This window comes from Nannobrachium achirus (genome assembly GCF_963921795.1).
Source record: "Nannobrachium achirus genome assembly, chromosome: 4".
NCBI classification, from domain to species: domain Eukaryota; kingdom Metazoa; phylum Chordata; class Actinopteri; order Myctophiformes; family Myctophidae; genus Nannobrachium; species Nannobrachium achirus.
The window spans coordinates 22639235-22762032 of record NC_137813.1 but is presented as its reverse complement, the minus strand read 5'-3'; the positions used below and the strand labels follow the sequence as shown (position 1 = coordinate 22762032).

At 42.5% G+C, this 122798-nt stretch overlaps 8 protein-coding genes across 9 annotated transcripts; 2 read left to right on the top strand and 6 right to left on the bottom strand.

Annotated features, from left to right (window-relative positions):
- Positions 1-10755: 10755 nt before the first annotated feature.
- LOC308283974 (GTPase IMAP family member 7) lies at positions 10756-14388 on the bottom strand. Its single transcript, XM_080724488.1, has 4 exons — positions 14282-14388; positions 13686-13849; positions 12613-12951; positions 10756-11359 (listed from the first exon to the last, which is right to left on the bottom strand). Exons 1-4 carry the CDS (start codon positions 14304-14306, stop codon positions 10823-10825), a joined length of 1065 nt encoding a protein of 354 aa, XP_080580614.1. The 5' UTR covers positions 14307-14388; the 3' UTR covers positions 10756-10822.
- A 2560-nt stretch (positions 14389-16948) lies between these two features.
- Positions 16949-28598, bottom strand: hmgxb4a (HMG box domain containing 4a). Its single transcript, XM_080724486.1, has 13 exons — positions 28549-28598; positions 27659-27757; positions 27322-27458; positions 26332-26410; positions 25625-26212; positions 24834-25037; positions 21350-21516; positions 20608-20737; positions 20333-20397; positions 20121-20217; positions 19863-20038; positions 19396-19518; positions 16949-17751 (listed from the first exon to the last, which is right to left on the bottom strand). Exons 2-13 carry the CDS (start codon positions 27699-27701, stop codon positions 17707-17709), a joined length of 1854 nt encoding a protein of 617 aa, XP_080580612.1. The 5' UTR covers positions 27702-27757; positions 28549-28598; the 3' UTR covers positions 16949-17706.
- A 36542-nt stretch (positions 28599-65140) lies between these two features.
- On the bottom strand, positions 65141-69467 carry ankrd54 (ankyrin repeat domain 54). Its single transcript, XM_080724489.1, has 8 exons — positions 68805-69467; positions 68239-68286; positions 68022-68120; positions 67034-67105; positions 66666-66713; positions 66311-66435; positions 66109-66216; positions 65141-65297 (listed from the first exon to the last, which is right to left on the bottom strand). The coding sequence occupies exons 1-8, from the start codon at positions 69193-69195 to the stop codon at positions 65223-65225; spliced, it is 966 nt and encodes a 321-aa protein (XP_080580615.1). The 5' UTR covers positions 69196-69467; the 3' UTR covers positions 65141-65222.
- A 393-nt stretch (positions 69468-69860) lies between these two features.
- Positions 69861-82063, bottom strand: foxred2 (FAD-dependent oxidoreductase domain containing 2). The gene is made up of 10 exons (XM_080724485.1): positions 81925-82063; positions 81123-81340; positions 78876-79181; positions 77994-78245; positions 76885-77223; positions 76483-76649; positions 76098-76263; positions 75750-75976; positions 71590-71760; positions 69861-70711 (listed from the first exon to the last, which is right to left on the bottom strand). The coding sequence occupies exons 2-10, from the start codon at positions 81335-81337 to the stop codon at positions 70476-70478; spliced, it is 2079 nt and encodes a 692-aa protein (XP_080580611.1). The 5' UTR covers positions 81338-81340; positions 81925-82063; the 3' UTR covers positions 69861-70475.
- An 893-nt stretch (positions 82064-82956) lies between these two features.
- hmox1a (heme oxygenase 1a) lies at positions 82957-86520 on the top strand. Its single transcript, XM_080724495.1, has 6 exons — positions 82957-83038; positions 83143-83194; positions 83312-83423; positions 83899-84114; positions 84609-84881; positions 86163-86520. Exons 2-6 carry the CDS (start codon positions 83154-83156, stop codon positions 86334-86336), a joined length of 816 nt encoding a protein of 271 aa, XP_080580621.1. The 5' UTR covers positions 82957-83038; positions 83143-83153; the 3' UTR covers positions 86337-86520.
- A 428-nt stretch (positions 86521-86948) lies between these two features.
- mcm5 (minichromosome maintenance complex component 5) lies at positions 86949-97201 on the bottom strand (the record flags this gene model as incomplete). The annotated part of the gene is made up of 16 exons (XM_080724484.1): positions 86949-87120; positions 87984-88111; positions 88862-89004; positions 89645-89773; positions 90378-90490; positions 90835-91011; positions 91557-91622; positions 91708-91851; positions 92243-92354; positions 92786-92957; positions 93247-93416; positions 93597-93752; positions 94088-94260; positions 95028-95156; positions 96059-96185; positions 97026-97201. 16 exons carry the CDS (start codon positions 97199-97201, stop codon positions 87019-87021), a joined length of 2217 nt encoding a protein of 738 aa, XP_080580610.1. The 3' UTR covers positions 86949-87018.
- A 1655-nt stretch (positions 97202-98856) lies between these two features.
- trir (telomerase RNA component interacting RNase) lies at positions 98857-101326 on the top strand. Its single transcript, XM_080724497.1, has 3 exons — positions 98857-99746; positions 100161-100232; positions 100340-101326. Exons 1-3 carry the CDS (start codon positions 99459-99461, stop codon positions 100445-100447), a joined length of 468 nt encoding a protein of 155 aa, XP_080580623.1. The 5' UTR covers positions 98857-99458; the 3' UTR covers positions 100448-101326.
- Positions 101327-102627: 1301 nt separating this feature from the next.
- LOC308283969 (ubinuclein-2-like) lies at positions 102628-116661 on the bottom strand. Of its 2 annotated transcripts, XM_080724482.1 has the most exons (17): positions 116025-116661; positions 115200-115334; positions 114474-114575; positions 113940-114071; positions 113190-113296; positions 110892-111414; positions 110686-110756; positions 110405-110534; positions 109837-109943; positions 108875-108985; positions 108613-108756; positions 107896-107946; positions 107254-107302; positions 105456-106655; positions 104966-105164; positions 103447-103515; positions 102628-103162 (listed from the first exon to the last, which is right to left on the bottom strand). In XM_080724482.1, exons 1-17 carry the CDS (start codon positions 116385-116387, stop codon positions 103116-103118), a joined length of 3540 nt encoding a protein of 1179 aa, XP_080580608.1. In that variant the 5' UTR covers positions 116388-116661; the 3' UTR covers positions 102628-103115. The 2 variants fall into 2 exon arrangements, with proteins under 2 accessions (XP_080580608.1, XP_080580609.1); XM_080724483.1 differs by lacking the exon at positions 103447-103515.
- Positions 116662-122798: the final 6137 nt, after the last annotated feature.

Below are 122798 nucleotides of genomic sequence, written 5' to 3'. Positions count from 1 at the left end.
GTGCTGGAAGTGAAGTAATCTTGGAATTTAGATTGAAAAAACATTGAACGTTGCTTGATGTGCCTCGTATCTGAGCTTGCAACTGAGACGGGATCTATTTGCGGGACTAAGCCATGAGTCTTAGCATTTGGCCCCTTTTAGGGCCTATTTTCCTAATACCGCTGTGTGCGCCATCGATAAAGCAAACCATGGAGACGCTGCTAAGTGATGGGCTGTCAGCGTCCGCACAAAGACGGGCCTTCGCCTAATACGCCGGGTACATAGAGCAGAGAATAGATAAATAGATGTGTGCAGAAAAGCCAAATTCCTCCAAAACAAAAACATGACCAGAGTTGAAAGACAAACGCTGAACCCAGACATATGGGGAGCATATTGGTGGCTGGGGTTCTGATCACACAAGTACTACTTTTCCTGTTCTTCTGAGGAGAAGAGAATACAACACGGATTCAGATGTGGTGGAGGCTGTTTTGTTTCCCTTTAAAGGCGTGTCGGCTGTCTGCCCCGCTCCGGGATATTTGGGAGGAAAAAGCTCTTTCTCTACTTCATCACTCCGAGTGATTGACACCTCGATAGTCTGCACATGAATGAGTGTGTGCAAGCCATTTTACAGTGTGACACACACAGACACGCACACTCGCACAGGCAGACCATGCACAAGCACACACGTACGTTGGCACACACACTAAAGGCTAATTTATTCTTCATTATGGACGGCGTCGCGCTCACCAAAAATAACAAAGATCCTACAAAACAGTATTGTTTTTAAGTGGAAAGACAGTGAGATTTCAGTTATTTTATAACTACGCCAAAAGTAACCTACAAAATAGGCTTAACACGCACACGCACTCGCACACACACACACACACACACACACACACACACACACACACACATAAGCACACACACACGCACACACACGCACACTCACACACGCACACACATGCACACCACCACACACTTGACAGGCCACACATAAGCACACACGAGAGACTTGCGCTCTATACTGTAGTGGTTTGCTGAGAAACATTTGTCCTGTGATACTAGCTTTTTTTCCACCTAGTATCTATTCTGAGCAACCATCACCAAGAGCACATCAAAGCCGCCACAATCTGTCTGTTTCTCTCACCATTTGTCTCTCACACTCTCCTTTCTCCCCCGCCAGCCCGCTCGTGTGCACTAACCATGCACAAACTGAAACACATTTGTTCGAGGATATGGTATGGTATAGGCATTCAGACATGCCCTTCATGAGCTGATGACCAGATCAGGCTGCCAAATACAAAAACCTAAATATTTTATATAATAATAATTTATTTAATTTTGTCATGTATGTTTGGTATAGGTTCGTATTTTTAAACGAGAGTATTAAGTCAACAAGCCGTTGTCATACTAATTATCTTTAGTAGTTGAGAGTTCAGTCATCCCTAACCCGTTGCACGTGAATCTAGAGGTTTCTGACACATCTTATCGTTTCCATATTGATTCCGCTGCCCTCTCAGGGCCGAAGCAAAGCCATCGCAGCTGCGCATCTTAATCTCATTTCTTCTGCATCCTGTCTGACATGTCCTCTTGATGTCTTTTCTCTCTCTGTCTCCCTCTCCCTCTCTCTATCTCCCTCTCTGTCCTGTCCTCTCTCTCTCTCTCTCTCTCTCTCTCCTACTTTCTCCCTCTCTCGCCTCTGCAGAGTGCATGCTTTCAAAGGGACCACAGAGCAAATCAGAGGCCCATCCCTGGGCACGATGGCCTGTCTCTCATTTCAGACTCCGATTGAAGGGCGTGTCTATCCCTGGGGCGTCAGTGAGGATCAGGGGCCTCAGTAGCACCCACCGCCCCGGGGGCCCCTGTATTTCCACTGCGTGGGAGCCGGACCGTGACACGCACCACCAAACGTCAAACCCCCCCCACCGAAAACCAGGGGTGTTGCACCAAATTCTGGGCCCTGGGTACAAGGATTCACTGTGGGCCCCCCATGAATGTACTTCATAGGGGGGGTTAACCCATTTAGACTGGGAACGTATTATTACGCGTTGAAAAATACTATTGAAAAATAGCAGGTGTACACTGAGTGCCGCGCTGCGAGCTTGTAGATCTGCTATTTTTGATAAATCGTGAACATTTGTGCAAGTCTTTGAATATTTTTGACCCGATTCTAAATATCCTTCTAAGGTTTTTTTTAAAAACCTGTTTCTATGTCAGACAGTGGTGCTCAAACGTTTTCATGTGAAGGACCCCCAAAATGATATGTATTTGGCCATGGAACCCCATCTCAAAATATTTAGTTCCCTTCCAGGGACCCCCCCAGAAGCAAGAATTGAGTTACAAATGTTCGCTTAAAAAATACATATTATTCAAAGATTTGCACACATTTTCACAACTTTTCAAATAGTAGATCTACAAGCTTGCAGCGCGGCACTCGGTCCCGCGTTGTGAGCTTGTAGATCTGCTATTTTTCAATAGCTAAAGTATAACATAATTAAGGCCCCTCCACCTTGGGCCCTAGTAACTCAGTCCCACTTTTCCCCCCTTGTGACGCCCCTGCCCCCCACCGCAAACTGCCTCGGCCCCTGCCATCCACCGTCTGTTGCACGCAGTCACTGGGAAAAGCCCCGAAAAACCTCGCCGACGTCCCTTGTTAGCTCAAGGCCGTGTGTGCTGGGTGTTTCGGGTCTTGGCATCTTTTGAAACGATATGACTAGATAGGACCATTGGGGCGGGAGAGATATATTATGTGTCAGGCTGAAAGCGATGGCGTGCTGTGCGTGTCCTACCATGGAAGCAGAATGCTTGCCAGTGTTGTTTTGAGATGCTTTCGGGCCTCTTAGTCATAGCATACAGTTAAGTGTCTCCTTAAAACGCCCCTATTTAGAGATGGCTTTGTGCGGCCGGGCTCTGAAGTGGCGTCGTGGGTCAGTTCCTCTGGTTTTATTTGGCAGGGAGATGTGTGGGATTGCGGATCTGTGAAAACAACAGGGCAACCATAGATCAACTCCAGGTTGGTGTGTATCTCTGTGTGCGTGTGTGTGACTGTGTATTTATCTGTGAGAGAGAGAGAGAAAGAGAGACATGGCTCCAATCTTCCTGCTTGTCTGTCTCCAGATCAGGGTCTCTCTAGGCCTCCATTAAGCCTCCCTCGGCTCTCACATGACACGGCGATACCCACTATAAGCATGCATGACAGCATATGGACCTGAGTGACATTTGACGTATGTGGCAGGAACGAGTGCAGCTCCTCTTTGTGTGTCCCATTCATGTGGTGAAGGCAGGATTATGACTTGATCCAATAGAGGAGAGCTGGGAGAACAACGCGCCGGGGTCAGATCTGCCTTGAATTAAGGCAGTGTTGCAGGAGGAATAATACAGTCACCTCCCCCAAAGCCCTGTAATGCAACTGGAGGATAAAGTGTGTTTGTGTGGGGTGTGCGTGTCTTTGCATCTTTGTGTCTGCGTGTGCAGTCACGTGCTTGTTGGTGTGTATGACAGTGAGTGAGCACACATGCAAGGCCATGCATACATCCGTGTCTGTATATTTGTGTTTCTGTGTGAGTGTGTTTTGTGTGTGTGTGTGCGCGTGTGTATATGTGCTTGTGCCGGCATGTATGCTGAGACGGCGATCAAACCACAGGTCGGTGTCCGTTACAGAGACAGGGGTCTCTGCCGACGGTTCAAACACGGCCCGCGGCCCCCTGCTTCAAAAGGCCCCCGCTCACCGCACCCACTTACAGCCAACGGCGCATGTCAGTTAATGTGGACCACACTATTCATCAATTATGGCGGAGCTGCGAGCCCATCCAACACCCACACCACACAGCTCCACATAGTAGTGAGTTGTCTTCTGTTCTGACTGAAGCCCCCCTAGAGTCCTCAAAGGCCGTCTGTTGGAGGAGGTGTGGTGAAAAACCGCTAACTCCTACGAACTGTCACACAAACAGAACTCAAGCTCTCGTAGTCCTTTAATGCCGTGCACTCAGACGTTCACCGCAACACAGATAACTTCAGGGGGGGATACAAAAAAAAGGAGAAAACTTCTCGTCTTCCCAAAGCCTGTCTGTGAGTTTGGGCCCCCGAGGTAATGTGACTTTTAGTTTTAAATACGGCTCAGTTTTGCCTCCCTGTGCTGATGTAATTGCCTCTTGTCCGTCCGCACCCCTCCTCCTCCTGCCTAGCCCGTACTGTAGTCCTGCTTTAAAACACAGGAAACATAATACCACAGTAGGCTCATATACACGCCTGTAAGACACACACCAGAGTACATGACCTTTCCCCTCCCACTCGCGCTGTTTATCTGTCCCTTGGCAAGTGAACAATTGTCGAGGCAGTCGCTGTTCGCACACGCGCGAGCACACACAAAACTTTCAAACTGGAACTCATTTTGTGACATATGACTCTGTGATGTTGCCATGGGGTATTAGTTATGGCCCAATGCGCTTTTCGTATTCAAGTGACAGAACTTGTGTAAGGTTGAGAATAAATTACACAAATGTGGTGACCATATTTAGAATTCACTTTTAAACCGGGCAGAAGTTGGCAGGGCGTTCAAAACCTGAAACAGACCACACACGACAACAACATTCGATATCGCTCTGCTCCCAACTAGCCTCTCACCCGTTTCTCTGTCGGTGCCTCGTTCACCTCCTCCAGCTTCCATCCCTTCCGAAAGAGCGCTTCTTCCCTCACATCTGGCGCAGGTCGGGGATAAAAGGTGACTTTCGTGCCGGTCGGCTCCAGGGGTGTCGCACCAAATTCTGGGCCCTGGGTACAAGGATTTACTGCGGGCCCCCCATGAATGTTCTTCATGGGGGAACTGGGAACGCATTATTACGCATCATTTTGTGCTTTAACTGTTGAAAAATAGCAGATATACAAGCTCACAGTGCTGCCGCGCTGCGAGCTTGTAAATCTGCTATTTTTGAAAAATCTTGAAAATTTGTGCAAGTCTTTGAATATTTTTGACCCGATTCTATAAATGTCTTCTAAAAGTTTTTTTTTTTTTTACGATGTTTCTATGTCAGTGGTGCTCAAACTTTTTCATGTGAAGGACCCCCAAAATTATGATTATGTATTTGGCCACGGATCCCCATCTCAAAATATTTAGTTCCAGGGACCTCCCCAGAAGCAAAGTTTGAGTTTAAAAAATACTTATATTCAAAGATGTGCACAAATGTTCACGAGTGCCGTGCTGTGAGCTTGTATATGTGCTATTTTTTAATAGCTGAAGTATAAAATAATTAAGGCCCCTCCACCTCAGGCCCTAGTAACTCAGTCCCACTCCCCCCCCCCCCTTGTGACGCCCCTGGTGTGGGGATGAAAGGTGACTTTCGTGCCGGCCGGCTCCACCAGTACGCTTCCCATTCAGTCGTGCCTCTCCCAGCGCCGAGCGCAGGCCAGCTGCTGGCACATGTGTGGCCCGGTCTTATGTGTGCGTATGCGTGTGTGTCCACCGGAACGTGCTGGAACCCCTAACCTCAGCAGCTGTGTGTGATTTTGTATTAATGTTGTCTGGGGGCTTCTTTCCTGTTGCTTCCTTTCTTCTGTCTGTTCAGACACCTTGTTTCGTGAGGGGGAGACACGTTTCGTTGTCATTAAGGCCGTGTGCTGCGTTATTTCAACCTCAGTGCTTCACCTCATTGACTTAACGGACCATACCAGGCTAATTCAGACTTCTCACCATCATCAGAGAGTGAACCTGTCATCAACGGATTTTGTATACATAAATGTATGCGGTGCATAATTTAGTAGATCTTGGCGTACATTTCTAAACATCATTCACTACCATTCGTGTTGAAATGGTGTGGAAAAACACTTTTAGAGACTTTAAAGTTGCTAAATTACTTACTACTCTAACTCAGACATTGAGACAAATTGTGATACATCTGGAAAACGTGTTCCGTACAAGTGTTGCATTTCAAACTTGAATTTGACCTTGAGCAGGGCTTTAAACGATACAGTGAGTTACAACTAGCTTTGACAAACATTTTTAGGTACATTCTGTAACTATGGACAAATGTAAAAAAAAAAGAAATATATATATAATAATAATTTGAGGGACAAAATGTTGAGGTTCAAGTAAACTATGTGGCCACTGGCCAGTTTTGACAGTGGACAAGGACACTGGTATTATCCTTTCATTCATATCAGACAAGATAATTATAAATCATGTATCCATATATAAACACACACACACACACACACACACACACACACACACACACACACACACACACTAGGGCATTAACGAAAATGTCGACAAGTCGACTTCATTACACAAGTCGACTCCCACCAGAGAAAGTCGAAAGTCGAAGTTAAAAAACGCGAGGCGTTGTGAGCATGTAGATCGGCTATTTTCACAATTTCTGCCTCTATATATTTGACAATTTGGTATGTTTAATTTGCCATTTTAGAGGTATTAAAAAGTCCTTAAATTGGCACTTTGGCACTAGAAATGTGAAGACACCCTCTATACACTTAAACTTTATGTTGGTTTGTTTACAGTTGAGTGAGAAAACAATGTTTCACATTAAGTTACCGTAATCATCTGGGGACCCCCCAAAATAATTGGGGGGGTCGTGTGTGATGTGATGATGTCATCAAACGATAAAGTCGACTTCAACTCAACTTTTTACTGAGTCGAGTCGACTTGCAAAAATCACAAGTCGTTAATGCCCTAACACACACACACACACACACACACACACACACACACACACACACACACACACACACACGTATAATCCATTCATCTAACATAATATGTTGTTATGAATAGGGATTGGTGAAGGTAAACAAAATATAAATCTGGTTGTCAAAGTCATGCTTTGCCTGTAAATTCTCCCCACATATCCCGAAAAGGACTAATTAGGTCCATGGTTGGCAACGACAATAGATGCTGACCGGTTTCTAAAGCAATAAACGACTTCATTTTGTGTTACCTCAGCATTGAAATTTCCTATTTGTTTTTTCTTACAACTTTGTTGATGTTCCAAACATTCAATGTGCCTTATTGTGTTTTCTATAACTATCTCCAACCCAGACATTCTTTCTTTCTTTCTCTCATTCACTCACTCTCTCACACACACACACACACACACACACACACACACACACACACACACACACACACACACACACACACACACACACACACACACACACACGAGGGATAGGGGAGAGCATTAGCTCCTCCGAGTGCTTCATAAACAATCGCAGCCACACACGCTCATGCTAGGGAGGAACATGAAAACAGCACTAATAGGAAAAAGATGAGAGGGCTCAGAGCTCGCACACCCAGAGAGCGAGGAGGAGACGGCGGCCACTGGACACCACTGTCTCAGGCCTCGCTCTCAGGGGCGTCACAAGGAGGGGGGAAAGTGGGACTGAGTTACTATAGGGCCCAAGGTGGAGGAGGACCCTTAGTTATTTTATACTTTAGCTACTGAAAGATAGCAGATCTACAAGCTCGCAGCGCGGCACTCGGTGCCGCGCTGTGAGCTTGTATATCTGCTATTTTTTAAAAGTTGTGAAAATGTGTGCAAATCTTTGAATATGTGTATTTTTTTAAGCGAACATTTGTTACTCAAATTTTGCTTCTGGGGAGGGGGGGGGGGGGGGGTCCCTGGAACTAAATATTTTGAGATGGGGGTCCGTGGCCAAATACATATCCTTTTAGGGGTCCTTCACATGAAGAGGTTTGAGAACCACTGACATAGAAACATAGGTTTTTCAAAAAACTTTAGAAGGATTTGAAATATTCAAGGACTTGCACAAATTTCCAAGATTTTTCAAAAATCTACACGCTTGCAGCATGTAGATCTTGTATATCTGCTATTTTCAATAGTTAAAGCAGTGAATCCTTGTACCCAGGGCCCAGAATTTGGTGCGACACCCCTGCTCACTCTGCTGGCAAACACCATCAGCCTGGACTCTGACAGGATGATTGCAGTATGATCTCTTTCTCCTTTGCACTTTGTTAAGAAGAACGCAACGTAAAAATGACCAAAATTGCTAGCTCGAAAATGGCTTTTATGACCTGTGAGTGTGTTGCATGTTTGTTTGTTGAAAATAAGTTAAAATAAAACCTATACAAAACCCCTAAAAACAACAACAAAAACAAATTCAATATAGCAGTGACTGAGGAAGACGCCGTCTCTAAATTACCAGAAGTATTTGTTTGAATTTCCTAAAACGTTCTTCCTGTCTGGAACTTTCATGTAGCGTTTTTTATTCTTTCAAGGCCAGATTTCAGTTTTTGTATATTCTTTATGACACATGGTGGTATATAGTTATTTCCTCTCTGAGTTCACCCGGGCTGCACTGTCTTTATAAACTCAATTTATCATGACCAGATTATTTTAGCTGACTTCAATTTAAATACATTATTTGAACAAGGCCTTTTTTACTTAAACATAAATACAATGTAAGGAATATCCCTTAAAAATAAACAATTAAAAACCATTGTGCACTAAATGCCCTATACTATACGCCCTTGCGCAAAACAATTTTGAGAACTTAATGAGAAAGTGCATTTTCGCGCAAGCCAACAAAAGAGAGAGAAGGCCCTGTGCGGTTGAGGAAAAAGTGTGTCATCTTGTTTATTTTCCTTTGGTTTGCTGTTTTTTCCAGCCCATAGGGCGCGATGATAACAAAAAATATTGCGGTGTCCACGTCTTGCAGTGGACGGCCCCCACTTCAATGGGGGACCGCAAGGCCCTTAGAACAACATTTTTGCTTCGAGGGAGAGGCCCCAGGAGTTACAGCCTGCGTGTTAATGATGGGTCACTTGTGATTCCCTGCGATGTTTGTTCAGATTGTGGCTGTGCTCATACACATGCAGGCACAAATCAAGTCTGCATCACTCTCTCTCTCCCTCTCTCCCTCTGTCCGAGGACTCATCTCCCTGCACTGCAGTGGGATGCTCACAAACGCAGTCGGCCTTGATTTGCAAGTTCTTTCGGGTGCCTTGATACTTTTGCGTCCCATAGTCTTGCCTTCCTGAAGAAATAAATTTCCCTCCCCCCCCAAATCCTCCCTCCCTAATCTTTCTCCATTGCACCGACTCTATCATTACACACTCTGTCTTCTGCCCGATGTGTATCCAGTAAGACGGAATAATATTTGGACAGGTGTTCTTTTTATATACACTATCTTCAAGGAGTGCAGTGCGTCATTTCATTGCAGTTTCATTGGGAGGAGAAAGGTGACATAGCCTGGCCGATGCACTCCAAGGCTGGTACAGTACACTGGACTCTATACTTCACTGTATATGTAATCCCTAACAATAAAAAACTGTTTAGCACCAATTTTCCTTTACTTTAAAAACTTTCTTTTTGCCCTGTTTCAGACAACTGTGGAGGCCACATCTGGAGGACAGATGTAGTCCCTAAGCATGGTCTTTGCCTTCGACTCTCTTTCCCTCTCCTCTCTCTCCTTCTCTCTTCACACACATCTCTTTCTCGCTCACTCTGCCCCCCCTCCTCTCTCTCGCTCTTTTCCTCTCTCTCTTTTAGGGAAACATGAGAGCTGGTCTAATTCTCTCTCTCCCTCCCACCTCGGGCGGACCACCCACATTCGGAAACGCCTAGCTGTTCCTGAGGCAGAGCCTCCGGCAGCTTAGAGTGAGCGAGCGCAACAGAGCAAGAGAGAGAGAGAGAGAGTGAGAAAGGGAGGGAGGGAGAGAAGAGAAAGATGTAAGGATGGGTTATGACTGATGGTTTTAGCAGAGTATCAATTACATCAATGTCAAAACCATAACCTGCCATTGTGTAAAGAGAAGAGAGACGGGGAGAGACAGTTCTCATTACTGGGACTCTGTGTGCAGTTTGACTCCAGTCTATACGGCTTACTTAAATGCAGAATTCTACAGCCTCTTTTTTCTTTGCATAGCCTACCACAGTTATGGGACTCCATGAATGGCGGATTGAATGGGGAGACTATAGTCGATCCCTAGCATTTGATATGTTTTATTGAAAAGTGGACAGAACTGCTGAATGTGTCTTTACAATTATAATGTTTTGCCTTCCAAGACTTGTAGCAAGTGATTAAGCAACTCTCTCACTTGTTAATAGTTAAATGTGTGAACGCCAAAATTCTTAACTGAGTGAATGGGAAATAAAAAAGAACGGAGAAATGTTTCTGTGCGGTTGAAAGAGCATTTGAAAAGCATTTATTTTCTTTGGTAAGCTTAAAATTAGTTGTCAAACCAGCCTTCTACAATACTAGGTCAATGTCGCCACCCAGTGGATAAAGCTTACAAGTACCCATAAGAAAAGTCCACACAAAATGCAATATTGCACATAGAAAACCTTGTGATAGGTACTAGCAGCGCTCAAAGATACATCATAAATACTGTGAGGGCACTTAGTGTGTAAATTATGAATAGCTCAATAACATGTTGACCTGCATTGAAATAAAGTTGAAATTTAAAGTGCTGTACATTTACATGGGATGCAGTCATGTGACATAGGGCTGGGCAATTTATTGATTTATGATATTAATAATTTATGGATAATTGTATTGTGGGATGTTTTTAATACTGTGACTCATGATGATTTATTCAAGAAATTACTTAGAAAGATTATTGAATTTGTTTTATAAATTATGAAAAGTTTAGCTTTTTTGGGAATGTTTTTTGAAAATGTTTTACAAAACTGTGCCCGTTACCCAGTGTTTGTGAAACAGTGAACTAGACAGTTTGACATGTGATATGCCACACAGATATTGAATTGATATCGGAAGAAGGCCTGCCTGGTTATCATGATAAACGTATACTATCTTGTTTTTCCACAATCGCCCAGCCCAATTACACAGTGAAACCATCTCCGCTTCCATCTCATTTGTTTTTCTGGGTGTTTCGTCTTCCCACCTCGGTAGCCACCGAGCCCACCGTGGCACCCAACATCCCGCCAAAAGGCCCACCCACAAACAGGCCAACCAGTGCTCCCAGTAGAGCCTCCCGTCTTACCATCTTGGGAAGCCTCTTGATCCAGCCCGTCAGCTTCTCCCACAGGCCCCAGAGGAACGAGGGAGGAGGGGAGGCAGCAGGGGTGAGGCTGGAAGAACTGAAAATAACATCTATGTCCACAGTCAAGTCCCCTACGCTCCTCTCTGCCTCCTCTCGTACTTGTTCCATCTCCTCTTCGTCAACGTCTTCCTCCTGGATTGACCCCGCCTGACCGCCAGCCTCCTCTCCTCCTCTCCTCTGTCTCACTAGAGCCACCTGCCTCTCTCTCACCCTGGCCTCCGCCTCCTCGTACAGCGCACAGCTGAGGTGCTCCACCGGTTGTTCCACCTTCTCCAGCAGCTCCTCCACTGATTTTCTCCTCTCCTCCTCATCCTCCTCTTCTTTTTCTTCTCTGCCAGCCCTTGCCTTATGGGCGAAATGGAAAAATACAATATCACAATATTTTTCCAAGCTGTATCACAATACACAATCTTATCACGATTCTTTTTCATGTTGGTTTTTATGTTTATTTTTCAAGTTAATTTAAGTCTAAAATGTACCCTTATGACTATGTAACTATGACAGTCTATGGGTCAATTTGGTTTCATTTGTACACTAGATAGATAGATAGATACCCCAAGGGGGAAATTCAGTTGTCCAGTTGTAGCATAGCAGTATACAGTTATTTACAAAGTTACAGAGAAGTAAGAAAAAAGATAGATAAGAGGAAAAAAAAACAAGAGCAGTACAGTACCAATAAAGAGAAGGTGCATCAATAGAGGGGGCGAATAATATATAAGTATATATACATAAAGTTTCTTACAAAAAGAGACCGTAACAGTCAATGCTAGTTGTGCAACAAGTATCTCACTGTCATTGTTAAACAAAGCAAAATACAGTATTTTCTGGACTATAAGGCGCACCTGACTATAAGGCGCACTGTCAATGAATGGTCTATTTTCAAACTGTTTTCATATATAAGGCGCACCTGACTATAAGGCGCACATAATGGACGCTACCATTGCGTTATGCATCAAACAGATGGAGCTGTGCTAAAGGGAATGTCAATGTCAATGAATGATCCATATATAAGGCGCACTGGACTATAAGGCGCACTGTAGTTTTTTGAGAAAATTAAAGGCTTTTAAGTGCGCCTTATAGTCCGGAAAATACGGTACTCAGAAACTACCAACACAACCTAATAGAGCAATGTCAAAAATCAGTGCGAAAAAACAAAAACAAAAAAACAGCTCAGAGAAGAAGAAACAAGGAAGCGTGTCGCCGCAAGATGCACATGAGCACTCTCCCTGGAAGGTCCTTAGGGGTCAAAGTCAATACAGCAATAGTTCTGTCAGTCTAAGTTAGGAAGGAAGTCCTTTTCAATCGTCCGTTATGTGTCTCGTTGTACAGCTTAAGGGCGGCCGGTACAAAAGATTTTCCTAGTCTCTCACACTGTCAGAGTTAAGGGGAGACCTTGACTTTTTTAAGTTTGAGAACTACGGATTTAGACCAAAAAGCATGTTTAAATTAATTCTGCAATGAATCTCTGTATTAACAATTCAACAGGATTTATTTATAAGGCTCGCCTCCCTCATTGTATCATGATATATACAATATCTCTGAGAAGGCGTATCGTGTATCGTCTCAACAATATTTATCACCATATTGCCCACCCCTACCTTCAGGACGTGGTAGCGGTCCCCGCATCTCTCCGCCAGCTCCACGAGGTCCGGACGCTGTGTGGAGAGATATTCCTCCAGTTGCTGGTCCCGGTCCAGCTGGTCTACGTGGGTGAAGAGCACCACGGTGAAGTCGCTGGTTGCCCAGGAGCCAAAGAGCCTTTCCAACGCATCCAGAGTCTTGGTCTCCTCGCCGTCGGTCGGACGGTTCACGGGAACGCACAACAGGAAGGCATGGGGTGCGGGGGTTGATAGGGCAATGAAGGAGGAGATGTGATGTTTGGCTTCTTCAAGAGAGCAGTTTGAGCTAAACAAGTCTGGTGTGTCAACAATTACTACCTGCACAGAGACAGAGAGAGAGAGAGAGAGAGAGAGAGAGAGAGAGAGAGAGACCTCTAGTAAGTAGACTGAAACGTAGACCTATACTGTCTGCACATACAGAGCTGCTACCTTCATAAGCATTTAAAATCTGACGATTTCTTGTATATGATTTTAATAGTTTTGAGGAAAAAATGCTGCTAATTGTCTCAAAGTGACTGCAAAAAGATTGCTATTTGTACCCTGTATATAAAACATAGGCTACTGTATATGTCACAATGTGAAACAGCTTTGTTTAACACAACGCTGTACCGCCTCTCAAACTGTATATTAATTGTCACTGTCAAGCAGAAACTAATACATCAGTGCTATTGAACATCCTTTAAGTATTGTGTGGGTTTTACAATATTAAACCACCTAACTCCAACTTTGGAGAAACTTTTTTCCATCATTGATTAAAATGACAAAGTCACACAGGAAAAAAGCTACCTCCACATTAATGGTCAAAAACCTAACTCCACTTGAGCTGTATTTGGGTAAAGTGATGAAGGACACATTCAAGTAGGCTATCTGACAATGTATATAAACTAAAGACGAGTCACCATAGCAACTTTGATGAGGCAGTTGTGTTTGGATTGGACATAGTTGGTTGCCTGACAGCAGAGATATGCTATACCTATATTTCCCCATGTTCTTAAACTGTTTATATTTTGACAATTGCTTTGAGTTAGCAATGGAAACTGCCCATAATGTACCGATCTTCCTGCAACCTCCCCTCTGTGGCGCTGGCACTCATTTGTAGCAGCAGCAGCATCATCGCTGCCGTCATGCTGGGGCTGAAACACTGGCAGGCCTAGTATGGTGTTCCCAGCTGAACTCTTTCCTGCTCCCGTCCGGCCGAGCAAAACCAACCTTAGCTCTGGTAACAATTAAGAAGTGGGAAGAGACGGCGTGAGTGTCCATAAACACGTTGGATATTATCTTTTATTACGTGTTTATTGATTTCTAACAGAGCCATAAACAAACAGCTGTTGGATAGCCTAGTAGTCGTTCTTTCAAACTGTGCGCACTTTCGTTTAGCTAGTTCGTAAGATACGTTGTCATTGACCATCATAACTCATCATCTCTCTCCATCAACGTCATATTCTGAAGCCTTGCAGCTGCTGACAAGCGGTTTAGCCGCTGCGTCTTGCTCCGACGCCTCATCTTACGAAAAAACGCATAGGGAGCGGCATCCATGGGAGTGATACATTTGTTTTAAACTGTTTTACTACTGGGCTATGATGTAGACTTCAAAGTGTGCAATACATAGGCCTACGCTATGTAATAAATGATAAGGTATAAAGCTTACCTTTTACTGGTTCATTCCGTGCCATTGCTTATTCGTGTTTTGCGTTTTTAGCCAGGAATGTAGAGACTAGAGTCACTAGACACTTCCTTGTTCACACTAGAGCCTGACCCACCCTTGTAAAAGTATTCAACACTGTCCGTAAGCACAGATAAGGCCCCGTATAGACAGTTAACTGTACTGCAGTGTACACTACCAGCCTCGGGCTCCATCTGCTGCTTGCATGCATGTGATTTATTCCGTTATATGAGGCATTCTATCGAATTGGTGCAAATTGCTGTCCCACTATGAAAAACACATTTTAAAAAACATTTAAGTATTTAGACTTTGCATGTGTACAAATATCATATTGTGATCTAATTAATCACAATATATTAATTGAGGTAATACATAATTAAATATATAAAAAATAAGCCATTATATGTCACTTACTATTGGAAGGTGGCTGTCCCCACCTCTAACCTGTTTGGTTAGAGGTGTTTTTATCTGTGTATGTTTTTATCTGTGTACACCTGTTCAGAACTGTGTTTGCTAGCCATTTTTAGCCTATCATTGTTGAGTTAAGCTAAAAAATAGATTAAATTGTATACCGAAACATGTTATTCGTTTCGGTAGTGACATTATGGTTTCGGTAGTGACAAAAAGGTATGTTCATTAGTTTAATACATATATATTATTGCTGTTGTCATTATTATTATTATTATTAATAATAATACAATTTTTTTCATGAGTTCTATTGTATTTGTGATTTTGCAGGGAGAAATAAAACACCAAAAATGCTAAAAAGTGGTGCAGCGAGACGCATGTAGACAGGATATGCATACTCCCGGGCCCTCTACAGCATCCCTGCAAGATTAAAGAGCTGGTCAGTTGTCCCACGACTTGGACAGAATCAGGACCAGGACAGGAGGGTGGTTCTGATGTCATTTGTTTAGGAGTTCCTCAAAGTTTTCCTTCGACCGCCCTACGACTTCCTCATTTAAAGTCAGCAGATTCCCTTCCTTGTTGTACACAGCTTGGATGGTTCCTCACTTTCCCCTCCTGAGATGTTGTATGGTCTTCCAGAACAACTTCACTTGGTTTCAAAGATAATTGCAAATTATTGTTTGTCATTCCAAATAAATGGATATGGAAAATGGAACCAGTTGTTGTCTTTTATAAAATTAATTACCATTATTCTATTGATCCTGTGTTTATAATATTTCCAACATAATGCATTTTGAGTTATAGCTAAAAGTGTTAAAAATATTGACTATACTGTATTGTTACGGTAGTGACCATATAGTATTAATTCAATGCTATGGTCACTACCGAAACAAAACAGTCACTACCGAAACAGTAGGGTCACTACCGAAACACCAGTTGTTTTATCAAAAATAAAAGATAATGAATTATCAATTAATATTTAATGATAATGATTGGTTAGGAGTATGTGTAATTTCAACTATCCTTGAAGGTGCCATCAAAATAATACATTTTACAAAGAATATAGAGTTTTGAATTCGATGAGTCCTAAAAATACAACATTACAAAATATGTTAAAATATTAATTTAAATGTAGTTAATTGTGGAAACCACCTACATTAATTTTTTAAAATAGCCTGTACATGGGGGAATAGAAAAGAATATGAATAGATTAATACCAGTAAGACTCCCTAATCGGGAGATAAGCGACCGTAGGTCACTTATCTCCACAAATAGGGCAAAAATGTGTTTTTCCAAAATCTTCCTGATCCATGTTGATGACATGAGTGTAGACATAGTGTGTAGTGAGTTTCGTGATTTTAGGGCAAAATCTGTAGGAGCAGTGTCCAAAAATGTGTTTTAAAAATCGGCCTGAAGGTGGCGCTAGAAGAGGGGCATGTGAGAAATGAGGGGTGGGGTCTCCGCGTTGCCTTGGCGGACGAATAGGTACCGGGCCCGGCTCTCCCGGACGCTCCTAGCCCGAGTTACGGCATTTTATGTGAGCTGCAGTGGAGGGGGTCTTCCACTGGGGGCGCCACCACTTTTGCATCCGTTCTGGAGCAGCAGGAGTGGGTGGTCCCCAGGAATTCCCCGTGAGCAGCCCCGTTGGGGTGGTCATTTTTGCACATGTGGTCATTTTTTACACCTGGGGTCCCTGGAGCTCCGGGGGTCCTTGGAGGTTGTAGTTTGGCAGGTAAGGAGTGTGTGTGCAAAATTTGGCATGGATGGGGGCAACGGTTGTGGAGATATGAGCAGGACAAAAGTGTGACGTGTGACGGACTGACTCACTCACGGACAGCCCGTGGAGGTTTTGGTAGTAAATGCGACCTACGGTCGCAATAATTATCTTAATTCTGAAGGTAAGTTCATGTTTCGGTAGTGACATATTTTGGGAGAGGAAATATATTCCAAAAATGTATGAAAATACAATATGAAGATTGACTGTGCTTTTACTAAATATGTGTTCCTTAGAACTGGTGCTACATAGATATGGTCAAAGTTTTTCCAAAATAGCTTACAAATTTCACACAATTTCCAACTCTGAATTTTAACCAATTCGGTAGAATGCCTCATATAGCCCATTTGGACTAGGATCTCATCTGGCTAAACTAATGGACAGCTGGCCTAACAGTACCTCGTTTAAGTAAAAAAGGCTGTGTCTGTTTGAAAATGCATCATTTTTATTGTCATTTCCAATTAAGGGGCAAGAATAGCCAGCAGGAAATGTATTTAAACTCTGACGTACAATATTGTGCTTTAAAAAAAAGCTCTTTGTTACCACAAAATTGCTCTTAAAAGTGGTTTCATTATATTGAAACTTGGAAAGTGAACTATTGACTAGTTTGCATGATCTGGAAAAGGATGTGGTTTCTATACATTGTCATCCATTGACATCCTGTATGCATGATAAAATAGCACAGGTATAAAACAAGAGGGTATTTAATTTGTTACATTGTAAAGGAAAAATAAGCAGTTGTCAAATATATTAGTCTTTTGTTGGTGATGGACAAAAAGAGACTTGGACCCTGACTATGTTTAGAAAAAAGTAGTCTCTATATCACTGCTTATGAATGTGTATGTACATGTCACACTTGCATACTTTTTCAGTCAAATGTGCTTGACAGCCAAACAAACAGAAACACATCCATACAAATACACATACGTTCCTACAAGAACATACAGTAACAGTAAAACCAAGACATGCCTATTTAAAGTGATCAATAAAATTGTTTTACAAAAAACAAAAAAAAAAAGAGACAATTAGAAAATAAAGACTTAAAATACACTTTAAAAACATGTCAGTACTAGAAACAATTTCCGGCGGCAAACAGCGGCTTAAATAAAACGTCCATTGTCCGAGTGCCACTTCTATAAATGGCATATCTGTCTGCTCGCATCGCTTCATTTGATGGCTAAAATGCACAAGGACTGGGAGAAAGAACGCTTGTGCTGTCCTCACTTGCTCAAAGTCCAGGCATGATGTAGGCAATGTTGTCCAATGTGTTAGACTGAAATTAAAAAGAGAAAAACATATTTAAAAATGTCAAAGCCACAACTGCCCTTTGGTGTATTTCTTGGGGCTACATACATATGATAAATTATATTTGCCTAAACTAATCAGCATTTTTCATTTAAGTTTTACATATAGAGAAACGAAGCCATGTCGTCATTTGTGCGTAATGACGCCCTCTAGGGGGTTCATGCTGGTATTGTTTTGTATTCAAATCGCCATTGGGAAATTTGCGATTGCCGCATATAAGGACTGTGTTAAAAAAATAAACACACCGTGTGCGCGTTTCTGTCAGCGGGGGGGTTCTGCATAGTTTATGATATTCATTCATATCTGATATAGCCTGTTGTCAGAGAAAATGTAATCAACGCTGTCCTAAATGTTGGAAACTACAGAGAGACACTCGTGTCTGGGACAGACTGTCGCTGAGAGCATGTCCGCGCACATGGTGTGTTTATATTTTTAACACAGTTCTTATATGCGGTGATCGCAAATTCCTCAATGGCGATTTGAATACAAAACAATACCAGCATGAACCCCGTAGAGGGCGACATTTCACGCCATTTCACGGAAGTGACATCACACTTCGCTGCTGAATAGACCAGGGGTCTTCAACAGGGGGTCCTCCAAATTGTTATGTGATAGAAACGTTTTTTCTCCTTTTTTGTATATGAACTGCTTGAACCCTAGTGTCCATATTTGATGAACTTAAGCCAAAAATAGCAGATCTACAAGCTCACAACGCCTCGCGTTTGTGGGGGTCCCTGCTTCATCTCTCTCAACTTAGGGGTCCTTGGCCTGAAAACGTTGAAGACCCCTGATATAGACTTATTATGAAATGTCCAGAAACAAGTGGACTGGCAGTCTTCTCGCTGCATCCCATTATGTATGTCCAAGTTCGATCTCATTTCTCTCACATACTTGAACTTAGGGGGTAGGATTCTGTATTCTGCTAACCACAAAGCAGCTCTAATTTTCCTCCAATCACTTTGTTTTGTTTCAGAGGACAGAATATGGTAAGCACATAATGTAGTTACACTGCTGTGCGAAATGAGAAGCAGGCAGCGCTGAAGACAGCAGAAAGACGGCATATACACCGCTAAAAACTGGAACACAAAATTGGTCTGTTTGACTTATTTATTCAAGTACAAGCAGACACGCAAACCTCTGAATTTCACTGAGGAGGGCCCTGTCAACTGTGGATTTGTTAGTGTGCTCCCTTAGACATGTGTTTCACATTGGATTTAGTACATGTTGACAGGGAGGGAGGTTGCATAAATTTGACAAGTTTCCTATTAGCATCTTCACTCTTGAATTTGTGGTGGTTTCAACAATGGCATCACGAATGAGTGCCAGTGTCTTAAGGGAATGGTTGTGACTTTTTCGCAGTGCGCCCGACCCATTCAAAACTGCCAAATCCCCTTTTCACATGTGTGCTTTTGCCTTGCTTCGTTCCGAAGAAATTTGGAAATTGGATACGGTTGGCACGGGATTTGGTTATAGGCTGAGACGTTAAGTTGTTTTGTTTGCATGGAAGGATTGGGCCCATGGGAAATGACAAGGTTGAATATAAACCAAAGTGGTTGTGGAGCTGAAACTACTAGATCGGCGTTCATGTTATATGAAGATACCAGTAACGTACCAGCACAGTGCGCGGACATCCGTTGAGCTGTGGAATCTGTGCTGTGAGACACGTCAACGGCCCCAAGGCGCACAAGATGGAGTCTAAGAGGACAGACAAACTTCCTGACACTGCAACCATCCCCTAAGAAAGGAAAGAAAAAGAAAATGGGTTTTGCTGCACAAATAATGAGATTTGGTATATAATGTGATTTGGTATTATATTAATGTCATGGGAAGTATGATCTTGACACGACAGAGATCCAGAAGCCCAAGGAAGACATCCTCACACAATTTAACCACACCGGGTTGTTGTCTAGAGTAGTAATGTCAACTCCATAAAACTTAAAAAGTACCAGATCCTGGCCTTGCCTCCAAAAATAAGATGCAAATTCCACCTTTAAAATGTGATACAATGTGTCCACTTCCCATAAGAGCTTGCCCTTGTGTGTACCCTTCTATTTGTGTATTGTCTGTCTTCATTCAAACCTCAGTTTCTTGTAGCCGATGGCCAATGAGAGACAGGGATTCTCCAAGTAGCTGCAGGTGAGCTGCTGCATCGATGGGATCAACATCAGGGACTCGCGCCGGTGACAGGGACACACCGGTGGACGCTCTCGAAGGGGACACCAGTCCTGTCGTGATTCCTACACCTTTTATTGAACCTGAGACACAACTCAATCAATCAATCTTTCTTAACACTTGGAAGTGAGTTTCTAGTAGAAATGAAGAGTTCAGGGATGATACCTTTGCTTTTTGCATCTGTGGAGGTCTTGCGTTTGACCGTGGTGGCCTCTGCTTTGTTCTGTTTGTGCTGCAGATACTGTGCTTTCTGCCTCCACACCTGAGCAGAGAGAACAGAAGGGGGCATTTTACATACCAACACCACAAACCCAAACAACATAACACTAAGGGCACTTCCAAAGATATTTCTGACTTAAAAGCATGAACTAACTCACCAGTTTATCTTTCTCAGGCATAGCTTTCCATACCTCTGCAAGCTTTTTACTGAGCTCTCCAAACACTGTAGATCAGAAATACAGACGGATTTAGTGCCAGTTCAATGGATTACAATTTATTACAGTTAAAGTTCCAGTCAGTCCTTCTTTAGTTAATTGTACATCTAACAAGTTGTCAGATATATTTAGATATTCTTACTACTACTTAATACTAGTTTTGTATGATTTTAAAAAAAAGATATACATTACATGTTAATAACAAATTCAATGTTTACTTTGTTTATTGGGCCCAGCCTTAAGTCCATGACCTCCAAGTCCTGGCTGCTCTGTGTTGATGTTGACACGGTACTCCTTACAGAACACCTGGTAAGCCGTCGTAGGTGCTGTTCGCTTAGGTTTCTTGGGCTGTTTGAATTAAGGCAGAGGAATATGAGATTAAAATATTTATTTGTCATATGAAGTGAAATGTTGGGTCAGGGTGTGACAGACTATGCCAGACTGTGCCAGCAACGATATGTGTCCATAGCAGATGATGCTGAAACACTACAGGCTCTGCTATTAAAACATGTAGAAAAAGAAAAATAGTTAACCCCTCTATTGACGGTACATAACAGAGGGCTTAAAAACCACTGACTAAGCACTTTAGCTCTCATGGCCTTCATCAGGTTAAAGCCTATAATAATGCATACTCTGTGGGATGACAATGCTCGATCTGGTCTTGATCACAAGCGACACTATCATGCAATGGAATATAAATAAAATCACAATCACACACACACACACACACACACACACACACACACGCACACGCACACATAGAGTAGATAAATAGTTTTGTTGTATGACTTGTTGTGAATTGTACATAGACCCCTTGGGGTGAGGTTGCACTATAAATAAAAAAGAAACTGAACTTAACTGAAACCGAATCGACAGAATAATCGCTAAGAAGATAATGGATAGTTGCAGCCATAGAACTGAGTCGACTATGAGTGGCTCCAAATGTGGCTTTAACGTTACCTTATCTTTGTCCTTCTCATGCTTCTCTTCCTTCTTTTTCTTCTTTTCCGTCACAGTGTCGTTACCTTGATGGTGGTGTGGCGGAGCAGGGGGGGCCATTGCATACATAGGACCCACATGACTGTGGGTGACCGTGGGATGGGAGTGACTGTGACCTCTGGAGGCATCTGGATGAGACCATGTACAGGAGAGATGTGAATTATAACGCTAAAGACACAAGTTTAAATACAGAATCTGATCTCACTTCACAGATACTGAACCAGTTACTACATTATGAGGATAATATACTGAAGCCAAAGGTTCTTTGCTTTTCTTGCACATGTGTAGTTTAAGCCCAGTGTTTTGTCCATCTGTTGTTAAATATTTGTTCAATTGTACTTTCATTTACCTGTATCTAAGTCTTAAGCTAGAGAAAGGACTACGTTTCTTCTAGAGGATAAATCAACATTTATCTTACATGGCTTTGTTGAACACTTATTTTGTCAAGTGGGAAGGGGGCTTTAGACAGATGCTAGGTTTTAGGTCTACCAGCTATGCTAGATACTTTATACCATTGCTCTAAATTGTTTTCACTCTATTTACTTGACCACCATGTTTAGGTTGACTAGAGTTCATGCTGTTCATACTGAACTTGCACTTAGTAAGTAGCTCTAGAATAGTGCTTGCTCATTACCTAAATAGTATTTATAAAATGTAATACTCCATTCTCATCAATGAAAGCATTCAGCTATGCTGTGTATTTCTGCCAATAAGGGAAAGGAGTTTACGTTGCTATGAAAGCTGTTAGTGTATAATAGTTGAAAGCACTAGTTTTTTCTGCATACAAGTTAATAATAATAATACATTTTGTAAAATCAATCTTGTGTCAAGGGTCCTGCTTCACCCTACTGGGGCTTATTCTGCAATAAGGTCACTGTACATAATCCTTGAAAGCAGGGCTCTTCAACGTTTTCAGGCCAAGGACCCCTTAGTTGAGAGAGAGATGAAGCAGGGACCTCCAAAATCTGTTTCATTGTTTGACAGCACGATCATCAGTGCATTTTGGATTCATGTTAATGTGTGTTTTCAGATATTTAACCACTTGAACTGTCAATAGTTAATAAATGTGACCTTTCACTCTGTTCTTAGTCTGCTCTTTTCCCCCTCTACACCAAAGCTCTTTGCCGAAAACAGCCAATCTACAAGCTCATAACGCCTAGCAGCACGAGGCGTTCTGAGCTTGTAGATCTGCTAAAGTTCTCAGAATATGGACACTAGGGTTCAAGTGGTTAACCTCTTTGTAGTCCGGGAGCCGTGGGGGTGAACGTGGATTCGCCTGTAAAAGTTTTTTTCTCAACTGATTCTTGTAGCTTGGGGTCACCTCTTAACACATCTACTGCCTCTTAATCTGAAGGTTGCTTGGTGCCTCGGCGCCACGTCGTTTCCTCCGTCGGCCGCCGCTATTATTTTGAAGGGCCGGAAGGGGGTTGTTTTTGTTTTTTTGGATTATCACTTGACGGCAACGATTACGTCATCTAGTCACATGACAGTGTGGGACAAGAAGAGGCAAGATGGCTGCGCCCTGCCTTGTGCCTTGTTTACATTTAGATCTGCTGCAAAATGTCTCAAAATGGCTATTTTGTTTAAATGAAGTTTCTTTATGGGCCTCTCCATTGACTTAACATTGAGGAGCTTCACTTCGCGTGCACGCCCAACGTGCGTTGTAAACAAATCGCCGACATTACCGATGCGAGCGGGACCGGAGCGACATTAAGTAATAATATCTTTACTGTATATACAGTAAGATTCACAGTCCTCACCGTCAACGGCGCCATGGTATTAACCCTTTCAATGACGGTGAGGACTGTCAACGGCGGCGAAAAAGTTAAGGATTCAAGATGATAACCAGTGATATCCATTGAGCATTTTTTATTATTAACCCCTTAATGCCTGAAATACAAGAAATCCACCCAGGAGGAAAATACCCAGAAAAAGTTTTTTTTTCTGGGTATTTAAGGAGGATCTGAGGGGTCTAACTAGGGGTTTGTCATGATGCTGAATCCATTGCAGGCATTTGTTTTGCACAAAAAACATTCTGTGGGCTAGAAATGGCCTCAGAAAACAATACACGTATGGGTGAGTATTCATGTTAGTCGAAGGCCTTAGGGTTTTTTTTCTCGTGCTAATCAGTCTAAAAGTGCAAAATTTTGCACAGATGTAGCTCAGGGCATGCTCTAATGATTTAGCTAGGGCGCCCGAGTCTGCGACATTCCGGGTCGCCACAGCGGCCAAATCAAGTTGGGCTCCCATCGACTTTAGTGATGAAAAGTGATGAGTCAGAGTTTTGTGGGTGCTGTGGTGACCCCGAAGGTCGCCGACTCGGGCGCCCTAGCTAAATCATTAGAGCATGCCCTGAGCTACATCTGTGCAAAACTTTGCACTTTTAGACTGATTAGCACGAGAAAAAAAAACCTAAGGCCTTCGACTAACATGAATACTCACCCATACGTGTATTGTTTTCTGAGGCCATTTCTAGCCCACAGAATGTTTTTTTGTGCAAAACAAATGCCTGCAATGGATTCAGCATCATGACAAACCCCTAGTTAGACCCCTCAGATCCTCCTTAAATACCCAGAAAAAAAATCTTTTTCTGGGTATTTTCCTCCTGGGTGGATTTCTTGTGTTTCAGGCATTAAGGGGTTAATAATAAAAAATGCTCAATGGATATCACTGGTCATCATCTTGAATCCTTAAGAGGTGACCCCAAGCTACAAGAATCAGTTGAGAAAAAAACTTTTACAGGCGAATCCACGTTCAGCCAAAAATCACCATTTGGCTCCCGGACTATTGGTGCCAATCCCGAGTTTGTATAGGTACCCTACCTGTGCCAACCCCGAGTTTCCCGAGTTTGGGCCGTTTTTGAAGAAAAATGTTTTTTGGACCTAAAAAAATGTATCAGGCATGATCGCGATATTGCATGTTTAACCCCATAACAAAACCCCATCTTTCAAACATGGCAGCCATGTTTGTTTACATAATGTAAAAACATAATGGCTGATATCTCATGAATGCCTGAACGGATTTCCAAGCAGATTTTTTTGTTTGAAAGCTGTGAACAGCGTGCACACACGTGGTGCATGATCTAGGCATGGAAGTGCATGATCCATGCACTATGAATTACATGACCGTTCACTCTGTACTTAGTCTGCTTGTTTCCCCCTCTACACCAAAGCTCTTTGCCGAAAACAGACAATAAACAAGCTCACAACGCCTCGCAACGCAAGGCGTTCTGAGCTGGTAGATCTGCTATTTTTAGCTAAAGTTCTCAGAATATGGACACTAGGGTTCAAGTGGTTAATATAAAAAAGGAGAAAAGAACATTCTATGACTCAAAAGATTTGGAGTAACCCTGTAGTAACTCTGAGGACCCCCTGTTGAAGACCCATGCTTTAAAGTCCTTGAATGAAGACGAGGTAATCTCTTCTACTGTATCATATTTACCCACCTCCAGATCCTTTACTGTGCTTCTTCTCTCTTCCACTCTTCTCCTTGTCTCTGTCCTTCTCCTTGTCCTTCTTCTTCTTACTCTTCTTGCTCTTCTTCTTCTTCTTGGACAGGTGTGTGTACGAGTCGTCTATCACCAGCTCTCCTGCCTCCAGCTCCCCTCCGGAGGAGGAGCTGTCATCTCCCATGCCACCTCCATAGTGACCTGATGAAGAGGACAGAATGAGCGCTGTATTGACTCAAATCTAGGAGCAACAAACCTTGGTGTTTTAAAGATTTGTTTTTTTGGGGGCTTTTATGCCTTTATTGATAGGACAGTAGACTGACCAACCAGGAGAGAGTACCCAATTATCATATACTGTATAAAGTGAGTGTTCCAGTTTTGTCTGCTCATTTCTTTGTGTCATCATTTCCAATTTCACTTTTTTAATCTGTATCATGACTGAGTTCTCTATCCCGATTGGATTTAAAAAAAAAATGTATTCCAATATAATGCATTTTCTGTTTAATAAGAGAGCTCAAACACTTTATAGCAATGAGTTGTACTACCTGTATAGAGCTATTTAACACTTGTTTTAACCCAAGAAAATCCCTTTTCATGTCATGATTGTAGTTTTAAGCTCCTCCTGAAATGGTATTTGGATGAAAATGACTTGCATATCTTTCTGGTTGCCATATTGTGCAATTTCCTACCAGGAGAAATGATGGATAAAACTGACTGACGGACAATCGAGAACACACACACACATGCAAACACACACACAAGATACATCCAAGTTAATGCCCTCTTACCTTCCACCTCCACTTCCTTCCCCACCACAGGCAGCGGATCTCGACTCTGCTGCACTTTCTTCTTTGGCGACTTGGCGGGTGGGGCGCCGCGCTCTCGATCCTTCTCCTTCCTTGCACCTCCTTTGGACGCGTGGGGTGCTGAGAACGGGGGGTAGCGGTCTGCCTCCTCTTTCTCCGGTGACATGATGAGCTTCATCTTCAGGCCATCTGCCTCGCGCAGCGTCAATGGCTCCTCCTTGGGGGCACCGCCGTGGAACAGGGACGATTTGGACGAGGAGTGCTTCTTGGAGGACGAAGATGAGGCAGGCACAGGGCGCGAGTGAGAGAGAGAGTGGCTCCCTTTGTTCCCGCTGCCCTCACGCTTGCGGTCCTTTGAGGAGTGAGAGGAGAAGGTAGGGTAGGAGGGCTTCTTGTGCAGGTGCGGGCTGGGTTCCGAGCCAGTGGCCATGGGCGAGGTGATGGCCTGCAAGAGGCCCATTGCTGTGTCTGTAGGGTGTGAGGAGCCGGCGGAAGGGGTGGAGAGTGGCGGGGAGCGATCAGCGGACTTGCGTTTCTTCTTATGGGGAGGTGGACCAGAGCCATCATGGTCTTACACAGTGGAAGGAACGAAGGAGAAAAAAGGAGGAGGAAAATACCACACAATCAGACAACTGATTCCATCAAAACAAAAACAAATTCAAGCGTCACAGTACGTTCCCTTCTCTCACCTCGGTAATAGTGGCCATCGCTGTGTTTTTTCTTCTTCTTGTGTGAATCGCCACCACCAAGAAGGAAAAGTTCTGAGTCCTGATTTAAAATAAGACAGTGTTATATTTAAAGGGATATTACACTTTCAAAAAAACTTTTAGGTCTAATCAGGCTTGTATGAACACCCTGAACAGTTTTTAATTTGCTTCATTCAGTATTTAGATATTTGATGTAAATGTTACCAGCTCCAACACGCCCAGGCCCTCTCCACATACACACCCATTGTAACTTCAAACTCCATTTTAACCATGATAGATTCATTAAAAACACACATTACTTTTTCTGGTGACTCATAATACCCTCCTAATACGTGAGCAGACTGTGTTTTTTCAATAACCTTTTTCTTTTATTTTTAATAATTCTTTGGGAAAATGGAAAACATTAAATACAATAATATTTTATTGAAAATAAATGAAAAAAGTTATTGAAAAAACACGGTCTGCTCACGTATTAGGAGGGTATTATGAGTCACCAGAAAAAATAATGTGTGTTTTTAATGAATCTATCATGGTTAAAATGGAGTTTGAAGTTACAATGGGTGTGTATGTGGAGAGGGCCTGGGCGTGTTGGAGCTGGTAACATTTACATCAAATATCTAAATACTGAATGAAGAAAATTAAAAACTGTTCAGGGTGTTCATACAAGCCTGATTAGACCATACAATGACCAAAAGTTTTTTGAAAGTGTAATATCCCTTTAATGGCTCACATCAGAAATCAGTGAGGTCTTTGAAAAATTGTGTGTAAAATCTAATCAAATCAAATCACGTTTATTTATATAGCACATTTAAAAACAACTTTCATTGTACCAAAGTGCTGTACAGACATTTCATCATCACAGCAATACAGCAACAGTAAAGGAAACATCTCTCAATGCATAAATCTCGATGCAAATGATTCGAGTTGATCACCTAGCCGTCTTTAAAGCTGCATAATGTAAATGAAAAGTACCTTGGGACGTTTCTTGGACGACTTGCGGACCTCAGCAGCAATCTCTTCTTCCTCTCTGAGCAGGTCCTTGTATGACCTCCGCTTCTCTCTCTGACTACGACCAGCCACAAGGCCCCTGTCTCCCTCCATACCCACGTCTGAAACAAGCAAACAATTGACCATAACAAAATGGTTAATTACACCCTATGCAGATTAGGCCCCAGTGATTAGCTACTAGTTCTTCTTTCTTAACTGGGGTACAGTTAGGAAAGCTTTGTCATTTTGTGGTGTTAACTGTATGGTGATATAATGATAAATTATTCAGAACAGCATATTAAATTACATTAGCAGTAATTACCCATCCCTCCGGCTCCTTTACCCTTGATCTCTTCAAAAGCCATATGACTTCCTCAACAGGATTTCTTGCTGCTGGACAACATGAAGACAGGGCAATGATCTGTTAACCAATTATATATGGTTATTTGGTTTAAAAACACACTGGTTTAAAACGCAGGTATGTAGGATGTGATTATGATATAATACAAGTTAAAGAAAATGACAATTGTGTCACTCAGTCAGACAACAACAACAACAGTCAGAAGAACACAGATTATTAAATCAAACAAGATGAAAACTTTGTAAATTGTGTCTTGAGCTCATAACCTACCATATCATACTCATCAGGACATATACTATTCCAAATAGTGATGAAGCCAAAAACATTTAGATTCCTACACAACTATAGAGTTCATTCCATCAGAAGTTGAGCTTAGCAGTGTGGAGAGCGACCACTTTGCAGGAGCATCTCTGTCTATCCAAGTCCAGAGAGACTGACGCTTAGTTTAACTGGCCAAAAAGACATAACCCCCAAAATGCGCTGCTTATTTCAGCAATGGTACCGGTTTATCGTTTACAAAACAGTACATAATTGATAGACACATTCCCGCCTCCTTTCGTACGGATACACAAACACACCCCCTTCCATTCACACTTTTGAGTTCTGAACTCCCAACATTTCCACGGCTCGCTCTGCCGCGGCTCAGTGCGCCCTGCTCCCCGGCCACGGCTGCAACCACAGCCCGTGGCTTTCAAACACCGACTAGGCCCGGTTCTTCAATAAGTGGACCAACACAGTGACTTTCATGCATTTTACTTCACAAAAGCCCACGTCCGCACCGGGGTAGCAGGGTATTTTTTTATAGAAACGCCAGGACATGTAAAATGCAGGAATTAATTAAATTGTACTACCTCTGTGGGTGCAACGTTTTACGCGGGTCCGGTCGCCATCTTTGATATTAGTGGGACAACAATGCGTGTAGACCTGGGGAGTGGCCTAACGAACGCAACCAATCAGCGTCATTCAGCATCAGAGATGAAGATAGAACAAGAACAGTGACTTTGAACAAGATGCTTAATAGTAACCCCATGTGACAGTACAGTATTTACATTTACATAGATTACAATGCATGGAAAACGTCAATGTAGAAATGTGTTCAAAACGTGGATAGACAAAGCAGACAGGACAAGTATTTCACAAATATATTTTAAGGTGGTTGATTTAACTCATTGATTTTAATCAGATCCATTTACAACAGTAAACATAATCATTACAGTCATTTACAGTCATTACAATCATTTACAGTACTGCTGTACACACACACACACACACACACACACACACACACACACACACACACACACACACACACACACACACACACACACACACACACACACACACACACACACACACACACACACACACACACACACACACACACACACACACACACACTACATATCCCCTACTAGATTCTGTTTCTGTAGACCACTGTTTCCCAAACAGTGTGTCGTTGCAGACCAATTGTTATGGGACACAAGTAACATACAGTAGCCCAAAAAAAAAGGGGGGGGAACAAAAATCTTAGATCTAGATTGAAAATCTTTAAAAAACAAACATCAATGTAAAACAATTCTTACATTTTCCAAAATGATTTCATAAATAAAATTGAAAAATCTAAAAATGTCCAATAATTAAGTAGCAGCTTTGCGTCCCTGTGTGAGCTTATAGATCTGCTATTTTCAATAGTTAGATTAGTAAATTCTCTTTTGGCTATTGAGCTAATACGTTTGGGAACCACTGCTTTAGACTGAGTGATGTGAAGCTGCAGTGCAAATAAGTCACCTCATGATCAGGGGTGAAGGTGACTTTAAGTTCTTGCCGGAACTACCAGAGATAAAAAATCAGGGACATCTCCTGGGCACACAGCAAAGCCCCACGGGCGCAGGCAAAGAATCTCTGCGGCTCAAACCCCACAAACGCCCAGAAATAAATAAAGAACTGCATTTTGGCACAGTTATACTGTACCTACCTATAACACACAATACAGGTCTTACACCTGCAAACAGACAGATATGGTAATGACATTACCATTACCTGTAGCAGCATTAACAAAGAAAGAAATACTGATTGCAACATTATGCAGTCATAGTCAAGTCACTATCATCTGTTGTCTTGTTCTCTTCTTTGAAATTAAATTAAATTTTATCAATGGTATAAATGTTGTTCAATATCAAGTGTGTGGTTTGGTTGAGGAGACAACAATTGATTGTTCAGGAATATTAAATCAAACCCACCCTTTCCAAGCATTTTTGCTGTAACCTCTATTCACTGCTCAGTGATCTGCTCTGGTGTAAAGTCCGCCTACTGCATCTGGTCATTTCCTCAAACACATAGGCATGCACAAAGGCAGTTTCCGTATCCGTCCTGAACCGGATCTACTAGTCTTGGAGGATATGCCTCGATACGTGGGCTTTTTGAGACACGGGTAACCTCTTCCATCTTTGCCTCTGGTTACCCATACTTGTGCAACTTCCTGCTATTCAGATTCTGAGCAGGGATGACTTCCGGCCCAGAGATATAATGGTTTCTGCCCAGAAGTTCTTCTCACCACTGAAAAGAACTTCTGGGAACTCAGATTATGGATCTACAACCTACAAAGCGTCCAATCAGATGTGCATTGTGCACGCATGCACACCAGAGACAGTGACATTGCAGCTCTTGACTGAAGAAAAAACTCTCCATGTGAGTAAAATAAACACAGTTAACATAACGGATTGTGTTGACACAAACACACTGGAGCGATTTAGAAGCAATTCCTAGGAAAACACTCATGTTGATTTAACATTAGTGCACGTGTTGCCACTGTTTTCTTGTTGGACATGCTTTCTTGCAGGTTATAACATGGGCTTTGGACAGTCCTCTCTTCATCCTCTTCTTACCGGAACAACGTTCCGGTGCAGAATCTTTTAGTGGAACACTGTGCCGGCCCACTTTCACTCCTGCATATGATCCACCTGAAAATGAAAAGCGACCTCGTGAAAAATACATATTTGGACTTTAGAATATCATCGCTGTCGGGCAGAATCCTTGCATCCCCAATTTCCCATATTTTATGTTTTTTTGTAAAAAAAAACTTTTTTGCTTCCATAAGAACACAGTTCAGAGAAAATGGCCTTCAAAGATGTGAGAATGTATTGGATTTGGCAGCGCGATGCGGCGGCGTTACCCTCTCGTGGGCCGGTGTAAACAGATCGCGGTCGGCGGCCTGGATGGAAATTTAGAGCGAGGCTTCAGTGAGGCCTCCGATTATTTAATTCATTTTATTAAAAAAGCCGATATTGTTCGGGATCGGCACCCCGGAATACGTCGCACCGCTGACAGCATAGATGGAGTAAAAATTGGGGGGCTCTAAACTTTGCATCTGGCCATTTTCAATGGAATAAATCGTCAGACCACGTAGAATGGCTCGTTGGAAAGCGTAGGACGAGCCAGGACCACCCACGTCTCTACAAGCAACTCAGGGTAAGTAAAATAGCAAAAAAAATATTGTATTGTATTGAAAAAAAGCTGAACTTGTTCGGGATCGGCACTAGAAGGGTTAACTAATCTCTCAAGAAAAGACTCAAGTCAGATTGGCTATTAGCTGACACCCAAAAATATAGCGAATGCAACCTTTCTCTTGCATCATTGTAATGTGTAAAATAGGACAGAAGGCCACCGTTAAACAATACGTCAGAGCAATAACTATCTCATTACCCGGTTATCAGCTTTTGTTTGTTTGTTCTATATTATAGCAGATGATGAATGTAATACAATGTGTCGACCTCCCACAAGAACATTTCCCCAGCCCTCGTGTGTACCCAGCATCCTGTATGTGTCTGTCTCCAAACAAACCTCAGCTTCTTGTAGACGATGGCCAATGAGAGAGAGGGATTCTTCAAGTAGCTGCAGGTGACAGGTGAGCTGCGGCATCGATGGGTGACAGAGACACATCGGTGGACACTATTGGAGGGGACACCAGCTCTGTCGTGATTCCTACATCTTCTATAGAACCTGAGACACAGAGAAAACGATAATGATTACACTACTTCAAACATAATGGTGCCATGAACGTTACTAGCCATTAATGGGGGCCATTGGCAAAGACAGGTTATCTTATGTAAAGTACCTGCATCGATGGGATCAACATCAGAGACTCGTGCCTGTGACAAAGACACACCAGTGGACACTATCGGAGGGGACACCAGCTCTGTCGTGTTTCCTACACATTCTATAGAACCTGAGGCACAGAGACAACCGATAATGATTACAGCTACTAAAACAACTAGACTGCACTCGGGCAAGGTGCCAAATTGCACCTTGTGGAATCAGACCAAAAGTGTCTTTGCAGCATTATCCATTTATTAGCCTCTAATCATCATCTATCTAATCAGTATCTTTTGCTTTGTATAGCCTACCTTTATATTCTTATCTGTTATCCTGACATTATGTAAGATAAAATAAGAGCTTTATTTATCCTACAAGGGAAATTCAGTCGCCAAGAACAATACAACAGTAAAATAGCATGATGGAAAGACATCAAACAAAACCTTTGGTAAGAGAAAATAAAAAAATACAAATATGACAGGTAATCTTATGTAAAGTACCTGTAGTATCAATGTGATCAGTATCAGGGTCTTGCACCGGTGACAGAGACACACCAGTGGACACTATCGGAGGGGACACCAGCTCTGTCGTGATTCCTACTCCTTCTATAGAACCTGAGACACAGAGACAACGATAATGACTACAGCTACTAAAACAATAATGGTGCCATAAACGTTACTGGCCATTCGATGTAGAGGCCATTGGCAATGAAAGGTAATCTAAAGCACCTGCATCGATGGGATCAGCATCAGGGACTCGCGCTGGTGACGGAGGCACATCGGTGGACACCAGCTTTGTTGTGATTCCTATGCCTTCTATAGAAACTGAGACACAAAGACAACCGATAATGATTACGGCCACAAAAAACTAGTCTGAACTCGGGCGAGGTGCCAACTTGCGCCTTGTGCAATCAGATCAAAAGCGTATTTGCAGCATTATACATTTATTACTTAGCCTCTAATCATCATCTATCAAATCATTTATCAGCCACTAAAACAATAACTGCGCCATAAACGTTAATGGCCATTAATGGGGGCCATTGGCAATGACAGGTGATCTTATGTAAAAAAGTACCTGCACAGATGGGATCAACATCAGGGTCTCGTGACGGTGACAGAGGCACATCGGTGGACACTATCGGAGGGGACACCAGCTCTGTCGTGATTCCTACATCTTCTATAGAACCTGAGACACAGAGACAACGATAATGATTCCGGATAGATAAAACAATAATGGTGCCATAAACGTTACTGGCCATTCGTTGTAGAGGCCATTGGCAATGAAAGGTAATCTAAAGTACCTGCATCGATGGGATCAGCATCAGGGACTCGCGCTGGTGACGGAGGCACATCGGTGGACACCAGCTTTGTTGTGATTCCTATGCCTTCTATAGAAACTGAGACACAAAGACAACCGATAATGATTACGGCCAATTAAAAAACTAGTCTGAACTTGGGCGAGGTGCCAACTTGCGCCTTGTGCAATCAGATCAAAAGCGTCTTTGCAGCATTATACATTTATTACTTAGCCTCTAATCATCTATCTAACCATTATCATTTTCTTTGTATAGCCTACCTTAACTTTCTTATCTGTTATTCTGACATATGTAAGATTAGAGATGTATTGATCCCACAAGGGAAACTCAGTCGCATAGGAGAGTACAGCAGTTAAAGAATACAGATTACAGGGCAAGAAAAGAAAGTGATGTAGTTATAGCATGATGGAAAGACATCAAATCAAAACCTTTGGAAATGTGGCAAGAGGAAAATAAATAAATACAAATATCACAGGTAATCTCATGCAATGTACCTGTATCGATGGGGTCAGTATCAGGGTCTTGCGCCGGTAACAGAGGCACATCGGTGGACACTATCGGAGGGGACACCAGCTCTGTCATGATTCCTACATCTTCTATAGAACCTGAGACACATGGACAACGATAATCTGATAAAACAATAATGGTGCCATTCTTTGATTCAATTTAAAATTGTACATAGGTTGCATTTCTCCCCAACTAAACTCAATAAGATATTTCCAAACTCTTCTCCTATGTGTACGAAATGCTCTATTGATCAAGGAACCCTAGCTCACCAATTCGTTCAGTGTCATAAACTGCAACAGTTCTGGGGCCAAATATTTGACTTCCTGGCAAAGGCTTATGAAAGAGACTTTCCCCCTGACCCTTTAACTGCACTGTTTGGTGTAGTGGCTCCAGGTTGGGCTCACAGCAAACATGAGGAGCAGGTCATTCAGCTTTCTACACTATTGGCCCGGAAATTAATCCTACAGGCATGGAAATCTGAAAGGTCCCCAACGATCAACATGTGGATAAAAGAGCTGGGAGGTGTGCTGCATTTAGAAAAAATAAGGTTTACTCTGTCGAACAAAGAAGATGTATTTCAAAAAACATGGTTACCCATTATAGCTATGCTAGAGAGGATGAAGTGATCAGACAGTACTGAGCTGCCCCCTGGGGACAGTTGCTGTGACTGCTCATACTTTATTACTAATTTGTAAGGAGACGGATTGTGACATCGTCCCTATGGTCCTGCTGCTGCTGCGTTTCGCCATCTGCTGTGTTTTTCTTTTTGTCTTGTTTATTTTGTTTTGTTATGTTTTGTGTTGTAATGTTTTGTCTTTTCTTGGGGTTGTTGTTGTTTACATCTGTACATTTTGTAATAATTGAAACTTTGACACTTTTGTACTTGTTGAAAAGAAAAAAAGGAAAATCTAATAAACAGATATAAAAAATAAATAAATAAATGAACAGCAAAAAAAATAAAAAAATAAAAAAATAAACGTTAATGGCCATTAGTGGGGGCCATTGGCAATGAAAGGTAATCTTATGTAAAGTACCGGAAAGGTAATCTTATGTAAAGTACCGGAAAGGTAATCTTATGTAAAGTACCGGAAAGGTAATCTTATGTAAAGTACCGGAAAGGTAATCTTATGTAAAGTACCGGTACCGATGGGATCAACATCAGGGTCTTGTGCCGGTGACAGAGGCACATCGGTGGACACTATTGGAGGGGACACCAGCTCTGTTGTGAATCCTACACCATCTATAGAACCTGAAACAAAGAAAACAACAATGATTACGGCTACTAAAACAACTAGACCGCACTCGGGCGAGGTGCCAAATTGTGACCTAAGCACTCAGACCAAAAGCGTCTTTGCAGCATTATACATTTATTAGCCTCTAATCATCATCTATCAAATCATTATCTTTTCTTTTGTACAGTATAGCCTACCTTTACATTCTTATCTGTTATCATGACATTATGTAATAAGAGCTTTATTGATCCTACAAGGGAAATTCAGCCGCCAGACAGTACAGCAGTTCAATAATACAGATTACAGCCTGGGCAAGAAAAGAAAGTTCTGTAGATATAGCATGATGGAAAGACATCAAAGCAAAACCTTTGGTGAGAGTGGCAACTTACGGCAAGAGTGAAATTTAATGTTATTTAATGTAATTAATACAAATATGACAGGCAATCTTATGTAAAGTACCTGAATCGATGGGATCAGTATTAGGGTCTTGTGCCGGTGACAGAGACACACCGGTGGACACTATCGGAGGGGACACCAGCTCTGTCGTGATTCCTACATCTTCTATAGAACCTGAGACACAGAGACAACGATAATGATTCCGGATGATAAAACAATAATGGTGTCATAAACGTTACAGGCCATTAGTAGAGGCCATTGGCAGAAAGGTAATCTTATGTAAAGTACCTGCAACTGCGACAACGAGATCAACATCAGCGACTCTCGCTGGTGACAGAGACACATCGGTGGACACTATCGGAGAGGACACCAGCTTTGTCGTGATTCCTACACCTTCTATAGAACCTGAGACACAGAGACAACCGATAATGATAACAGCAACTAAAACTGGATCAGAAATTCCGACTTTTAAGTGCCAGTTCAATAAAATTAATTATAGTTAAAGGTCCAGTCAGTCATTTTTTAGCAAATTGTACATCTAACAAGTTATTGGATATATTATTTAGATATACTTCTTATAGTTTTGTATTATAAACATTCAGAGAAAAAACAGTGCCATTATATGCCTAAAATATTTGTACAATTTTACTTTCTTATCAGTTATCCTGACATTATGCTTTATTGGTCCCACGAGGGAAATTCAGTCGCCAAGGACAGTACAGCACTTAAAGAATACAGATCACAGGGCAAGAAAAGAAAATGCTGTAGATATATCATGATGAAAGACATCAAAACAAAACCTTTGATAAGTTGGCAAGAGGAAAACAAAATATATATGACATGTAATCTTACGTAAAGTACCTGCATCAATGGGATCAACATCAAGGTCTCGGGCCGGTGACAGAGACACACCAGTTGACAGAGACACACTAGATGCCCATCCTATGGGATGGGCATCCAGCCACGTGATTCCTACACCTTTTATAGAACCTGAGAAACAGAGACAACCGATAATGATTACTGCTACTGAAACAATAATTGCACCATAAACGTTACTGGCCATTAGTGGGGGCCATTGGAAATGACAGGTAATCTTATGTAAAGTACCTGAATCGATGGGATCAACATCAGGGACTCGCGCCGGTGACAGAGACAAACCGGTGGACACTATCGGAGGGGACACCAGCTCTGTCGTGATTCCTACATCTTCTATAGAACCTGAGACACAGAGACAACGATAATGATTCCGGATGATAAAACACTAATGGTGTCATAAACGTTACTGGCCATTAGTAGAGGCCATTGGCAGAAAGGTAATCTTATGTAAAGTACCTCCAACTGCGACAACGAGATCAACATCAGCGACTCTCGCTGGTGACAGAGAAACATCGGTGGACACTATCGGAGAAGACACCAGCTTTGTTGTGATTCCTACACCTTCTATAGAACCTGAGACATAGAGACAACCGATAATGATAACAGCAACTAAAACTGGATCAGAAATTCCGACTTTTAAGTGCCAGTTCAATACAATTAATTATAGTTAAAGGTCCAGTCAGTCATTTTTTTGCAAATTGTACATCTAACAAGTTATTGGATATATTATTTAGATATACTTCTTATAGTTTTGTATTATAAACATTCAGAGAAAAAACAGTGCCATTATATGCCTAAAATATTTGTACAATTTTACTTTCTTATCAGTTATTCTGACATTATGCTTTATTGGTCCCACGAGGGATATTCAGTCACCAAGGACAGTACAGCACTTAAAGAATACAGATCACAGGGCAAGAAAAGAAAATGCTGTAGATATATTATGATGAAAGACATCAAAGCGGAAAACAAAATATATATGACATATAATCTTATGTAAAGTACCTGCATCAATGGGATCAACATCAAGGTCTCGGGCCGGTGACAGAGACACACCAGTTGACAGAGACACACTAGATGCCCATCCTATGGGATGGGCATCCAGCCACGTGATTCCTACACCTTTTATAGAACCTGAGAAACAGAGACAACCGATAATGATTACTGCTACTGAAACAATAATTGCACCATAAACGTTACTGGCCATTAGGGGCCATTGGAAATGACAGGTAATCTTATGTAAAGTACCTGAATCGATGGGATCAACATCAGGGACTCGCGCCGGTGACAGAGACACACCAGTGGACACTATCGGAGGGGACACCAGCTCTGTCGTGATTCCTACACTTTCTATAGAACCTGAAACACAGAGACAACGATTAATGATTAAAGGCCCTTTTCCACCGGCAGCGATAACGATGACGATAGCTATAAAATATCACAGCGATAATTATGCCTTCACATTGATGTCCGATAAAGTTATCGGACATCAATGTGAAGAGGCGCCAATTAACAGCCGCTCGCGCAGAGCGCACCTCGAGCTGTTTGTCAGAGACCCAGTTCCATATCACTGTGATCTTAACCACATCGTTGTTGATCCTAACGATGTAGTTGTCGCCTATCGTTGTCTGTATCGGTGTTGAGTGGATGCTGCCGATCAACTTCAATTGAAAACCCATTTTTTTTAAATCGTTATCGTCATTGTTATCGCTGCCAGTGGAAAAGGGCTGATAAAACAACTAGACTGCACTCGGGCGAGGTGCCAACTTACGCCTTGTGCACTCAGACCAATAGCGTCTTTGCAGCATTATACATTTATTTGAATGTAGGAGTCTCAGAATTCATGTTGGAGAACCCAGACGTATCTGTGATGTCAGTCATCTCTAAATTTGGGCATTGTTTCAGCCTACGGATGTTACCATGGTGGGGATGCATGCATAGTACAGGCGGCAGTATCAGTGATGTCAGAAATCTGCGCACTGTTTCACCCGTTTATACCCAAATACTGTATGGTGTTCCATGTCGTGATCAGGCCAGTATGTGGCATCAGTACTATGACATCAGAGTACTGTAGACAAACATTCTGTAAACTAATAGTTAGATATGACAGATAATGTTATGTAAAATACCTGCATCGATGGTATCAACATCAGAGACTCGCGCCGGTGACAGAGACACACTGGTGGACACTCTGGGATGGGCAACCAGCCACGTGTTTCCTACACCATTTATAGAACCTGAGAAACAGAGACAACCGATAATGATTACAGCTACTTAAACAATTTCCTGCTGTGTCACTAGTTCAACCTTCTCTTCCTCTTCGTCACACTCTCCATCCCCTCCCTCTCAGTCCTCTACTGGTAGTCTGGCCCTTATACCTCTCGTCTGTCTCCTTGAAGGCCCTGAGGGCTCTCTCGTGGTTGTTCTATTCATTCTTTCTGTATTTACTGTCGCTTTGTGTTGTAAGGGCAACATTAATGTTACACTAACAATCCCTCTACTGGTGACCATTATACCACATGATGCTGACCCAATGACCTTAATTCCCAATCTAGAAGTTTTACAAGTTTACAAGGTAAATTAAAATTAAGGACTTTGCTGTGCATGCATGTGTTGTCCGTTTCTGTGTATTGTTTTAATACACAGTAAAAGTCTCTTCAACCAGATACATTTAGTCTGGTACAATGGTAGATGATCATCTTTTTTTAACAATATATTTATTGAGTTTTATTTTTTATTTTACAGAGAACATCAAACATATTTTTGGTAGATGATCATTTATATTATACGGTAGTATCATTAGTCACGTTTGAATGGATCTGGAGTCTCCATTTCCTCTACTCCTCCCTCTGCTATCATAAGAAAAGAAAATAGTTATTATGTTTCGATATACACTGTATTGTGATGCATTGTAAGGGGTTCAAGATTATGGCCCAACTAGAAATTGTGATTATTATTATTATTAACTTTGATAATAATGTTTTGATATTTGATCACATTTTGCAGAATAATCTTGACATTTAACATTCTTGTGACAAGTAGTTAAAATGACTGCTGTGAAAAAGGTCTATTTCACTGATTCATAACTATTGTGAGAGCAATGTTAAACCTAACTTTACAGACCCAAGGAATTCAGTGTGTCAAGAGATCACTAAAACATTTAAGTTCATAGTAGGAACATAGCCGTTGAAAGTGAGCTATTGTATGTCAGATCTTCACATCCTCACAATAGGAATAGAATAAATAAAATGAACCCATTTAGGCCTAGAATTATTGAATGCTTTAACTATAAAAAGAATAGCAGATATACAGGCTCACAGCGCACTTCGAGCTTGTAGATCTGCTATTTCTCAATAGTATTTTTGAATGTATTTTTTAAGCGAACATTTGTAAGACAAATTTTGCTTCTGGGGACATCCCTGGAACTAAATATTTTGAGAAGGGAAACATAGGGTTTTCCAAAAACCTTAGAAGGATTTGGAATATTCAAAGAATTGCAAAAATGTTCAAGATTTTTCAAAAATAGCAGATCTACAAGTTCAAGCACAAAAGAATGCGTAATAATGCGTTCCCAGTCTAAATGGGTTCCCAATCTAAATGGGTTAAACCCCCTCCCCCTATGAAGAACATTCATGGGGGGCCTGCAGTGAATCCTTGTACCCAGGGCCCAGAAATTGGTGCGACACCCCTGCTCACAATAGGAATAGAATAAACTAAATGAATTGAACAGCACTTCAAAACACAATGTGAGCGAATTACCCAAGAGCCTCTCTGGTGTAGAGAACCTCTGCGGTGGAGGTATTCTGGAAAGGCCTTCTCCTCCCAGTTCTTCGCCTTCCTCCCCGTTCTCCTCAATGTCAGTACTACTACTGTCAGTGTCCGGAGACAGGTCAGCATACTCCATCATAACCGCCATCAATGATGATGGCGGTGTGGCGCTTGCTTCCATGGCGACAACTTGAGTGAGCTGAGGTTCGTCCTCCTCAAGATCTGAATCACTATACGCTACCAAACTTTCACATGTGTCAAAAACAGTCCCTGTGAGTCGGACTGTATCGACAGGGACGACGATCTCATCGTCTGTGACGATCTCATCGTCTGTGACGATCTCATCGTCTGTGACGATCTCATCGTCTGTGTCGCTGTCTAAACACAGGTTGCTAGACGGAGCGGCAGACATGGATTCAATTCCGCCAGAGTTTGAAAGGACTGAGCGGCTCGCTTCCAGTTTAGAGCTGGCGTCCTTTGGCCCATTGTCAACACATTGTACCTTCTCCTCAACATCTGTGTCACTGTCTGGATGGTAATCCATGGGCTGCTTTGAAGTGGTGCTGCTCTCGTGATGAGGCATGGGTGAACTGTTGGTGGCTGTCTCCGACACTATTTCACTGTCGGTGTCACTGTCCTCTGCAATCATCAAGGACGATGATACACTAAAGAAAGAAAGACTGTCCTCTGCAGTGAGGCCTGTGGGCCTCACGTGATTCTCGTCTTCCTCGTCGGCATCCGTGTCGCTGACGATGCTAAACTGGGACAGCTCCGCTGGGGGGTGGGCTGCTGATGATTGGGAGGCCAGTAGAACCGCCCGGTACTCTGACTCTGAATCGCTAGACCAAACTAGATGAAACACAAAACAGACATACTGAACACTGTGTAAACTGTATATAAAACAACAGTCTTTCCCCGCCACTGGCCATTAGTGGGGGCCATTGGCAATTGACAGGTAATCTTATGTAAAGTACCTGGGCCGATGAAATCAGTATCAGGGTCGTCGACATCCGTGTCGCTGACAATGGAGAACTGGGATTGGGACAGCGTCGCAGGGGGGTGGGCAGCTGGTGAATGGGAGGCCAGTAGAACCGCCCGGCATTGTGACATCTTCTTGTCTCCCTCCTCGTCAGTGTGACTGTCCAAATCGCTAGACCAAGCTAGATGAAACACAAAACAGACATTCTGAAGGCCTTATAAACTGTATATTTAACAGTTTACCTACCAACAGTCTTTCCCCGCCACTGGCCATTAGTGGGGGCCATTGGCAATGACAGGTAATCTTATGTAAAGTACCTGCACCGATGAGATCTGCATCAGGGTCTCGCATGGACATCTTCTTGCCCCCCTTCTCGCAATCACTGTCCAAATCGCTAGACCAAGCTAAGATGAAACACAAAACAGACATTCTGAACACCTTATGAACTGTATATTACACAGTTTATCTAACAACAGTTTCTCCCTGCCTACCTGATCTAGGCCATCGTTACTGGCAATGACAGGTAATCTTATGTAAAGTACCTGCACCGACGTCATCAGCATCAGGGACAGGGTCTCGCCTGGACATCTTCTTGTACCCCTTCTCGCAATCACTGTCCAAATCGCTAGACCAAGCTAAGATGAAACACAAAACAAACATTCTGAACACCTCATGAACTGTATATTACACAGTTTATCTACCAACAGTTTCTCCCTGCCAGCCTGGTCTAGGCCATCGTTACTGGCCATTAGTGGGGTCCATTGGCAATGACAGGTAATCTTATGTAAAGTACCTTGACCGATGGCATCAGCATCAGGGACAGGGTCTCGCCTGGACATCTTCTTGTATCCCTTCTCGCAATCACTGTCCAAATCGCTAGACCAAGCTAGAAGAAACACAAAACAGACATTCTGAATAAGGCTGGGCAATATATCAAAAATATAGGTATCGACATGCAAGGTATACCCTCTCCACCACGCACCTTGTCGTGGTGGAGAGGCTTGCGTACTCCAGTGACCCTGAGAGCTATGCCGGAGGGGGTTCATACCCCTGGCAGGTTTAACCAAACCGGACAGGTCAAGGGGGTGGAGGTAGACAAAGCAGTCCTTAACCAAACCGGACAGGTCAAGGGGGTGGAGGCAGACAAAGCAGTCCCTGGTCCTCCATCCTGTAAAAAAGAGGTAGTTACAGAAACACTGACAAACCAAATCACACACCTGGCGGAAGAAGGCGCTCCAGCAGGGGAGACTATGACGCGCCCCATCCAAACCCGCAAGGACGCTGGGAAGCCGACACAACTTCTGACGCCAAGAAAATCAATTCTTATGGGAACATGGAACATCAGAACCATGTTCCAGGCTGGCAAGGCTGCAACAATCTCCAAAGAAATGGAGCGCTACAATCTCTCAGTCCTGGGACTGGCAGAAACAAGATGGACACAGTCGGGGGAGGTGAAATTGGCCAGCGGGCAGTCCATAATATACTCTGGACATGAAGAGGAGGGGGCGATTCATACAGAGGGAGTGGCCATTATGATGACAAAGGATGCTAGAAAGGCTCTAACTGCATGGAAACCAATCAGTTCTCGCATCATCTCCGCAACCTTCAACACCAACAACAGCAGAGTGAAAGCCCACATAATCCAGTGCTATGCACCCACCAACGACGCAGATGACGAGGTCAAGGCAAGGTTTTATGACAGCTTAAACCATCTACTGGATAGTATAGGAGCCAGAGACCTTGTTATCCTAATGGGGGACTTTAACGCCAAGGTTGGAGGCCAAAATGAGGGATACGAGGCAGTGATGGGAAAACATGGAGTGGGGATAATGAATGAGAATGGTGAGTTGTTTGCAGAGACCTGTGTCAATAATAACCTAGTGATTGGGGGTAGTGTATTCCCCCACAAGACGATCCACAAAACAACTTGGGTGTCACCAGATCATGTCACAGAAAATCAAATGGACCACATCTGTATTAGCAAAAAGTTCAGAAGAGCCATGGAAGATGTTAGAACAAGAAGAGGGGCCTCAGATCACCATCTCCTGGTAGGGAAATTCAAGCTAAAGTTGAAGAGATTCCACCGGGCCAAAAGCCAAAGAGCAAAATTCAATATTGAACATCTCAGCAACGCTCAAGTTACTAAGCAGTTCAAGGATATCCTCTCAGAGAAAAACACAAAGCTACAGGGAGGATGGTAGATGGTAGGATGGACAATAGATGAGGAATGGGAGCACTTAAAAGCCGCTTGGAGCGCAACATGTGACGAGGCCTTGGGGAGAAGATCCCAAAAACACAAGGAATGGATAACACCAGAAACCCTCAACATAATCCAGCAGAGGAGAGAGCTGAAAGAAAAAGTGCCATAAAGAAGTGCGACAGAACATCAGGAGGGACAAGAGAACGCAGGTAGAGAGACTAGCCAAGGCGGCAGAACTTGCAGCATCTCAAAGGAACATGAGAGAACAGTATAACATCACAAGAAAGCTGTCAGGGACATATCAACATAGCAACAAACAAATCTCAGACAAGAATGGCCAACTGCTTTCAACCCCGGAAGAACAGCTCGAAAGATGGGTTGAGCACTTCAAAGAGGTTCTGAACAGACCACCACCAGCAGAACAGCCTTATATTCTCCAGGCCAGGATACCGCTCAAAATCAAGTGTGACAGACCAACAAAAACCGAAATAAAAGCTGCAATCAAGCAACAGAAAACCGGCAAGGCTGCTGGTCCCGACAATATTCCTCCTGAAGCCCTCAAAGTAGACATAACCACATCTACAGACATGCTCTACAGCCTCTTTATGAGAATTTGGGATGAGGAAAAGACACCTACAGAATGGGCAGAGGGACACATAGTGAAACTGCCAAAGAAAGGTGACCTAAGGAAATGTAACAACTACCGGGGATAACCTTACTTTCTGTGCCCAGTAAGATATTTAATCGGGTCATCCTTAACCGTCTCCAGGATGCTGTAGACAAGAGGCTCCGAGACCAGCAAGCGGGTTTCAGGAAAGATCGCTCATGCACAGACCACATAGCAACACTACGCATCATCATTGAACAGTCTATTGAATGGAACATATCTCTACACATCAACTTCATTGACTTCGAGAAAGCCTTCGACAGTTTAGACAGGGCAATACTATGGCAACTAATGGGCCACTATGGCATCCCCACCAAAATAATAAACCTAATTAAGAATTCATACACCGGAACCTCATGCAAAGTCATGCATGCAGGCCAGCTTTCCCAGAGCTTTGAGGTCAAGACGGGCGTCAAGCAGGGATGCCTACTTTCACCATTCCTGTTCCTCCTGGCAATTGACTGGATCATGAAGGAAACAACTGAGGGGAGGAGGAATGGAATTCAGTGGACAATGTGGGAACAGCTGGACGACCTGGATTTTGCAGATGACATAGTGCTCCTTTCACACACACAAACACAAATGCAAGAGAAGACAGACACACTCTCACAAGCTGCAATAAAACTCGGTCTCACTCCCAATATAGCAAAAACAAAGGTGATCAAGATCCACTCCAAAACCACCAACGCCATCCTAATGAACGGCACTGTTCTAGAGGAGGTATTATCTTTTACTTTACCTAGGCAGTGTTGTGGACACCACTGGAGGGACAGATGCCGACATTAAGAGCAGAATCAACAAAGCTAGAGTGGTGTTCAACATGCTCAGGAAGATCTGGAGCTCAAAGAACATCTCCAACAACACCAAAATGCGCATCTTTAACTCCAGCGTGAAACAGGTGATGCTGTATGGATCGGAGACTTGTTGGACAACAAAACACACAACACATAGGCTGCAAACATTCACCAACACATGTTTCAGGAGAATCCTACACATTTGGTGGAAAGATAAAGTGACCAATGTGGACCTGTGGAAAAGAACAAGCCAGGATCCCATTGACGCACAAATTCGAAAGAGAAAGTGGAGTTGGATTGGCCACACCCTCAGAAAACCGTCTACAAACATCAACCGACAAGCCCTGAAATGGAACCCACAAGGAAAAAGGAAACGAGGCCGCCCCAGGAACAGCTGGAGAAGAAGTGTCGAGGCAGAAATGGCAGAGAGTGGACTCGACTGGGGAAATCTCGAAAGAACCGCCAAAAACTGAGTGAAATGGAGAACATTTGTCAACGGCCTATGCACCCTAGAGGAGCAAAGGGCTTAAGTCAAGTAAGTCATGCAAGGTATATCGACGAAGACGGCTTGAATTGAGATATTGGTTTATGTGTCAAATGAATTAACAGACACACTATGCATGCACGTAGCACATCCAAAAAAGCAGTCCATCTGTAACCAGGGGTGGTTATTTTAATAAAACCATTGTTGGAAAATGGAAACAAGTCTTTATTCTTTATTCTATGTGTACTGTGCAGTCTGCATGCATGGATACGCTATTCATTATCTGGGTTAGGCAGGCAGTGGACCTATGCAATTGTTTTTACAAATATCGTGACTGTGAGTAATATCAATATCGAGGTATTCAACAACGTTACTGGATATCAAAGGATTTCCTAATATCGCCCAGCGTTAATTCTGAACGCCTTATGAACTGTATATTACACAGTTTATCTACCAACAGTCTTTCCCTGCCAGCCTGGTCTAGGCCATCGTTACTGGCCATTAGTGGGAGCCATTGACAATGACAGGTAATCTTATGTAAAGTACCTGTACAGACGGGATCAGCATCAGGGTCTCGCATGGACATCTTCTTGTAGCCTTGTAAACTAGACTCATCCTGCCTAATCTTCTTGTCCCCCTCCTCATCAGTATCACTGTCCATGTTAAAAGCAGGCCATGTCGACAGAGGCGATCCATCATCCTCGGGCAGGCTGAAATCGCTATGCCAAGCTAGATAAAACACAAAAAATCTTTGGTAAGTTGTCAAGAGGAAAATAAATACAAATATGACAGGTTATCTTATGTAAAGTACCTGTATCGATGGGATCAACATCAGAGACTCGCGCCGGTGACGGAACTGGTGTCCGATCCACTAGTGTCCAGCGACTGTACCGGGACACCAGGTCTGTCAGGATGCCATAGAACCTCCATGGATCTTCCATGGATCTTCCACCTGAGACACAGAGACGACAATAATTACTACAGCTACTAAAACAATAATTGTGCCATAAACGTTACAAGCCATGAGTGGGGGCCATTGGCAATGACAGGTAAAGTACAGTACGTAAAGTACAGTACGTATCCACATCAAAGTTATACCGTAATAGTTTGTTTTTTCATTATAGTTTAGTTTTAGTTCATTTTGACTTTTCTTTTCCCTAATTCAGCTAGTTTTAATTCATTTTCAGAGCAGGATTGCTAGTTTGGATCACTTTTTATTTTTGTGACAAAGCTTGGACGCTTGGAGTTTTAGTGTTAATCTTTCATCATACTTTGGGTTATTCGTCAGGTGCAGGATTGAAAAGGGCCAGAGTAAGTATTGTGTGATAAAAACTCAACAAAAGATAACATTTAAAAAAATATATTTCTGTTCAACGAGAAAAACTAAAACAAAATAATTACTACAGCTACTAAAACAATAATTGTGCCATAAACGTTACAAGCCATGAGTGGGGGCCATTGGCAATGACAGGTAAAGTACAGTACGTAAAGTACAGTACATATCCACATCAAAGTTATACCGTAATAGTTTGTTTTTTCATTATAGTTTAGTTTTAGTTCATTTTGACTTTTCTTTTCCCTAATTCAGCTAGTTTTAATTCATTTTCAGAGCAGGATTGCTAGTTTGGATCACTTTTTATTTTTGTGACAAAGCTTGGACGCTTGGAGTTTTAGTGTTAATCTTTCATCATACTTTGGGTTATTCGTCAGGTGCAGGATTGAAAAGGGCCAGAGTAAGTATTGTGTGATAAAAACTCAACAAAAGATAACATTTAAAAAAATATATTTCTGTTCAACGAGAAAAACTAAAACAAAATCTTTTCTATAATTTCAGGTAGTTTTGGGAGTTTTGTAAATACACACTAGAGTTTCAGTTAGTTACAGTCTTTTTTTGCGACCATAGGTCGCATTTACTATGAAAACCTGCAGCTCTTGTACGTGTGTGAGTCACGCCTCATGTCACACTCATGTGGTCTATGACGTCTGATATCATAGATGTTTGACGTCATCTCCAAATTTAGGAACATTTTGTCCAACACAAACAACCAACCAGTTCTGTGCATTTTAGTGGTCAAAGTTGATCCCGTGCCAAAACACCAGTGCTTGCCCAACATACTGCAGTCACCCATGCGGATTTGTACACGCGCCCATGTGCACAACCTCGCCCTTCAGTTAATGAAAATGTATTTTGAATTTTAGTTTTTGTTATTTCATTAACTAATGGTGTGGTTTAAATGATCTCTGTTCAATAGAGGTACACGTCAACTATTTCTCTCCACCAAAATATGTCCCTAAAAGGAGATTATCTCTCTTTCCCTCATTTAGTATTCCATTATCCTATGAATATATATGTGTCTGATATGTCTGATCCTCCAGCAATCCAGAGATAACTCTAACCCTGCTCTCTTCCTCACTGACCATAAATAATTGCATTTAGTGAGTCTCCGATTGGCATTCTACAAGTGGCGTTACACCCTGTCTGAGTTGTGTTCACTGGGTCAGACCTGTTTTAGTGGTCCAAATTAATGCTTTGTAGATATGAAGATACAGTTGAAGACACAGTTATAGGTTTCTCACAGGTAAGCTTCAAAAAGAAATTACCTGAACATTTTCTTCTTTTGATGAATCTAAAGACCAGTCCACCTTTCTCCTCTATAAACCACCGTTGGCGGCAGGCCTCTTCGTTGTTGACCCTGGTATGAAGGTGTGGCTGTTCACTACTGAGCTGGCCATCTGTTGATGACACACAAAAGAAGATGAAGGCCAGTCCAAACCAGTGATGCACAATGCAACTAGTTGCAACAGCAACTCCTTGCAACCATTATCTTTTATTATTATTTTTAAAGATTTATTTTAGGGCTTTTTATACCTTTATTGATAGTGAAGTCATTAGACAGGAAAGCGGGAGAGAGAGATGGGGAGTGACGCCCGATAAATACAGTTTTGTGTGAATAATAATTCCCCCTTGAATCGTAATGTGTATAAAAACTGGTGCCAGTGATATCTTAATTACAGAGAAGACCACCTGGCATATGCTTTTGCCATGGAAAAAGCTCAATAATCTCAGTGTAATGTAAAGTATGTCTATGCATTTGGTCTGTCTCCGAATGAAACTAAAAATATATATATTTGATTGAAGAACAGAGAGATCAAGTATCAATAAATCCATGTAAATTTATCACCTGTCCAAGGCACATAATCATCATCTGCACTGCCATCTGGGGAGCGCAATGATATGATACGCTTGAAGCCTATCAAAATGGAAAAGGTGAAGACATGAACATAACATTAGTAATCATTAATACATTTGACATACCGGTATGGAGACATATAATCACAGGTTTATGACTGTTTCATACAGTTACCTGCTTTTCTTTTCCCTTTCCTTTCTGTTCTTTTTTTGATCCAATGGTCATAATCGCCATAATCATTATCTGCACTGCCATCTGGGGAGTGCAATATGATAGGATCGAAGCCTATCACAATGGAAAAGGTGACGACATGAACATAACATTAGTAATTATTAATACATTTGACATATGGAGACATATATAATACAGGTTTATGACTGTTTCATACAGTTACCTGCTTTTCCTTTCGCTTTCCTTCCTCTTCTTTTTTTGATCAAAGGCACATCATCATCATCATCATCATCTGAACTGCTATCTGAGTGCAATACACGACCAAGGCCTATCGTAATGGAAAAGGTGAAGACATGTAATTATTGATACATTTGATATATGGAGACGTACGCAATCACAGGTTTATGACTGTTTCATACAGTGGTCAGTAGCTTTGCACGGTATCGCACCCTGCTGAAATACCATTGAGATAATTTTTGCTGCTCTCGAATGTCATGTCGCGAAAAATAATATGATAAGCCGTATTTAAATGTAAAGCCATATTAATTTGTGTAAAGATGCTATGGAATAAATAAATAAATAAACTTTCTGTTTATTCAAGTGTAAGTTCAATATTTCGTTCACATCTAGTAGAAACCACTCACTTGCTTCCTCATTGACCCATGGTCGTGTCATGTTACAAGGACGTTTTGTATTAATCAACATCCTTGCACTCCCCCTCACTAACAAATAATTGGATTTAGTGAGGCTCTGATTGGCAAACTACATGTTCAGGGACAGTTACCTTTGCTTTTCCTTTTTCCTCTGTTTTGCTTGCGTTTGGCATTTTTGGGCTTCAGATCCCGTGCTTTCTGCCTCCACACCTGAGCAGAATAACAGAACAAAAGGGGCATTTTACATACCAACACCACAAACCCTAATGAAATAAGGCTCAGGCCACTAAAGATATTTCTGACTTTGTTAAACTTGACCTGCTTGAACTAACTCACCAGTTTATCTTCTCCAGGCATAGTCTTCCATACCTCTGCAAGCTTTTTACTGACCTCTAAGAACGCTGTAGATCAGAAATACAGACTGATTAGTGCCATGATCTGCCTTAAAAATATTTTTAATATTTTACTTTCTTATCTGTTATTCTGACATTATGTAAACCCCATGAGGACAATTCAGTCGGCAAGGACAGTGCAGCAGAATACAGATTACAGGGCAAGAAAAGAAAGTGCTGTGGAAATAACATGATGGAAAGACATCAAAGCAAAACCGTTAAGGTGGCAAGAGGAAAACAAATGGCTAAGATGATCAAGATATAAACATTCAATGTGTATTGCACATGTTGTCATTAAGGCAACATGTGTTTTTTTTTAGGAATTATGTGTTCTGAAAAAGTACAATTGTTCTCAAAGTGGATTGCAGGTAGCCTCGTAAACCAGTCTCCCTTCCTGCCTTCATTCGAATGCAGATTCGAACTGAAGATGGGAGGAGTCAGTTTACTAGGCTAGATTGCAGGGACTCTGTGGGTTCCTTTAGGGGGGGTCTAAATTGACCCATACAAGTCTGTAGCTCGGACAGTGTACAAATGGAACCAAATGAACCCTAACAGGTTGATTGGTTCCATTTGTACACTGTCAGAGTTAAGGAGAGACCTTGGAATTTGAAAGTTTGAGAAACAATGCTTTAGGTTGTCATTAATTTGTCATAAAAACTCTTAACCGCTCTTGTCTCATGATGAGAAAGGGGCCACCGCACAACACATACTTAGCCATGGCTGCTCTTCTTTGATCTTGTCCCGGGACTCCTTACAGTACAACCGGTATGCCGTCATTGTTTTGCGCTTCAGATCGTGTGCTTTCTGCCTCCACTCCTGAGCAGAATAACAGATCAAAAGGGGCATTTTACATACCAACACCACAAACCCTAATGAAATAAGGCTCAGGCCACTAAAGATATTTCTGACTTTGTTAAACTTGACCTGCTTGAACTAACTCACCAGTTTATCTTCTCCAGGCATAGTCTTCCATACCTCTGCAAGCTTTTTACTGACCTCTAAGAACGCTGTAGATCAGAAATACAGACTGATTAGTGCCATGATCTGCCTTAAAAATATTTTTAATATTTTACTTTCTTATCTGTTATCCTGACATTATGTAAACCCCATGAGGACAATTCAGTCGTCAAGGACAGTGCAGCAGAATACAGATTACAGGGCAAGAAAAGAAAGTGCTGTGGAAATAACATGATGGAAAGACATCAAAGCAAAACCGTTAAGGTGGCAAGAGGAAAACAAATAAATACAAATATGCACAATAATATACAATATACATGTAGTCCTTTTCTGTGCATGTGTGACACATAAATCTGCCTGTGATAGTTGAATTGTTCAATTAAATAACATTTAAATAAGTCTAGTCTAAACAGAGATCACTGTAACTATGTACTAAATAAAGATGATGAATTATAATCAATAAAGAAAAGAAAAATTGCTCAATTATACTGAATCATTCAGTTGGGTTGACATTCATATTTGTATGATCTACCTAGCCAGGGTTGGACGTAGAATTTCGGCAGCCCCAAGTAGGATTGGGTTTGGATTTATCGTCCACGACATTGCAAGCGGCGCAAAGGCCAGCGGACCTTGGTCCTGCTCTTCGCGCCCGAGCGCCGCAGGCGCGAGTGCCCGCGAAGCGCACGATAAACGCATGAATGGGATGAAGATCGCTTGCTTTACAGTCTGTTCGCCCAACTGGGACACCGGACAACTGGGACTAGCCCTTGCAGGGTATCGCACCCTGCTGAAATACGGCTCAGGAGGACTGTGCAGCCTCTTGGGAACCGAAACCGGGCTCACCCAGAGTTAGTGTCCAAGTGCACTTGAGCAAGATACTGAACCCCTAATTGCTCCCGATGAGCAGATTGGTGCCTTGCATGGTTTCCTCCGCCATTACTCCATTAGTGAATGAATGTGTGTGTGAGTGAATGTAATGCACAATCATTTAAAAGCATTTGTAGCCTATGTATGTGGTACTGAACTCGAATAACTTTATGATGTTATTTCTGTGAAATATTAGCTAATGTTGGCTAAGATGATCAAGATATAAACATTCAATGTGTATTGCACATGTTGTCATTAAGGCAACATGTGTTTTTTTTAAGGAATTATGTGTTCTGAAAAAGTACAATTGTTCTCAAAGTGGATTGCAGGGACTCTGTGGGTTCCTTTAGGGGGGGTCTAAATTGACCCATACAAGTCTGTAACTCAGACAGTGTACAAATGGAACCAAATGAACCCTAACAGGTTGATTGGTTCCATTTGTACACTGTCAGAGTTAAGGAGAGACCTTGGAATTTGAAAGTTTGAGAAACAATGCTTTAGGTTGTCATTAATTTGTCATAAAAACTCTTAACCGCTCTTGTCTCATGATGAGAAAGGGGCCACCGCACAACACATACTTAGCCATGGCTGCTCTTCTTTGATCTTGTCCCGGGACTCCTTACAGTACAACCGGTATGCCGTCCATGTTTTGCGCTTCAGATCGTGTGCTTTCTGCCTCCACTCCTGAGCAGAACAGAACAAAGGGGGCATTTTACATACCAACACCACAAACCCTAACAACATAACGCTCAGATAACGCTCAGAGTACTAAAGATATTTCTGACCTTCTGTGTTAAACTTGACCTGCTTAACTCACCAATTTATCTTCTTGAGGCATAGCCTTCCATACCTCTTCAAGCTTTTTACTGACCTCATAGAACACTGTAGATCAGAAATACAAACGGATTAGTGCCAGTTCATTACAATTCATTAGAGTTAAAGGTACAGTCAATCATTCTTTAGCAAATTGTAAATTAGTTATTGCATACATTTACTTCTCAAAATAAATGTACAGTATACTTCTCATAGTAGTATACTTCTCATAGTTTTGTATAATAAACATATTCAGAAATAAAAAACAGTGCCTTGATATGCCTAAACAATATTTTGTACAGTTTTACTTTCTTATCCTGACATTATGTAAGATAAGAGAAAGTGCTGTAGATACAGCATAATGGAAATACATCAAAGCAAAAGTTTGGTAAGTTGGCAAGAGGAAAACAAATAATAAAGATATGATATGGTCAATATACATGTAGTCCTTTTCTGTGCATGTGTGACATATAAATAATACATGACTTAAGCCTGTGATAGTCGCCTTGTTTAATAAAAAAAGAATAGTAAAATAAGTCTAGTCTAAATAATAGCAATCAGTCACCACAACTATGTACTAAATAATGATAAATTATACATTATAACCAGTTAAGCTCTGACATAATGGGCTCTTATGCTCTTATGCCTTAACTTAAAGGCCTTTCCATACTATCTCCGACCATCGAATTTGTTGTCGGAAAGGTCCGGTTCAACTACAAAATGACGTCACTCACATACAGTATTCTGAAAAGCATTACCCCGAATTAGAGTTCGGAAGGCTGCACGTCGGAAAGTCGTAACTCTTGGACGAAATGTTTGGTGGTCGGAGACCATAAGGCATAAGAGCTGGTACAGTACATAAGACAATCAACACAACAACAACTTTCTTGTCTCATGATGGGAAAGGAGGCACAACACCTACTTAGTCCTGGCTGCTCTGCGTTGATCCTGGCCCGGTACTCATTACAGAACACACGGTACGCCGTCATAGGCTCTTTTCGCTTGGGCTTCTTGGGGTGTTTGAATTAAGACAGAGGAATATGAGATTCAAGAAATTACTAACAACTTGTATGTATCAGTTCTTGACCGCAAGCAACACTATCATGCAGTGGAGTATCTTTAGACATCAACTAGAATGTCTGTCCACAATTACACAATATATATACATATATATATATACTGTATATTAGTGCTGCATAATATATCGCTATTGTGGTATGTCTATGCGCAATATCACTATCACAAAAGGCAATGATAAGGGCAATATATAGAATATAAATAAATGAATTTATTTATAAATAAATATATGGACGAAATTTAACTCAGTGATTTGCCATGACTTTGACTTGCATGTTCGTGTCAAGTCAAACGAGCCAGCCACACACACACACACACACACACACACACACACACACACACACACACACACACACACACACACACACACACACACACACACACACACACACACACACACACACACAGTATATAAGTCATCTATAGAACAATCACTAAGAAAAGAATGGATAGTTGCAGCCAGTGGCACTGACTGGGACTTTAACGTTACCTTCCTCTTTTTCGTCTCCTTATGGAACATCTCCTCCTGTGCTTTCTGCCTCCACTCCTGAGCAGAAGAACAGAACAAAGGGGGCATTTTACATATCAACACCACAAACCCTAATGAAATAACACTAAAGATATTTCTGACTTGTGTTAAACTTGACCTACTTCAACTAACTCACCAGTTTATCTTCTGCAGGCATAGCTTTCCATACCTCTTCAAGCTTTTCTCTGGCCTCTACGAATACTGTAGATCAGAATTGCAAACTGATTATTACATTCATTCTTTAGCAAATTGTAAATCTAACAAGTTATCGGATATATTTAGAAATACTTTTGTATAATAAACATAAATAAAAACAGTGCCATGATATGGCTAAAACAAAAATACTACTGAACTACTGATTTGTGTTGCACATGTTGTCATTAAAGGCAACATGTTTTTTTTTCTGAATTTGTATTCTGAAAAAGTACAATAGTTCTGGAATCCTTTAGGTAGTCCCCCCAGGAATCCGCAGAGAAAAGGTCTTGATTCCGCGGATGTCATGGCAGTTTGACTGTCTGTCTATTCTGACTGTTCTGTTTCTTTTTCTGCCTTGACAGTGGAGAACAATCCTGATTCTGCGAAATTCTGCGGAGAACATTTCTTGATTAAAAAACAACCTAAAATGACCAGTTATCAAGCAAAAAATCATATAGTTCTAATAATCAAGTAAAACCCTTCATGAAATAGCTACACTTAATTGTAATTAGTGGTTAGAATCATTTTTGAGAATAAAAATCTAATATTAAATCTATTTTTTTAAAATTGTTATTGTTTTTAATAATTACTTTCTGTTGAAAGACTATATTGTCATCCAAACCATGCCCATAGTAACCACAATTTAGAGGATAGCCTACCTACTACCTAGTATGGGTGTAATATTTATTTATTCTCTTCTGCATTAGCATTGTTATTGCCAGGACCATAGAGGCAGAGAGAGGAACTATAGTTCAGGAGCTATTCCCCCAGGCTCTGTATGACGTGGCCACTGGCCAGACCATGTACAAATCGTTTTATAATAGTAGTAATAACTACTCCCGCCGCTCTGCTGCCACTTGCGACTGCTATTCCGCGGCCGTCAGAAAAGTCCGCGAATGGCTGAAAAATCTGCGGGTGGTCGCGATTTCCGCGATAAATTCCGTGATAGCAGAATTGCAGATTCCTGGGGGGACTATTTAGGTTGTGATTCATTCGCGCTGACACAACACCACTCTTGTCTCATGATGGGAAAGGGGGCACAACACATACTTAGTCCTGGCTGCTCCGCCTTGATCCTGGCCCAGTACTGCTTACAGAACACCTGGAACGCCGTTATACGCGGTTGTCGCTTGGGCTTGGGCTTGTTCTTCTTGGGCTTCTTGGACATCTTGGGCGTCTTGGGCTTCTTGGGCGTCTTGGGCTGTTTGAATTAAGATAAAATAGATAAAATACAGAGTGATATTGATTAGTGTGGTTGGCCCGCAGGACAACCAGACAATGAACTATAGTTCTTGTCTAGCTTTCTCATCATCTGATGTAACCTTTTTCTCTAAGTGTTTTCCCATTGAAGTACTTGTCTGAGTTCTGGCTCCCCATTAGAGTCAGTAATGGCAACCACACTTGCAATTTCCAATTGCATCTTTCTAGTTTGTTAGTATGCTGTTTTTTGACTAATGCTTATGTTTCACTGTTGCAATACTTAAAATATTGAATATGACATTTGTACAGTAATTGTATATCGTATCAATATTGAAATATGTGGCATACACACACGCACGCACGCACGCACACACACACACACACACACACACACACACACACACACACACACACACACACACACACACACACACACACACACACACACACACACACACACACAAATGTACCTTTGGAAGTATGAGATCAAGCTCTTCTTCCTCATCATAGCTGTCTGAGTCGGAGCTTGGATCATCATACACCTTCCTCCTCACTTTGTTCCTCCCCACTTTGTTCTTCCTGAACTGGAGAATGGGAATAAGATTTTACTGATGGGGAGAACAAAGAGACACATGAGAAACAACTTCAAAGAAGGCTTATAACAGTTGAATACAACTGGATGGCAGCTAGACCTGAGAGCTGGGTAGAACTGGCCTGGTGCTTATAGTCATACATGTGCAAGGTGAGGCGTTAACACAGTGAGCTGGCTGAGTCACTCAATATGCAATCAGCTTTGTAACAATTAAAGAGGTGGTGCCATAGTTTTTTACTTTTTCTGTTTTGTATATCTATGAAGTTAACATTATTCTAATAGGCCACCGGGTGGGGTTATAATGTGCAGATGTGTCTTCCCTGTGTATTGGTGTTTACTTCTTGAAAGCTGAAAGCTTCTTAAACACAGATTAAATGGCGTGTATCAAAACAACATCCCATTTCCAACAATGGAACAAGGGCGGAGCGCTTGTTTTCGGTGGAGATGACGGAGGCGCGCCGGCGTTATATTATAAACACAATCTGATCTAGCTATAATAGCAATCATGACATAAGCTATTTATTATAATCACTAATTCACTATGAAGTGTCTTTAATTATAATTAAAGTAAAAATAGTCAAATAACAAGGACAAATTGTTCTGCCCACAACCTTATCAAACCAAAATGCCTCTATAACTATGATAATGGGTCTTGTTGTAAGTCCCAATTATTAAGTAGAATACTTGACCTTATAAATATAGAATGTTTATAATGTTTATAACACACACACACACACACACACACACACACACACACACACACACACACACACACACATGCAGACAGACACACAGTACATAAGTAATCTATAGAATAATCACCAAGAAAATAATGACTAGTTGCAGCCCCAGAATTTAAGTTGACTATCAGTGGCACTGAATGGGGCTTTAACGTTACCTTGTAGCGTGCGTTTACCGTCCTCTTCTTTTTCTTCACATTCACATTCACATTGCAGGAGCAGCCACACCCTTTGCAGGTAGCAGCCGGTCGACCTGTTTTAGTGGTACAAATTAATGCTTTGTAGATATGTAGAGCCTAAGAAACTGCAGTACAAGGATTTTCACAGACCAGCTTCAAAATGAAAAGAACTGAACAAAAACAAAAACAAAATTTGCGAGTCTAAACGCCAGTCCAAACCAATGTTGCGCGATGCAATTAGTTGCATCTATCTATAGTACAATCCCACAAATTTCACGCCCACATTCCAAATGTCCTGTAGGTAGGAATCGTTATTGATTGGCAGATCCCCCCCTTTGGGTCATACAGTCACATCACCATATGTACACGGCCCAATCTCTAGATGTGAGCACAAAGCAGTGCGAACCTCTAGTTATCTACAAATGGCACCGATCTGAGTTGCGATTAGTTGCATTGGTGTGAAACTGAGGAAGTGAGTTTCTAGTAGAAATGAATTCAGGGGTGGTTACCTCTGCTTTTTCCATTTGGTTCCCAAATCAAACCCAAACGTTCTGCTTGGTTCTTTCTTCGCTGCAGATCCTGTGCTTCCTCCCTCCACTCCTGAGCAGAGGAACAGAATAAAGGGGACATTTTACATACCAACACCACAAACCCTAACAAAATAACACTTGCACTAAAGATATTTCTGTTTTGTGTTCAACTTGACCTGCTTGAACTAACTCACCAGTTTATCATCACTAGACAAAGCATTCCATGCCTCTCCAAGCTTTTTACTGATCTGTCCGAACGCTGTAGAACAGAAATAGACTGTTTAGTGCCAGTTCAATACACTTCATACAATACAGTTAAAGGTCCAGTCAGTCATTCTTTAGCAAAGTGTACATCTAATAATAAACATATTACGAAATAAAAACAGTGCCATTATATGCCTAAAGAATGTGCATGTGTGACATATAAATCATACATGACTTCAGCCTGTGATAGTTGTCTCGTTTCATAAAAAAGTTAAGTAAAAGTTAAGTTAAAGCTATAGTCTAAATAATAGAGATAATAACTTTTGTTCAATTATTCTAAATGATTCAGGATGGTTCTGGAAACCTTTAGGTTGTGATTGATTTAACAATGGCACACCACTCGTCTCATGGATGCTCCAATATTTACAGACGCTGAGGGAGCCAACCCAAGGCAGAGCCAGGAGGGAAAGGGGGCACAGCACCTACAGTATGTACGGAGGCAGCAACGATTCCGAGCTCCAGACCCTGTGCTGGATGGGAGGGAGTTGAGGAAAGTGATCCAGGGCCAAGAGCTCTGAGTTGGTGTTGGCACTTGGCTAGTCCATACCATAGACTGTAGAGAAATATGGACGTAGCGAAGCCATTGATCTCTATGCTGTGAAAATGACGTTTTTTTTGGCCCTTGTATGGGTGTCGCCATCATTGTTTGAATGGTACCCCAGGAATCATAAGGACTGCTATTGGCTGCCAACGGTCACGTGGAACCGCAGGGATACATGGGAGAATGTGGTCAGAGCCTCTCGAAATAAAGCACACGAAGAAGAAAACAGCCGGCTGGTATCAGTTTAGTCGGCCACGCCCCCCACAGCTTTATCATCAATTTTAACATAAATGGGACCATATTTGCACAAAACGCATATCATGGTGATTGAAAGGGAGTTTTTCACTAGTGACAGGAACCATAAAGTATTTATGAAAATCAAAGGGGAAAACGAATGGGGTCCAATGTAGACACATTCTTTTTGGTACCTCGCGGGGGGAAAACAGCGAAACTAGCGGCCAAACATAGGAGGTTTTAGTTCCGTATTGGATTCGTTTTAAATCGGCGGAACTATGCCCCTGGTCCATACCCTCGCAACAATGTGGTCATCTTCTTGTAAATAAATACTGGAGCAACAGACAAGAGTCTTTTTATTATTATTATTATTATTATTATTATTTGGATACCTTTTGTTCACAGTTAAGTTCAGCACTGTTATGAATCATCCCAAACTAAGACGTACTGAATTTATTATTCTTTGAAAATACAGTATGGCTGGATTACTTGACAGTCGTGCATTAATATAAGGTTAAATCATTTATCTTCACGTTTTCTCTCTTATTCGAGTTTACTCTTTATTCTGCACCAGATCTTTTCTCAGATTAATATTAGGTTAATTCATTGAGAAATATTTACTTAGTCCTTTGTGGTTTCTTCTCATCTTGTCCCGGGACTCTCTACAGAACAACTGGTAGTCCGTCACAGGTCTGATGGTCTGTTTGAATGAAGATAGAGGAATATGAGATTCTGAGATGTATTTGTCATATTAAGTGAAACTGCCAGACTGTGCCAACAATGCCCAATCTAAGGTATACAAATGAAACAAACAAAAAGTACTCAAATAAGTACATCTAAAGTAGTAGTTGACCCCCGAAATGACTTTTTTCTGTTGATTACTCATGTCATGGAGACTTGAGTTCAATAATAGGGTTTTGTTTTATGTTGCATTCCTAAGAATCATTTTATTACAATACATTTCCTCCCATTGATTCCGAAACCCAAATCCATTTGGGTCCCCATCTGGAATCAAAGGGGGTAAATTGACTAAAATAAAAATGTTGTCTTAAGAATGCGACAAATACAAAAATGATTGAACACAAGTCTCCATGGCGTGAGTAATCAATAGAAAAATAAGGCATTTTGGGGGTCAACTACTCCTTTAAGTGTAGAGAATTTTAGTATGGAAGAAAACAGTATGAACATAGACTAGCAGATAATGTGTCCATAGCAGATGTTCTCCTCTATTGATAGTTCATAATAGAACGCTTATAACCACTGACCAATGCCGCTCTCATGGCCTTCATTCATCAGGTTAAAGCCTAAAGTAATTTACAGCAAGCAACACTGTCATGCATTGGTCAATCAATTACACAATACCTATATATATATACCGGTATATATATATACTCAAACGCACACACGCACGCACGCACGCACACACGCACACGCACACGCACACGCACACACACACACACACACACACACACACACACACACACACACACACACGTCGATTATTTCTCACCTTCAATAATACCAAATGGTATTATATTTGGTATAGTTTTAATTGTTGATTAGTCACCTTTACAATGAGGTGTAACTTCAAAAAGAAATCCCTCAATGCTCAATATTCTTTCTGTGTTGTCAATATTCTTTCTGTGTTCTGTGTATCCTACTGACTGACTCATCGGCCAGTGAAGAGCCCACACCGGGAGAACGCGAGGCCTTTGTCCTACTCCTTCCGCAACCTCTGTGTTGGTGGGCAGGGACTTTACCATTGTACCACCTGCGTGTGACTGGCACCTGAACATGGGCCCTGCAACTTTGTTGAGTTTGTCTATGCTCCAAGCAGCAACACTTTCCCCTTGGAAAGATCCCACGTTTTCCCCTTCAGGCTAAGGCCCGTGCAACAGGGCAAGTGGTGTTCCGCTGAGTGGCAGGCTGGCCTGGTAGGCTGGCAGCATTATTTGGCGAATTGGTTAAGTCCCTGCCCACCACCATGGAGGTTGTGGGTTTGAATCCACATGGTGCATCCGGCATTGTCTGGGGTCTATGCGAACAAAGTTGGCCCGTGTTCGGTGGAGGGTAGCCAGGCGGGTCATTGTCAGGGGGGAGTCTTGGGTGGGACAAGTAGGACTGTAGGACGAAGGCCCTATGTTCTCTCGGTGAGGGCTCCTCAATGGCAGATGAGTCAGTAAGATACAACAACAGTGACAACTCAGAAATATATGTGGGGAGGAATTCATTGGAATAATTACTAAATTGGGTAAGAATTAAATAATTGGCTAGACTAAATTGAAATTTAGAAGACTTTAGGGAGAAACAATCGACCGAAGTTTGCATTTTATTTTTGGGCAGTTTAGACATGCATGCATGCACGCACGCACGCACGCACGCACACACACACAGTAGATAACCACTGAATAATCACTGAGAAAATAATGAATAGTTGCAACCCTAGAACCTAAGTTGACTGAATGGGGCTTTAACGTTACCCGGAAGCGTGGCGGAGAAGGAGAGCGCTTTCTCTTAGTTGGAATCACTGTGTAGCTACAGTTGGGGTGGTGTGACGGAGTAGGTGGGCACGTTCTCTCTGTTTCCGTCACTGTGGGGTTACCGTCATGGTGGTTTGGGGAGGGTGGGTGATACAGCCTTTCCAGCACAATACCTTGTTTTTGGTGTGGCGGAGCAGGTCCGGCCATTGCATACATAGGACCCACATGGCTGTGGAAGACCAGGGAAGGGGTGTCTGGATGGAGACCACGTTCAGATGTGAATAATCAAGCTAATGACAGTTCAAGTTCAAATACAGGATCTGATCTCACTTCACAGACACTAAACCAGTTACTACATTATGAGGATGATATACCATAGCCGTAGGTTCTGTGCTTTTTTTTTGCACATTTGCACATGTGGAGTTTAATCAAGCCCAGCGTTGTTTTGTACTTCTGTTGTTAAATATTTTTTTCAATGTACATTCATTTACCTATATCCTAGCTGGAGAAAGGACTATGTTTCTTCTTGGGGATGAATCAACATTTAGCTTATTACATGGCTTTGTTGAATACTTATTTCTTATTTATGTATATCAGTACTTGTTCACATACCGTGTACATAATAAAGATATGTGCCATTTGCTTGTCCCCAGATAATGAGTTGCTTAACTTCCCTTTAAAGTCCTTGAATTATGACAATGTAAACTCATCTGCTGCAGCATGTTCACTCACCGTCAGATGCTTTACTGCGTGGCTGTTTTTGGCCATGGTAAATGAATCCAGTTATCTCACGTTCCGGGACACTCTTCTTGCTCTGATTCTTGGACTGATTCTTGGACTGATTCTTGGGCTGATTCTTGGACGGTTGAGGATAACTATGTGAAACAGCGTCACCATCCTCTTCCTAATTAAAAAAAGACATTGTGCTTTACACATAATGGCTCACAGAAATCACAGAATAAGGGCTTCTATTATAGTAACTTTCCAGGAACAGAAAGCCTGCCATTTCTATTAGCTCTGCTTCCCCGGCTTAGATGATCCTCAACTAATTTCCACTGCTCGCTCTGCGCTCCGCTCGCAACCACAGCCCGTGGCTTTCAAACAACACTCGGTTCTTCATAATTGGACGAACATAGTGACTTCCAAGCATTTTACTCCATACAAGTCCACGTCCGTGCCAAGCGGATGTGTATTATAGAAACACCAGGAGATAAAATGTACAAATTAATTGAATTTGACTACCTCAACTTCGACTCCGTTCGCCGTATTCTTCTGTGAATAGCTTCCACCAAGAAGAGGTTCTTCTTCTTCCTAATTTAGAAAAAATGTTTATACATAATGGCTCACAGAGATCATTGAGGTGTAACATTTTTGTTTGTTTGAGATTTTTCCAGATAGATAGATAGATAGATAGATAGATAGATAGATAGATAGATACTTTATTAATCCAGATTTGATTTTCTCCGTTCAACAGTGCAATACATTCATATGGTTATAAATAAAAAGAAGCATGATGAACATATAAAAACATTACATCAATAGAAAATGAGCACAGTAAAACATTATATAAAAGTTATAGCAAGTCAAAGATTCAAAATGTGAAAAATAAAACAAAAGGTTCAAGAAGGACACAGCTATAACAAATAATAAAAATTAAAAATAGATTTAACTAGCCAACCCCCGCCCACCTCCTCTATGGCCCAAGGAGTTCCCATACATACTGTATCTGTGCTACATGATTTGGAATTGAACCTATTGACCGAATTCACGTTACGCAACTTCCTGGTGCTGACGTCACGGTTGAAGGGTTTCCCCTACTAAAAGCCCATAGAGTTAACAAAGAAATCGCAAATTGTATGCAATTTCCGAATAGTGAAGTATAAAATATGGCTAGCATGATCAAGAACACAAGATAGTAAAAGGCACAAAGCGTTATAATTTACTTTACCGTTCGAAAAAATGATTTGTTGGCTTTAAGTCCAGCAATTTCTGTGTTATTTTACCCTTCAAAGCTGACGTCAGCACCAGGAAGTTGCTGGGAAATTAGCTGAGTGTGCGTGCGTGGGCGGGCCGTGAATAGGGTCTATTACTAAATTTGCTCTTTCGAGAGTAAAGTGCTGTGTGCAGTGAGTGGCTGACATCACCCAGGATGGACAATGTCTTGAGGCCTGTCCATAGTATCTCCGAAATGTTCGGTGAGAGTTAGACTTTCTGACGTGCACATTTCCAAACTCTAATTCGGTCTAATGCTTTTCAGAAGTCGCGAGTGACGTAATTTTGTAGTCGAACCAGACCTTTTGACCGAAAAGTTCGGTTTCAGTTAAAGTATGGACAGGCCTTTAGCCAGTGTCCTGTTGATGAAAACTTTGCACGCACATTCACAATATGATGAGGAACAAATGCCACTACTTTAACATGGACCAATTATAGCGCCTCCAGGAGACAGATTTTTATATCAAACATCATTCAAATTGGTAGGCATTATCTCTATATTCAAGTGATCAAGATGAATCTGTCTGATTTTCCATATTCTATCCTGATTGGTGAATTCCTAACATTCACACTAACCTATCTGACCTGGCGGAGACATGTGCTCCAAGGAGCACTTTTTATAGTTTTCTGCTTGGTCTGTGTCTCATAGTAGAAGGACTATGGACAGTGCGTTTACTGCTTTATTATTATTATTAACGTGGAACAATGGCTTCCAGTAGGGTTCTATAGGTTTGTAACTTTCCAGGAATAGAAAGCCTGCAGTTTCTATTAGCTTGGATTCCCCTTTAGAAGATGTTACCGGTCTATGCAGGATTCTGAACTGTCCACTCCACAGCCGTCCTCTGAGACACAGACCCGAGGCCGAGACGAATGTAGACATACGGTACGTTATTTTATGAGAGGTAATGATAGGTTGAGAATGGGTGATGTCGCCCTTTAACTCCCAACATGTCCACCGCTCATATAATGAAGAGAGGTCCCATTCAAGCACACTCTGAAGCAAGGAATAACGCTTAATGACTTTAATGACAGCTGGGCTACCGCTATTACGTATTAATAAAATGCCACTGACGCCGGTTTCGACACTCAATTTATTTTCCACCGCTCGCTCTGCAGCGGCTCAATGCGGGTCTGCTTTGCCGGCCACAGCTGCAACCACAGCCCGTGTGGCTTTTAAACAACACCCGGCTCTTCCTAAGCGGACGAACAATGACTTCCATGCATTCTACTTCATACTAATGCACGGCCGCACCGGGGTGTCAGGGTGTGTATTATAGAGACACCAGGAGATGTAAAATACACGAAATAATAAAAATGCATTACCTCAAATTCGACTCCTTTCGCCATCTTTGATATTAGTGGACAACAATGTGTGTAACTTGGGGGAGGGGCCTAGAGAACGCAGCCAATCAGCGCCAAGAATATGTAGCCATTAGGAACACGTTGTATCAGCAGCAGAGATGAGGATAGAACATAGTACAGTGATGCAGCTGATGATTATACTTAATTAGTAACCGACAGTATTATTACATAGGTTACAATGCATGGAAAACTTCAATGTTCAAATGTGTTCTAAACATGGATAGACAAAAGCAGAAAGGACAGGACAAGTATTTCACAAGTATATCCGAAAGTATTTACTCATTTATTTTAATCAGATATATCCATTTACAGCAATAAACATAATATTTTTTACAGCACGGCTCACTTTATGGACATGTCATGCAAGGTAAGACAGAAAGGCAGAATGATACAGAAAGACATTGTTGAAAGGAAGCCACAACTTGCAACTCCAGTTGAAAGAAAAAAAGGTTGCAACACCAACCATTAACAGAAATACATCCAAACAGAAAAGTCTTTAATCTGATTGTATTAAACAATGTTAAACTCTCCAACGCAAAGTGTTTGTTTCATAAAAATAAAATAAAATCCTCCATAGACGTTATGAGCAACTATCTGCCAATACATTCCATGCAGGTGATTCTGTTTGGAAGCGCTCCTTGGAAATCACTCAACAGTCCTGTGTGCCACCATCGAAATGTCACATAATGCAGGAGGCAGCGCAACGTTATTGAAAACAAGCACTTCCAAAACACTTAGAACAGAGTTTTATTGACAGAAAGTAGCTTGTAACATGTCTGCGGTGGACTTTTATGAACACTTTGAGGATAGAAAGAGGGTAATTCAAGCTTTACATACAGCTGCAATGTTGGTGAGTTTAACATTCTTTAATACAATCAGATAGGACTTTTCTGTTTGGTATGGGCTGTCAATGGTTGGTGTTGCAACTCTAGATTCAATATAAATACAAAAAAATCTAGAGTTGCAAATCACGGCTAGTTGAAAGGGAAACCAGTACAACTGAGTCAATGTAACTTTTAATAATGTTTCAACACATGACTTTGCTCTCATAATCATTGGCAAATGTAGAATTTCTCTGCAAAGACACAATTTTGTCTCTCTCTCACAACACACACACACACACACACACACACACACACACACACACACACACACACACACACACACACACACACACACACACACACACACACACACACACACACACACACACACACACACACACACACACACACACACACACACACACACATCCACTACCTATCCCCCAGATTATGTTTCTGTAGACTGAGCGATGTGAAGCTGGCCAATAAATCAGTCACCTCATCCACCTGAAAAAGAAAAGCAAATAGGTGAGAAATACACATAGGACTTGTACATATCATCGCTGTGGGGTAGAAGCCTTGTATCCACACAATTCCCCACATTTTATATATATATATTTTTTTTTCATAAATTAATCTAAATACCCTATTTTATACTTAATTGATACGGTAAGGTCGCAAGTTACTATGAAAAGCTCCACCATGCCAAACTTTGCACACACACTCCTTGGATGGCAACTCACAACCTCACAAACTCATTTCTCACATAGCCCTCTTCTAGCTCCACCATCAGGCCGACTTTTGCTAAACAAATTTTTGGACACTGCTCCTACAGTTTTTGGCCTAAAATCACTCAAAGCGGTACACAGTATCTCTAAAGTCATGTCAACAACATGGATCTGTCCCATTTCACATACCCTCCTGAATGGCTACGACTGCCTTCTAAAGTTTGTGTATGCGACCTGACGGTCGCTTATCTCCCGATTAGGGAGTCTTACTGGTCTGAAAATAGCCAATCAACAAGCTCAATGCGTCACATCGCTTTGTGAGCTTATAGATCTGCAATAGTTTTAAATGACATGCCCAACATAGGGAAGCCAGGTTGAAAGTAGTTGAGTCTGTCTGTGGGTTTTAGAAATATTTACCCAAAGAAAAGCATTAACAAGAGCTTGTGGCTAAATAATAATGGGATTGAATCCATTGGAACACAGGTCATTTTCTGAAAAGTAACAGGTTGTTTCCTGAAAAGTAACGGGGACATACAAGTGTTCCTTCCGTCCAACAGTGACAATGTGTGTTAATGAGTGTCTCTACGTACCTGTTCTTTGGTGCGTGTGTGCTGCAGCTGTGTGGAGATGTGGTCCAGTCTCTCTCTGGCTTCACTCTGCCCCATAAGGTTCAGGTACTCCCTCAGCATTTGAATAATCTGTAAGAAAAAGGACAGACAGAACGTTTTAGCAAAGCTCCCCGTGTCGGACATCAACATGTGCGACATATAAATCGGGATTAACTCATTCTACCTGTGTAACTTCCCCTCGAAGAGTTTCTAAGCTCCGCGAGTCTCCCTCTTGCAGGATGTTAAGCTTGGAGCGGGCCAAGTGTAGTGGTGTCCTCCCGGCTCGATCCAGGGCGTCCACACGTGCTCCTGCACAGTAAGATCACATCAACAATATAATATTCTCTGAGGATATTTACATTAGTACATGGTTCAATACTTAAACCCTATACATTTAGTTGACTGAAGTATCTTCACCAGACAAAGGGTGAGCTTTAATTCACAGTAGCTATTTTTCCCTAATGTTTACCAAAGAATAGGGAAGTTGGGTTCAATTCAGAATTCAGCATGTGTATAATAGTCTTATCCAACATTCTCACCTCCTCTCAGCAACGTGGTGATTACAGGCACATGGTTGGTACAGGCCGCTTCAGATAGACAAACAGACAGAAAGGAATCATGTTACCACAATGGTCACCTCATTGATGTCTCTCAAACTGCTCTAAAAAACTGCATGACAATTGTCCAAGCAAGGGTTATATTTGTTGAGTCAATTAGCTGGCACTCTGACACAGGAAAAAATACAGCAAATACAACTTTTCTCAACTTTTTAAAGCTAAATCGAATCGTAAATACATGAAGAAAGAAAATGGCCAATGGGCCATCTCAGATGTGAAAAATGCCGGACCTAAAATATCAGGATGTGAAAAACTGCAAAAGCCATGAGTTATTGTTGAATGGGTCATACCCAGGTGGAGAGGGGTGTTTCCCAGACCATCTCGCTGGTTGGGGTCAGCACCGTGGCTCAGCAGTAGTTGCACTAGAACAACAAAACAGGACAGAGATCAGTTGTTACACTTTTACTCAATGGTAGTAAACAACAAGAACAGCAGTAATAGAAGTAAACAGAAAGCCAAAGAGGTGGAGGGGGTAGAGACATTTTAAAGGAAGGAATTACCTACTGTAGTAGAGCAAAATAAGTACAGAATAAAGGGTTGCCTACAAGAACAAGGCTGTGACAATAATAATGAAAGTAATATAAATCAGTTGTCTCACACAATCTCGGAATCTATCTATCAGCTATCGTCTAACGAAGATTGTGGGCCCCATTTTCGTCCATGCTAAACCCTAAACTTCTTCTTTTTTACTATTTTGAAAAACAGTTTTAAATAGTTCAAATGGGTGATCTGCAGGCTCACAACGTGTCGATGTAGAATTGCAGATCGACTATGTGTTTTAAAATGTTCTTCAAAATAGTAAAATAAGGCAAAGAAGTTTCGGGTTTAGGGTTTAGCATGGATGAAAATAGGGCCCTTAGCCTCTGGGGCAAGGGACAATGTTTCTGGCTTCCGTGGTTGCCAGCAGGTATTCTGTATTGGTCATTATTATCCAATTAGCAACATGAGACATGAGACATGAGAATAGCGTTGAGAGACGATGTATGAACAGATTGTTTTACAAGTAGCCAGTTCAGACAACGGTGATTGGTGTTGAGCAGATTTTGAGTCAAGACTGTATTTTGCTCTCCACACAAAATGTTTACTTGGATGCGAACCTTGCATCATCAAAGCCTGCTCAATCATGGTTGGTCAATACTAATCGGACTGCAAACTAACTACAAACTGAAACAAGAACAGTTAACACCAAAAATATATTTTTTATAGGGATTAGTTGTCACAAAACTAAGAGCAAAGTCAACCAATGTCCATCCATGGTTATTAGAGAAGCTGACCAACCTATGCTCTCATTTCCATTGCAGGAGGAAAAGTGGAGGGCTGTTCTTCCCTTGTCATCTGCAGCACAGGGGTCAATGTTGTCGTGTAGAAGGTTTCGCACTGCAAGAGCATAATTCAAAAAATAATATATTCAATAAAAAGCTTTATTGTTTTGTAAAAACACAAGAGTTCTATAATTGTCTGTGTCTTTACATTGGCCTGCAGGTTAATCTCGTACCTGTATCGATGTCGTTGCCATTGGCTGCCTCTCTGAGTCTTTTCATAGCTGCAGGGGTGAGACATGCAAAGTCATCTTTTAAACATATAACCACGCAATTATTTTTTAACTTCGTTGTGGTGTCAAATGTGGCAAAGAAGTGTGCATGTTATGGATAAATTATCAGCATCTGTAGTGTACACAATTGGTTTTCTGATCATTTTCAAATTCCACGGGTTAAACTAAACAGTTCTTGAACCTTTTCAAATGGGCAGGTATGAATCAATAAGTATAACCAAACATTTTAAATGGTGACACTATTTGGAACATTTCACCCCACAGATCCCTATAGAATTAGACGTGTATAGGGGTCCATAATGGTTTCTGATTCCTAACCACAGTAGGCCTATTAATAATCCCTGGGGGTCCTCAGATCCATTGAGCTTATACATGATCTTGATAAATCTGTAATGATTGTATGTAAATAATGTTGTGCATTCTGATCATCAATCTGGCACAACCACATTAGAAGCACACGCACTGGGTACGATAGCTGGGGGAGAAAGAGACTGCAAATGCATTTTTACCATAAATATCTTGATACGGGCAAGAGCCCCCCTGGCTCCGTACAGCTCTGCCATGTCTCCTGGCTCTGCTCCCTGTCATCTTCCCCAGTTTGCTGGCGACACCAGCGCCCGGTTCAGCTCGACTCGCTGGCTCCCATAATAAATGCAGGTATCGAAGCTCTTGATCGGCCGTCTTCCCGGTTCGACCGAGTATGACGTTCCCCTCCCCGATTCCACTTATCCCAAACCCGACCGTGGCGGTGGCCCCATCAGTTCTCTCCCCGCTGCACTGCTGCTGCTGCTGCTGCTGCTCCGGTTCATTCGGCGCTTCGGTCTCCACCATGTACTCCCCCTCGGAGCTAGATCGGTCATTATCTGAAGCGGTTCCAACAATTGGGCTCCACCCGTCCATATTTACCGACACATATGTTATGTGTAGCCAGTGTTTTCAGACTTCGGACGGCTGTATTTGCATATGGTTCCTGCTCTTGCTCAGTCCAAAAGGAAACAAACCCGTAAATGGTGTCCACACACAGTTACAACTTCGAAGCTAGTGTCCACTGTCTGCTGCATGGCATGTAAACACAGACACAGCTGTCTCTCTCACCGTCTCCCGCACTGTTTACCTACTTTTTCGTTCCAATATGTATTTTATCTCGGAACCAAAATGTCCCCTATTTTACATTTTCCATTTCATCGACCAAAAACGAGTAAAAGGCACACCCATTGTACGATCAACAACATCCAGCAATAACGACGACCAATCGGATACCATGTTGTTCATTCACTCTGCTCCAATAGCATCAGCGCAACCAGGCAACCAATCAGATGGGCCCCTAGCTGGAATAGTAACTGTTGTGCTTTGCAGTTTGCACATACTCAGTCTGACTCTGAAGTCTGAATACTAGGTAATTTCATCAAGCATACAGTAATTCACACATAATCTGGCATCTTTCTTTAATGCCTACATAGAACAGAAAAAGGTAATAAAACAAACTCTCTCTATATATATTCTTTTTTTATATATAAAAAATAAATAGTGCATAATCAACAGCTTTTCACATAAAGACATCCCACCCATCCACCTATATAATATACATAAACATTCAAATGTATGCTGTCATGTAAAGGAAAAAAAGGAGGAAAAAAAGAAAGAAAAGGTACACTAACACATACAAATATTTCATTAGTATTAACCTCTGAACTTTTATGGGCCATGGCAGCTATCCATTGATTTAAGGTGGTTTCTCAACCAAAATATTAGGCATTATGAGGTGAGTTTACTGTTAAAATGCACATCAGAGGTAGAGAGTCCAATGGACATTAAAAAAAGAAAAAGGTCACTCACTGGCACAGTATACTATGTTTTAAGACTTGTTTAAAGCAGTGGTTCCCAAACTTTTTAGCACAAGACCCAAAAAGAAATGAGACGTTTGCTCGGGACCCAAACTAGTAAAAATAGCAGATCAACAATCTCTTGTAGATCGGCTATTTTCACTACTTTATAAACATTTGTTTTCTAATTTATGGAATTTCTTAGATTTAATTCACTAACATTTTAGCTCTTTTGGGAATGTTTTTTGAAAATGTTTTGAAATAATAATCAAAAACCAAAATGTAGGAAACAAAAAATAAAGGGACCCATAAAAATGGGTCCCGACCCAGTGTTTGGGAACCGGTGGTTTAAAGCAATCAGAAATTTTCAAGTTTCAGTCCTGAAGAGACAGAGGCTCCAGCTCGCGTCAGGAAATGGGGGAATGAGGGGTCAGTCTTAGAGAACTGGGATTCTTGCTGGGCAGACATCAGCCCAGCATCACGGGCATGCTGCCACAGCTGTCTGGTGCCAACCACGCCCTGCTTCTTCAGATATCCTTGGCGGCAAAACAGAGGTGGCTTGTGATGGGTCAGCGATAGGCGGAAACACGACTCTAAGTGTTGCAGAGAAAAAACAGGAATGATTTACATTAAGGCTGGGCAATATATCGATATCGAGATATCAACATGCAAGGTATATCGACGAAGACGTCTTGAAATGAGGTATTGGTGTATGTGTCAAATTAATTTACAGATACATGATGGGTCAGCGATAGGCGGAAATATGACTAAGTGTTGCAGAGAAAAAACAGGAATGATTTTACATAAATATTTCTGTCCACAATAATAATTTGTAACTGGAGGTTGACCAGCAGTCAAATGGGTGAAGAAATAACACTGTCTGTACATGTCTAAGGAATTTGTGGCAGATGCATATGTCGTATGAATCATTTTAACCAGGGGTCTTCAACGTTTTCAGGCCAAGGACCTCTTAGCAGAGAGAGAGATGACTTAGGGACCCCCTCTACATATTGTATAAATGTGTGATGGAGATTCTCATCGATTTCATAGAAAGATTCATAGACTTGTTTGACACTTAACCACTTAAACCTTGACCTTTCACTCTGTACTTTGTCTGCTCTTTTTTTTAACCTCTGCCACCAACCTATTAGCCAAAAATGATGATCTACAGCAACGCGCTGCGAGGCGTTGAGAGCTTGTAGATCTGCTATTTTTGGCTAAAGTTCTCCTCAAGAGTATGCAGGGGTTCAAGTTGTTCATGTTGTAAAAATAATTATCCTATCACACAAGGATTTGGCGGCTCCCCTGTAGTAACTCTGAGGACCCCCTAGGGGTCCCGGACCCCCTGTTGAAGACCCCTGATCTTAACAAATTGAGATGTTTAATGTGCATGTAAATGTGAACATAGAAATAAGCGGTGTATCAAAAGGGCATGTCTGGACATCCAGTGCCAGGTGACGTGCTGCGCTACCTGCATAGAAGGCCCTGAGGTCAGTGTGGAAACAATGTTCCAGAAAGCGTCGCAGTGGCTGGCTGTGGGAGATGGGACCGTCCCACTCTGTCAGAAAATCCTCAATCATGTGGTGCACTGCCTTGGGCCGTGGCAATGGCCAACCAGAAGGTCGGTGCCTCATGTCACTCTCTGTCGGAATGAATACATACAAACAGATTCAAAACCAAAATATTTAGTATTAATATTGGCCGGGTTTCCCAAAGCGCAGTCGTACAGGCCCGTCGTAGGACACTCCGGTACGATGACGAAGCTGTTTCCCAAACGCGCCTCTCTCAAAACAGGCTACGCATGCCCTTAGGCTGGCCAGAGCCTTGTATTATAGAGTTCTGCCAACTCTGCCCCCATGTGAACTGAGATGATGCAACTCTGCACCGACTCTCCTTGAATGGCTCTGGGTCCTGATTGATCCCCACAACCAGCTGCGCTCGCAAATGAATTTCAGCTGTTGTGTGATTGTACTCGCCCCGCGAGAAAGAAGTAGAAAACAATGCTTAAAACTAGAAATACTGTTCCTTCGAAACAGTGTGGGCTCGATTCCAACCCAACAAATAGGATACTTTAAGGTACTGTAAGGTACAGTACCTTACAGTATTGTACTGTACCTTACTATACTGTACTGCACCTTACTGTACTGTACTGTACTGTACTGTACTGTACTGTACTGTAACTTACTGTACTTTACTGTACTCTACTGTACTGTACTTTACTGTATTCTACTGTAACTTACTGTACTTTACTGTACTCTACTGTACCTTACTGTACTGTACTCTACTGTACCTTACTGTACTGTACTGTACTGTACCTTACTGTACTATACTATACTGTACTCTACTGTACCGTACTGTACCTTACTGTACTGTACTCTACTGTACCTTACTATACTGTACTTTACTGTACTCTACTGTACTTTACTGTACTCCACTGTACCTTACTGTACTTTATTCTACTTTACTGTACTTTATTGTACTTTACTGTACTCTACTGTACCTTACTGTACTGTATTGTACTTTACTGTACCTTACTGTACTGTACTCTACTGTACCTTTCTGTACTGTACCTTTCTGTACCTTACTGTACTTTACTGTACTCTACTGAACCTTACTGTACTTTTACTGTACTCTACTGAACCTTACTGTACTGTACATATTCTATGTGTTCTAGATCTACATTTTTGATTCTGTGTTTGGGAACCAGCAACTGTCAAATGGACTCCAACTGTAGTGGAGTATATTGAGTGCATATACTGTAGGCTAACAATCCCAGATCACATCTGTCCTCCACTATGTCTATAACCAAGGCGTTCTTCTATGTGGCCACTCCAGACTGAGGAGTGGAGCATGGCTTTTATTGTGTTTGTGGATCTGACTTGGAAATGCATTGGTTTTGATATCTCCCTGACAACCAACAACAACCACTAATATGGCTGACTGTCCCTGCGGGCTCTAGGATATATGGCTATGGGATTTACATCCCATCGCCCGGACTTGATTCTTGATCACAGCTGTGTAATCAGTAGAGTGGAGAGGGACATTTATTTATAGTTTTAACTATAACTATAGTTTTATACATCACACAGCTTAGACATTTGGATCAAATCAGAGAGCAGACCTGTGTGAACGCAATGATATAGATAGCATATCTGAAGTGTGAACACTGCAGCCACAGCGCCTTAACATAAACATGGGTCTATTATCCTTCTCTCCACTCACTAAACCCATTGGAAATGCATTGGGTGCTTAAAGTTAAACATTTTTATTTTTTTATATTTATACTACAAAACATTTCAAAACCAAAAATACAAGCACACGTGTCCTCAGTAAGCTGAACACATAAAAATTTGAATGGTGTTGAAAGGTGTAAGCGTTTAAGAGATGAATCGCGCCAAAGTTTTGAGGATACTGACTGACTGATAGATAAATAATGAAGATAACATACGTGTGCTCGCCTTCCAGGCGAGCCCACAATTAACAAACTTGTTGGTAGGCTAACTGACCACACAGACCCCTTGTTTTTATTTTAAACTCTACTTGGAAGATTTAACGGCTGCACAAAATAGCCTAGTTGTTTTAATTTTAAACTACGACTTAACTGTTCTTCTAAATCATCCTAAATATTTATATAAGCTACCATGAGACTATATTATAGAGCTTTGATTTTCAAAGTGGGTCCGGGGACCCCAAGAGGTCCTTGATATGTGGCGATGCACTTAAACGGGAGTCGAACCCGGGGCTTTGACTCATCAGTCTAACATACAGTCCGCCAAGCCAACAGCGGTGGCAACAAGGTTGAAGTAGGAACCAAATGAACCCTCATCATGGGTGTAACTCAGAGAGTGTAGGCTACTGTACAATTAAATGGTCCCATTTGTACATGCACGTAGCAGGCTACATACCCAAGATGAGGGTCCATTTGGTTCATATAATTTCCTAACTAAATACAACAGCCCTGCCAATAAAATTCAGCGCTCGATTGGCGCGATGGCTTGTGTGTTGGACTGACAAGTGGAAACTCCGGGTTCTATCCCCGCTTCCTTGCAGTATTATATATCATTTAGCTGGGGACCCCCAAGGGTCCCCGGACCACACTTTGAGAACGAATGGGGAGCTCTTCATTTTTATGTAAGTATTTGTGTTGTGGTGCACTCTGCTCTCTCAAGCAACCCAACAGACGCATAACATAACAAATATATAGTTCATCTTTTATTTTTTCACTATATTACTTATTTTTATAGCAGGTGTGTAGCCTAAGCTAGCTACTCTGCCATCCACTTGACTTAGATCGATTTTTTATATACTTTTATAGTTATACTTATAGTAATCAGCTTCACTACAAAGGGTTTAAGGGCGCCCCAGGTCACCTTTTAAAAAAACCTTCGTAAGACAGGTCTGCGTGATTGACAGGAGCCTTCACAGGTTCTTCTACGATCGTCCTGGAGACCTTACGATGGGTTTTCTGAAGTCATTCCTAAGGTGTGCTCACCCATCGTAGCAGCCCATTTGGTTCCATTGTACACTCTCGACCGGTTTCCTGAAAGCCGTCGTAGCCTTGATTGACAGGAGCCTTCATAACAGTTTTGCTGCTACGATGGGTCTTACGACCATCCTAAAGCTTAAGATTGCTTTGGGAAACCCGGCCATTATCAGTAATGGATAATCAAATAATTCATGAATCGTTTGACAGAGGATTCAGTGGATAAAACTCAAGGTAGCAAATAATTGGTTTAGTGATGTATTGTTTATAAACTGAAGGAATATTTTTGCCTGATGCATTAACCAATGAATGTTTTTGACTGGGGCATTAAGGAGTAGTTCACCCCCACATTTTTTTTTTATTCCTATTGATTACTCACGGCATGGAGACTTGAGTTCAATAATATTTTTGGTATTTGTCGCATTCCTAAGACAAAAAATGTATTATAGTCCCCAATGATTCCGGATGCAGAATCGTTGGGGGAACACAAGTCTCCATGGCGTGAGTAATTCATAGAAAATAAGTCATTTTGGGGGTGAACTACTCCTTTAAGCCATTTCAAGATGTCTGTTTCCGTTCAGACAAACGTCTTTTAAAAAACATTATTACCTTATTTGGAAACATTATATTATGTCTAAATTAATCACAAAGATTAGTCGACTAATCAAAAAATTATTGACAGATCATTGATGAGGAAAATACTGGTTAGTTGCAGCCATGGTTTTCTCACAGCACAATCATGAATTTACAAAATTATAAAAAGGACTGAATTAAAGTCAGGAGGGCGGATGGTGGATGAGTGAACTGCTTGCACGACTCTGTCATACAAACTAGGCTGAATATATGGGGTTCAGACTCGATTAGGGTTTGTTTATCTTGTTTAATGGCCGAGTGAACCATGAAGACCTGTACTCAGGGCCAGCAGTGCCGATCAGGACGAGAGAAACGCAGCTGTGTGAAGCCTGATCTATGCTTCGTCCCACGACGGTGTTGCACATCATAGAAAATAGCAGACCGGCAAGCTCACAGCGCTTCACAACACATCTCGTTGTGAGCTTGCAGGTCCGTTATATTCGACGCACAACACCATCATGCGGCGAATAGGCTGATCTAGGATCAGATAACAGGAAACCTTTACTTATACATACCAGTAGGGAGGCTGTCATAGTGGTACAACACAGGGTGCAGGAAGTTGGACCTCCATGCTCGGGTCCACTCTGACTCTGCTCTCCCCGGCCCCAGAAAGTCTGTGCGGTTCAGCCCATACTGCATGACCAGAACCAGGAGCCCATGCCTGGACACCTTGTGGCCAGAGAGAGTTGAGAACTGAGGCAGGGCTTGTAAGGGGAACTCCTCCAAGTATTCACAGTGAGAGCTGAGGGCCGAGGAGAGAAGGACAAGTCAAAACGTGTCATGGAACAACATTTAGCACATCCTTGCTTCCTTCCTGTGTTTAAATGACATCCCCTGACTCCCTCAGAATAACATCCACTCACCCTTTAAGAAGTATGACGTCTCCCAACACGCCAAACATTTGGTATGGCCCAGAGGCTTCATTGACACGCTTCAGAATCCATGACTGTAGCTGAGTGGTCAACAGTTTAGTGAAAGGCCACAGGTTGCTATGGTAACGCTGCTCAAGTACACGATGCACTGCCCGCGCTGTGGTAAAACAAGGATGTAGGTATGAGCTGTACATCAAATACTCTCTCTCAAGTGAGATGACAGTTTTACCAGCACTTTACTAGACTTCAGTAGTCTACTAGAATGCCATCCTAATTCATTAGCCATACTGAATGTACCTTTACATGCAATTACATATGGAAATTCAAGCATATGCAAGTAACCTATACAAAAGGTATCCATTTAGTGGGGTGTTACCTGTGTAACGGAATCCATGGACGAACCCCCCGGCTGATGTCCGGTAGTCTCTAGAGTGGGCAGCTGTGCCCAACACAAACAGGCCTGGCGTGCCGCGCCCTTCATACCAGGCCGTCACCCCTGGCAACCTGCTTCTGGCTCCCTCGCTGCTGGGCGGGCGGGCCGAGCTTGGGGAGATAATCAGCGTTATTAGGAAATATGGACACTTTCTAAATCTCAAACCTTTTTAGGCCGTGACCCCCAAAATAAACAAATTTGAAATGGGGACCCCCAACCTGACAAGCACTTGGAATTGTAGGTATTACATTTAATGTGACTCGGTTCCACATCCGCATTGACAGCACTGCATACATCTCTGTGTAAATATAATACCTAGAATTAACACTCTCTTAACCTTCGTACCCATCAAATATGCTGAAGTTGAAGCGGAAGCCCAGGCATCGGATGACACGGTCATAGGGTTGACGCAGGGAGAAGTTGTCGCTGTGGTAAGCCGGCAGGTTGGCCGACGACACCCTGGAGCCGTTCCTCTCCTCTGGGCCGTCCAGGAGCTCGGCCAGGGTCAGGTACAACTGGTTCCTCTTCTCCTTCCTGCCAGGCTTTGCCTGGCCCTTCTTTCTGCCCGATCTCACCCTTTCATCGTCTCTACGCTGGACGATGGCGATGTCCTCCAGGCCTCCCTCTGCCAGCCCATCAAGGGACTTGAGCTGGTATGTGTCCAACAGCTCATTGTTCACGGCTCTGAGGGGAAAATAGGTCAATTTGACAAGTCAAAGAGGAGAGGCTTGTCAGCACACTTCAGTGAGCCCTGTAAGGCCGCATGCTTTGTGTGTACTCCTGTAAGTGTTAGATTGTTCTATATTTGGGTCGTCACAGCACCATAAGAAAATTCCTAACCCAAGTGTGGTTTTCATAATAGAAATAATGGCATGCCGTTGCGATGCAAACGCATTGAATAGCAGGAAGAAAAAAATCCAGTGGAATATGAAAATATGACGATCAATATGAAAATAAGACAATCAATAACAAGACAAATAGTTTGAAAGCTCCGCTAGCAGCTCCTTGAGGATGTGCTGCTATGTGCTAAAGGAAATTCTATGGGGACAACAAAATCAGTAGGTTCATCCTGCAATCTGCCTAAAAGATTATATGTCTTGGCACGGAAGGAAAAGCCATGCGGCCACTAATCTGAGTATGGTTCATTCTTGCTAAATGCCTCATGCAAGTTTTTGGCCAAATGGTGTCACTAGAATGAACACTGGTTCACCAAAATCAGTAGTAGTCACTCACTCTCTGGGGCCGGCAGAGCAACAAACGACAGACCAACTGACTGTGCTTGCCATCCTTAAACCTAAGTTATACTTTGTTGCATACAGAAAATATCCGATCTTCAAGCTAACAATGTGTCAAGCTTGTAGACCGCCTATTTTCTGTGCGCAACACCAGGCATGTAACCAAGCATAAAATAGGCTTTGCCACTAAAACCATTCAATCCACCAATTGCATAGTACCGGAGATCTCCAACATAATGTGTCTGCCAAGCCAGTCGAACAGGACTGGGGCTGTAGAGGTGGATTCGGCTCGCTCTGCCCAGGATGCTCTGGGCCGTTTCGAATGCAGAGTTTCCTTTGCCCAGAATAAGCACTGCTTGGTCTTTGTAGTCCTCGGGATCTGTAGAGATGGACTCATAACCCTCAGCTAGGTCAGAACCAACAAACTGAACCTTCTGTGGATCCCACAGCCCTGTTGACACCAGGAGGACCCTGAGAGAGAGGAAAAAGCAAAGTCAAACCTCAGTTTTTGTGTATGTTTTTTAATCTCTCCCCTATTTTCTCCCCAATTAATTCAATGCCAATTCCCACGTGTGTACTGGGGTGCCTGACAGCCTGTCAATGCAAACACCTACTGTTGGTTTGGCAAGGTTGTAGACAAACCACATGCCTCCTCTGATACACATGGAGGGACAAGCACATTTTCAGCTGACAGCAAGGAATTACATCAGCAGAGCGTAAAGGACACAAGCTTATATCATCTCCCCAAGTTCTCCACTCTGACCAGCCAGCAGGGGTCACTAATGCAGCAACAAGAACAATCTCTTGCTGCCTTCCCACCAGTTTGTTGACACCCTGTCAAGTCAAAAGCATCACTGCCCTACCTGAATGTCTGCATTTGACCACAGATACCCCAAATAATTAAGTCGAATCTGCACACTGGGGTGACATTTCGAGCAACCTTGCTCTTCGTCAGACTGACTATTCAGAAAGAAATCTTGAAGAATTGTGAAATATAATTGAATACTTTTTTAAAATTACATATCAATTTGGTTGTTCTTCACATGAAAATATTTGAGAACAATTTCTCTAAATAAGGTTTCATTTGGACATGCTAAATACCTGCATGTATAGTCCAGGCCACGCTGATCAGTCAGTGTGTACACCTTGCCTCCAGGTGACAGCGATGCCCTGACCTTGCCAACGTCCACGCCGTAGTGGACCCTCAGCCCCAGCTCTTTCACGAACATGGCCAGGTAGCGGAGAAAGGCGTCTGCCGCTGGGTACAGCTCCTGGCTCACTCGCTGGAAGAGGAGGTCAGGCCTGTCACTCAGCAGAGAGTTCCAGTCGTGACGCAGGTTGAACTCTCGGTTCCGCCTCCCCGTGTAGATCTTGTTGATACTGATGAGCTTCCTGTGTCTGGGGTATCTTTGTACAAAACAACAGAACAATAGCACTGAGTTTACTTCAGGGGTCTTCAACGTTTTCAGACCAAGGACCCCTTAGCTGAGAGAGAGATGAAGCAGATTCCATATAGTTTCATCATTTGACAGCACAAGCATCAGTGTATTCATGTCAGATATGTAACCAATTGAACCGTCAATACTTAATCAACTTGACCTTTCACTCTGTACTTAGTGTGCTCTTTCTCCCCTCTAGACCAAACCTCTTTGCCAAAAATAGCCGATCTACAAGCTCACAACGCCTCGTGCTTTGAGCTTGTCGATCTGCTATATTTGGCTAAAGTTCTCAGAATATGGACGTTAGGGTTCAAGTGGTTAATATAAAAAAGGAGAAAAAAAGTTTCTATCACACAAACATTTGGAGGATCCCTTGTAGTAACTCTGAGGACCCCCTAGAGGTCCCGGACCCCCTGTTGAAGACCCCTGGGATAGATGAAGCTCTCAACTGACTGGTGTCAGATAGCACTTAGTTGACTTAATTGACCTTTGCTTTGATATTATTATTGCTATCACTTTACTGGTATGGATAATTGATCATTTAGTTTTTTGCTCAGGCATAAGGCATGGTTTGGCACGTACTGCACATGCACAACCTGGAAGGCGCTCCAATCTTTTATGGCCCTTCCCAAAGTTTCTTTCAGTTTACAGTTACAGTCATTTAGCAGACGCTTTAAATCCAAAGCGACTTACAATACACAGGTAATACATCAATATAATAAGCATTCCCAATGCCTGATTGAGGGTCTAGACTGGGTCTGTCATTTTGTTGTATCTGTGATTGGGGCCATACAAATAACATTGAGTAGATGAAGTGTGTTAGAAGTGACTGAGACCATTGAGCTCTGGCTAGTATCCAGATTTTGGGATATCTACAAGCTCACAAGACATTGCAACATGATGTGTTGAGAGCTTGGTAGGTCGTCTATTTTCGGCAAAGACATGTGTGGAGGAGAGTTTGCCTGACTGCGAGCGCCAGACATCTCACACTACGTTCACTACAAACCACCCACCAACAGGGGGGGGTGATGTGCGGACTGAAGTGTCAGGCTAGAGGAGAGTAACTACAGAGCCGACACTGGTCAATCTAACATATAATTTTCCGAATGTCTGTCTGTCTGTCTGAGTGTCTGTCTGTCTGTCTGTCTGAAACCGCGTTTCTCCTCAGTGGCTGGAGCAATTGATCTGAAATCGCATCACCATCAGCATATGAACACACCTGACATAACTGTGAAGCCCGTTTGTCACTTTCACAAATCGTATGCTGTATAATTGCATTTTTATGGTGTATCTATATCTATTTAGCCTACAGTACCTTTTGTGACCACACATGTTAAGGGAGGGGCGCTGTTGTTCAGGCCATGCACAATCACACACAAACCCACACACACACACACACACACACACACACACACGGGGGGGGGGGGGGGGGGGGGGGAGTGTGTGTGTGTGCAGGCGGGCAGGCGGGCGGGCGGGCGGGAGGGGTTCTGGCCCTGTTACAGATGTTGTCCAAAATCATGCAGATCGGTACACAGTATCTCTGTAGCCGTTAAATGGAACGGGTATTTCTTACATTGATGCTCCTACATATTAGCATGCAAGCACCAGTTAAAGTTACTTTCCATCCCTCATATACTGTGTGCACAGTGCACATCCCATAATCCACACACTGCACATCATTTCGGAGCTCATATCTTTGAACGGGTAAGGGCTAGTTAACTATTAGTTTACGATGTGTGTAGAAGGTTCAAGTTATTAGTAAACTATTAGTACACTACACACTCACTGACAAGCATCAAAATAAGACTTTTGGACACTTGGGATAACACTATAGTGAGTGATCTCACAAGCTTGTTGTTCCTATTCACAAAATTACATTAGGCCTATACGATGTTGTTTTTACACCTACATTTTGAAGAAGCTGCCCGGTACAGAGTTTCTCTCCAATATGATATAATCTCTCTGAGCCTTGGACAGAAAATGTCCCATCTGGAGACCAGCAGGCCCAGCTCCAAGGACACAGTAGTCATAGTGATGAGTGCTGTTGTGTTGGTGCTGGCTTGAAGAACATTGGATCAGGCCAAGAAGGACCAGAAGGTGGAAGAGAAGGAAGCCTGAATCCATAACCTGTAATAACAGGACGATGGACAAGATAGGGAAGAGAGTGAGACATGGACAAAATGTTCAATCTATAATACCATTCAAGGACACACAATCCATCATCAATCGCTTGTTAATTCACAATCGCAACATCTGCACAATCGAATAGTATTTCTCATGTTGCATAATGCTTATGCTGTATTTGGGAGAAAATAGTGAGATTTCCCCGAAGCGTTTACATAGATAAGCCCTACCTGCCGACTTGAGCTATGGTATGGGTTGAACACAGTTACAAAAAAGGGCCTAATTAGTTTTGATCTGTCGGGTATGCTAGACTCGATCTAGCAGAGCTCCTATCGATCGTACAGTAGATGATTCATGCCCCCGCATTATGGCATCAAACAAACCCAATAACCACAAGACCAAACCAGCTATCAGCGGCGCACAACTAACTATACAATCAGTTGAATATGGTGTGACATGCAAAAAAAGTCCAAACTGCGTGGATCATCAAACTCATTAAACTCCTGATCCGACATGATGAACATGTCTGAGGATGAAGCCAGATGTATAGTGCGTATTACAAGAGTTTTAAAAACACAGTGCACTACCTTTCACTGCAGTCGACCCCTCTCTCCCAAAATCCAGTGGTTTAACATTTGGCTGTAGTCGAAGACATTTCGTCAGAGAAGAGAATCTACATGTTGGCAATTATTACTTGCATTTCATAAGGCTAAACGATGATCCCCCTCCACCAGCAGAAGACCAGCACAGAGCCATTTCCCCCTGGCCCCGAGGAACACCAATGAAACGCTGCATATCAAAAGGGGGCGTGGTTATAACAATAGAGCCCAAATAGCATAGATTAGAACACTGGTATCCCAAACACTGGCTCGGGACCCATTTGTGGGTCGTGGACACATTTTTATGGGTCCTTTATTTTATTATTTTTTTCGTTTCCTACATTGTGTTTATAATTATCATTATTTCAAAACATTTACAGAAAACATTCCCAAAAAAGCAGTAATTTCATGAATAGATAAAAGAAAAATCTAAGAAATCCATAAATTAGAACACAGATGTAATGTTTAAGAAGTAGTGAAAATAGTCGATCAACTAGATCGAAAATTAGATAATAGTAGAACTGAATAGAACATAATAATACAATAATAGAACACAATAAAAAAATATAACACAATATAACATAATAGTGTAATCCTTATTAGCATAGTATTTATTGTACTGCCATGGGCTACTGTTTTCAAACTGCTAATAAAGTATTCAATCAATCTAAAATAAATTACAACAATTTCACTGCCTATAATGGTACCACCACCAACTGTATTGTGAATGTGATGATAAACACCTTGAACTTGATCTCTGTTACAGCTACATAACTAATATATGGAATGAACTCTGTTTGTATCATTTATCCATTTATTATCAGGGAAGAGGGGAAAAAACAGCCCTTAAAGTGACTCAGTATTTTATTTGTGCCCTGTCATGTTTTCTCCTCGGGCTCCTTCGTCACAAAATGGTGAAACTGCCTCATCATGTTAAGCTTTCAGACATGTGAGGGATGTGTCAGCACTCACACTTCCTATTATATTCAGCAGCTTGAATATAAAACAGGGAGAGCAGATCACACAGGCAGTAGACGGTTCACACTCCAAGGAGAGCAACTTTTACAAGATACACTTCAAGGATCATTCAGCTGACGCACAGGTAAGTTAATGTTAAATTAATAATGTTTGTTACTGTGCATGATCTATCTACAAATCTTATTTGTATTCACTATTTACTAACAACCATGATGACATGGTTTGCAGAACTGGAGACAATGAAGAGTGCAAGGAAAAATGACACAGATTCCTCTGACAGGTATTTCACCTCATACTTGACACATTTTTAGGAACATTCAACCTGCTGCTGTGTGCTCGTGTTTTCAAAGTTTCTGTATATATCGCAACAGTGTCCAATGTCCATCTCTCTCCACAGTGATTTGTCAGAGCAGATCAAGGCAGCCACTAAGGACAGTCACATCAGAGCTGAGAACACACAGCTGATGTTGAGCTACCAGAAGGGACACATCACTCTGTCACAGTACAAGGTGAGCTCAGCAGATTCACATAGTGTGTGTAGATCATCACACAGAGTTTGCAGCACCCCTGAATGAATGATCCGTTTGACAGAGAAAACAAGCTTATCAGTCTAATATACTGTAAATCATTGCTGTCAGGTGGAAATCTTAATTGTATCACCATATTTAAACGTTTAGTTTTTTTGTATATGAATGCCCTACTTTATAGTACAAGAGTGTCACACACAAGTGTACCGCGTCCCGAGCTTGTAGATCTGCTATATTTGCAATTGTTGAAAATGTTTGAAAGTGAAAGCGATTAATTCTTGTCTGTGGGTTTTATACAAAAAAGTATTAACCAGAGCTTGTGACTAAATAATAACTACAGTACATTGGATCCATTAACAATGGTTATTTTTTCCATTTCCTGAAAAGTAACAGTTTTGGACATGCAAGGGAAATTCCACCCGACAGTGACGAGATGTGTTTCTCTATTCCAAAACAGCTCCTTCTCTGTTCCCTGTATGAGATCTACAAAGTGCTGGAGCAGGAATTGGACAGGAATGCCTCGCACCCAGCTGTTGTGCCAATATACTTCCCCCAGGAACTGGCCCGTCTGGAATCCCTAGAGAGAGATCTGGAGCACTTCTTTGGACCAGAGTGGAAAAAGAGAATAATCGTTCCTGCAGCCACACAGAGATATCAACAGCGACTTCAGCAGGTGAGTGCTGAAAGAATACTATGAGGACACTAGCAGAGAGAGATACTATATGCTATGTACGTGGAACTGATAATGCTTGAATCACCCTCACATCATATGACTTCAAATGTTTCTTAGTGGATCCCTTGACCAATTCATATTGATCCTTTTAGAGAACGAACCAAATGGCTCCATATGGCATATCTTTGTTCATATAGAAACTTTTAGGTGTTTTATGTTGAACTGTAGTCATGTGCTTTCCTATGCAAACTGCTAATAAAGTATTATTATTCAATCCCACAATCAAAACATTTGCCTCAACAAGAATAATTGTGATTCTATATCAATAATCATATTAATCATCAACCATTCAGACTGTACTACCTGTACTGTTAACATGTTAATAACGTATTCAATCAATCAATGACATTATAAGGATACATACTGTATACAGAGAACTAAGTGGTTACGGTAGACTCATTCTCTACTCACACATCTTTCTTTCGTTTTCTCAGATTGGCAAAGACAACCCAGCATTGCTCGTGGCACATGCCTACACCCGTTACCTTGGTGACCTGTCAGGGGGGCAAGTGCTGGGGAAGATTACCCAGAAATCCATTGGGCTGAGTGGAGGAGACGGCGTGTCGTTCTTCTCGTTCCCTGGTGTGACCAGTCCCACCCGCTTCAAACAGCTGTACCGCAGCAGGATGAACAGCATCGAACTCACACAGGAGGAGAGGGAGGCTCTGCTGGCAGAGGCTGTCGCAGCCTTTGAACTCAACATCCAGGTGACTGAATGACAGGGTTCCCACACATTTTTTACCAATTAATTTCCAAAACTTTTCCAGAATATTTAACCCGATTTCCAGGACTATATAACAATAATTCAGCTCAATAACGAGTCCAATGCGCAATGCCCAAAGACAGGTAGTGTATGCCAGTGGTTCTCAACCTTTTCAGGCTGTGAGCCCCGAAATAATCAAATTTGAACTGGGAACCCCGGCAACCTGACGAGCACTAAGAGTTGAGGAATTTTGTATAACACGGTTTTATTGTGAAAATAGCAGATCTACATGCTCACAACGCTCCCTCTAATATTTGACAACTTGGCCAATGTTTAATTTGTCTTTTCAGACAGACGTATTAATTTTTTCCAGGACCTTCCAGGACCCTTGATCAATTTCAAAACCTTTCCAGTACTGGAAAAATATTTTTCTAATTTCAAAGTATTTCCAGGAATTTTTCTTTTTTTTTGTATTGACAAAATATTACAGTACATACAAAGAACAGGTCAAAAAGCAGTCACATCACAATAAAATTAAGAAATACAAAGAAAAATATAATAAAATAAATAATAAGCTCGAGGTTACTTAGGTAATATATTCATCACAGATTCTTATGGTTTTCACAGCTTTAGTGTTAGTACAGTGTTTTAAAGTATCTAAGTATGACAATAGTAGGGCTTTAAAAACAACAATATTTGGACGTTGGTTGGCAAATTTGGTACAATGAATATGATATTTAGCTAGAATTAAGAGAAGGTTAATAACATACATTTTGTCTACATTTATTTTATCATCGTTTGAAAGACCAAATAATATATGTCGAATACTCAATTTAAGCGAGGAGTCAATTTTGGAATTTATAATTTCATGACCGTGGGAACCCTGGAATGAGGTTTTAGCCTGGCTTCCCTATAGGGCATGTCATAAACATTAGTATAATATACAGTAAATACAAAATAAGGCTTAAACTGGATCTGCTGTAATAACGACTGTAATAGATTTGTTTCCTTTGTAAACAACATGAGTAAAAATGATTCACGAGGTATAAAGAGCCTATTTATAATGTACAGTTCAAACTCTTGAGTGTACACGCGTACTGGGTATTCAAGTTAAATATTCAACTAATGTATGTTCAAAACAATTTTAATGATACAATGGTCTCAAGTCAAAGGGAACCTAGAGTAAAAACATAAGAGAAGCAATTATAAAAGGGGAAGGGCTGATAAATGCAACATACACATTATCAACTTGCTGAATGTTTTCCCCCCCTTCTTTCCAATAAAGGTATTTGATGACTTGCAGAAAATGCTGACTGTCACAGAGGAAATGGGAAACCAACCAAAGGCAAAAACTCACAACTTCCCAGCATCCATCATCCCATCCTCACCTGTTGTACAGTTCACCATGGGGTTATGTGTAGCACTGGTCACTGTAGGAATGGGAATGTATGCATTGTAGCCATGTAGCACTAACCTGCACAACTGTAATCCTTGAATGTCCTTATTGAAGCAATTGTTTGCACTTAAAGCACTTTACTAACAGCTTACTAACAGCCAGTCTGCCAAGAAAATAGCAACATAACTGTTACAGTATATCCAACATTGAATGATGATTGATGATTATGATCATGATGATTATATTAAATGGAATTGTTTAAAATCCAAGTTATTTTATAAACTAACGTGATTTTGATACAAAGATTTTTTTTTATCAATATTAAATGACAAATAAATACAACATTTTAACCTTGTCTCCACAATTCATCTTCTTGTACCCAAATCAATTCCAACTATTACAATCCATCAGCTCTATTCATAATCATGCCAGCAGACAGAATCCAACTCAACATGAGTTCAAATACTTTTAATTCTTTACAGAGCATGCAACTTTTCTTTAGTACAAAACATCTTCCATAAACAGTGAATCTTTCAGTGTCTCCACCTTTTTATTTTGTTCCATAATAGACAATATTTATCTCGTCATGAATGAATTATATTGGAGGGTTAACAGAATTAGATGGCCAAGATTCACAAAGACTGAACAGAAACTGCTTTAAGACCTCAACTGGGTAACAGGAAAAACAAACTAGTATTTACATCAATGTCAGACATTGGTAGCCTTGGGAATACAAAAGTTTCCTCTATTTGACTCTGTAAAGGACCTTCCTCTGCATGCGGTGCTGAATCTCTCCTCTCCTCATCATCAGGTGGAGGACTTTGAAGATGGCATGCTCTGGATATTTCTATTAAAAAGGACAGAGGTAGAAGAGAAGGACAAGGGGTAGAGAAATACGTTTGTCAAACAGTCTTCAAGAACATCTAACATTTCTCAGAAGAACAAAAACTAAACAAATGTAAACCTTTATACTATTATTAGGTTTGAACCGTTAGCTGTACTTTCATTCCATTTTCCTTACTAGTTTAATAACAATCAAACATTGTATAGAGCATCGCAGCGGAAGTTGATTCCTGGGGTCACTTAATATTCCCCATTCATTTTCGCCATAGACTTTTACAGAAATATTTATAACAATTATGTTAAGCCTCGAACCAAGCCATCCAGGATGGAGGTGAATCATGACCATATAACCTTTTTTTCTATGAAAAGAACATTTTGAAAATCGCTAAACAAAGGGTAGTTATTAAATGTAGTATATCAAATAATGTAATATTAAAATATGTTTTCACATAGGATCAAATGTTATATGGTCATGATTCACCTCCATCCTGGATGGCTTGGTTCGAGGCTTAACATAATTGTTATAAATATATTTGTAAAAGTCTATGGCGAAAATTAATGGGGAATATTAAGTGACCCCAGGAATCCACTTCCGCTGCGACGCTCTATTGTACTGCTACACTAGATTGTCTTATTACACTGACCGCATGGATGCAGGGTTTGCACCTCCAGGACACTGGGGGGCCTTTTCCACCGAAAGAACCGTGGTTCAAGAACCAGTGTCGTTCAACTTTCTTGGAACCTTGGTTTGTTCTTGCGAACCTGCCGTGAACCGGCTTGCGTTTCCACCAGATTGAACTCAAACCGGTTCTTTGCCTGTCAAAAAAGCACCCTGGCTGTACAACATGTCAGAGAGCCACCACTGACCTGTTTGGTGAAGTCCTGGATGATGCTGTGCTCAGAGACCTGGGAGCCGATAGCAAAGCGTCTCTTCAGCTGTTTCTCGATACGGGAAATCATCTCCTGGTCCTCCTGAGTGGTGAAGCCCTCCACACCTACAGGACAACACATGTTAGACATGCCCCAATTCCAAATAATGTAATTTCATATAGTGATTAACATTACATATTCAGATTTACATCAACGTATATTATGCTGTATATGCTTCAATGACTGCGGTCTGGACTTGGCCCCCTCCTTTTTTACCCCCTCTACACCAAATCTCTTCCCCCGATAATAGGCATTATCCCCTATTCCCAGCAAATGTTGTAATATGTACATCAGTGTTAGTTTTTCAGAAAATCTTGATTTAGTCTTAGTCTTTTGAATAACACCATTTAGTCTTAGTCTTCTGAAATTGTTTTAGTCTAGTCTAGTCTTAGTCGACTAAATATAAAAACATTTTAATCTTAGTCTTTTAGGCTAGGTCCTTTAGGCTATATATAACCACAGAACTCTGAACAAGTCATTGTCCTCTGTTACTCGGTCAAAATGAAATAAAAGATTTGAAAAGAACAGATAAGTGCCAGATAAGAATATTCGTATTTGGCTTTAATTTCATTGCAGTTACATACCAGTGTTAATTTTTACAACCATTAGTCTTAAACTTAGATTTAGTCTTAGTTTTTTTTACAGCCATTAGTCTTAGACCTTTGAATAACAGACATAATAGTCTTAGTCTCCTGAAATTGTTTTAGTCTAGTCTTATCGACAAAATATCAAAATCTTGTAGTCTAGTTGACAAAATTAACACTGATGTACGTACGCTATATGTAGATTGTACATTATTTATGTGGAATGCAGACCTGAGAGGCTGCCTGATTGGGCAGCGTCCAGCGTGGACACCTGGAAGAGCCTGAGGGCCTCGTCCACCTCCTCCTCACCGGCCACCGCCTGAAGCTTCATCTTGGCCAGAGACTCTGCGATACGAACCACGGCCTCCAGCTGCCTGGAAGAGGAGGGGGGGAAGGTAGAATATGTTAGACTTGTTTTCTCTGACACCAGAAAATCTCTGCTAGCGTACACGAAATGCGCTGCCCAGCGGAAATCAGACGTGCCTAAAGTTTGATGGGAGGTCTTTGTGAGTTCATGACACAAACGCACCAGGGAGCGTTTGATCACAATAGAATGATCGGATTCAGCATGGACAACTTTTGAAAAATGTTCATGAATGGTTCATTTTACACTTTCTCCAAAGACCTTTACAATGGGCATAACATTCAACCATTCACACACACATAGTGGAGGCAAGGAACCAGCCAGCTCATCAGGAGTAGTTGGGGTTCAGTCAGTGTCTTGCTAAAGGACATTTCTACACTAACCGAGGGGGAGCCAGGGGTCAAACCGGGAACCTTCCGCTTCCCATATGGCCACTCTACCTCCTGAGCCACTGCCACCCCAGTTTTAATATGGTTAGAAATCTCATCTGCAAAGTTGTCCTTTACACAGCCTAGTCTTTGAGGTGTCCATGAAGATGAATGGAGGCGTCAGTGAGAATATTACAAGATACAGCAGAAAATATCTACAGTATATTATAACAAAATGTGTCATTTTCTGCCACTCAGCATGATCATAGTTTATGTACATACCTGACAGTGATGGGGATAGAGGCTCTCTTGTCGCTCTCTCTCTCATGCTCTCTTGCTCCACTTCTCATCACTACGTATCTGTTCTTCAGCTTCTCAGCGGCCGCCGCAGTTAGACGGGGCCCGCATTTACTGTCAGAAAACACATTCACATCAAACATTAGTCATGACCACATGCAGAATACTGTTATTTTGCTTTCCAGTAGTGCTAAAATACAGAAACGAGTTACAAATTCAGTCTCCAAAACTACATTGCTGGTCACCAATGCTTTTTTCATCTTAATTTATACAGAAAATATAGTAAGTGGTTATCATAAGTCAAAGTCTAGTTCCGGACTGTTGATGCAAACTATTACCTAGAACAATTTACACTTCATCACAGGACATGCAGTTATTGTGGTTCCACCCATTCTGGTCAGGTGGATCAAACTGTATATTGTACAGTATAGGCATATGGATGACTGACGCTGCATGCACACATTATTGGCAAAAAAGCAACAAGTCCTTTGTCCCATAAGCCTTTTTTGCTACAGAGCTTATTTTCTTAATATATATAAAACCCAATGCAAACGTTCCATTTGAAATCTGCTGCAGGAACCCATTGCCTATTAAGTTAGCAGCTAGCCTGTAAAAATGTGTCATGACTAGAGCACGCAATGGAACCTGTAAGTCAACATGACATTTGACTATTTTCCACCGTGATCTTCTAAAGAAAGAGTTACAATGAAGGACTCACACTCTAGCGTAGGCAATGTATTTCTTAAAGGTGGCCAGTGGAACCTCTCCCTCCACGCCCTCGGTCTGTGTGTGAGCACTCAGGTGGACATTCATCACATGACGAGCCAGAATCTGAGGAAGAGAGGGACAGAGAAAACAGAACCATGACCCACAGTAAGATTAACCAGCTTAAACCCTATAGACTTAGTTGACCAGAGTCCCCCAGGGGTCGTCAAATTATAAAAGTAAAAATAAGAACCGAGGACAGGTGTGAGGGGGGCATATCTAAATGACGGTTGAAGGAATACATTCATTTCAAATTTGACCCCCCCAAAAAAACAACAATGGACAAATTCATTAATTTCTGTATACTGTGTAGTCTGAAAGTTGAAACAGTGACATTCACTTCATTCACTAAACTCCAACCACAACTGCACAACTCCGGATTTTGATCTAACTCCCAGCTATGTTCTCACCATGTCTCTTTCCTGGTCGTGGACGTCCTTGATGATAAAGATCATGTCAAAACGGGACAGGATGGTGGGCATGAAGTCGATGTTCTCTTCTCCCTTGGTGTCGTCCCAGCGGCCGAACACCGAGTTGGCGGCAGCCAGCACTGAGCAGCGGGAGTTCAGGGTGGTGGTGATGCCGGCCTGGAAGAAGAAAAGTACATTTGTCAAGAGCACAGTCACGGTATTACCATTCGGGAAAATCTCCAATGTCCCATTAGTCCTACTAAGGTTATGGTTAGAGATATGGTTAGTCAATCGGGAGAGTGGGACCAACGCACCGTTTTTACAGTGACTCTGCAAGACGCTGCGTGTCCAGAGCAACCAATCAGTGGCAAAACTTCATTTGCATATTGCGAGTAGGCTATAGAAGTCCATCCACACTTTCTTTTCTTCTTCTTTCGTGTATCATCGTCCTTGATGATTGGTTGATAACATTTTATTTCACAAGATTTCTTGTTACTTAGGGGAGGCCATGGGGCTGGCTGTCGTCTTCTACCCCTTGCTGACATTGGCTTAGGCAGGGTTTGAACCACTCACCTTCCGCATGAAGGGCATATGCACTAACCACTACACTCATGTAAGCTTATAAGATCGTCCATTTCCGAAAAAGGTTTAAATAGAGCTAAAGTGATTAAATCTCCTCTCAAGACAAAGGAGAAGATATATAGCTGCTGAAAGGACCATACCTTAGCGATGGAGATGGTCTGCTGCTCCATGGCTTCATGGATGGCCACTCTGTCATCCTCTCTCATCTGCGAAGGACAATAAAACAGTCTTACTCTCGCACTCCAAAATAATAATACGAAAATTCAAGTTCAAGCTAAATTCTCGTCTTACCTTGTCAAACTCGTCAATGCACACCACGCCGCCGTCAGCCAGCACCATGGCTCCGCCCTCCATGATGAAACCTCGGGTTTGGGGGTCCCTCAGCACGGAGGCAGTCAGACCTGCAGCACTGCTGCCCTTCCCTGAGGTGTACACCTGATGGGAGCATCAACAGCACAGGAGTTAAATAGTTAGCTTGAGGTAGTAAGCAACGCTTTCTTAGTATAAATAATGCTTCTGCTGTGTCACTGTGGTACAGTTCAGAATAGACCTAATAATTCAGTTCAGCTTCAGTTGTCAGGGTATTCGTCACTGTACATTTTCACACTATGGGAAACGTGTTCTCTACATTTATCCATTCTATGACTTTTAGGAGCAGTGGGCAGCGCTTGCTGAGGGACACTTTGACACCGACTCATGCACTGGATTATACATTTCTTGAGAAAAATGGTTCTGCAACCATAATAAACCTAGTTTCAATGTGTTAGTCAATTTCCTCGTCAAAGCAACCTTTGTGCACAACAAAACAAGTAGATGACTGAATTACCCCAATGGGAGAGCACCTCTCCACGAACTTGAGCAGCTGAGACTTGGCTGTACCAGGGTCTCCCAGCATCAGCAGGTTGATGTCTCCTCTGCGAGTCAGACCATCAGGCAGTCTGAGGGAGACCAAAGGATGCATGCGTTTTATGAAAGCACAAACAAGAGGAATTCAACTGACCGATCACATATTGCCATGCTCAGCTCAAAAACAAAAACACTTTGCTATTGTCCGCACTCTCAAAAATGAATGTGTTGAACATTTCAAAGTGGAAAACAATCTGGCTCTGCAGGGGCCAGCCCGGTGGGGGCTCCTCACTGGCAGTTGAGTCAGTAGCATACAACAGCAGTGACGACAAACAAATGTGTGGGGAGGAATCAAATGGTATAACGATCATGTTGGGGAGAAAAAGGGGTGAAAAGCTAAAGAAAAGTTGAAAACCCTGCACAATGTAAAAAAAAACGCATCAACATCAGGTAGTCTCAGGCAGAACTTAGAACTGAATAAAACATAGCAGGGACGCTCCTTTTATTACCAAGGTGATCTCACCTCTTCCTGGAGCCTCCAAACAGCAGGCAGGCTATGGCCTTCTTCAGATCATCACTGCCGTAGATGGAGGGAGCCACCGAGCGTGCCAAAGAGTTGTAGACATCAGGAGAGGCAGCCAGAGTTCTCAGCTCCTCCTCTTCCTGTGGTGAGACCGATGCAGTCGTTCCACGACCTGAGAGCAACGAGGAAAAGGAATCCTGTGTTCAATAGTTATCTGCATAGCTAAAGCTAGCAAAGACACCATGTAATCATGACAAAAAGCAGAGACAGAAATCTAATGGCTTGTTAATGTCACAGCTGGATTTGACTTTCACTTTACTAGCTTTCAACACAATAGATAGAGCTGCAATTTACCAGCATTTGTCCTGTGACTGTTCCCAACCTGTGTAACATCACACTACAAAATAGTACACCGCTATCATACAAAATTGTAGCTTCAGCTTCGATGACATGATCTTTACCTGCCCCTTCCGTATCCATCTGGATGCCAACCACGCGCAGGTATGAAGCACGGATGCCCACACCAGCTCCCTTGTCCCTTCCTTTGGTCTTAGTGGCTGCAACCTTCTTGATGGAGTAAATTCCAATGATAGTCACCCTGTTCCCTGGCACCACGCGGTCACAAAGATACCTGAGGAAGAACAAGAGGTACAAAAGGTATGGTGAAGTATGGTCACACCAAAAACAAATCCACGTCCCGACTCCTTACTCTTGCATTTGTGGTCATGCGAAAGCATGGCACCAGCTAATTCTGTTATCAGAGTGTTGTATTACACTGTGTGCACACTGCACACGTGCCGTTTATTGTTACCTGTCACAGTAGACCTGGAGGTGACGGGGCATTTCTCCATGGGGAACGGCGTCAGGGGACTCCTGCAGGCGCAGGGTTTGGTAGTCCACACACACGCAGCGGTCAGGGATGATGAAGTAAGGATCCACGGGACACTTCACTCTGCCGGCCTGCTCACTGGAAGAGAGAACAGATACCGTCCGTTTCAGCTATGGCTGCCCTTAATTGAACGAGTGGCTATTTTCGTTGTATGAGCAACCATCAGGCATTATGCACCTTTGCCACCCAGACTTTCTTGAACATTAGAACATCTAGTCTTGATATGTTACACAGACACGGTAGGCATCACACACACACACACACACACACACACACACACACACACACACACACACACACACACACACACACACACACACACACACACACACACACACACACACACACACACACACACACACACACACACACACACACACACACACACACAGTGGACAGACAATGGTACTCACGCGTTACACTTGCGTGGCAGAGCGTAGCCCTGGAGGCCAGGCGGCAGAGGGATGTTGTTGATGACTGAGCGACAGCCACGACACTGCAGGCACACACGGGTGGCCTTGGCCCTCACCGCCGTGGCGGATATGATAATGCCAGGCACCTTCACCAAACGGGACACCTGCTCCGACTACAGGGGAAGCAACAAGAGAAAAGGCATCAGGAAATTTGGTGTCAGAAATGGGGCAGGGAGACAATGGTGCAGAAAACTGGACACGTTGAAAATGCAAGGTGCACTGTGTATTATTGACTTGCATAAAGACCACAGCCAAGTTATGAAGTATTGCTACACACTACACAGCGAGAATGTAAAGGTTTACCCCTTATACCTTAACCTTTGGCATGTCTTTAATATTTTGAAACACATTTTAAAATAGTGAAAATAGACGATCTACATCAACATTTTGATGAATTGAATACAGGACCACAATGGAACAAGTCCCCAGGACTTTTGTTGTGTTATCTTTTATGAAACGAGAGACTCTTGCACACCTACAAAAGCGACAGGTGAGTCGAGGAGAGACCAAACAATGGTTCGGTGAACTGAATAAGAAAGACTCCACGCACACTGTCTTCAAATGCAAAAAAGTGGATTTAATAGGGAATCACAACATTTCGGTCATATTTAGACCTTCATCAGGCAGTCTTTATGTACCAGAATGAGAATGTGTCTGAGAATTAATCCTTTAAACATACCGGTAAATGTCTAAATTTCAATGAAACAATCAATACACTCCTCTACGAAGCAGTATCTACAATAACTTGTGTGTGCAAAGGTCTGGCTACAATAGACCTTAATTTCTAGAACTTCCCAACCATTATTGACTTGAGTCAAAGCATGTGACATTGGGGCATTGTGTGACTGCTGAACTGTCACACTAAATGACAACGTGTTACCTTCAGGTTGCGGATGGAGGCAGGATTCGCGTCACTCTTCAGCATAACCTGGACGTCCTGAACCGCCTCTTCTCCCACTGGCCTGGGACGGGTCACCTCATCAGCCACCTCTTTGGCTGCCTCCTCCAGCTGTCAATCAAGGTGGTTGAGGGTTACTATACTACTACACAGATTGTGACAGAGTTTATCACACATTTCAATCATCATACATAAAGGTCAACATTATCTTAGCATTGTCTTAGTATAAATCAGGCTTTAGTCTCCCAGTAACATTATGAATGGAGCAAAATGCTCACGGTTAACCCATTTAGGCCTAACCTATAGAATAGGGCTAAATCAGAAATTGGCCTACAAAACAAATATGTTGCTACATACTGTACATGTACTGTAAGCCCCTCCCAAACAGCAAAATGTGTTCCCGGCCTTTAAACACCATCTAGCTTTGTGTGTCAACTCCTCGTGAACTGATGTGTTTTACTCTTTTCAGGTACCAATCGGCGGTCATATTGTTTAAGTTCATTCTCACACCAGAGGTTAGACTGGGATCACGGCTCACCACACAGGTTTCAAAGCCGGTCTAGAAGATAATAAAGTGTATATGCCATGGAAACTGTCCGTGTGTGCATGTGTACTGGCTCTAGACCAGGGGTTCTCAAACATTTTTAGGCCGTGACCCCCAAAATAAACATATATGAACTGGGGAGTGGGGACTCCTTCCCTGACAAGCACTTGTAATTGTAGGTATTGCTTACTTAACCGGTAATGGCCAGTTTGGTATTAAATCAGTCTTGAAAGTGCTTTAATTGACACTTTATAAATGTGCAGATACCCTATATATACTCTTATGCAGGTTTGTTTGCCGTTGCGTGAGACATTTGTTTTTAAGCTAATCATCTGGGGACCCCACAAAATAATTTGGGGACCCGACCCCAAGTTTGAGAACCACTGCTCTAGACTGGATCTGAGCACTGGGTAGTAAACAAGGCTTCCCACAGTACTGGGACAGCCTAGTAGTGACATGATGAGGTTACCAGAGGTAGGTTCTCAGTTGGCAGCTTGTAAAGACAGTCTGACAGGTCCTCGTCAAAGCTGGCGAGGTCCTCCATTTCCACCTCCACCCAGTACTCTCCCAGGGTGTAGTGTCTCTTCAGCTCATCTCTGATGACCAGCACAATGGAAGCACAATGTCAGCAATAACACACACACACACACACACACACACACACACACACACACACACACACACACACACACACACACACACACACACACACACACACACACACACACACACACACACACACACACACACACACACACACACACAAGGGGTCTTCAACGTTTTCAGGGCAAGGACCCCTTACTTAGCTCTCAGAGAGATGAAGCTGGGACCCCCACTACATATCGTATAAAATTGTGTTGCAGATGTACATGGATTATTTCTTAAACAGTTTAGACTTGACAGCACTAATCATATGTGTAGGTTGGATTAATGTGCATTTTCATATTTAACCACTTGAACTGTCAATACCTACTATAGTCTGCTCTTCATTTCCCTCTACACCATACCTCTGTGCCCCAAAAAAATAGCTGATCTACAAGCTCACAATGCCTCGCAGCGTGAGGCGTTGTGAGCTTGTAGATCTGCTATTTTTTGGCTAATGTTCCACTAAGAATAGGGATGCTAGGGTTCAAGTGATCAAACATGATCACACAAAGATTTGGCGGACACCCTGAAGTAACTCTGAGGACCCCCTGATGAATACCTCTGCAGTATGCTCATGTGTCACTAGTAGGCTACAAAATGGTGGTGAGCACAGCTCTCATTGTTTTGGCCAACTTTAAGTCAGCTGATAGATGGAATTCTAGCGATGATTTACCATCAATTATGACTTTTTAAATTGAATTATTAATATTCTTATTATCATCATCATAATTTAATTAGTCCGCTCAGCGACGAGGAGAAACCCAACTAATAGGATAGACATAGTAGGCTACCTGTATTTGTATGTGAAACCGGTGCGATCGGTTCCAACTCTGAACTGCCGGAGGAATTCACGGAATCGTTTCTTGATCTGGGTCCGCTTCACTCCACCCTCATCCCCGCCGGCTCCCTCACCACCACCTCCGAAGCTGTCGCTGTAGTAAACTCCTGGATCATCAAAACCAGACATTCTGAATCAAGAAGCAACGCTTATTTTAGTTCTTTGAAGGTAAATGGGAATGGACAGAGACTATACAAGAAACGACACAGAGCACGATATGTTTCGCGGCAAAACTCCTTCCTTCTCAGTTCCCCTCAATTTCGCGCGAGTTGCAGTGGCAAGAGCCGCCCCTCGGCATGTCATTGGTCCAAATAAAAGGAGCGTGTGTTTGATTGGTGGAAACAATTGCAAGAGGGTGTGATATAAAGATAAGGGCGGGACCTGCAAAAACTGGTGGCGCGAAAAAGACAACAGGGGGAAGTAGGTAGGAGGAGCAACTAGAGAGAGAGAGAGAGAGAGAGAGAGAGAGAGAGAGAGAGACAGACAGACAGACAGACAGACAGACAGCTGCAGCAAGATTTATGTGAGCTGCTGTGATAGGAGGATATCAAATGGAACACAACCACCTTAAAAACTACTGATGATGGTGTACACATCCTTGCACTGTCTGCATCGAGTGATCTCCATACATTGAAAACTGTTCCACCCCTTCAAATTGTACATATTTTATTTTGAATGTATATTGATTGATTGTATTGTAGGCCTACTGTGTACACTTCTGCTTTGGCAATGTAAATATTTGTTGTTGTATGTTTTCTCATGCCAATAAAGCCCTTTGAATTAAGAAAGAGAGACTCAGTCAGAGAGAGAGAGAGAGAGAGAGAGAGTGAGTGTGTGTGTGTGTGTGTGTGTGTGTGTGTGTGTGTGTGTGTGTGTGTGTGTCTCTCTCTCTCTCTCTCTCTCTCTCTCTCTCTCACTCACTCACACACACACACACAAACACACACACACACACACACACACACACACACACCACCCACACGCACACAACCTGATATTAGACTTCTGACATTATATGTGGTTCCTGACCTCTACATTAAAATTGCACAAACTGTTCATGGGTCTGCCATGAGAAGGGATTGATGGATTGAAGACTTTATTAGAAGTTTGCATAGAAAAAGGTACAGTTTCATGACGGTACAGTTCACTGGTACAAGGTCGACTAAAAGGAGAGGGTCTGGAATATTGAATTTGGGCAGCCCCCCCCCCCAAAGAAAGATGCACCATAGGCTCTAATGCAGCCTGACAGCGAGTCGCGGGTTTGATTCCAGAGCCAACAGCCTTTCCTGCATGTCACTCCCCATCTCTGTCTCTCCCTACCTGTCCTATCTTCACTGTAATGTCCATAATAAAGGCAGAAAAGACCAAACAAAAAACATTCCCTCTCTCTCTAAGTGCACAGGGAGCTATAATGTGACCCCAAACCCCATACTCCCCTCTACCCAACTGAGGGGCATCCTAGGCCCACCAAATTATTGGAGTAGACTCCCTCCTCAAAAGGATATGTTTTTACTTTTTAATATATTATCTCAGTGGTGGCTGTCCGGAGCTAATCTGGCCTAACCTCTGTATGCCAGCAGGCCATAGAGGTATTTTCTTTATACATCTTTTTATGTTTTATAATTTTTGAAATGTTTAACTCAACTGTCATTTTGATAAAGAACTTTATCATTTTTAACTTTGGTGTTTATTTATGTAAATCCTTCCGGCACACTAGAGGGCGCTGCGGCACTAACGACAGGGGCAGCAGGCGTCGGTCGATCATCACATTTCAGGAAGGTAATTCAAGATGGCCGACCGCGAGTGAAAGATAACGACACTCGTGAAAACGAACAGTTAAATATACGAAAAATAACCGGGCGTCTTCATTTTTCGTCCGGTATTGTCTTACGCGGTGACAATAGCATGTAGTTAGATACACCACGCAAGTGAATATATGTTTATTTTTTTCTGGAGGAGGACATTGTCCACGGAGGCCCAGCGGAGGCCTCGTCGTTGGTTACCGTAGTTAGCATCTGGAGCTGAGCAGAAGAAGTGGCTTTGTGTTGTTGTTCTGTCCACTGCGTCCAGGACATTTTGAACGCCGCCTGGGACATTTTAACCGTCGCACGGATTTCATCCGATGGCTTAGAAACCACGCTACCTGTTTATGGAACTGTGCTAACTTAGCTATACCCGCTTCCCGGATCGTGTTATAACGCTGGCTTCGGGCGGGGTCCTCCTGCCAGCCGCGCGGCGCAGCGTGTTGAAAAGCGCTGTTATTATCTCGCACCACATTTGATCTGTGCCCTACTTTTATTGCCACTACGGGAATATCCAGCTGAATAACACACGTTGGACTACGAATCTTTGCTCCGTTTGTTATCGATAAATCCAAGAAAAAAAGATGGATCCAAAACACACCAACAGCAGAATAAACCCTCAAAGCAGCAGTGACTCTAACAGCAGTAGCCCTGCGTCCCCCTCCAGCCCCGCGCTGGGCGCACCGGGGGCCAGCAAGGCATCGCCGGCGGGGAACACGTTCGCCAACGACGGCAGCTTCATGGAGATGTTCAAGAAGAAGATGGAGGCAGAGAAGAGAAGAAAGGAAATGGAGCAAGCAGTCGGAGATGCAAACACTGCAGAGCAAGGACAGTCAACCGAGGAAAAGAAGCCCCCTCCCGTGACGAGCTTTGTAAGGGGTTTGGCAGTTGTAAGATGAGCTAGAGCTGTAGTCTTTCATTGAAGATAATGCACGTAAAAAAAAAAAGAAAACTCACTTAAGTTACACGTTGTATATCAACACTTAAATACATGCAGTTGTGGTCATGTGAATTGGCGTTGCACTTGAGACTTTAGTATAGATTGAGGTACTTAGAGCTGTAGTTTAGTCTGTGTCAACAGTAACACTGAATCCACTGACTCTGTCGGTAAAATGCAAATGAAATGTAGACCAGACTAGATTAGGGCAGCTTCTCATGAGGGCTCGCTGGTGGTGCGGTGGCAGGAGCCTAAATGTAGACCACCTGCTCGCTCGTGTAGACTCCATCATTGGCAGTACCCCTGCAAGGGCTCGTATAACGGTTTCAGTCTTCTATCCCCTAACCAGGTGGGGAAGCGCCGAGGTGGTGTGTTCCTAAAGACCGGCATGGTTGCGAAGAAACTCAAACCAGAAATAGAGGTACTACGTTTGTTTTGTTGCATCATGATCTGACATGCAGTTTATCAAACGTGTGCTAAACATAATTTTCACTGAGTCTCTGTCTCCCTTCTCTCCGTCTCCCCCAGACTGAGCCAGGCAAGAGTGATGCCTGGTCAAAATACATGGCTGAGGTGAAAAAGTACAAAGCACACCAGTGTGGCGATGATGACAAAACCAGGCCTCTGGTCAAGTAGACTCCTGTGGCAACAGTGAAACCACAATGTTTTGATGGCATCTGGGACTGGGGGATGTCCTGGAAGACCGGACAGTCCATATACTGCCAGACTTGGTGACCTGTCGATCTTGAAACTCTTCCTTCACAAACTTAAACTTGTGTACAATTTGCCAGATGTTGCCCAACCCCAACCCCTTTTTTGCCTTCTTTTGTATTGTTTAAGGATTCTTCTGCTGGTGTATTATGTTGGACTGTTGTGATTGGATGTGGTGTCAAAAAAAAGACTTTAGGGAAGTGCAGGTTTGTTGTTAAGTCATCAATGTGACCGATTTACTCCTCGGGCATCAATATGCTTTTGTTATGACATACTTTGTTGTAGTTGTAGCTGCTCAGTTGAGTTATGACACATTATTTTTTATTTTTTTTATTTTTCTGTTGCAAAATGAGGCACATGATCAACCAAATAAAGGTTTTGATTGAACATCCACTGCCAGTTTTGTGGTATGGTGCCAGAGTTGCCAGCTTTACCTGGAACCCATGACACTGCCTCAAAACCACCTCGTCTTTTCAACTTGGGAGTCGAGAGGAAACAAGACCCTGCTGTGTGTATCGGTCCTCCCCTCACTAGGCTCTTGGAAAAGCAACCTTGAGGCCTCCGTTATTATCTCAAACCAATCTTTTCTGTTTTGACTGTCACCTGATAAGTTCACCCATTTGAATAAATTCTTTTTAAGAAGCAGCTTTTAACTAGTTTATTGAATTGTTTATTTTGCATATTGTCGCTGACTGTTAGAAACCTTGTGTCCAAAACCATTACTTATCAGGAAATGGTCAAAAGAATCTGTGTTCCGATGGATCCAATCAGTTACTTCGTCACAAGCTCTTAATACTTTTGATTGGTTCAGTATTTATATTTATAAGGGATGGTGTTTTCTGCTGGTGTTTCAGTCTGAGTGTATCAAAGGGTGCGGGTGCGTGCTCAGTGTAGTAAGTGCCTAAACCTAACCTCAGAAAAACTATGCCTAAACCTAACCATAACCCCTAACCACACCCGGTGCGCATTTACGAACGCACCCTTTGATACACTCGGACTGAATCACCAGCAGAAAACACTCCTGTATTTATAAAACCCTCTGACACTTTCAAACAATAGCATATCTACAAGCTCACAATGAGTTGATCAGCAATTATTGCCACTTGTGTGTTACACTGTCAAAGTAAACAATCATTTGAAATATGGATATACTGTAAGGTTTCTGTCCAACAGTGACGATGTCATTGATTTACCAGTATACTGATCTATGAAACCTTTGTTGTCTCTATGAAACCTTTGTTGTCTCTGCTAGTCTGAGTATTAACAGCCACAGATTCATACTAAACTACATTTTACAATTGCCTTATAAGATGGAGACCACAAAGGAAACATTTCTTTCCCCATTATTTTATTAATTGACCCAAAAGTCAATTTAGGATGTAGCCTCAGTTTAATTATAAGCCTTGCCGAGCCATGAGACCCACAGGAGCCCATCTCATGTGCCTGTAGTGCAGGGTTTCCCTAAGTGGGTGCCTTGATGCTAGTCCAGGGGTGCCTCAGAATACTTATGCTGGGGTTCAAGTGGTTAAACGTCAAGTATAAAGTTATTTTCAGTCAGTTCTGATGGAAACGGATATTTCTCTGTAACAGCCTACGGTATCTCAGGTGAAAAGATGTCCATATTTACCTAGCATAATAGAATTTAAAAATGAACAGCATAATTCAGGGGTGCCATGGGTGAAAAAGTTATTTACAGGGGTGCCCAGAGTAAAAAAAAAGATGGAAAACCCCTGCTGTAGCGCAAGGCAGTTTGATGTAAAAGTAAACCCCCTGGACATGATGCCATTATGTCACAGGGACCCCCAATCCAGCCCTTGATGCTGAGTGCCAAGCAGGGAGGGGATGGGTCCTGTTTTTCTGAGTCTTCGGAATGATCCGGCTGGGGATCGAACCCGAATTCAGTGGTCATTGAACTATATATTATAATTTAATTATAAATTATATCAACTACTTTAAAAGCAGGACTTTAAGGCATTTTATTTAATTGAAGAAATGTTTTAGCGCTGTACAAGAGGAACAAAAACTTGAATTCAAGTACAATGAAAAAATTTACAGATTTCATTCAAAAAAGCTCAAATTCATGATTTTGCATTCAATTTCTTACAGGTATCAGTAATAATTACATTATGATAAAAACAGCACCGTATAGACATTGACCACACATCAGAGAGGGAGGGATACACACACGCACGCACGTCGCACACACACACACACACACACCGTTTTTCTGTCTGGTGGAAGGAGAGAGCATTCAGCCACATTCATCTTGCACAAACTTAACTCACTCTCAAACAACTCATTCATATCCCTTTCCACAGTGATATAGGTCTTGTAAACATTGACAAAACAGTTTGTCATTTTCATGTAGCCATCCTATGAACAATACATTTAAAAAGTTATCAAACATTAAAAAAAAGAAAAAAGTTAAAACTGTGGAGAGCTGGATATGTGAAGTCAAGCATCTTGAGTGTATCCCAGTCCAAGAAAAAAAACTTTAGACCCATCTTGCTGAGTGGTCAGTCAAAGCCATGTATGTCCTGATTTGTCACATCACCATGGACCAGCTCCTTCTGGGTGTACAGGTTGAATTGCATCATAGAGTCTTCCTCTTATTGTCTCCTCCCTGGCTTTGACTGACATCTGGACAGACAGAACAGACATGGTGAACAACTCACAAATAACAAAAAACTAAAACACTGAAAGACCAAACGGACACAACGACTACCGCAGAGATGGAACGACGGCTAAAATGTCGACATAAAGAGACGGACAGGCATGCCAGAAGCAGAAAGGGACAGACGGAAGAAATGACATTTCCCCAACACAGGAAGGACACCAGATAATTTGGGAAACAAAACGGCAAGAATAGGAAGAGAGAGCAAATGGGTCAGTCCCAGAAGGAGGGAGGGAGGGTCGCGTTTTACCTGAAAAAGCGAGCTGCAAGTGAGGAGGCAGAGCAACCTGTGACCCTGACTGGAGGCTCTTATACAGATCTGAGGAGACAGGACAGGTGGCAACGAGGAAGGGATAGACACAAAGGAATAAGACACAAAGGTGGAGGTGAAAGGAAATGAATGAAAGTTCAGTTTACACAAGGAAAGGAGACAGGAATAGAGGGTGAGGTGGCGGGGCAGGACAGGAAAGGAGGGAAAAGAGCGGAGGGAGGAAAAGAAAGTGAGAAAGGGACAGAGATGGGAAGAGGACACCGTTTTGGGGTTGGCGGAAAAGAAGATGGATGAGGACATGAGCAGAGGCCAAATGAGCCAAAGTACAGGGGGAAAAAATCAATTGACAGGCAGAATTTCATCATGAATGCAGAAAACAGAATATAACAGGAAATGAGGGGAGAGAAGCAGAGGAGGATGGGAGAACGTCAAACAACGAGGAGAAAAATCACATCCAGCCTCCATCCAGACAAACATACACATAGCATGGTGATAGAAAACAAATGATCAACCACGTAGAACACAAAAACAAGCTATATATGGGTACCTAAACATTACAAAAAAGGACAGGAACAACAAACTTCTATCCACAGACACAGGATCTAACTAATGTGACAAAAAGACTAGAACATCAGGAGATATTGGTTCACCCTCTTTACCACACCATATCATTTGGTTTGGTCGTGTGTTACTTTCAATTAACCCACTGACAATTTCAGTGGTTGTCGTGTTTCAAGTGTGATATAATGCTTCTATAACCCACACCTTGAATCAGTTTATATCAAACCCAGGTGTGTTATTTCTTTCCACAGTGTGCCACAGCTAGTGCACCAATTATCTGCACCTGTGTTGTGGCAAACTTTTTGTGGCAAAAGGCTGGAAACTACTTTCCTGTAGCTGGGGACTACTTTCTTGCAGAGCAGACCTTATAATGAATTATTAGTGACATAGGACATAGTTTTAATTGGTACGTATGTCTATGATTTTTCATGTTGCCAATTTGTAACCGTTTTAGAAAAGCAATAAGCCACGTGAGGCTTGTGGTTACCTGTATTTTACACCGGCTGAGGGTTGGAGACACTCGGCTGCGCCTCGTGTCTCCCTACGCCTCTCAGCCGGTGTAAAATACCAGGTAACCACTCGCCTCTTGTGGCTTATTGCTTCAGTATACTTGGTAGTCAAGCTAAATTCGATTGAGGGAAATTTTAGAACAGTTTGGGAAATGTTTTTAAACCTACTAGGAGAATGGTGGTTTAAAAGGGAAGTAGCTTGTTGAATGTACACAGCCATATATGTAATAAATACCTCTATCCTTTAGTCGTAGCTTTTTTGAACAGGCAAACATTTGGTGAAATAGTAGATCTAAAAGCTCACATTGTATCGCATTGTGATACGTTGTAAGCATATAGATCTGCTATTTTCGCCAAAGAGATTTGGTATTTAGTAATATATTCAGTCATGTGCCATGAATCCATGATCCATATTGTGTTTTACTCACTCTGGAAAGCTACATTGCTACTGGCTGCAGAGACACTGGCCCCGCTGCTGGAGCCTGTGGTGCCCAGCGGGGGCAGGCTTAACAGCGAGGGGAACTGGAAGGGCAGGGAGACGGGCACCAGGCCTCCCAGCATCCCAAATCCCAGAGGAAGGGACGCCGTTGAAGTGAGGAGACCCCCGGCAGCACCTGCTGTGGAGACCTGAGGAACACCAGGAGAGAAGGACAAAGTACTGAGTAAAATACAAGATGGCCAGCTCAAAGCTGAGAGTCACAAATTTACAAGTTAATGCTTGGATAAGTTTGCTAAACGAAGAATAGATTAAAAACCTGACATGAAAATGACAGCATTTGTAATGAAGTTTTTTTTCTTGTATTACATCGAATTGATTTCTCAAGTATGTTGTACCCCCTGTTGAAGACCCTTGATCTAAGGACATCCATCACACCGAGAATAAACATCATGCGTATTCTAATCCACCAAAACACAAACCTGTGGTAACTGAGAAGAGACGGACTGCGAAGAGACAGACACGATTGGCTTAACCCCCTGAGTAGTCCCGCCCCCTGCCCGTTGACGCTGGCCCTGGTTGCCTTGGCCGGCAGCGGTGGGGGAGGGGCTGGATCCTGAATGTTTGCTATTGGATGAGGTGTTAGTAAGGCTGGTGCTGGTGGCGTTACTGCTGGGGGGCTTGTGGCCCCCCTGGCCCGGCTTGGCCACTCCGCCCTGGGCACCTGAGAATGGCGGGCGGAAGCCTGCGGGGGTTTTGGGGGTGTATTGGTGCACGGTGGTGGTCATCTGAGACCTGGGGTGGGGGGAGATGGCGGGGGAGCTGGGGGTAGAGTTTGGGGGGCGGTGGGTGAGTTTGATGATCGGTGGCGTGCTAGTGGATTTGGTGAGTGTAGCCTGCATGGGCGTGATGAAGTTGGACTGCTGCTGCTGGGACAGGGTGGGGGAGGAAAGAGGGGAGGGGAGCGGGAGACGAGGGCTCTGGGGGGTTTTGGGGGTCAGGTGAGAGGGCGACGGAGCGGTTTGCGGTCGCGATGGAGAGGGCGATGCCATGATAAGAGCGTCACTGCTGTTGGCTTTAGTGTTATTGCTGCCTTTGAGGAGGCCCGAGGGGCCAGCAGGGACCCCTGCTTTGGAGCCCGGGGGTACGAGGGGGGAGGCGGTCGGGGGCGGGCGAGCCTTGGGCTGGGAGGGTGAGCCGGGTGTGCCGGCTTTAACGGCGGTCACCGCGCCGGGTCTCTGAGCGTTGAACGGCGAGTGTCTCATCCCCGCCACGAGGGGCGAGGAGGAAACGGACGGCGGCCGCGAGAGAGAGTTGGACGAAGGAGGGGAAGAGGTAGAGACGTAGTGAGGTGTGGCAGAGCCCGGCGTGCTGACGGAGCCCTTCTTGTGCTGCTGGAGGAGTGGTGATGAATGGTGGGACGATGGGGTGGCTGCGGCGGCCTTGGGTCCATCTGGGGACGGGGGGCTGTCCCCGTGAGCCAGGCCCTTGGCTGCGTTGCTGAGGATGGCCAGAGCCTGGGTGATGGGGTCCATGGAGGGAGCAGCCAGGGAGTCCTCGTCCAGGGAGTCCACACAGATGGTCTCAGAGGGGGGCTGCTGTCCCCTGCAGGCAACCTGGCCTGCAGGGGACAGGGTGGCACCCACTGAGGGCGTGGTCCTCTGCTGAACCCAGCCGCTCTCCTGGGGTAGGACAGCACATAGGAACCACCGTTAGTGGAAGGACTAGATCAGCACACAGTGACTGCAGGTTTCAGCAACTTCAATTTTAAATAGGAATGGGAATTAATTTATGCTTTAGCTATTGAAAAATAGATTTTTCTAAAATAGCAGATCTACAAACTCGCAGTGGGGCTCTTGGTGCCGCCCTGTGAGCTTGTATATCTTGTATATCTATTATTTTATGCTTTTAATAGTTAAAGCATAAAATAATGGTTAAAGTAATAGTGTGCAACAATGCGTTCCAGGTCTAAATGGTTTAAGACCATTTTTATTAGGATGAACTGTAATACCCAATATATCATTGATATATCATTGATGAACAACAACACATGAATGGAAAATGAGACAGAATTACATGCCTTTGTGTATTTTGAACTAGTGATTCAAAGTACCAAGACAACAGATTATTTTAAGAGATGTGAGACTTAACATTTAAGAGATAGAATTGAATTGAACTTTAACTAGACCTAGGACCTGGAGGCAATCCTTCTAAAGCCACCACAACACATGACATGAAAGTCCCAGTGGATATGTGAATCAACAGCAGACAACGAGTCACCTTGGGTTTGAGTCCTTTGGGAGTACTGGGGATCAACTTCTTCTTTGCTCTGGAGTGGAAGGAAAATGAATCGAAAGAGATCAGGTTATAACCAACCTTAATATAACAACTCTTTACATTTGTACTTTCAGATTCTTCCTTGGTTCTCATAATATCTAGATATAAAAATATTTGGTCCATTTCAATTATTCCCCAGTATATTCTTTTTTGTTTTATTGTGTTTTATGATTAGTGCATTGAACCTGGAACATGCACCCACCAAGGGCTGTCACGATTATGGCATTTTACATAACAATTTAATTGTCACTCAAATAATTGCGATTAACGATTTAATTGTGTTTTTGTTGTTGACAATTACATTTCCGTTTGGCTTTTAGACTTTGAAGTTGTACATGGCAGATATGACACATAACCTAAATATACAAAGAAATTACTGACATATTTGACAACCTTACACTTATAGCAGATCTACAAGCTTGTAGTGAGCTTGTAGATCTGCTATTTCCACTACTTTTACAAAGTGTTTGAAACTATATGAACATTTCTCAACATCGATACGATTAGACGATTATGTAATATTTGTGAAAGGCCTACACCCACAATGACAATAAAGGGATGTAACTGGATGGAATAATGACTCACGTGTTGCATGTGAGGTGACCATGAGCCGTGATACTCTCTTTGAACAGCATTCTGGGGAGAAAGAATCAACACGTCTCAACCACTCCAATAAATATACAGGAAAGTGTCTCAGTCAGCTCACTGTATCCAGGGACATGTTAACCACTTTCTACCATGGCGTCCCTATTTTGGGCATGTCATTATTAGGGATGGAGCGTTTTTATTGATAATGAGCACCTTATCAGTCCTGCTTATTGAGCCGGGCTTTTATCGAGCCCACTATTGAGCGTTTTCTAATATTTTGTGGAAAGATATGAGACGACAAATTCAGAACATAACTGGATTTTTTTTTATTGGCCAGTTGTTGCGACAAATATAATTAAATATCATTAAAATAATCATTCATTAGTGTGCAATAAGTGTTAAATGTATGCAATGATTGTGTCTATGAAAATGCAATAACCAAAAGGTTAAAAAAAACAACAAGGGTTGCCTTGCAAATACTGGTAGCTCACCGAGCCACATACAATAGATAGGGCTGACCCGAGGCACTTTACAGCATGTCAGTCCCTCTCTCTCCCGCTTTCCTTTGTCCTATCTGAATACAGCATACAGTATAATGCCCAAAATAAATCTTAGAAAAAAGGACAGAAAAGCACATTACATAAGCAGATATTATAAATTCTGCTGACGCTTACAAGAGTACACGCAAGCCTGCACCCACCCACACAATCTTACCTGGCCTGCATCCAGCCTTTGGGCCAGAGTGGTTTGACTTCCGTCTCCATGAAGGCTTTGAGGTAGTCTTCTAGTGACAGTGAGCTCTGGCCTTCCAGCTCATAACAGCCTAGTTTCACACGCACCAAGTTACATAGCAATGACCTGCCAAAAACACAGCATACAGAGTGAGAACACAAATGCACCCATGACACAAACAGCTGATGGTGATGCAACTATGGCAGAAACACACACACATGCGGCAGACACCGGTGAAACTGACCTGAGTTTGTCATCCCAGATGAACTTCTTTCGAGGCCCCATCACCCTTTTCCCTGGCTTCTCCTCATCTTCCTCTTCTGAGCCATTCTTCTCTCCCTCCTCAGACTGCTGCCTGTCAACACACACACACACACACACACACACACACTTACTTGCTTATGTTTTATACTTAAAACCTCGCACCTGTGTGAAGTGAACGGTGCAAACATCTCCTTGTATGGGTCGTTCTGTCCGTGGCGACAGTTACTTTATGTGTATGAGCACGGATCGCCATACATGGAGATCCGTGTTAATACGTTTCGTACTAATACAGAGTAAAATGTAGGAGTGATTTGCACCGCTCAAAAAATTATAATTTAGCTTAAACTTTACAATGGACATCAATGGGCCTCTCAGTATTAATCCTTGCCCGGATCTTGAGTCATATGTTAAATAGAAATGGGAGTCATGTCGTTCCAATGTGAATCCCGAAATCCACATAATTATAAAAACGAAAATCACACCCAGTGTGGAGTGAGCGGTGCTATTTATGAGTTTCATGCAAAGCTTGGCCAATGTAAAAAAAAATCACAAAGGTGCTCTGGTTAGCTTCAGCCCCATCATACAGTACATGACAAATAGTAGAAGTAACTCATCTACAAGTTCTAGATTGGCTTTCTTCTCTCAATTTCTTTTGTTAATTTCTTTTTACAATTTTCTCCTATAATGACATGGCCGAAATAGGAATGACAGATTGAAAGTGGTTAACCACTCAAAACCCTACACTTAATTTGACAGTATTCCCATCGGCCTTATACTTCAATGACCTGATTCCCCTGGGGTACACACAAAATAGCCAATCTACAAACGCAAAAGACTTGCAGAGCTTGTAGAGCTGTTACTTTCACCAAATGTACACCTCAGAAGTGAGGTGCTAGAGTTCAAGCGGTTCAAATGCCAGCAGGGATGAGGAAGTGGTCTTACTTTGCCACCTTGGCGATACAGTCCATGTTGTATCTGGCGATCTGCTCTGGCATCACACTGCATACGGCCAACTTCAGTTTCAGCAGAGGAGTGCGCAGGCGGTCGTCCTGGGAGACAGGGAGAGGATGAGCACAGTCCCCAAATAAAATAAAAAATAAAACTTAACTCATACGCATACTCCTACCTACAGGCCTATGTATAGACACAGAGCTAGAGCACCATGTTCACAACAAAATATAAGAAGATGAATGGCAGTTTTTTTACCCATCCTTTTTGATTGTTTCTAGTCTGTTTTTCTGGCTGCCCGGAAGAAATATGTACTGTTAACTTTTGGGTCACGGGCAAAGGTTCATGATAACGCATGTCATATCTTGACGATTCAGGCTTACACTTTAAGGAATGTTCTATTCTAGAGAATAACTTTGCTGCATAACTGAAATAGTTTTCAGAGAAATGTTTCCTTATCAAACAGGACAAACTATCATTGATGGAACCCCAAATGGCTGAACAACATTAGTTCTAAACAATGGGCTATATTGGCTAAAACCTTCCATGTACACAAACACACCTGGATGTTGAGGCTTAGCTTCTTAAGGCGTTTGAGGAGAGCCTCCTTATTGCAGGGCACGAAGGCCTCGAGGTGAGAGTACACAACAGCGCGCACAGCTGCTGGCTGCTCTTGGACCTGCAGCTCAATACTGAAACACAGATACAGATACACACAACCACACATATATTATAGAGAGACAGGACACTTGGTGATGTGGGACGCTTAGAATGGCGATTTTAGAACATCTATATGACATGTGTTTTTGATCCATAATGGCAGACTAGGGTGAAGAGACTCACTCCAGTAAGATGTTGTTCATGTCCAGCGTGAAGAACTTCTTCCTGCCCTCTTCATCAAACTGACGGGAGGCCTATCACAGGGGACAAGCAGAAACCAGACAATATGAGTGGCCGTTTTCAAAACTAAACTGGAACAGGCCGTAAATGGACTCTGCATCTACACTGACTGCAAGCTTTTTCAAAATGAATGGACAAAAGTCCCTTACCGCCCGCAGGTCCTCAATGCGTTTGGCGAGTGGGGGCGGCAGGCCGCTGGGCAGGGGAGGAGGGGACAGCACGCCACCCTGTGACACCCTGCCTGCCATTGGTTTATGCTGCGCTCCTGCCAGGCCGTTTTCACCCTGCGACGGGCTGCCTGGCTGAGGGGAGTCCAGCATGCCAAAGTCCAGGTCTCCCATCATGTCCTGCAGCATGTCGTTGTTGTTGTTGGCCGAGCCCATCAGCCATTCACACATGGTCGGGTCCGTGGTCAGGTCGGGCATGTTGAAGTCGTTGCCAGCGGCACCGGGCGTCTTGGGGTGGGCGTTGAGGAGAGTGCCGTTGTTGGCGTTGGGCAATTTAGGGTTGGGCCGTGGCAGAATGGCGGCAGCGGGGGTGGCCGGGTTCTTCTTGCGGATCTCCGCCTTCTCCCGAGTGAAGCGACGCAACATGTTGGCCAGGTGGATGGAGTCTTTCATCAGCTTCTTCCTCTTCTTCTTCTCTGGCCTGTGGACGCTCAGCGCCATCCCTCTGCAGGACAGAAAGACAGAGAGGATGGCGAACATTCAGAGAAGTCTGAAGTGCCCGACTGCCTGGGAAGCTATGACAGCTGCAGACCTGCCAACCCTGGCAAAGTTTTTTGCGGCGCCCGCAGCGCCCGCGGTGCAAATTTTGTGGTTTTCCCGCACAAAACAGTGTATATTTTGGGGGGTTCCACGCGCCTTTTTGGGTGGGACCTTTACAGTTATGTTAACAAAATTTCACACCAGAAATGTAGCACATTGCATGTCTTGACTTACACTAATAGGAGGAGGCAAGATCAACCTTTTAAATAAAAATGCCATTTGGTCTGGAGAAAAAGTAGGCTAGTATTACCAGGCAATACAGTAATGTTGCTTTGGCAATATTGTTGACAAATCCTTAATAAAATATATTAACTGCACTTGCTCAGAGTTAGTTAACAATAGACTAGCAAAACAGTCTCACCAGTGACTTAATGAATGAACATACATCAACATAATCATGTTATTCAAATAGCAAAATAGCTTTACATTGTCAGGTAGGCTATTTACCTTTAAATATTTACCTGTGTCTTTGTTAAACATTGTTAATTGAGCAGCCTAAATAAAACCACCTTTCTGTGCATGATTTGCATGAAGTTGAAAGTATTCAACTCATGTAGGTTTCTATTGCATTCATTAAAATAGGCCTACATTGTGTATAGATCAAATACCGTCTAGTCTGTATATTCATTCATAGAGGATACAGGCTACTCATTGTTAACAAACCATTAATGTCTTCATATATTCACAGGTGATAAATAACTTGTTCACCTTTAATGTTTTTGACAATACACAGTCCCCCTAATTCCTTCATTCATACTCATTTAGAGATAGTGGAACAGGGAGCCCAGTATTTTATTTTCATTCTTTTGGATCTTTACTCTAAAGCCTAATCATGGTCAATGTATGCTACAGTTCATTGTACCTGGTCACAAGTTTTGACATTTCCCGACTTCGCTCACGTGCAACACCGTCGTATGACGAAGTATAACACAGGCTTCATACACAACAAGCTGTCGCGGGGGCGACCGCAGTTTAATAGTATAATATTATTGATTCACTTGATTAAAACCCTAACCGCGTCGCGTAGAGGAGCGACAACAACATAACAACCATTTCATTCTCACCATCGTGGCTGCTGACATGTGAATTCACCTTAGCTGAGTGTTATCTTAATATATTACCTGTTAGTCAGACTACTACTCGTTGCACGGCAGCATTGTGGGGGCGACACCGACGACTCGCACAACACGGCCATTCTCCGTTTATCTTCTTTATAAATTAATCGTATTAATATCGCCGTTGTACAAACCGGGCGGCGATAGCTATGAGATGAGTAGCTTCTTATTATAACTCTATGATGAGTAGCGTAAGTGTACATGCTGCACCGCGCTGAAAACCAAAACAAACTCATGGCATCCGGTTCAATTCTTCTTCTGCCGAAAAAAACGAGCATATCTTCTGTTCTAGTGCTCCCCAGCGCCATGCGCCCCATTCACACACCATTCAAGTGGTGCCTGGGAGGAACTACACGGCAGGTTGCAAAAATCTTCGCCTCGTTTGCTGCTGCAGAATGTGTTGTTATACCACGCCGCGCCCATCCCCCGAAGTTGCGTAGCAATGAGGGGAAATATCGTACCTGCGTACAGAGCCTTAAAATGCGTGCTTACTACGCAAAATGCGTATGGGTTGGCAGGTCTGCAGCTGCAGAGAGGGTCAATCTGACGAGAAATAAAAACTCACCCTTGCTTGGGCATTCTGATTTTCCTGGGTTTCTTGTCTTCCATGTTAATGCCGTCTGGCTTTTTCTTACGTTTCTTTATCACCCGTTCTTCACCGTCTTTCACCTTCTATGGACAGAAGCATAACTTAATAGTTTTATTTGTAACAGTCTTATACATTACGCAGTTCCAGCTGTGCTCAAATCATGAAAAATCACACCTCAGCCGTATTTATATGAAATAAGTCTCTCTCCCCATCTACTGTATACAATCAATAAAGGTAGAAAAAGACACCCAAAAAACCTAATTGATACAAATATTAACTATTAATTATATTTATGGCATATTATTGATGATGTCAGCCTTTCTGGAATATGGAGGGACGATGGATCTGTGATTATGAATTCACAAAATGTGAAAATATATCCACACATAAAAAATATATATTGACAAAATGTGAAAAACAAAATGGGGATCAGCTTCCTTGCTCTATTGGCCCAAGAAATGATTGATGGATAGGCACATGTAGATACACATTTTGGGGGAAATGCATACAGTACTAGTACTACATACAGACACTCTTCTAGATGGCTCACTCTTTAGGCGCCTTGCCATAAAATTGCCACTCCCGACATGCTAAAGGAAACGCAATAACCTCATTCCGTTACTATGCAATATTGCTTAATAGAAAACTAGTGGCTCTAGGGTCTCTGTGTGCAGAGATGTTCATCTGTATATATGTCTCCTGAGCGTTCAAGCAGTAAGAACCCACCTTGAAGTGGTTTCCCTCCATGCTGAAGTCGTCTCCCTCGGAGTCAGAGGCTGGTCTGAATTGCAGGGTGCCTGTGTTGATGTAGAAGCCTCCATGTTTGGTGGTGAGAGAGGCCGGCACCAGCTCGTCATACTGAAGACACAGGGAAAAAATCTAATCAAAAGGTAGGCTACTGACCTTATTTTTGTGTCGTTCTTCAGTACAACTGGCTACACAGAGGAGACAGGTGCATAGAAGAGGAACCTGGAAGTGCTTGAAATATATTACGTTCCACATGACACATTCCACAAACACATGACACTAAACACAAACATTCTTCATGAAAATAGTACCCAAATGTTGGAATAATCTTTAATAAAAAGTTTTAATTGCATTTGTTATTTTAGTGACTCTCGAGGTGAAGAGTTGACAACATTGTAAGGTCCAAGGGGCTACGCCCTGGCATTAGTTATGAATCATTTGCTGAATGATGCCACCGACTAGGACATTCATACAGATGATAGAGAAGTACGTGTAGGTCAAAGGTGAACTCACAGCCTCTGAGTTATCAATGAATGGATCGGTCTCATCGTAGCCGTAACCGATGTCAATGAGATCCTGCATCCTGTCCCTTTTCTTCTTCTTTGGAACAATGCCCTGTAAGCAAGAGTACCAACACAATGATCAAATGATGATCAATAATTATCCAAAAGGGGATTTACGATTTTCTTGATACCAATGCCATTAGCGATACTGCTTATCTGAAAGGCAATTTTCAACTGTTTTATTATAATCTCTGAGTCTGAATGCAGTGTAGAAAAAGTAGAAATATGTGTTTGCTTAACAATTTTTAACATAAATTAAATGACGATGCCGCTTAACTTTTCAGCAGCAAAGACACACGCCATCATTGTTTTGCATTTGCAACAAGCACTTGTCAATGTTGATTCAACAGCTGATTCTCTAATGATTCAGGTTCTTGATTCCTAAACATATCTAGTAACATACACGACTGATTTTGGGGCATCTTTTACTATTTTGAAAAACATTTTAAAATAGTGAATATAGACAATCTTGAATGTTTTTCAAAATAAGGTGGGGTTGCAACTGCAAGACAGGGCCCTAGGTGTTTGACACACCTTTGCAGTTTGCACATCATCCTATTGCATCCTGGATAACAAATACATTGCTCAGATACCATGCAAAGGGGTAAGTGTTACACAATCTGTGTATAAAGGTCCATTAGCTGCATTGTGTTGCCCAACAGATGGTGACACTTACATATTTGCTTTCAAACTTCTTGGCTAGAGCTTCCACCTCTCGCCTCTCCCTCTCGTCATCGGCAAAGGGATCGTTGGGGTCCAGGGCAGGTGTCAGGCCTTTGGGGACAGTGGATACGGGGGCTGGGGGGGTTACCTGTGTTAAGACAGAGCCAGTGGAGAGAGCATCAGCTGAGAGGAACTTGAGAGGCACACAATGACATCAAAGCATGTCAAAATTACCCATTCTATGCAACATGGTAAGGTTTACTAACTTGCAACATTTTACCTGCGCAAAGACTAATGATTACGGTTCTCATTGCTGGTGCTGGGATCAATAAAGGTCTATCCATCTATCTGACTGGGAGAACCCCTATTCATTCTTTCTTTCACAGGGACACTACTGTATTGTATATCCCTGATGTTTCTACACATGTCTAAAATGACAAAAGTGGTGTAAAAACACCACTTCGGGGGGGCCACCACATCGTTGTGTGATGAAGAACTTGAACCCTCCCATCCCTATTCTGAGGAAAACTTTAGACAAAAATAGCAGCTCCACAAGCTGCATTGACAGCTTGTAGAGCTGATATTTTTTGGCAAATAGGTGTGGTGTAGAGAGTGAAAAGGTATGCTTTAAAAAAAACACTAACACGAATCCAACATAGACTGATGACAGTGCTTTGAAAAGGTCAAATTTACTAACTATCTGTTTTAAAAAAAACACTAACACGAATCCAACATAGACTGATGACAGTGCTTTCATGAAATCGATGACAATCTGCAACACAATGTTATACAGTATGTAGAGTGGGACCCCTCTTTATCTCCCTAGATCCATTCTAACCTGAGGAGTGGACGTATGGACGAGCTCGCTGTAGTTGAACTCTGCGGATCCCCGGTCACTTGGCTCGGTCAAGGAGAGGTTGAGACGCACGGTGGGTTTAGCCTCCTCCGGTTCTCCCGCGTCACCTTTCACGTTCCCGAACGGACCTCCCGCTCCACCTCCTCCTCCTCTCGCGGACCCCCCTGCTGCTGCTGCTGCACCTCCACCTCCTCCCCCTTCACCTCCTCCATCTTCCTCAAAAGAAGTGATCTCGGCCTCATCCTCACGGCGGCGTTTCTTGACGTTGGACTCGGCTGGTGTGCTCGGCGAGGAGGTGCTGAAGGATGAGATGGTGATGAACGGTACTTTCCTCGGCTCTGCCATCGATTTGATGCTGAGGTTGCGGAGGAGCGCCGCCGCTGCTCTCCGTCCGGAGCGGGACACACAACACCGGGGACAACCTGGCCGACCTGACCGCTGCTCTGCTCTGCCGAACGGTCTGTGGAGGAGCTCGGATCGGGAGATGGTCGACAGCTACACAGCTAGCTACGTGCTCTGCTAGCTACTAGCTCCGTCGGAACATGGGATGCATGCAAGCGAACAACACAACACAATGACTTTGTTTTTTAATCGCCGCTCCGCCGCATTTAATCCATCTATTAGCCTCCCTTGGTGCTCCCCGGTGACCTACGAGGGATCCGAGTGGCAGTGAAACACACTTTCGGATGTGTCCATGAAAAGAGTTGGCTAAAGCTACCACAAGGAGCTATCCATAGTAGCCATCTTGATTCATTATTATCATTATTCAGAAACGGGGCGTGTGTATGAAAAGAAAGCGGAAACGGAGGAGACAGAGAGGGAGTCTTCGGCCAATCGTGGGCTTGGAACGCCCCTCGGGACCACGCCCCCCACACAGACAAGCGCGAATGTGGAAAGACGATTGTTCTCCAACACGCGGGATGTTTTGACGGCGCCCCCACCGCGAGTTTAGAAACTCTACGCTTTCTAAGGGAAGGAGCGCTCGTTTTCTACAGCGTCGGCAGTTATTGTCCACGGCACGACATTGCAAGCGGCGCGAAGGCCAGCGGTCCTATTGGTCCTGCTCTTCGCTCCCGAGCGCCGCAGGCGCGAGTGGCCGCGAAGAGCGGGCCAGGGCCGCGCGGCCGGCGGAGCGCCGCGCGAGTTACGAAGCCGTGGTGAATGCAATCGTTCTATTTACGGCCTGGGCAAGCGCACGATAAACGCCATGATAATTGGGTTTTGGTGCACCTCGCGCGGTCCAAGTGACTACAATGGAGCGCTCCCTACCTCCGGTTCAGCCAATCACAAGCTTCAAAAATGAGTGCGGGGCGTGGTTTCCCTTAGCAAGCGTAGAGTCTCTAAACTCGCGCCCCCACCACCCCACCCCACCCCACCCCACCCATCCCATCCACACTTGACAGAAAACACACCTAACAAAACTATTCGCCACACAGCCGTTTAAAATAAATGCTGTTACTTCTGATGTGAAATAAAACAAAGATATAACATCACTATGTTTTAATCTCGGACTGATGACGTGACAAGGATAGATTTGAAAGCAAACATTAGATGATAATTAATATCTCAAACCAGATTGAGATGAGAATAATCTGATTTACGAGTTCCAATCTGGATTCAGAAAATCCCATTCCACTGACACATGCCTTCTCTATTTGACTGACCAAATCAAACGCGAAGCGGATCAGGGCAAATATAGTGGCATGGTCATGACGGACCTCCAGAAGGCATTTGACACCGTGGATCATGCTATTCTGATTGAGAAACTAAAAGCCATCGGTCTTGACAGCGCAGCAGTGAGCTGGATGCAATCTTACCTGGTGGGGAGGGAACAGGTGGTGGAGATTAACGGAACCCTGTCCCCCCCCCTCCCAGTAAGCTGTGGTGTTCCTCAAGGTAGCATACTGGGACCTCTGTTGTTCCTAATATACGTGAACGACATGGCATCTACTTGCGACTGCAACCTGTTCCTGTTCGCGGATGACTCGGCTCTCCTAGTCTCGGGCAAGGACCACTTGCAGGTTGAAAAGACACTTAACTCTGAACTGAGTAAGATCTGCACATGGCTTAACGACAACAAATTATCAATTCACCTGGGAAAAACCGAGTCCATCCTCTTTGGATCAAATCATAACCTCAAAAAGGTAGATGACTTCACAATCAAAGTGGGTGACAAGGTCATAACACGAAAAAACGAAATCTCTTACTTAGGATGTATCCTTGAAGCTAATCTTTCCAGCGAAAAGATGACTTCAAAAGTAATAAAAAAAATCAACCAACGAACTCGTTTCCTACAGAGGATCGCCCCAATGGTCAACTTCAACACACTGAAGACCATAGCTGGTGCAATAATCCAGCCCCTCTTTGACTACGGAGTCCACGTATGGTATCGTGACGCCCCACAAGCCCTTAAAACTAAACTCCAAACAGCCCAAAATAAACTAATTAGGGTCCTGCTTAACCTTCCCTATCAGACTCACCTCACCGCTACTCACCAGTTAAGAGTGGGGTGGCTCAGAGTAGATGACAGAGTACAGCAACTTGCAATGGGCCTGGTGTACAAGATACACTACACCACTATGATACCCAAGTACCTGTCAAAATACTTTATAAACGTTAAGGATGTCCATAATTACAACACCAGAGGCAGTGCCACAGATCACGTTCAACCCAGAGTCAACTCAAAGAAAGGGTCGAACTCGTTCTTCTGCTATACCACAAAAATGTGGAATGCCTTACCAAAGGCCATAAAGGAGTGTGGATCACTAGCATCCTTTAAAATTGCCCTGAAAAACCACTTACAGGCAGCAGCCGTTCGCAACTGGTAAAAAACCTAGCCCAACCCTACCCTCCCTGCCCCTTCCTTGTATATACTTGTACACTTGTATATTCCTTGTATATACTTACTGTTTGTTTAGATTTACTGTATATTCCTTGTATATACAGTATTTTCTGGACTATAAGGCGCACCTGACTATAAGGCGCACTGTCAATGAATGGTCTATTTTCAAACTGTTTTCATATATAAGGCGCACCTGACTATAAGGCGCACATAATAGACGCTACTGTTGCGTTATGCATCCAACAGATGGAGCTGTGCTAAAGGGAATGTCAATGTCAATGAATGATCCATATATAAGGCGCACTGGACTATAAGGCGCACTGTAGTTTTTTGAGAAAATTAAAGGCTTTTAAGTGCGCCTTATAGTCCGGAAAATACGGTACTTACTGTTTGTTTAGATTTACTGTTTTCTTTTCTTTTTTTTCCCCCTTTTCTTTACATATCTACTGCATAGTACTGTGTTCTATTTGTCTGTCATTCAATGTTATATGAGATACTTAAATGGTTTCCTGTTGAAATAAGCTTAGTCTTTTCATGGATCTCCTTTTAGTAGACCTTGTACCAGTGAACTGTACCGTCATGAATCTGTACATTTTCCTATGCAAACTTCTAATAAAACCTTCAATCAAATCAATTGGATGATAATAATTTACTGCTGGAGAGGGTATAACTTCCCTGGTTCAAGACTGGGTGATCCCTTATTATTTAAAAGGAAGGGTGAGGAGGGGATGTCGTCAAAAATATTATTAACATCTTGTCAGGATTGTGTTCTTAATCAAATGTAAAATGGTGTTTATTTGAAAGATTTAAACAGGTGCTGTAGGCCTATTCGTTGTTCCACTTGGGTACTGGATAGGCTATCCTCCTGCATATACACATGGGCATAAGTGAATGATTACCGTGCTCACTGCTCATTGTAAGTTACTCTGTTACTACTCAATACATTTTTTGTCTTAGGAATGCGACAAAAACCCAAACATATAATCGAACTCAAGTCCTCATGGCATGAGCAATCAATAGAAAAAAAGTCATTTTGGGGGTGAACTAGCCTACTCCTTTAATTAAACAAACACTGTAAGCTACTTACCTACATACGCAGCCGAACAGTACTTGCACGCTCTGCTGGCGCAATTAATTACCACAGAGAATTCATGACACAGGGCAGGGATCTATTTCATCATCTGTGATTTTATTTACATGCTGCAAAGCACAAGCACACCCTTTAACACAACCCTGAGGTTCCCTGCTGCAGGTAGACCTACATTATCTACACCATCTTCTAAACAAACTATCTATATAAATGTATACAAAACTAAATATTACAAAATGACCCACTCATAATTCAATATACACAAAATAAACAATCAATCCACATTCCTGCATACATTATAGCAGCCTACAAACGGGTAGAGAAAATATATGTGCAACTGTTCCAGCAACACAATCAAACACTTCTGCCATAAACAAAATACATATAGAAAGTGATTAAAATGCATAGCATCCTCTCACTGGAGAACCGTACACATGAAACACTGGCACTTGGTGATGAGAGCTGTATGAGAAAATATGATTTGATTTGATAATGTAATGACCCGTACATAATGTCTGTCGGTTTTTAGTGGAGGCTCTAAGCCCGAAAAATAAGCTGTTAACTTCAAGTCATGATGCAAAGGTCCCCTTTGGTATGGAAGTACCTTAGGGCCATAGGAAAGAATTTATCCAAAGAGACAAGTTAGATCACCCTTCATTTTCTATTTATAGCCATTTTAAAAATGGCCGCCGACAATAATCCCCAATACACCAGACCCCATATCTTTGCTTCTGTTAGAGCTATAATAATAATATTGGTGTCAAAGTGTACATTTTTGGGGTCTAGGAACTCAACTAAACAGGTGTCAATGCAAAAAAAACAATACTTCACTAATTAACATGACAGCGGGGGGTAAAATATGCAAATTTCATGAAAAATAACACGTTTTAACAGGGTAACTTACCCCCTCACCCCTCCCCCTAAACTTTGATTGACTTTTCCTTTGGTATGGAAGTACCTTAGGGCCATAGGAAACAATTTATCCAAAGAGACAATTTAGATCACTCTTCATTTTCTATCTATAGCCACTTTAAAAATGGCCGCCGACAATAAACCACTATTACACCAGACCCCAACTTTGCTTCTGTTAGAGCTATAATAATAATATTGGTGTCAAAGTGTACATTTTTGGGGTCTAGGAATTCAACTAAACAGGTTTCAATGCAAAAAAAACAATACTTCACTAATTAACATGACAGCGGGGGGTAAAATATGCAAATTTCATGAAAAAATAAATACGTTTTAACAGGGTAACTTACCCCCCCACCCCTCCCCCTAAACTTTGATTCAATTTTCCTTTGGTATGGAAGTACCTTGTGGCCATAGGAAACAATTTATCCAAAGAGACAATTTAGATCACCCTTCATTTTCTATCTATAGCCATTTTAAAAATGGCCGCCAACAATAAACCACTATTACACCAGACCCCAACTTTGCTTCTGTTAGAGCTATAATAATAATATTGGTGTCAAAGTGTACATTTTTGTGTCTTAGAGCCTCCACTATTTCTATGTTTAGATGTTTGGAGACCCAGTCTGCCACCCTCATGTGGGCTGTCAACCATGGGTGCACCCTGTGCTGCAATCTGGGGTGCATTGATTGTGGTAGGTAGATGGAAGGATTGGGGAATGTACACTTTGTACAGGCCTCCGATATTCCCAATACCAAGGTGAAAGTTCTCTTTCCCCCCCCGCTAAGCTTAATTTACATTTCATCGCTTGCCGAAAATAACAATATTCACGCTTGACGCATCTTTTCGTTTCTGCAAATTACACCAACGTTCTGCACCGTATACATTATGTTTCATAATGTGGCTGGAAACAACTTACTGTTCTCAAACCTATGACCGAACAATATTCCATATTCCATCCTTGAGTTAGGGCTGGTTCACATTATTGTTAAAGTTGAGACATCATTCATGGAGCAGAGCAGGCATTACATTAGTGTCAGAAGAAAAAAAATGCTATTTTCATAATGAACACTTCATCTGGCCATCGGAAGGGAAAATACCTTGAGCATCTGGCATAGCTTATAGGTCGAGAAAGGTCAAAGTTAGGCAAGTTACATCAAGTCATCAAGATTTGATGACTGATTTACAAACTTTATAACACTGCTCGGATAGCTGGTGAAGCAGGATTTAACGATGAACAGTTTGTCTTCGTTTGTATTTATTTCTTTTTGCACCTCATTATTTTGATCATAAATCTTTCTTTTATCCGGTGCTTTATATATATATTTGGGCAGTGCAACTGTCTATTGTCACAACTGAACACTAGAGAGACACGCACTTGCCCGGTGCTCATGGCCTGCAGTCAGCAGCCTACACACCTGCACTACTCATACTGCACAGAGAAATCCACACTCTGGCCAAGCTGGCATTCAATCAGCCTCCTGGCTCTCCCTCTACCACAAAGGCACTTTTAGGCTGGTGAGCTTATCTGGGTCTACAGCCCCCAGAAAAAAAGGCAGATGTCCCAAACTGGATTGTCAACGGGTGTGCTCCTGCAGGGTCTTGGAGGGGATTGGTGAAGTGGTCTACTGGCTCCAGATGGCACACCGGAGAAGGAGGGAGGCTCTCTGCAGTGACAGACTGGCTCTAAACCGTGGGGTTTCCCTCTCCACTCCACAGGGACAGACTGGCTCTATAGTGTGCAGTTTCCATTCCCCCGTCAGAGCCCCTCGGGCTACACTGATGCCACCTTCCTGATGTCCTTTGGTCAGAACCCTGAGCTCTGTGCCCCTTACCCTTTACTGAGCTCCATCGAAACACTGTAAATACAGTGACCATGCCCCAAACCATGTCCTCACGCCGTCACCCACAGGT

Coding starts and splice junctions, on each gene's coding strand:
- LOC308283974 (XM_080724488.1), bottom strand. CDS start 14,306: ATGGCACGGAATGAACCAGTAAAAG. Junction 13,850..14,281: donor ACGGAATGAACCAGTAAAAG/GTAAGCTTTATA, acceptor AATTGTTACCAG/AGCTAAGGTTGGTTTTGCTC. Junction 12,952..13,685: donor GGGAGGTTGCAGGAAGATCG/GTACATTATGGG, acceptor GTCTCTGTGCAG/GTAGTAATTGTTGACACACC.
- hmgxb4a (XM_080724486.1), bottom strand. CDS start 27,701: ATGGCTTTTGAAGAGATCAAGGGTAAAGGAGCCGGAGGGATGG. Junction 26,411..27,321: donor CGTCCAAGAAACGTCCCAAG/GTACTTTTCATT, acceptor ATTTTAAATCAG/GACTCAGAACTTTTCCTTCT. Junction 20,738..21,349: donor ATGAGAAGGACAAAGATAAG/GTAACGTTAAAG, acceptor TAATTCAAACAG/CCCAAGAAACCTAAGCGAAC.
- foxred2 (XM_080724485.1), bottom strand. CDS start 81,337: ATGGATTCAGGCTTCCTTCTCTTCCACCTTCTGGTCCTTCTTGGCCTG. Junction 71,761..75,749: donor CTATGACAGCCTCCCTACTG/GTATGTATAAGT, acceptor TCATTCCGACAG/AGAGTGACATGAGGCACCGA. Junction 70,712..71,589: donor CCTCAGGGCCTTCTATGCAG/GTAGCGCAGCAC, acceptor TGCAACACTTAG/AGTCGTGTTTCCGCCTATCG.
- ankrd54 (XM_080724489.1), bottom strand. CDS start 69,195: ATGGACGGGTGGAGCCCAATTGTTGGAACCGCTTCAGATAATGACCGA. Junction 68,121..68,238: donor TGGCAACGACATCGATACAG/GTACGAGATTAA, acceptor ATGCTCTTGCAG/TGCGAAACCTTCTACACGAC. Junction 65,298..66,108: donor ACACACGCACCAAAGAACAG/GTACGTAGAGAC, acceptor TTTCTTTTTCAG/GTGGATGAGGTGACTGATTT.
- hmox1a (XM_080724495.1), top strand. CDS start 83,154: ATGAAGAGTGCAAGGAAAAATGACACAGATTCCTCTGACAG. Junction 83,424..83,898: donor TCACTCTGTCACAGTACAAG/GTGAGCTCAGCA, acceptor ATTCCAAAACAG/CTCCTTCTCTGTTCCCTGTA. Junction 84,115..84,608: donor ATCAACAGCGACTTCAGCAG/GTGAGTGCTGAA, acceptor TCGTTTTCTCAG/ATTGGCAAAGACAACCCAGC.
- trir (XM_080724497.1), top strand. CDS start 99,459: ATGGATCCAAAACACACCAACAGCAGAATAAACCCTCAAAGCAGCAGT. Junction 99,747..100,160: donor CCCCTCCCGTGACGAGCTTT/GTAAGGGGTTTG, acceptor TCCCCTAACCAG/GTGGGGAAGCGCCGAGGTGG. Junction 100,233..100,339: donor AACTCAAACCAGAAATAGAG/GTACTACGTTTG, acceptor CGTCTCCCCCAG/ACTGAGCCAGGCAAGAGTGA.
- LOC308283969 (XM_080724482.1), bottom strand. CDS start 116,387: ATGGCAGAGCCGAGGAAAGTACCGTTCATCACCATCTCATCCTTCAGC. Junction 113,297..113,939: donor TGGAGGGAAACCACTTCAAG/GTGGGTTCTTAC, acceptor TTCTGTCCATAG/AAGGTGAAAGACGGTGAAGA. Junction 106,656..107,253: donor CCAAAGGACTCAAACCCAAG/GTGACTCGTTGT, acceptor GTCCTACCCCAG/GAGAGCGGCTGGGTTCAGCA.